The sequence below is a fragment of the Ranitomeya imitator genome, chromosome 5, assembly GCF_032444005.1.
Source record: "Ranitomeya imitator isolate aRanImi1 chromosome 5, aRanImi1.pri, whole genome shotgun sequence".
Classification (NCBI taxonomy): Eukaryota; Metazoa; Chordata; class Amphibia; order Anura; family Dendrobatidae; genus Ranitomeya; species Ranitomeya imitator.
The window spans coordinates 568,901,113-569,045,291 of record NC_091286.1 but is presented as its reverse complement, the minus strand read 5'-3'; the positions used below and the strand labels follow the sequence as shown (position 1 = coordinate 569,045,291).

Below are 144,179 nucleotides of genomic sequence, written 5' to 3'. Positions count from 1 at the left end.
GATGCAAAACCAGTAAAGTCTCCAATGGAAACCAACTATCTGAAGGAAATAAATAGTGAACAGAATCTGTTACCAAATAATGAACAATACAGAAAGGCAATGGGAAAATTATTATATCTTGCAACTGTTACAAGGCCAGACATTGCAGCAGCAGTGGGAATTTTGAGCAGGAAGGTGTCAAAGCTAATCAAAATGGATTGGAATGCAGTGAAGAGAGTAATCCTTTATTTGAAAGGGACTAGCAGTATTAAACTGAAGTTACCTGCAAGTGAGAAATGAATTTTAACTGGATACGTTGATGCAGACTGGGCTAAAGATCCAAATGACAGGAAATCTACCAGTGTCTATCTTTTCTTGCTCCTAGGTAGACCAATTAGTTGGACTAGCAAGAAACAATCTATAGTAACACTGTTGTTGACAGAAGCAGAATATGTCACCAGCACATGCCAGTCAAGAAGTTCTACGGTTAAGACAACTGATAACAGACTTTGCACAGCAACAATTGGGACCAACAAAGATGTATGAGGACAATCAAGGATGTCTAGTTCTTGCTCAGATGGAAAGAGTTAATCCAAGAACTAAACACATTGATGTGAATTTTCACTTCTTGAGAGATCACCAGGAACAAGGAATCCTAAATTCAGAGTACTGTCCAACTGAAGATATGACAGCAGATATTTTCACAAAGGCATTGAATGCTGAAAGACTTCAGAGACTGATAGAGAAATTAGGCTTAACTGAATAAGTCCTTACTGTTGAGAAAGGGTATTGGAAGATATGCAACAGATACATACTTATTTGTGTGCAGGAGGAGTTTACATTTTTCTGACAGTAGATGGTGATGTTGTTACTGTTATATGCTTAGTTGAATGTAATGCATATACTTGCTGTACTTTGGTTTCACTTTCTCTCTGGTAAAAGGTCCTGCAGACTTCCTGTTATGCTGTATTAAGAAGCTGATGTATGTACCTCATGTTTTATGAAGATAAAAGTTGAAATACCCCATATAATCTACCCTCACAAGTTTCTTCTGCGTCCAAACTATGCAACATTTTTCCGAAAAACCTACCTTAATAGGGGACCATGCAATAATACATAGTTTAAAACTTGAACAGTACAGCTTAGTATGAATAGTATATTAATACACAATTACTGAACTACAGTGGATATAAAAAGTCTACACCCCTCGGTTAAAATGTCAGGTTTTGTCATTTAAAAAATAATACCAAGAGCAATCATTTCAGAACTTTTTTCTACATTTAATGTCACCCATAATTCCATATAAATCCATTGAGAAACAAACTAAAAAAACTGAGGTAGGGAATGGTGGGGAAACAAAAACCACAAAACTAAAATATTGTATTTGCATAAGTGTGAACAGAATTTCTTGTATTCTTCATATATTTGGTCTCCGGGGTAGGGTGGCTAGATGAAAGTCTTTTCTTACAAAGAGAAACATCCAAGCCTGGCTATTTTTCATCTAAACCTACATCAAGTCTGCCAAAAACATCTGGGAAAACATGTTTTGTTCTGATGAAACCAAGGTTGAACTTTTTAGCCATAATTCCAAAAGATATATTTGTTGCAAAGCCCACACTGAGCTTCACCAAATGAACAATATGTCCACAATAAATCATGGAGGAGGCAGCATTATGCTATGGGGATGTTTTTAGCAGCTTCAACTTGGAATTTAATCAAGGTGGAGGGAATTATGAGCAGTTCAAAATGTCAGTTAATTCTGCATCAAAATCTTGAGGTTTCTGCTAAAAAGTGAAGCAGAAGAGGAATTTCAGCTTTCAGTGTGACAACAACCCTACAATATTTCCAAATCAAATATGAATGACTTCGAAAGAAGATCAAGGTTTCGGAATGTACAGCCAGAGCCCAGTCCTGAATCCAATTTAAAGAATCTATCAATTGACCTGAAGTGGGCGCTTGTCATGTGAGATTACCTCGCAATCCAACAGATTTGAAAAGCTACTGTAAGGAAGAGTGGATGAAGATTGCCAATTCTAGATGTACCATGCTGACAGACTGGAATCCAAAAAAGACATAAATTAAAAGGGTGCTTAAGCAAAGTATTAGTTTAAGGATGTGCATATTTATGCCACCACATTAGTTTAGTTGCATATTTTTGCTTTTCCTCCCGAAACAATTTTAGGTTAATCTCTTCAATTGAATTGTAGCAATTATGGGTGACATGAGGTGGACAAAGTTCTGAAATTATTCTTCTTGGTATGATTTTTACATAAAACCCTGGTATTGTTACATGAGTGTAGACTTTTTTATACCTACTGTATTATAAGAGCACAATCAACATATGCATATATTTGTCTTTCTACTAGCAAAATGTAATGAACTATTCAAATACTGAATATATGAATAACATGCTTGCTGCAAATACAAATGTGATCACTGTGAATGAGCCCATCTGTCAACATCATTAAGATGGGACAAAACACTAAATGGACTCACTTCATCTTGTGCCTAGGCCCCAAATAAACAGAGGAAGAATAGGATCAAGCTATACCATATTTTAATGAAATCAGCCTTGGACAGATAGATGGGGTGTATAAGGTGTATTACTAAAATGGACACATTCATTCTCCCAAAATGCACAATATCGGAAAAAATAAGAGTATGAAAAAAACACTGTTGTATAATATGTGGACAATTTTACATGATGGCACTTTTCCACGTGTACATTTTTCTGGCATGCATTTATGACAGTGGGGTTGTTTCTGTGAGTAATTTTCATGTTTGCTTTTTTCATAGAACAGTCCCAGCAATAAGTAACACCTTCAACACATTATGATGACCACTCAGAACCCAATTATGGCCTTATCCCCACCTTGGCTTTCCAAGTCATATCCCATTTAATCAGTGTTTCAAAATATAGCAAATTTTGGAAACCCGTGTACAGTGTGAAATTGAGAATCTTTTTGAGATTTGTAGTACCAACAAGAATTAAAGAATATACAGTATGTGTAAACCCTTACCCCCGCCCCACTGAATACAAACATTGCACACATATAGGATGACTCAAAAATAAACAGTGTTGTTAGGCAGCATGGTATAATAAGAGGCAGATAGGAGCTATATGCTGTAGGAAGACAGGTGTCACAGCCAGATAACAAGAATCTCATTAAAACCTATATTTACTAGGCAGCTATAGCTAGCTGCACAGGTTAATGAATTATAAGATTTTTGCCGGATGTTTATGGCACTTTATAACTTGATGAAACGCTGCTTAACTTTTATAGCATAGGGGTAATAATACAATAAAATGCTAATAAAATATTAAGCTTAATAATAGCAATCTAATAACTGATGTACTGGTACATTCAGCCATCCAGTATTAATGATTGGTCGAATAATTGAGTTGCCACCATATGGTGTCATGTATTAATACTACTGCAGGCAAAAAATAGTAAATTGGTTTCTAATTGGGTTCTACGGTCTACAAGATATAACTTAGTCACTTAACAAGTCACAGATTTATCATATACAATGGGGAAAATAAGTATTTGATACACTGCCCATTTTGCAAGCTTGCCTACCTACAAAGAATGGAGAGGTCTGTAATTTTTATAGTAGGTACGCTTCAACTGTGAGAGACAGAATCTAAAAATTGCTTGATTTTTACATAATTAAATTGCATTTTATTGCACTCATTACCTGCATTAATTGCCCCTGTTTGAAGTTGTTACCTGTATAAAAGACACCTATCCACACACTCAATCAGTCACATTCCAACCTCTCCACCACGACTAAGACCAAAGAGCTGTTTAAGGACACAAGGGACAAAATTGTAGATCTGCGCAAGGCTGTAATGGGCTACAGGACAATAGGGGAGCAGCTTGGTGAGAAGGCCACAACTGTTGGAGCAAGTATTAGAAAATAGAAGGAACACAAGGTGACTGTCAATTTTCCTCGGTCTGGTGTTTCAAGCAAGATCTTGCCTTGTGGGGTACGGATGATTCTGAGAAAGGTCAGAAATCATCCCAGAACTACATGGGAGGACCTGGTCAATGACATGAAGAGAGCTGGGACCACAATCTCAAACATCACCACTAGTAACACACTATGCCGTCATGAATTAAAATCCTGCAGTCCACGTAAGGTCCCCCTGCTCATGCCAGCACATGTCCAAGCCTGTTTGAAGCTTGCTAATGACCATCTAGACAATCAAGAGGAGGCATGGGAGAAGGTCATGTGGTCAGATGCGACCAAAATAGAACTTTTTCGTATTGAGTATTGAGTAGAAGCACCCTTTTGAGCTAGTACAGCCATGAGTCTTCTGGGGATTGATGCAACAAGTTTTTCACACCTGGATTTCGGGATCTTCTGTCATTCTTCCTTGCAGATCCTCTCCAGTTCCATCAGGTTGGATGGTGAATGTTGGTGGACAGCCATTTTCAGGTCTCTCCAGAGATGCTTAATTGGATTTAGGTCAAGGCTCTGGCTGGGCCAGTCAAGAATGGTCACAGAGTTGTTCTGAAGCCACTCTTTTGTTATTTTAGCTGTGTGCTTAGGGTCATTGTCTTGTTGGCAGGTGAACCTCCAGCCAAGTCTGAGGTCCAGAGCACTCTGGAAGAGGTTTCCAGCCAGGATATCTTTGTACTTGGCCGCATTCATGTTGCCTTCAATGACAGACAGTCATCCTGTCCCTGCTGCTGAAAAACACCCCCATAGCATGATGCTGCCACCACCATGTTTTACTGCTGGGATTATATTAGGCAGTTGATGAGCAGCATAGAACCAAAAACACATGGGCTACGTGCACAGTGAACAAGTCTGTAGAAACCTGTTCACACCACCAAGAAACTTGACTGTAGAATGTAAGCCCGCAAGGGCAGGGTCCTCGCCCCTTTGTATCAGTCCATCATTGTTAGTTTGTTTACTGTATGCGATATCTGTAACTTGTATGTAACCCCTTCTCATGTACAGCACCATGGAATCAATGGTGCTATATAAATAAATAATAATAATAACTTGAAGACACAAAAAGAGCACAGCGAGGTAAAATACTCTGTTGTAAAGAAGTCACAGTAAATGAGCAACTGCTAGTCACAAAATGAAAAAAATAAAGGGTATTTAGTTAATACATTTTTTTGCAAAAAAATGTATATTAAGCTGCTCCACCAATCGCCAAGGTATACCCATAATAGAGCAGTCCTATCTAATGTATAAAAAAAGCTCTAAACCCGAAAGTAGAACCAATGAGAAAGTGACAGGGAATGAAGTATAAAAGTCAATTTTTATTGGATAGCAGTAGTGACAACAATATTAAAAATTATTTAAAAAGTATATAAAACGATATAATCCAAAAAAATAGTACATATGTGCACAATTCAAGCTGCACATGACAAGGTAGGCCGAATCATGATAAAATATCGAAGAGTAAAATGGCAATCTGTGGCATATGCACACAAGGAGTGAAAAATAGGTGTATACTAACTAGCCTATACAATATAATATAAGCACAGGAAAAATCCTCAAACAACGTGTAAAACAATTCCTCAATCACTACTGTATAAAAAGCCCTCCGGTCATATACTTTACACACACCCCCTGACGAAGGACTGCGTGTCTGAAACGCGCGTCGGGGTGCACATCATCTCGCTGCTGGTGGCCTGGGAATATTCCCTTCATTCATTGTGAGTAACTGGCATCCCTATAGCATTTGCACATAGCACTTTGCATCGGATTGTTTTTCTTCAGCATATTGCACATCAAGCCCCTTAGGTGGTAATTTGTTCACTGCACTTAGCACTTTATTATTGATAAATTCCTACCATTGTTTTACAAGTTGTTTGAGGATTTTTCCTGTGCTTATATTATATTGTATAGGCTAGTTAGTATACACCTATTTTTCACCCCTTGTGTGCATATGCCACAGATTGCCATTTTACTCTTTGATATTTTATCATGATTCGGCCTACCTTGTCATGTGCAGCTTGAATTGTGCACATATGTACTATTTTTTTGGATTATATCGTTTTATATACTTTTTAAATACTTTTTAATATTGTTGTCACTACTGCTATCCAATAAAAATTGACTTTTATACTTCATTCCCTGTCACTTTCTCATTGGTTCTACTTTCGGGTTTAGAGCTTTTTTTGTTTTTCTAGTGGTTTTCCACTAGAATCGTGGCATTGTTGGTGACCCTTTTTATTTATATTGAAGAGAATATAGAATAGATATTATTATATTATATTATTTTATTATCACACATATTAATAAGGTGTCACTTCTGTGTCTTTTTACTAATATATATACTGTGTTTCGCACAGGCCTTTCTGCCCTGAACATGGATTTTAGGACCAGGGAACAGTCCTGGCAGGGACAAATGAATGCGGTGTTTGGCAATAGTGGTAACTTTATAACCTCCAATGGTGGTATACAATATAATGATTTCTTCTATGCTATAAAGAATTTGACATATAAACGCACACGTTCCAGGTGGAACAAGGCGTTTTTGGAGAATTATGTCCAAAGGCAACTCATACCCAGAGGCCTAAGGATTCAGATTACACCATCATTTCCGATTGATGATGAAGACTTCATCACTAAATGGGAAACTATATGTAATGACACGTCAAAGAAATTAATGGAGCTCCTTATACAGTTCAATTTGAAAACCCTGGTGGTAATTGACAAATCCCTAGAAGAAAATCTCGTGAAGGCCAAGAGTAACCTTACTCCTGAGCAGTTTGAAACAATTAATCCACAATTGGAAAAATTGGTGGATCAATGGGTAAAGGACATACAGGCTAAACAGGCCAAGAAATTAATGAGAGATCAAAATGACCTCGCTAATGGGAGGATCTACAGATGGAGGAAAAACGCTACAAGGGAAATAACTCGTGAACGTACAATGTCCACAACATCAAGTACAATCAATGATGTTTCATGTGCCTCCTCTTCCGCCTCTACCACAATGTCTGTGATCTCTACTCCGAAACGTAAAAGAGAACCTCGCTATGTAACAACCAAATGGAATTCTAGATACTCTCCTGAAAGAAATGGAAATAGTAGCAAGGTAATTAATTTAAGTTCTCATACCTTCTCAGAAATTGAACTTGACGTATTAAATAAGGGATTAATGTTTTGTCCCACGGCCAACTTTGATAAATTTATTGCCATTAAGGATTTGCATCTCTTTGCAAGAAAATTACTGTTTAAGCGCCATTTCCATAACGAGGATACCAATTTACTATTCCCAACAGAGGCGGAACAGGAGACACTAAACACATTGGAGGAACTGGCACGTGAATACAATGAAACTGAGGGAGGTAAGATCCCGGACTCTATAAAACCACGCTCACATAGATTTCCACCTCTCTCCTCATGCCCAACTCTAGACATCTTTGTCCAGACAGTTAGCAAAGAATTTGATAAAATTCCTCACTACCCAAATAATGCCAATCTTAGCAAAAAAGAAAGAGATAGTTTGATTAAATTACAGGGTATGCAGGATATCCTTATCAAACCCGCCGATAAAGGCGGAAACATAGTGATTTGGCCCAAACGGTTATATGAGACAGAGGCATTCAGACAACTAAGGGTTGAGATTTGTTATAAAAAACTTACTTTTAATCCCCTGGATAAATTTTCCAAAGAACTTTTGGCCATACTCAGGAGGGCTAGGGATAATGGTGTAATAACTAAAGATTTATTTTCAGCTTTACAGGTGGGGGAACCGACAATACCCACTTTTTACTTATTACCCAAAATTCATAAGAATGAAACTATACCACCGGGGAGGCCGATCATCTCGGGATGTGGGAATTATATGGAAAACATCAACAAATATATTGATTCCAGATTACAACCTCTAGTTGAGGTGCTACCCTCATTCACTAAAGATACTAACGATTTTTTAAAGAAAATAGATGGCCTACACATAGATGATAATACCTTACTGGTTTCATGTGATGTGGAATCTTTTTATACGAACATACGCCATAATGATGGACTACGAGCAGTTCGGTATTTTTTAGAATCTTCCTCCACACCGAATGACATCAATGATTTGACTTTGGAACTTCTAGAGCTTTCCCTATCGCATAATTTGTTTTTATTCAAGGGGTCCTTCTACCTGCAGCTCCAGGGCACCGCAATGGGTGCGTCATTTGCGCCTGCATATGCAAATTTGTTCCTGGGGCTGTGGGAGAGGGACCTCTTGATGTCAGATGCTGTGGCTGATATGGACCGTATCCTTCTTTGGGTACGGTTCATTGATGACATTTTCATTCTCTGGAAAGGATCAGCATCATCTCTGGAATTATTCATGTCCCAGCTGAACCAAAATACATTTAATATCCACTTAACATACAAATGGGACTTAAATCAAATAGAGTTCCTTGATGTTACAGTAAGGCGGGGTATAGACAATGTCCTGGTGAGTGACCTGTACCGCAAACCGACGGCAGTCAACTCATTTTTACATGCGTCATCCTCCCATCCTAAGTCCATGATAAGCTCTATACCTGTAGGTCAATTTCTACGCCTTCGGAGAATATGTGTTAGGTCTCGAGTTCCCGCTTCTGCACAGGGGGAATCTCGAGCCATCTCCGCTGCGGTCTCCCATTCTCATCCAGCCGCAGTGGAGTCTGCTCAGCAGGGACGTCGGTCCCAGCGTCTTGCTCGGTCTCACTCTGTACAGAGAGTTACTGCTGCTTCTTCAGCTTCTGCCAGTAAAGCCAGTGCTGGTCAGCAGCGAGCGGACTTCTCTGGGACTAAGTCCCTGTCTGCACACACTGAGCATGCCCAGGGCAAGATCTCCCGTTGGAGATCGAGGGTCATGTGCTCAGGCTCTGCAGCACATTCCATTGGTCCTCTTGGCAGGTCTTGGAAGGGCAAAGTTTCTGTGGCCACTTCCTGTGCTGTAACTATATAAACTGCGCATGACCGCACGGCCATGCGCTAGTGTACAATTGTTAATGTGTGTATGTTGTGAGTGCAAGTCATCCTTGGATACCCCTACCCTATTGAATGTCTGTTCGCGGAAGGAGTATGGTTGCTATCTAGCGCCCGACTTAGCCTACAGCACTAATCACACATTACAGCGTCCAGTTGCTGTGACCGCCAGTACGGTGCCGTGCACTTCCTCTGTGCTTTCCTTACCCAAGCCTGGGTGGTTAGTGGCGTTCGTCAGTGTGGCACCGCAGGCACTCTTGTGCCTTAAAATTGTTATTTAGTTTCTTTACACACCCAGTTGCGGTGTTGTGCCAGCAAGGGTCTAATCGGACTTCAATCCTAGTTGGGGTTGAGTTCGCTGACTACTTGCTCGCGCTCTATGTGCGGTACCGCGGTCCTGTGACGCAACAGGATCGCTTCCTTCACGCTGGGTGAAGTTTAACCCACGTGTGTATACTTATGAGTACCGCCATATAGTCCGTCATTACTTGGCAGCAGGTTCCATCTCTGCACGGTGGACCCCAGGCTGCGAACGCACCATACTCTATCTGTCTTATTATTTGGTGCGTTCCGCTAGCCCTAACAATATGTTCGAGTGAGGGGGATTTTGAGAAACAGTCAAATATTCTGAAGGAGAGGTTTTTCGAGCGTGGATATAGCCATAGATCAGTCAAAAAGGCCTATAATCGGGCAAAACATACGACAAGACACGAGGCCTTATACACGTCCAAATCCTCTACTAAAAAACAATCTACCAGGTATATTACCAAATTCCATGGCCAGACGGATCTAATGCGGCATTATCTGACAAAATCATGGCCAATCCTCCAGAGTGATCCAATAATATCCAAATATATTGGTGAAAAAACGGACATTACTTTTAGGCGTTCACAAAATCTAGGTGATTCTCTTGTTAAGAGCCATTATGTGGGTGACCCAGGTGAGGGCTCCACATTTCTGAATGAGATTAAACCACAACTAGGCTGCAAACCATGTGGAAAATGTGTGGCCTGTCCTAATGTAATGAGGTCACAATCGTTTACAAATAGTAAGGACACTATAACATATCAAATTAAACAGAGTATTACATGCACATCTCGGGCTGTAATATATTATGCTACATGTCCATGTCCACTCATTTATGTGGGAATGACGACCCGTCAATTAAAAGTACGCATCAGAGAACACGTACTGGGAATACAAGCAGCTAGGGAGATTGAGGAAGTCACAATGTTGAAGACTATTCCCAAACATTTTAAAATACATCATAATTGTGACACCTCTCTCCTAAAAGTAGTGGGAATAGACATGATAAAACAAAATGAGAGAAGTGGGAAGATCAGTATACCCCTAGCACAACTAGAAACTAAGTGGATCTGGCTATTGGATACAGTGTCACCCAAAGGCCTTAATGAAAACATAAGTTTTGCTCCATTTTTATGATACATTTTAATAATATTCTCCTAGTGTTGTATACATCTTTATCTTTTATTAAGCTTTTTAAATTCATTTTATGTATGGTTATTCATTGAGTTTATTTAAATATATATTTATCCAAAATAAACATTTTACCTTTATGACCGATATCGATGCACGAAACATTTACGTGATATTAATTTTTTATGCTTATACCATCTTAGGCAAATTTTGAGTACATACCTCTACGGATGATTTTACGTGTTGGATTTGCATGTATAACCTTTGACCAAGGATCAAGAACTTCCCTCTGATGATCCTTTTTCATCTGGTATTGAAGAGGTGGACTTCTGTTCCCATTGGATCCAAACGGACTAAATCAATGTATATACTCATGTGTTATATGCTGTAATATATATCTTCTATTATATCAGATATAGTAATGTAGCCATATTTTCATATTTGACATTATTGTTTCATCATTTTTTCTTCACTGTTATATACACTTTTAATTTGATCCTTATATGTATATGTTAATTCTTGGCTGCGGTTATTTAAAATGTAATATATGCCACACATAGTTATGTTTATGGGCATATGTATTCAACTTTATGCTATTAATGCAGCAGCGTCTTATTATTTCCCTTTCACATCACTGATATGCGTTGTGGACGTTCCAGCGCTATAACGTTTTGATAGTACTTTATAGCACTACCAGTGTTGGTGTGCGTTATACACTATATTTCCCTTACTACACAGTGTGTATTTTGTTATACACCACACACAGCCATTTCCAACTGTGTAAATATTTACAATACAAAGTTGAAGAGTCTTGGTTTACATCACCGGACGCTTAGATAAAAACGCTGTAGCGCTATATTTTGTATACCCCAGCGTCACATACTCATTTTCCTCACACATATAAATGATCACACTATAGTTACTTGCACATCTTCCATCTACATCCGCCCATGTAGCTCCTGCTGTTGTGCGCGTGCGCGTCCGGAGTTCTGGTGTCTGGGCCGCGGCGTCGCGGTGGCCTTGGTAACGCCATGATCACAACATGTGCGTCCGATTACGTGGCGCTGCGTCCCGGACTTCCGGTTTATTCAGGCGGCGCACGCGCCGCTTAGACGGCGGGGGTCAACATCAGCGTCCTCAATCACTACTGTATAAAAAGCCCTCTGGTCATATACTTTACACACATCCCCTGACGAAGGACTGCGTGTCTGAAACGCGCGTCGGGGTGCACATCATCTCGCTGCTGGTGGCCTGGGAATATTCCCTTCATTCATTGTGAGTAACTGGCATCCCTATAGCATTTGCACATAGCACTTTGCATCGGATTGTTTTTCTTCAGCATATTGCACATCAAGCCCCTTAGGTGGTAATTTGTTCACTGCACTTAGCACTTTATTATTGATAAATTTCTACCATTGTTTTACACGTTGTTTGAGGATTTTTCCTGTGCTTATATTATATTGTATAGGCTAGTTAGTATACACCTATTTTTCACTCCTTGTGTGCATATGCCACAGATTGCCATTTTACTCTTTGATATTTTATCATGATTCGGCCTACCTTGTCATGTGCAGCTTGAATTGTGCACATATGTACTATTTTTTTGGATTATATCGTTTTATATACTTTTTAAATACTTTTTAATATTGTTGTCACTACTGCTATCCAATAAAAATTGACTTTTATACTTCATTCCCTGTCACTTTCTCATTGGTTCTACTTTCGTTTTTAGAGCTTTTTTTGTTTTTCTAGTGGTTTTCCACTAGAATCGTGGCATTGTTGGTGACCCTTTTTATTTATATTGAAGATAATATAGAATAGATATTATTATATTATATTATTTTATTATCACACATATTAATAAGGTGTCACTTCTGTGTCTTTTTACTATCTAATGTATATAATCCCTATCTGATGTATTTAAAAACCTGATCATCTGTATAGTACCTGTATAAGCAGGGTTCAGAGAGAAAATATCCATGTGGACATGCAGGATGGAACATGTTATGACCTGGTGGTTAGGAGCACCCGACCTGATAGTTAAACTCATACAGGACGAGCTCTGGGATGTGGGAGCTCTGCTGACCGCAAGCCCTAATCCTATCGCACACACTAGAAATAGCCGTGGAGCGCTCCTGACGCTCCCAAGGCGCCTCATCACAGCCTAAGCGCTAGCTAGCCCTAGAGAAGAAAATAAAGCCTACCTTGCCTCAGAGAAATTCCCCAAAGGAATAGGCAGCCCCCCACATGTAATGACTGTGAGTAAAGATGAAAGTCACAAACGCAGAAATGAGATAGGTTTCAGCAAAGGGAGGCACGACTAACTAAATAGACAGAGGATAGGAAAGGAATCTTTGCGGTCAGCACAAAAACCTACAAAAGACCACGCAGAGTGTGCAAAAGGGTCCTCCGCACCGACTCACGGTGCGGGGGTGCCACCCTGCATCCCAGAGCTTCCAGCTAGCAAGACAAAATCAAGATAACCAGCTGGACAAAGAAACAAGAACAATAATAACAATCAGGAACTTAGCTTCTGCAGGAGAAGACAGGACACTAGACAGATCCAGGAGCGAACTGATCCAATGCTAAAACATTGACAGCTGGCATGGAGAAACGATCTGAGTGGAGTTAAATAGAGAAGCCAACCAAAGGATAAACCACGTCACCTGTGTAAGGAACTTCAGAAGCAGCAGCTCCACTCACAGCCACCAGAGGGAGCCCACGGACCGAACTCACCGAAGTACCATTCATGACCACAGGAGGGAGCTCGACAACAGAATTCACAACAGTACCCCCCCCCTTGAGGAGGGGTCACCGAACCCTCACCAGAGCCCCCAGGTCGATCAGGATGAGCCAAATGAAAGGCACGAACTAGATCGGCAGCATGAACATCAGAGGCAAAAACCCAGGAATTATCCTCCTGACCATAACCCTTCCACTTGACCAGGTACTGGAGTTTCCGTCTCGAAACATGAGAATCCAAGATCTTTTCCACCACATACTCCAACTCCCCCTCGAACAAATCCCCAACACGAAGTCGGGGACCAACACAGTCAAATTGTCCACCACATGAGTCCAAATCTGCTGCAACCTGTCCACCACAGTATCCACACCAGGACAGTCCGAAGGCTCAACCTGCCCTGAAGAGAAACGAGGATGGAAACCAGAATTGCAGAAAAAAGGAGAAACCAAAGTAGCCGAGCTGGCCCGATTATTAAGGGCGAACTCAGCCAAAGGCAAAAAGGACACCCAATCATCCTGATCAGCAGAAACAAAGCATCTCAGATATGTCTCCAAAGTCTGATTAGTTCGTTCGGTTTGGCCATAAGTCTGAGGATGGAAAGCCGAAGAAAAAGACAAATCAATGCCCATCTTAGCACAAAAGGACCGCCAAAACCTCGAAACAAACTGGGAACCCCTGTCCGAGACGATGTTCTCCGGAATGCCATGCAAACGAACCACATGCTGGAAAAACAATGGCACCAAATCAGAGGAGGAAGGCAATTTAGACAAGGGTACCAAATGGACCATCTTAGAGAAGCGATCACAAACCACCCAAATGACCGACATCCTTTGAGAAACAGGGAGATCAGAAATAAAATCCATGGAAATATGCGTCCAGGGCCTCTTCGGGACCGGCAAGGGCAAAAGCAACCCACTGGCACGAGAACAGCAGGGCTTAGCCCGAGCACAAGTCCCACAGGACTGCACAAAAGAACGCACATCCCGTGACAAAGAAGGCCACCAAAAGGATCTAGCCACCAAATCTCTGGTACCAAAGATTCCAGGATGACCAGCCAACACCGAACAATGAACCTCAGAGATAACTCTACGAGTCCATCTATCAGGGACAAACAGTTTCTCCGTAGGACAACGGTCAGGTCTATCAGCCTGAAACTTCTGCAGCACGCGCCGCAAATCAGGGGAGATGGCCGACAAAATTACCCCCTCTTTAAGAATACCCGCCGGCTCCGGAACACCCGGAGAGTCGGGCACAAAACTCCTTGACAGGGCATCAGCCTTCACATTCTTAGATCCCGGAAGGTATGAAACCACAAAATCAAAACGGGAGAAAAAGAGCGACCATCGAGCCTGTCTAGGATTCAACCGTTTGGCAGACTCGAGATAAGTCAAATTCTTGTGATCCGTCAAGACCACCATGCGATGTTTAGCTCCTTCAAGCCAATGTCGCCACTCCTCGAATGCCCATTTCATGGCCAACAACTCTCGATTGCCAACATCATAATTGCGCTCAGCAGGCGAGAATTTTCTAGAAAAGAAGGCACATGGTTTCATCACCGAGCCATCAGAACTTCTTTGCGACAAAACAGCCCCTGCTCCAATCTCAGAAGCATCAACCTCGACCTGAAACGGAAGCGAAACATCTGTCTGGCACAGCACAGGGGCAGAAGAAAAACGACGCTTCAACTCCTGAAAAGCCTCTACAGCCGCAGAGGACCAATTGACCACATCAGCACCTTTCTTGGTCAAATCAGTCAACGGTTTAGCAACACTAGACAAATTAGCGATGAAGCGACGGTAAAAATTAGCAAAGCCCAGGAACTTCTGTAGGCTCTTCACAGATGTCGGCTGAGTCCAATCATAAATGGCCTGGATCTTAACAGGGTCCATCTCGATAGTAGAAGGGGAAAAAATGAAACCCAAAAATGAAACCTTCTGAACTCCAAAGAGACACTTAGACCCCTTCACAAACAAGGAATTAGCACGAAGAACCTGGAACACCATTCTGACCTGCTTCACATGAGACTCCCAATCATCCGAAAAGACCAAAATGTCATCCAAATATACAATCATGAATCTATCCAGGTACTCTCGGAAGATGTCATGCATAAAGGACTGAAACACAGATGGAGCATTAGAAAGCCCGAATGGCATAACCAGGTACTCAAAATGGCCCTTGGGCGTATTAAATGCTGTTTTCCATTCATCGCCCTATTTAATTCGCACCAGATTATACGCCCCTCGAAGATCTATCTTGGTGAACGAACTAGCCCCCTTAATTCGAGCAAACAGATCAGACATCAGCGGCAAAGGATACTGAAATTTGACTGTGATCTTATTAAGAAGGCGGTCATCAATACAAGGTCTTAAAGAGCCATCCTTCTTGACCACAAAAAAGAACCCTGCTCCCAATGGTGACGACGACGGGCAAATATGACCCTTCTCCAAGGATTCCTTTATATAACTCCACATAGCAGCGTGCTCTGGCACAGATAGATTAAACAGTCGGCCCTTAGGAAACTTACTACCGGGAATCAAATTAATAGCACAATCGCAGTCCCTATGAGGAGGTAGGGCACCGGATTTGGGCTCCTCAAATACATCCCGGTAATCTGATAAAAACTCAGGGACTTCAGAAGGAGTGGAAGGCGAAATTGACAACAATGGAACATCACCATGTACCCCTTGACAACCCCAGCTGGACACAGACATAGATTTCCAATCCAACACTGGATTATGGACCTGTAGCCATGGCAACCCCAAAACGACCACATCATGCAGATTATGCAACACCAAAAAGCGAATATCCTCCTGATGTGCAGGAGCCATGCACATGGTCAATTGCGTCCAGTATTGAGGTTTATTCTTGGCCAAAGGCGTAGCATCAATTCCTCTCAATGGAATAGGATGCTGCAAGGGCTCCAAGGAAAAACTACAGCGCCTGGCAAACTCCAAGTCCATCAAATTCAGGGCAGCGCCTGAATCCACAAATGCCATAACAGAATATGACGACAGAGAGCAAATCAGAGTAACGGACAAAAGAAATTTTGACTGTACCGTACCAATGGTGGCAGACCTAGCGAACCGCTTAGTGCGCTTAGGACAATCGGAGATAGCATGAGTGGAGTCACCACAGTAAAAACACAGTCCATTCCGACGTCTGTGTTCTTGCCGTTCAGCTCTGGTTAAAGTTCTATCACATTGCATAGGCTCAGGCCTATGCTCAGAGAATACCGCCAAATGGTGCACAGCTTTGCGCTCACGCAAGCGCCGATCGATCTGAATGGCCAATGACATAGACTCATTCAGACCAGCAGGCGTGGGAAATCCCACCATGACATCCTTAACCCCTTTCTGACATCGGATGTACTATCCCGTCCATGTGGGGTGGGCCCCTATGACCATGGACGGGATAGTACGTCCAGCGCGATCGGCGGCACTCACGGGGGGAGCGCCGCCGATCGCGGCCGGGTGTCAGCTGCCTATCGCAGCTGACATCCGGCACTATGTGCCAGGAGTGGTCACGGACCGCCCCCGGCACATTAACCCCTGGCACACCGCGATCAAAGATGATCGCGATGTGCCGGCGGTGCACGGAAGCAACGCGCAGGGAGGGGGCTCCCTGCGGGCTTCCCTGAGCCCCCCGCAGCAACGCGATGTGATCGCGTTGCTGCGAGGGTCTTACCTCCCTCCCTCCCTGCTCGAGCCCCGGATCCAAGATGGCCGCGGATCCGGGTCCTGCAGGGAGGGAGGTGTCTTCACAGAAGCCTGCTCAGAGCAGGCACTGTGAAGGCTGCAGCGCTGCATGTCAGATCAGTGATCTGACAGAGTGCTGTGCAAACTGTCAGATCACTGATCTGTGATGTCCCCCCCTGGGACAAAGTAAAAAAGTAAAAAAAAAATTTTCAAATGTGTAAAAAAAAATAAAAAAAAATATTCCAAAATAATGAAAAAAAAAAAAATATTATTCCCATAAATACATTTCTTTATCTAAATAAAAAAAACAAAACAATAAAAGTACACATATTTAGTATCGCCGCGTCCGTAACGGCCCGACCTATAAAACTGGCCCACTAGTTAACCCCTTCAGTAAACACCGTAAGAAAAAAAAAAAAAGAGGCAAAAAACAACGCTTTATTATCATACCGCCGAACAAAAAGTGGAATAACACGCGATCAAAAAGACAGATATAAATAACCATGGTACCGCTGAAAACGTCATCTTGTCCCGCAAAAAACGAGCCGCCATGCAGCATCATCAGCAAAAAAATAAAAAAAGTTATAGTCCTGAGAATAAAGCGATGCCAAAATAATTATTTTTTCTATAAAATAGTTTTTATCGTATAAAAGTGCCAAAACATAAAAAAATGATATAAATGAGGTGTCGCTGTAATCGTACTGACCCGAAGAATAAAACTGCTTTATCAATTTTACCAAACGCGGAACGGTATAAACGCCTCCCCCAAAAGAAATTCATGAATAGCTGGTTTTTGGTCATTCTGCCTCACAAAAATCGGAATAAAAAGCGATCAAAAAATGTCACGTGCCCGAAAATGTTACCAATAAAAACGTCAACTCGTCCCGCAAAAAAGAAGACCTCACATGACTCTGTGGACCAAAATATAGAAAAATTATAGCTCTCAAAATGTGGTAACGCAAAAAATATTTTTTGCAATAAAAAGCGTCTTTCAGTGTGTGACGGCTGCCAATCATAAAAATCCGCTAAAAAACCCGCTATAAAAGTAAATCAAACCCCCCTTCATCACCCCCTTAGTTAGGGAAAAATTAAAAAAATGTATTTATTTCCATTTTCCCATTAGGGCTAGGGTTAGAGTTAGGGCTAGGGTTAGGGCTAGGGTTAGGGCTAGGGCTAGGGTTAGGGCTAGGGTTAGGGTTAGGGCTAGGGTTAGGGTTAGGGCTAGGGTTAGGGTTAGGGCTAGGGTTAGGGTTAGGGCTAGGGTTAGGGCTAGGGTTAGGGCTATGGTTAGGGCTAGGGTTAGGGCTAGGGTTAGGGCTAGGGTTAGGGCTAGGGTTAGGATTAGGGTTAGGGCTAGGGTTAGGAATAGGACTACAGTTTGGGTTGGGGCTAAAGTTACAGTTAGGGTTTAGATTACATTTACGGTTGGGAATAGGGTTGGGATTAGGGTTAGGGGTGTGTCTGGGTTAGAGGTGTGGTTAGGGTTACTGTTGGGATTAGGGTTAGGGATGTGTTTGGATTAGGGTTTCAGTTATAATTGTGGGGTTTCCACTGTTTAGGCACATCAGGGGCTCTCCAAACGCGACATGGCGTCCGATCTCAATTCCAGCCAATTCTGCGTTGAAAAAGTAAAACAGTGCTTCTTCCCTTCCGAGCTCTCCCGTGTGCCCAAACAGGGGTTTACCCCAACATATGGGGTATCAGCGTACTCAGGACAAATAGGACAACAACTTTTGGGGTCCAATTTCTCCTGTTACCCTTGGGAAAATACAAAACTCGGGGCTAAAACATTTTTTGTGGGAAAAAAAAAGATTTTTTATTTTCACGGCTCTTCATTATAAACTGTAGTGAAACACTTGGGGGTTCAAAGTTCTCACAACACATCTAGATTAGTTCCCTGGGGGGTCTAGTTTCCAATATGGGGTCACTTGTGGGGGGTTTCTACTGTTTAGGTACATTAGGGATTCTGCAAACGCAATGTGACGTCTGCAGACCATTCCATCTAAGTCTGCATTCCAAATGGCGCTCCTTCCCTTCCGAGCTCTGCCATGCGCTCATACGGTGGTTTCCCCCAACATACGGGGTATCAGCGTACTCAGGACAAATTGGACAACAACTTTTGGGGTCGAATTTCTCCTCTTACCCTCGGGAAAATACAAAACTGGGGGCTAAAAAATAATTTTGGGGGGAAAGATTTTTTTTTTTTAATTTTCACGGCTCTGCGTTACAAACTGTAGTGAAACACTTGGGGGTTCAAAGCTATCACAACACATCTAGATGAGTTCCTTAGGGGGTCTAGTTTCCAAAATGGTGTCACTTGTGGGAGGTTTCTACTGTTTAGGTACATTAGGGGCTCTGCAAATGCAATGTGACACCTGCAGACCATTCCATCTAAGTCCTCATTCCAAATGGAGCTCCTTCCCTTCCGAGCCCTCCCATGCGCCCAAACAGTGGTTCCCCCCCACATATGGGGTATCAGCGCACTCAGGACAAATTGGACAACAAATTGTGGGGTCGAATTTCTCCTGTTACCCTCGGGAAAATACAAAACTGTGGGCTAAAAAATAATTTTTGTGGGAAAAAATTTTTGTTTTATTTTTACAGCTCTCCATTATAAACTTCTGTGAAGCCCTTGGTGGGTCAAAGCGCTCAGCACACATCTAGATAAGTTCCTAAGGGGGTCTACTTTCCAAAATGGTGTCACTTGTGGGGGGTTTCTACTGTTTAGGTACATTAGGGGCTCTGCAAACGCAATGTGACACCTGCAGACCATTCCATCTAAGTCTGCATTCAAATGGCACTCCTTCCCTTCTGAGCCCTCCCATGTGCCCAAACAGTGGTTCCCCCCACATATGGTGTATCATCGCACTCAGGACAAATTGGGCAACAAATTTTGGGGTCCAATTTCTCCTGTTACCCTCAGGAAAATACAAAACGAGGGGCTAAAAAAATAATTTTTGTGGGAAAAAAATTTTGTTTTATTTTTACGGCTCTGCATTATAAACTTCTATGAAGCACTTGGTGGGTCAAAGTGCTCACCACACCTCTAGATAAGTTCCTTAGGGGGTCTACTTTCCAAAATGGTGTCACTTGTGGGGGGTTTCAATGTTTAGCCACATCAGGGGCTCTCCAAACGAAACATGGCGTCCCATCTCAATTCCTGTCAATTTTGCTTTGAAAAGTCAAACGGCGCTCCTTCCCTTCCGAGCTCTCCCATCCGCCCAAACAGTGGTTTACCCCCACATATGGGGTATCAGCGTACTCAGGACAAATTGTACAACAACTTTTGGGGTCCAATTTCTTCTCTTACCCTTGGGAAAATAAAAAATTGGGGGCGAAAAGATAATTTTTGTGAAAAAATATGATTTTTTATTTTTACGGTTCTACATTATAAACTTCTGTGAAGCACTTGGTGGGTCAAAGTGCTCACCACACCTCTAGATAAGTTCCTTAGGGGGTCTACTTTCCAAAATGGTGTCACTTGTGGGGGGTTTCAATGTTTAGCCACATCAGGGGCTCTCCAAACGAAACATGGCGTCCCATCTCAATTCCAGTCAATTTTGCATTGAAAAGTCAAACGGCACTCCTTCACTTCCGAGCTCTGCCATGCGCCCAAACAGTGGTTTACCCCCACATGTGGGGTATTGGCATACTCAGGACAAATTGTACAACAATGTTTGGGGTCCATTTTCTCCTGTTACCCTTGGTAAAATAAAACAAATTGGAGCTGAATTAAATTTTTTGTGAAAAAAAGTTAAATGTTCATTTTTATTTAAACATTCAAAATATTCCTGTGAAGCACCAGAAGGGTTAATAAACTTCTTGAATATGGTTTTGAGCACCTTGAGGGGTGTAGTTTTTAGAATGGTGTCACACTTGGGTATTTTCTATCATATAGACCCCTCAAAATGACTTCAAATGAGATGTGGTCCCTAAAATAAAATGGTGTTGTAGAAATGAGAAATTGCTGGTCAACTTTTAACCCTTATAACTCCCTAAGAAAAAAAAATTTTGGTTCCAAAATTGTGCTGATGTAAAGTAGACATGTGGGAAATGTTACTTATTAAGTATTTTGTGTGACATATCTCTGTGATTTAATTGCATAAAAATTCAAATTTGGAAAATTGCGAAATTTTCATAATTTTCGCCAAATTTCCGTTTTTTTCACAAATAAACGCAGGTACTATCAAAGAATTTTTACCATTGTCATGAAGTACAATATGTCACGAGAAAACAATGTCAGAATCACCAGGATCCATTGAAGCGTTCCAGAGTTATAACCTCATAAAGGGACAGTGGTCAGAATTGTAAAAATTGGCCCGGTCATTAACGTGCAAACCACCCTTGGGGGTAAAGGGGTTAAGGGCTTCAGAAAGACCGTTTCTGAAAATTGCCGCCAGGGCACATTCATTCCACTGAGTAAGCACAGACCACTTTCTAAACTTCTGACAGTACACCTCCGCCTCATCCTGACCCTGACACAAAGCCAGCAAGATTTTCTCTGCCTGATCCACAGAATTTGGTTCATCATAAAGCAATCCTAGCGCCAGAAAAAAACGCATCAACATCACGCAATGCAGGATCTCCTGGCGCAAGGGAAAATGCCCAGTCTTGAGGGTCACCACATAATAAAGAAATAATTATTTTTACTTGTTGAGCGGGGTCACCAGAGGAGCGTGGTTTCAAAGCTAGAAACAGTTTACAATTATTTTTGAAATTCAGAAACTTAGATCTATTTCCAGAAAATAAATCAGGAGTAGGAATTCTAGGCTCTAACATCGGATTCTGAACCACAAAATCTTGAATGTTTTGTACCCTTGCAGTGAGATGATCCACACAAGAGGATAGACCTTTAATGTCCATCTCTACACCTGTGTCCTGAACCACCCAAAGGTCTAGGGGAAAAGAAAGACAAAAAACAGTGCAAAGAAAAAAAAATGGTCTCAGAACTTCTCTTATCCCTCTATTGAGATGCATTAATACTTTGGCCAGCTGTACTGTTATGACCTGGTGGTTAGGAGCACCCGACCTGATAGTTAAACTCATACAGGACGAGCTCTGGGATGTGGGAGCTCTGCTGACCGCAAGCCCTAATCCTATCGCACACACTAGAAATAGCCGTGGAGCGCTCCTGACGCTCCCTAGGCGCCTCGTCACAGCCTAAGCGCTAGCTAGCCCTATAGAAGAAAATAAAGCCTACCTTGCCTCAGAGAAATTCCCCAAAGGAATAGGCAGCCCCCCACATGTAATGACTGTGAGTAAAGATGAAAGTCACAAACGCAGAAATGAGATAGGTTTCAGCAAAGGGAGGCACGACTAACTAAATAGACAGAGGATAGGAAAGGAATCTTTGCGGTCAGCACAAAAACCTACAAAAGACCACGCAGAGTGTGCAAAAGGGTCCTCCGCACCGACTCACAGTGCGGGGGTGCCACCCTGCATCCCAGAGCTTCCAGCTAGCAAGATAACCAGCTGGACAAAGAAACAAGAACAATAATAACAATCAGGAACTTAGCTTCTGCAGGAGAAGACAGGACGCCAGACAGATCCAGGAGCGAACTGAACCAATGCTAAAACATTGACAGCTGGCATGGAGAAACGATCTGAGTGGAGTTAAATAGAGAAGCCAACCAAAGGATAAACCACGTCACCTGTGTAAGGAACTTCAGAAGCAGCAGCTCCACTCACAGCCACCAGAGGGAGCCCACGGACCGAACTCACCGAAGTACCATTCATGACCACAGTAGGGAGCTCGACAACAGAATTCACAACAGGAACAGCTTTAGGCTAGGTTCACATTTGCGCTAGGTGAGTCCGTCTAAAGGACACGTTTTTAAGTAGTAAAAACGCAATGTAACGCACATACTAACGCGCCCATAGACTTGCATTGTCTGACGCATCATGACGCATCCCAAAATTGGTATGCGTTTGTCACATAACGTTTTTTTTCTGACGGACCTTGAACGCGGCTTGCAGTGTTTTCGGGTCCGGCCAAGCTAACGCTATTCCAGCAGAGCATTGTAAGAAACTCATTGTTGGTTACCAGAAGCGGATGGTCGCAGTTACTTTGACTAAAGGTTGTGCAACCAAGTATTAGGCTGAGGGTGCCAATACTTTTGTCTGGCCCATTTTTGGAGTTTTGTGTGAAATAATCAATGATTTGCTTTTTGCTTCATTCTCTTTTGTGCTTTTTCATTTAAGACAAATGAAATGAAGATAATAATAATAACAAAGAATTTGTGTTTGCAATCATTTTCAGGAAGAAACTGAGTATCATCTGACAGAATTGCAGGGGTGTCAATACTTTTGGCCACAACTGTATGTTCTGTAGGACTGGTATCTACCACTGACCACATGGCGGTAATATCTATGTTGGTCGTTACATAGAGATTATCTTCAGTAATAGCACGGTCATCTGCTGAGGTTCTCTTCCACTATTAGGCTACGTTCACATTAGCGTTGCGCGCCGGTGCGTCGGCGACGCAACGCACGACGCACCAAAAACGCGCGCAAAAACGCTGCGTTTTGCGACGCGTGCGTCATTTTTTGACGAAAATCGGACGCACGAAAAATGCAACTTGTTGCATTTTCTTGCGTCCGACGCTAGCGTCGAAAACGACGCACATGTCGGAAAACGCTACCAAAAAAACGCACGCGTCCCCCATGTTAAACATAGGGGCGCGTCGCCGACGCAACAGCGACGCACATTAGCGAAACGCTAATGTGAACGTAGCCTTAGGGTGCATCACCGAATTGTAATGAAGGTTACCTTGTTAGGGGCCCACTCAGAAACTTCGCCCCCCTGAACCAAAACTCTAGCTACGCCTCTGAATTTATGGGGTCAATCATTATGTTAACCCCAGTAACATATTACTACCTATACTCACCTTTGGTCCTGTACATGCAATCACAGCACAGTTACAGATAATGTCTTACCGCTGACGTCCTTTCTGATGGAATTGTTCACTTTTCCCATCTTTTCCATCTGGCCCAGAGCGACATGACAACTTCTTCCCGCCAGGACTCGTCTGCAGAGAATACAACAAAGACACATTTCACTTCTCAGTCCAGCCCCATCACCATCTATCCCCAACCTACACAAACTCCTCATCCTGCTGATACCCCAATACTGAGCCGCTGCTGCCATATGTGTCCCTATTACTGCACCTGATACCCCAATACTGAGCAGCTGCTGCCGTATATGTCCCTATTACTGCCCCTGATACCCCAATACTGAGCCGCTGCTGCTGTATGTGTCCCTATTACTGCACCTGCTGTGCGGTTCTCTGTGCCTTCTAAATTCTAAAGCACCCCTCTATAATATAGTAATGCCGAGTGCAAGTGCCCTAGAAAACAGTGCCCAGATTTTACTCCCTAGAAAGTAATATTGCCCTGTGTGCCCCTTTGATAGTCACAGTAATCTGAGATCCCCTATAACAAGAAGTGCCCACTTTACATTTAATAATGTCCAGTCTGCCCCCTGTACAGCTCCCCTATACAGTATAATGCCCCCTCACTGTAAGGTACCATCCACACAGTATACTGACCCCTTAGTAGCCCCCAAACTGTTTGATGGCTCCAACTCTGTATGATGGCCCCTTCATTCTAATCTCCACACTGTATAATGGCTCACTAGATGGCCTCCATATAGTATAATGCACCAGATCATCCTAAATATAGTATAATGCACTCCCCATAGGACTCCATATAGTATAATGCACTCCCCATAGGCCTACTCTATAGTACAAGGCAGCACCCATAGGCAGACTCTATAGCACAAGACATCACCCCCATAGGCAGACCCTGTAGTATAAGGCAGCACCCCATAGGCAGATCCTGTAGTATAAGGCAGCCCCCCATAGGCAGATCCTGAAGTATAAGGTAGCACCCCTATAGGCAGATCCTGAAGCATAAGGCAGCCCACCTATAGGCATATCCTGAAGTATAAGACAGCCCCCCTATAGGCAGATCCTGAAGTATAAGGCAGCCCCCCTATAGGCAAATCCTGAAGTATAAGGCAGCCCCCCTATAGGCAAATCCTGAAGTATAATGCAGCACCCCTATAGGCAGATCCTGAAGTATAAGGCATCCCCCCTATAGGCAGATCCTGAAGTATAAGGCAGCCCCCCTATAGGCAAATCCTGAAGTATAATGCAGCACCCCTATAGGCAGATCCTGAAGTATAAGGCAGCCCCCCTATAGGCAAATCCTGAAGTATAATGCAGCACCCCTATAGGCAGATCCTGAAGTATAAGGCAGCCCCCCTATAGGCAGATCCTGAAGTATAAGGCAGCCCCCCCTATAGGCAAATCCTGAAGTTTAAGGCAGCGCCCCATAGGCAGATCCTGAAGTATAAGGCAGCACCCCTATAGGCAGATCCTGAAGTTTAAGGCAGCACCCTTATAGGCAGATCCTGAAGTATAAGGCAGCTCCCATTAAAAAAAACAATAAATAAATACTCACCTCTCTTCCTCCTTGTTCCAGCGGTGCTCCAACCTCCCGCTCATCTTCTGACAGTGGACGCGGTGGTGACGTCATTGCGCCCACTGTCAGCGTCGCCACACGCTGACAGGGGATGATGGGAGAAGGAGCGCAGCGCTCCTTCCCTCATCAGTGTGGTGATGGGCGGGGGGCCCACTACTGGGCCCCCCCGGCCTGCTCAGGGGCACCATAGCGAGCGGCAGAGCAGGAAGATCGATTCTCCATGCTCCTCTGCAGAAGGTAACTGATACAGTTACAGTAGCATAGCTCCGGGTGGGCCCCCTCTGAGCTTCGGGCCCGAGGCGATGGTCCCCTCAGCCCCCCCAGTAGCTATGCTACTGCCCATAATGATAGTCCCCTTTTTAAAGGGGACAACTCCTTTAAAAAAAACTTCAAAATGATTATGAATAAATTGGGGAGAACATACGGTTGTTACCTATTAGAATCTTAAGGCTCCAGTGTGCATTAGACTATGTTTGGCCAAACCACCAACATCAGTGAGTCTTAATAAGCCTTTGCCATAAGTGTCTATTAGCAGCTTACTCCACTATCCCAACAGAAAACCCCTGGATGCTTGGTCATGCCAATTATACAGCAGTGACTTATCTCTAGTAATGCACATAATCTGTAATAATTTAAAATTTGGGATTTGTTATCAGTTGTGGACAAAAGTTTTGAGACTGACACAAATTTTGCTTTTGAAGTTTGCTGCTTCAGTGTTTTTAGATCTTTTAGTCAGATATTTCCATCGTTACTGAAGCTCCATTGTAATAATTTCATAAGTTTTAAACTTTCAATGACAAATAAATGAAATTTATGACTCAATAGTTACAGTGTTGATTCCTATTTTTCAAGACTTTTCCTCTGCCATGCTGGATATTTGCTTCTGGGCAAAGACTGATAACAACCTATCCTTGCCTAATTTGTGCTTGCAGTTTATCACAATTTCTGTGTTTTTGTTTATCCATCCACCTTTTGAGAACTGACCACAGGTTCTCAATAGAATTGAGGTCTGGGGAGTTTCCTGACTATGGTCCTAAAATTTCAATGTTTTGCTCACTAAGCCACTTAGTTATAACTTTTGCCTTGTGGCATGTTGACAATCTTGCTGGAAAAAGCGTTGTTCATCACCGAATTGCTCCTGGATCATTGGGAGAAAATGTTGGGAGGATACGTAGATCTCATAGCTGTGTTCTTAGACAAATTGTGAGTGAGCGCACTCCTCTGGAGGAAAGCAACCCCAAACATGAATAGTATCAGGATACATTACTTTTGGCATGTCACAGGACTCATCTTTTCTGTTTAAGACAATCTTACTTTAAGATGTGCCAAATAGTCTGAAGAAGGCTTCTTAAAAGAAAACAACTTTACCCCACTCCTATGCAGTCCAACCCCTGTTCCTTCTGTAGAATGCCGGTCAGTCTTTGATGGTTTTTATGGAGGAAGGGATTCTTTTCTGTGCTTCTGGACACCAGGCCAGCCTCCAAAAGTCTTCAACTCACTACACTTAAGCACAAATTTTCCCAAAGGGGATATCAAGAAAAAAATTACAATACGGAAACTCAAAATATCAACGTCACACAACAAACCCTAATTGGGTACAAAGGGCCTCAAAAGAAGGGTCAGGAGTATATTTTCCAAAATGTTATAATTTATTAATATAAAAATTGTACAGAATAAGTGTTAGGGGGACAGAGCACTGTGGGGTAAATGTGAGAGGATGGGGGGTATTGTGGGAGGTGAAGTGAGAGAGGAGGACAGGGCACTGTGGGGTAAATGTGAGAAGATGGGGGTTATTGTGGGGGCTGAAGTGGGAGAGGAGGACAGGGCATTGTGGGGTAAATGTGAGCAGATGGGAGGTATTATGGGGGCTGAAGTGGGAGGATGGGGCACTGTAGTGTAAATGTGAGATCGGGGTTATTGTGGGTGTTGGGGTGTGTAAGGGGGACAGGGCACTCTGGTGTAAATGTGAGAGAGGATGGTGGTATTGTGACTTCAAATTTTCAAATTACATTAATGAAAACACATTTCTCCACAAAGCTGCATGTATTCTATTTTTCACTCCATTTCCCACATTTAAGAAACTATTTTAATTTTAATTCAATTTTTAAAAAAAACATTAAAAAACATAAGATATACAGTAGCTTCTTGGTCCATTACACATTTATTCAATATTTTATTTACATGTCAATCATACAAAATACTGTACATTCACAAATTACATTTCAGTGCAAAATAAAACATGGAAAATAGATGCTACAGCATGAACCATACCTGGTTTCATTAATGTCCTGCCCTTGTAGATATGAGAAGCCAAAACAACCATTTTCAAAACCTCTGAGGTTTTTTTTTCTTTGCTAGTCAATCAGCAACACAAGCAAATTAGTTCCTGTCCTATGTGGAAGAAAAAAAAAAGTACGGTAATCTCGTACATTTTTTTTGGGAAGCCAAAAAGGCTCAAGTATCTTAGGTGAGCAGTACCGGCACCCCGAGTGTTTTTGTCTGAAATCTTTTCATACATGGAGCGCCTAACTCCCCCCCCCCCTTTGCTTTTACGCATGTGACGGGACAGCTTTTTTTACCCCCCATCTGGGAGAGAATTTTTATTTTCCTCCCACTACACAATATGTGAAAATAGTAATATAGGGTTGTTGTTTTTTTGTTCTTTTTTTATAACTTTCACCAGCAAATTTCTTCCATCAGTGAAACTAAGACTCCAATCCATCAAGCAGCGTTCATCAATTGCTTACAACGAAAGCGAAGTTTACCATGAAATTAAAAGTGGAATGGCACCTGTTCTGTATAATATATATATATATATATATATAATTGTCTAAGGGTTTTTCCGTCTGTCTGTCTGTCTGTCCAGGAAATCCCGCGTCTCTGGCGGCCTCGACCAAAAAGCGACGGGCACAGCAACGATGATGTCATAAAGGACGTAGACATCCCGCGTTTCTGATTCAGCGACGGGCACAGTATCGACGTAGATGTCATAATGGTTGCCATGGCGACGATGATGTCATAAAGGTTGCCTCGACCAATCAGCGACGGGCACAGTCTGCCGCGAATTCTGGAATCATCATTGTCCATATACTACGGGGACATGCATGTTCTAGAATACCCGATGCGTTAGAATCGGGCCACAATCTAGTATATATATAATTGTCTAAGGGTTTTTCCGTCTGTCTGTCTGTCTGTCTTTCTGTCTGTCTGTCCTGGAAATCCCGCGTCTCTGATTGGTCCAATCAGCAACGGGCACAGCGACGATGATGTCATAATGGTTGCCATGGCGACGATGATGTCATAAAGGTTGCCTGACCAATCAGCGACGGGCACAGCGACGATGATGTCATAATGGTTGCCATGGCGACGATGTCATAAAGGTTGCCTCGACTAATCAGCAACGGGCACAGCGACGATGATGTCATAATGGTTGCCATGGCGACGATGATGTCATAAAGGTTGCCTCGACCAAACAGCGACGGGCACAGTCTGCCGCGAATTCTGGAATCATCATTGTCCAGATTGCTGGACATTGTGCAGATTGCAATCATCATTGCTGATTGGTCGAGACCTGGCGGCCTCGACCAATTAGAGACGCGGGATTTCCAGGACAGACAGACAGACAGACGGAAAAACCCTTAGACAATTATATATATAGATATATATATATATATATATATATATATATATATATATATATATATATATAGTATCTCACCAGCAGAATTATTTTCCTTATCCGACCCAATTAAATTACCCAATTAAAGTCCGACATCTCCTTCACTGCGGTATGACCTGGAATTTCCATTGAATTCAAAAAGGTCTCAGTCTGAAAAGCAACACCACATCACTGACTGCAAAATGAGGAATGATATACCCTTTCTAGATCGAAAACATTATTTTGAGCAAATAACAAAAAAATATTCAAAAGTACGTAGCCATAAAGGCCATTACAGCAAAGTCTTTACATTCCAATGACAAAAAAAAATGCTTCCTGCAAACATTTTACAAATGACTGCAATAAATTAAGAAATAATTAAAATATTAGCAATGGAGCAATTGGAGATTACACAGAAACCGCTCCGGTGACGATCCTACGGATGTGCGTGTATGATTTTCTTATGGTGACGCTGCTATGATGGGAGACGCCGCGAGGGAGGACACACTCCTCAGTCAGTTTCCCGGTCTCGACATTCCAGCACAGAACAGTAGCAATCACCTCGTTCCTCTCATCTCGCCCACCCGTGATAAATATCTTATTACAACATGCAGCAATCCCGCAGCTTGCCCGTTCATGGCTAAACTTCGTTACCAGACTCCAAGAGTCATCGAGAGGGTTGTAGGAATACAAAGCCTTCATGGCGCCACCTGTACAAGAAAAAATATATATATATAGTGATTTTTTTTTCTTCTATTGCCTGGTATTGTACTGAACTTTGTGTAAATGCTTAATTACATTGCAGAATGAACAAACACATAATTGCACATCCACTACTACTAATTATCTACTGGACTAATGTATCTAAGTAAAGTAAAGCTCACTTAAAGGGAACCTATTATGTGAAAAAACGCCATTAACCTACAGATATGGGGTTAATCTGCAGGTTGATAACTTTCTGAAGCTTTACGGCTGCCAGGAGGAAGAGAGTTGTGCCGATGCTGCTTCAGTCACCACATAGTGAGCGGTGAGACGGTAACAGAAAGGGGCTTAAAGGGACTCTGTCACCTGAATTTGGCGGGACTGGTTTTGGGTCATATGGGCGGAGTTTCGGGGTGTTTGATTCACCCTTTCCTTACCCGCTGGCTGCATGCTGGCTGCAATATTGGATTGAAGTTCATTCTCTGTCCTCCATAGTACACGCCTGCGCAAGGCAAGATTGCCTTGCGCAGGCGTGTACTACGGAGGACATAGAATGAACTTCAATCCAATATTGCAGTCTGCATGCAGCCAGCGGGTAAGGAAAGGGTGAATCAAACACCCCCAAACTCTGCCCATATGACCCAAAACCAGTCCCGCCAAATTCAGGTGACAGGTTCCCTTTAAGCCAGCTCACCAGTAACCACCGCAGGTGCTCGCAACTCCCTGCAGATAAACGTAGAGTCCATGAAAATGATGTGTAGTTCCAGCTCCTTAAAAATAATCTTCTTTATAGAATCATAAAGAAGATTATTTTTAAGGAGATGGAACTACACATTTTCTTGGTGAGACTGTAACCAGGGGCGTACATAGAAATCATGGGGCCCCATAAATAAATAATTTCTGGGGTCACAGAAGAGAATATCTCTCAACTTTACATAGTAATTTCGTCCCTCCTGCTCAAGTCCAAGATTCACCCTTCATTGCCCCCATAAAGTATGATGCCATCAAATGTGTCCATCAAACAACACAGTATGATACCCCCATGGTGAATTCCTCCACATGCACCGTATAAATTACCCTACTGTACCAAACCTCAACCACCAAGGCAAAGTATGGTGACCCTAACAGTATGATCCCCCAACTATGACCCCCACACAGTCCTCTATGCAGTATAATGGCCCCCCACACAAACCTTCACACTGTACAACTGCAACTGTGTTCCTCCACACTGTATAATGTGCACCCCCCCATGGTCCTCCACACTGTATAATGTGCACTCCCATGGTCCTCCACACCGTATAATGTGCGCCCCCCCCCATGGTCCTCCACACTGTATAATGTACGCCCCTATGGTCCTCCACACTGTATAATGTGTGCCACCCCATGGTCCTCCACACTGTATAATGTGCGCCACTATGGTCCTCCACACTGTATAATGTGTGCCACCCCATGGTCCTCCACACTGTATAATGTGTGCCCCCCATGGTCTTCCATACTGTATAATGCCCCCCCATACTATATAATGCATCCCCCATTGTCCATCATACAATATAATGAACCCCCCATGGTCCTCCATGCAATATAATGCATCCCCCATGGTCCTCCATACTCTTTTAACGGCCACCAATCACTGATCTAACCCCTTAATGACCGCCAATACGTCTTTTAACTGACCTGAGATATAAGAGAATAGCCTCCCCATACAGATGACAATCCAGCATCTGTCGGTTGTACACTATAGCTGACAACTTGCTGTACCAGCCACGATCAGTATTTGCACCATCTAAATCTGTTTAACCCCTTAGATGCTGCTGTCAATAGTGACTACATCATTATAAATGGTTAACAGAGAGTGGGGGCTTCTTCTTTGTCACAATTGGTGCCCTCAGATCATGATTTTGTTGTCCTGATGTTTGCCATGGCAATTCATGACCAAATAGTGGCCTTAGAGTCTGACGGCTGTAGTAATCTGTTTAGAAGTTAGCAACACTTAGGTGGTAAAAATACACATTTTCAGTTCTGTCATACCACTTTGCATTAATTCCTGTAAAGCACCTGAAGGGTTAATAAACTACCTGACAGCAGTTTTCAATATGTTTAGGGGTGCTGTTTTTAAAATGGTATCACGTTTGTGGGTTTCCCAATATATGGGACCCCTAAAGTCACTTCAAACATGGATAAGTCCCTAAAAAAATAAATTTTGTAAATTTCTTTGAAAAAATGAGAAATTGCTGCTACATTTTTAAACCTCCTAAAATGCTAACAAAATAAAATAACATTTTACAAATGGTGCTGATGTAAAGCTGACATGTGGGAAATGTTATTTATTAATGGTTTGCTGTTGTATGACTATCTGGATTAAAGGGATAATCATTCAAATTTAGAAAATTGCTAATTTTTTAACATTTTTCTCAAATTTTTGATATTTTTTATAAATAAACACAAAAAATGTTGAACAAAATTTACCATTATCATAAAGTATAATGTGTCACGAAAAAACATTCTCAAAATCACTGGGATTTGTTGAAGCGTTGCAGAGTTATTACCACATAAAGTGACACTGGTCAGATTTCAAAAATTTGGCTCGGTCACTAAGTGGTTAAAAAAAATAAAAATATAATATTAACCTCTCATCATTCCACCCAATGCTCCAGTCTCCTTGGAGTGAGGTGTTAAGCACCACAAATCTCAAAATAGCGGGCGCGCTGTAATGACATCACTGCACCTGCTGCTCTGACAAGTCAGATGCCAAGGCAGAAGGATGGGGATGGAAGCGTTTGTTGACACTCCCTCCTCCATCATCAGAATGACAGGAAGACCCCACCTCGGGCCATCAGTGCGAGCAATGATGATGGAGGAGGGAGTGTCAGCAGAGGCTTCCACCCCCTCATTCAATGCGGTTGGGTGCTGCCGGGCAGAGTTGGGCCCGATGCTGGCACAGACCCTGCTAGGTCATGGGCCACATAGCAGTGGTGTGGCCTGCCGCCATTGGCTATAACCCGGTCCTGGCTCAGCAGTGCATCAGCACAGAGATGGCTGTCAGTCAGTGCTCCTGCTAGCCAGGCTTTCAGTACTGCAGCTACATGGTTTCAGAATGTTATTAACCTGTAGATTGTCAGCGGGTTTTCAAATGACAGGTTCCCTTTATAAGTGCCCCAAGGCTAGGATCATGCATGGTGCTGCACCTATTAGGAACAGATCAATAGGACAGTGTATTTCTTCGGGTACAAATACAGGTTGAGAACCAAGGACTCCAGACACTAATCTAAATATTAAGCTACTAGATGGTGGCCCGATTCGAACGCATCGGATTTTCTAGAATATGTATTTATGTATGTATATAGCAGCCACATAGTATATAGCACAGGCCACGTAGTATATAGGAGCCATGTAGTATATAGCAGACAAATACTACGTGGCCTGTGCTATATACTATGTGGCTGCTATATACATACATATTGTAGAATACCCGATGCGTTAATACAGGCCACGCAATATATAACAGTGGCCATGCAGTATATAACACAGCCATGTACTATATAACACAGCCCACGCAGTATATAGCAGCCACGCAGTATATAACACAGGCGACGTAGTATATAACACAGGCCATGCAATATATAACACTGGCCACGTAATATATAGAACAGCCCACGCAGTATATAGCAGCCACGTAGTATATAGCACAGCCCACGCAGTATATAGCACAGCCCACGGAGTATATCACACAGCCCACATAGTATATAACACTGCCTATGTAGTATATAACAGCCATGCGGTATCTAACACAGCCCACGTAGTATACAGCAGTGTGGGCACCAAATCCCTGTTAAAAAAATTATTAAAATAAAAAATAGTTATATACTCACCCCCTGGGATCCACCGAAGCTCCGGCGATACGCGCGCGGCTGCCGCCATCTTCTGTTCCCAGGATGCATTGCGAAATTACCCAGATGACTTAGCGGTCTCGCGAGAACAGAAGATGGCGGCAGGCGTGTGCGGCTCGGTGGACTACGGAGGGTGAGAATAGCAGGATTTTTGTTTTTTTATTATTTTTAACATTACATTTTTTTACTATTGATGTCGCATAGGCAGCATCAATAGTAAAAAGTTGGGGACACACAGGGTTAATAGCAGCGGTTACGGAGTGCGGTACCCGCAGCCCGTTACTGCTTGCATTAACCCTGTGTGAGCGGTGACTGGAGGGGAGTATGCGGGCGCCGGGCACTGACTGCGGGGAGTAAGGAGCGGCTATTTTCTTCCGGACTGTGCCCGTCGCTGATTGGTCGTGGCTGTTTTTGCAGTGTTGTATATAATCTCAATAAAACTGCTGTGCAAATAATATGAAGGTCTGTGGTGGTTCCGGTATCTGCGGACCGCTTTATATAGCGGCTGAGGTTACCTGTACAACCACATACCCAAAGGCTAGCCCTGACCAGACAATGCCACAAGGCGTTAACCTGCCTGCCATGTTTTTTCTCCTTTCCAAGTGAAGTAGGGGGTGAAGGATTTTAATCCCAAGTTATAAAACAATAAACCAACTCACCCACAACGTAGATGTGATCATGGAAGCTTACAGCATTAATACATTTTGCTTCAACAGGCATTGGGGACTTTACACTCCACTTGTTGGTAGACGGGTCATAGCACTGAGTTTTGTCCGTGGCCAGTTTTCCATTGGGTCCACCCCCAATAACATAGAGCTTGTTGTGGAGACTGGCTGCAGCAAATGAACTCACACTGATCATTAATGGAGCCACCTGTCAGAAAACAGAGAGAGTTCCTATCAATGGGCTATAGGAGTAGTGTTTTTACAGTGGGATTTTCTTTCCCCATGCCAAAAAAACCCACAGCATTTTACAGAAGCAGCAAAATATAGAAAATTTCAAAAGTCTTGTGCACATGGTGCATTTGCTCATTTTCCTTGCTTTTCTTAACTTCAGCAGGTCAACTCTTTCACCAGTTTAAGCTCAATTGAACGCATAAAAGAAAAATTCATGAAAAAATACTTTAAAGGGACTCTGTCACCTGAATTCGGAGGGAATAATCTTCAGCCATAGGGGCGGGGCTTTCGGGTGTTTGATTCACCCTTTACTTACCCGCTGGCTGCATGCTGGCTGCAATATTAGATTGAAGTTCATTCTCTGTCCTCCGTAGTACACACCTGCGCATGGCAAGATTGCATCAGTGTGCCGCCCGTGTGCCGACTGGGTACCACACGCACCGTGCAGGAGACAGCGCTACAGTTAAGCGCTGTCCCCTGCATCTGGTGCTGAAGCCGCCATTCATTTCTTCTCTCCAGCAGTGTTCGCTGGAGAGAAGATATGAAAAATCTTTTTTTTTTTTGGTGTTTAAAAAAAAGATCCCTGTCACCAACCCCCTTCCACTCCCTGTGCGCCCCCCCGCTGTTAATAAAATACTTACCCGTCTCCCTTGCTGCTTCCTCTCCTCGCCGCAGCTTCTCCTGTGGTGCCGCCCATTACAGTGATGAATATGCGGCTCCACCCAAACGCTGCTGGAGAGAAGAAATGAATGGCGGCTTCAGCACCACGCTGGGGGACAGCGCTTACTGTAGCGCTGTCTCCTGCACGGCACACGGACTGCACACGGACAGCATCCGTGTGCGGTACGTGTTTTACATGGACCCATTGACTTTAATGGGTCCGTGTAATACGTGCGCTCCCACGAACACTGACATGTCTCTGTGTTTTTCAAACGGACACACGGTCCGTGAAAACATGCTGACATGTGCAGAGACACATTGATTTTAACGTGTCTACGTGAGTCAGTGTCTCCGGTACGTGAGGAATCTGTCACCTCACGTACCGGAGCCACTGACGTGGGAAACCGGCCTTAAGGGGTCCGTTGGGGTGATGTTATGGCAGCTTGTTGGTATACCTTCCCACAGGTGAAGTGTGTCCCCAGGGCTTCTCAGTGTGTAGATGATGGATGGTGTGAGGCGCTTTGAAGAATGAGGACACAAGGTTGCAATCTCTTTACCTTTACTGAAGGCTTCAGCGTCCACAGTCCAGAGCACCAGATCACAGGGCAGACAGAGTCCGGCCGGTCTGAAGGCAAATCCAGAATCCCGTTATCCAGGTGGAAATCAGTAGCCTTCCTCTAGCACCTGGATGTTGTAGTACCTTACTGCTGAGCTTCTCATAAGGTCCTCACAACTGTTGTAGATGTTATGTCTTTCTCTCTCTGTCACCCAGATGGATAGGAACAACCCGTATGACTGGTGGCTTGAGGCTTTTTACAGGGATTCTAGCACGCCCCGGCCTCCTATACAGTAGTTGCCACTGTGCCTCCTGGGCAACTAATATGGAATTAGCTGTCCTGCTGGTCTCTGGAGCAAGACTTGGAGACGATGACTCTCTCGGTGTTCCGGCTACCGGATCCTACGCCTCAGAAAGGAGGCAGCCTTTTACAGGGCAGAACTCCTTCTTGTTTCCTCTCCTTTTGCTATGACTTCGTTTCTCACTTTCTGCAACACAATTCTCCTTCAATGTCTCTTTCTTAGGATGCTGCCGCACGTCGGGCCGACGCAGCTCCGTGGCCTTCTGCCTAGGCCTCCGACAGGATCCCACCCCTGTTAGGGACCCACTACCTGAGTGGAGCTCAGATAGCAGCTAACTGGGTGAAGTCCAGCCAGCTTCTGTCTAACTTCCTATCCAGACCACCAGTTTTACCTAATTGTGAAGAATACCCTACTAAATAGGAGCATAGCTCCCCCTGGTGGACTGGAGTGTGAAATGTGTTGTGTGGTTTGTGATACCTGGTAAAGTGATCTCCTTTATTGCCTTCAGACGTAACATCACTCCCCCTGGTGTAAGAATGACATTACTGCAACGACCAGGACCCTGGGGAGCTGCATGTAGTTTCAATATTTCTCTGACTGTTTGATAGGCTAAACTCACTTGAGCATAGATATAAAAAAAAATAATTAAAAAAAACTTGACCGACTTTCATCCAGACATTTTTCATCTGTTCTGCCATCCGTATGCACACTATATGGTATCCATTTTTACATCAACAGTTATTAAAATGCACAAGCTCAAATACTCTTCCCTCTCCTAGTGTATCCTCACCCACCCCCTGCAGACTGTGAGCCCTCGCGGGCAGGGTCCTCCCTCCTTATGTACTCGTGTGCCTTGTTATCTGCTCATGTTTAATGTATTTGTCTATATTTGCCCGTATTCACATGTAAAGCTCCATGGAATAAATGGCGCTATAAAAATGTATAATAATAATAATACTGTTTGATGCTAATGAACCGCAATATATTATTAAAAGCGGCTCCAATACACATGATCCATATGGCATCCAATTTGGGTTTTTTTGTGCGCACCCATGGACATGAATGGGAGAGTCTCATCCAAAATACAGAAGCGAATGCTGTAATTTTTTTTATGCAGACATCAGGACTGCATGAAAAAAAAACAGTCATCTGAACATCCCCATTGAAGAACATGAGAGTGCGGTCAGGTTTTTTTTTTCAGCAGCAACTGGATCGAGAATACGGTTGTGTGAACAAAGCCGTGTGACACCATCTGCTGTGTTTACAGAGTAATTGCTTGCTCAGAATTGCATAAAAAAAGCACTTTGTGACCTGGCCTGCAGCATAAAGATGAAACCTCAAAGTTGTCTGCAACTATTATCATTGTCAACACAGGTCAGCAGAGTTTCAGCCATACAATAAGCCACATCGTGTCATCTTACCCCAAGAGAGCTGGCAAACATCCAGCTAGCCACATGGCTAATGCTCCAGTCACTTGATTGTGAAACAAAATTGTGCAGCCATAGGCTCCTCATGGGTGGGCAGCATATCAGCCGTGCAATTAGCCACACTCACACGGTGCCTAACAGAACAGCTAGTTTGCAGGGTGAAACGGATGTTTCCTATGAAAAATCAATTATTTGTTAATAGTGATGATCAAACGTGCTCAGATAAGATGTTATCTGAGCACACTCGTGTACTGAGTGTCTTCGGCGTGCTCGAAAAATGTTTTAGTCCCCACGGCTGCATGTCTCACATGTGTTCGACAGGTAAAACGCATGCAGGTGTAACACCCCTTTAGGGCTACCACGGTACACTGGGTGTTATGGGGGGTCTCACCTCTCCAGGGCGCAGTGCCTCCACCCGAATCTTGATTGGAGTTCTCTCTCTGGGACTGCAGAAGGGCTATTATCTTCTGCCAGGGGCTGATTCGGGAAACCCCTGCCACTCTCAGTACACACTCACAGGGATCAGGAGTAAAACAGTTTAACAGGTTTATTGCTATGCAGCATAAATTAGATGGATTTAAAAGAATAACATGAAATACAAATAACTGTGCTCTGTCAAGGTCATATACACATCTCACTCTAATTCTACTTCAACCCTGCAAGTATAATGTAGTAGGGTTTTTTGTTTGTTTCTTCTAGTTTAACTCAGTCCAAACGTTGGGGCCCAGTTGCCGCGGATGCAGGCGCACAAATTAAAACAGTTGGTGCACTTAGACGAATAGTCTGAGCTGTAATGTACTCACTGTAAATAACGCTGGTAGGACCACAAGTCTCAGAAAGTCACTCACGGCACGTCTCGAACGGTCGGATGGTTCTCTGGACACCAGCTGGGGGCGGCCGGATTCAGTCCTTTATACGGTGGGAGTGCAGGCAGAAATCTCCAAGTTTTTGATGCAACTTGCTCCAGAGGGTAACACAAAGTCGCACTCTCTCCAGCAACACGAGTATATCCGGGAGGACAGCAACCCTGCAGCATGGGGCCAGGCAAGTCCCCCGTGCTCCGTCTCTCCCAACAAGATACCACGCTCTTTTCTTCCTGTGTATTCTCAGTTTCACTTTCTCCCCAGCTCCTGCCTCCAAGTCCCTCCTCCTCCAATCCAAGCTGTGTCATCTGACTCAAACAAGGATCCCTGGGAATTGTAGTCCAGGGGTCCTTGGGAATTGTAGTCCACTGCAGCTCAGAGGAAAATCTGCTAATGTCTGTAGGTCCTGGTATAACAGCAGCTGCAAAGCTCTTCTTAGTGTCTGTAAATCCCAGTATACCAGTAGCTGCCCTAACAGTTCCCAGTGCAGGTGTTACACAGGGATTGCCTGTTTGGTAGCCGCAAGACATGCTTGTGTTGCAGCTGTCGAACAGTCACAAGATATGGGGTCACGGGGACTAAAACATTTTATTCAAGCATGCCGAAGACACTCAGTTAGCACCCAAGCATGCTCAGATAACACCTTATCTGAGCACATTTGCTCATCACTATTAAGAAGTCATTTAAAGACCACAGAGGCAGCTGCCTGCTGAGGGTATCAGCAATATGACCACGAGGTTAACACCATGGCTGGCGGTGTAGTGACAGAGTATCTGACAATACATGAATTATTCTAGTAGAACACTGAACTATTTTATATTAGTATATGTGATTAATTGCCAATGTACCTACAGTACAACTTTACTCCAATGCTACAGACAAATTTGCAAATTTTGGGCCTCATTTGTTAAAATTTTTGTTCACGTTGCCCATAGCAACCAATCAGAGATCAGCTTTAGTTTAGTAAACCGCTCTGGTAAAATGAACGCTTTATTGTGATTGGTTGCTATGGGCAAAACACGTAGGCCCCGACTCATCACGTCACTTTCCTTGTTTTGTCTAGTGCTATTATAAGTTGACTAGATGGTGGCCCGATTCTAACGCATTGGGTATTCTAGAATATGCATGTCCACGTAGTATATTGCCCAGCCACGTAGTATATTGCACAGCCACGTAGTATATAGCAGAGCGACGTAGTATATTGCCCAGTGACGTAGTATATTGCCCAGTCACGTATTGCCCAGCCACATAGTATATAGCACAGCCCACATAGTATGGTATATTGCCCAGCCACATAGTATATAGCAGAGCCACATAGTATATTGCCCAGTCACGTAGTATATTGGCCAGCGATGTAGTATACAGCACAGAGCCACGTAGTATAGAGACTTAAAAAAAAAAAAAAAAACATATACTCACCCATAGCCCATTGCAGTCCTGCTATACTTACCCTCCGCCACCTTTCTCGCTCCTCGCCACGCTCCCGGGACCGCTCCATTGCAAGCGGCAGCTTGCGTTCCCATCCCAGGGCTGGTGCGAGCAGGACCTATGATGACGTCGCGGTCACATGACCGTGACGTCACGGCCGGTCCTTGTCACACACCAGCCCTGGGACCGGAAGCTGCCTCTTGCAATGGAGTGGTCCCGGGAGTGTGGCGAGGAGCAAGAAAGGCAGCGGAGGGTGAGTATAGCAGGTTTTTTGTTTTTTTATTATTTTCAACATGACATATTTTTACTATTGATGTTGCACAGGCAGCATCAATAGTAAATAGTTGGGGACACACAGGGTTAATAGCAGCGGTAACGGAGTGCGTTACACCGTGGGCCGTTACCGCTGCCATTAACCCTGTGTGGGCGGTGAGTGGAGGGGATTATGGAGCGGGCGCCGGGCAGTGAGTGCAGGGGAGTAGGGGAGGGACTAATCGGACTGTGGCCGTCGCTGATTGGTCGCGACAGCCATGACATGGCAGCTGCCGAGACCAATCAGCGGACGAATAACCGTGACAGAAGGACAGAAAGACAAATGGAAGTGACCCTTAGACAATTATGTATATAGATGTTTTTTATTTATCAAAATGGCACACGAGATTCATGAATTTGATGCAAAGTCAAACATAGGGTTTTTTCTTGCCTTTAACTGTTTTTGCCACTTTTAAAAAATACTCGGGGAGGACTGGAGTGAAGTTGTGCCACATTTTTAATCAGACGAAAATCTGCAATTGCTAGACTCCACCGATAAAGAGAAAAAAAAACAGGCTAGCACACATAAAGCTATGTTGCCACAATGAGCTTTAGGCGAGTTTTTGATGTTGCAGATTTTCTGCAGTCTATGGGGAAAATCCGCACAGAAAACTCAGCGAATCTGTGACGCCCCAGGGGCCTGGTCATCACAGTGGCATTGCTTTCCTCACGGAGAGGCCGGGATCACACACAGCGAGATACGGCCGAGTTTCGCAGGTTAAAACCAAGCTCTGGCGCCTGCACTCCGGAGCGGAGCGTGTGGCTGCATAGCAATACATGGAGCCGCACGCTCCGCCTGGAGTGCCGGTGCCAGATCTTGTTTTTAACCTGCAAGACTCGGCTGTATCTCGCTGTAGTGTGACTCCAGCCAGAGAGTGATGTTTATGCTTGGAAACGATGAAAGATCTCTTTTATCAGGTAATCACATACACACAACATGTGCATACTCCAGGCCAGAAGGGGAGCTCTGAACCAGGTTTTCCGGGGAGCTGCTCTTGATATATATTCTGGCTGGAGGGGAAGTCAGTGAGCAGTCTGTCAGAGGACAGAGAAGACAGCAGTTAGACTTTGAGTGTCAGAAAGACTGAAGGGACCGTGTGGCCAGAGTTGTTGCAGCTCCTGGAGAAAGAGAACTAAGAAGGAGAGGACAGTTTGTAGAAAGTGTACAGGAGAGCAAAGCACAGGAGGAGAGACACCAGGAGAGGACAGCTGCGACTGGGCTACCTCCCCAGAGAGCGCAAATTCCAGTAGCCGGAAGACCAAGGTTGTGTCGGACTCTAAGAGGCGCAGCAGAAACCGGCAGGACAGCTGAACCGCAAGTTACCTGCCCGCCCTAATGCCCAGGAGGCACAGTGGCACATAGAGCCCAGGTCATGATAGAGACCCTATAAAAAGGCTTGAGCCACCTGTCATACGGGTTTGTGTCCCACCTTTATGGAGGACAGAGAGGAACTGTGAGGACCTTATCAAAAGCCATAGACAGTAAGGGACTACAACACCACCATGCTTTGAGGAAGGCTTCTAACTCCCCCTGGTAAAGGGGACTCTGGATTCGCTTCCCAGCCGGCCGGACCCTGCCTGTCCCTGTGATCTGGTGCCCTGGACTGCGGTTGCCTGAAGCTTCAGTAAACCAGGTACAGAGACTGCAAACCTGTGTCCTCGTTCTTTACTGCACCATTCACAATCTCCATCTACACATCGGGAGCACTGGGGACCTACTTCACCTGTGGGAAGTTATACCATCTAGCTGCCATACCATCACCCCAGTGGGCCTCTTTAAGCAGTGTCGGTCCCTACTGACCGAATACCACAGGTGACGAGCAAACTTTATTAAAACCTTAAAAGACATTTTCTTTAATTGTGCGCCCTGGGTCACGGACCAGGTCGCAGCCACCGTGACATCCCCTTTAAGTACTGGACCCAGTACCGAGTACCCCACGGCCCAGGGGGCGACTCATATCCACGAGAGAAATTGACATGCTGCAGATATGAAACACGTACCACAGGTCGGTTTATGCTGAGTTTAAAAAAATAACAGTGGGCAGGAGATTTGTATAAATTCCATCCTCTTTACTGGAAGTGTAAGACGCTGCGCTTTTGAGGCAGTGAAAATACTCAGTCAAAAACTCATTGTCTGCACACAGCCTACAACAGACTTAAAAAAAAAGGCGCAAATAGAATAAATTGTGTGCAAACAAAAAAAGGATCAAAACTAACAAATAATAGGTGCAAATGATGAATCGTGGCCATGTTTTTTTTACTTTTAGCTAGTTTTGATAAATTTTATTTGTATAGTCTGACCTGGAACACTAACATAAACCCAAGCAGACTACAACAACGTACCAACAAGCCGAGTGGTGTATATATATGCTGCATGCTGCGATTTTCTACGGCCGTAGAAAGCCGTATAATACGGATCAGTAAAATACGGCAGATAGGAGCAGGGGCATAGAGAATAATTGTGCCGTTTGTTTTGCGAGTTTTACGGACGTATTTTCTGCGCTCATACGTCCGTAAAACTCGCAAGTGTGAGGGCGGCCTCAAGAGGTAGTCACCGGGAATGGTTTTCACTTCACAGGTTTGCCCTGTCAGGTTTAATAAGTGGGATTTCTTGCCTTATAAATGGGGTTGGGACCATCAGTTGTGTTGTGCAGAAGTCTGGTGGATACACAGCTGATAGTCCTACTGAATAGACTGTTAGAATTTGTATTATGGCAAGAAAAAAGCAGCTAACTAAAGAAAAACGAGTGGCCATCATTACTTTAAGAAACGAAGGTCAGTCAGTCCAAAAAATTGGGAAAATTTTGAAAGTGTCCCCAAGTACAGTTGCAAAGACCTTCAAGCGCTACAAAGAAACTGGCTCACATGAGGACCGCCCCAGGAAAGGAAAACCAAGAGTCACCTCTGCTTCTGAGGATAAGTTTATCCGAGTCACCAGCCTCAGAAATCGCAGTTTAACAGCAGCTCAGATTAGAGACCAGGTCAATGCCACAAAGAGTTCTAGCAGCAGACACACCTCTACAACAACTGTTAAGAGGAGACTTTGTGCAGCAGGCCTTCATGGTAAAATAGCTGCTAGGAAACCACTGCTAAGGACAGGCAAGAAGCAGAAGAGACTTGTTTGGGCTAAAGAACACAAGGAATGGACCTTAGACCAGTGGGAATCTGTGCTTTGGTCTAATGAGTCCAAATTTGAGATCTTTGGTTCCAACCACCGTGTCTTTGTGCGATGCAGAAAAGGTGAACGGATGGACTCCACATGCCTGGTTCCCTCCGTGAAGCATGGAGGAGAAGGTGTGATGGTGTGGGGGTGCTATGCTGGTGACACTGTTGGGGATTTATTCAAAATTGACGGCGTACTGAACCAGCATGGCTACCACAGCATCTTGCAGCGGCATGCTATTCCATCCGGTTTGCGTTTATTTGGACCATCATTTATTTTTCAACAGGACAACGACCCCAAACACACCTCCTGGCTGTGTAAAGGCTATTTAACCAAGAAGGTGAGTGATGGGGTGCTACGCCAGATGACCTGGCCTCCATAGTCACTAGACCTGAACCCAATCGAGATGGTTTGGTGTTATGACCTGGTGGTTAAGAGGCCACACTGAAATGACCTGGTGGCTAAAATGCAACATGGAACGAGCTCTGAGAAGGTGGTATCTCTACTGACCGCAGTCCCTAATCCTAACAACACAACTAGAAATAGCCGTGGGATGTTCCTGACACTCCCTAGACACCTCGTCACAGCCTCAGATATAACTACCCCTAAAGAAGGAAATAGAAAGCTATCTTGCCTCAGAGAAACCCCCAAAAGGAAAGACAGCCCCCCACAAATATTGACTGTGAAAGGAGAGGGAAATGACGAACACAGAAATGAAATTAGATTTCAGCAAAGGGAGGCCAAAACTAAGCTAGATAGACAGAGAGCAAAGGATACTGTGCGGTCAGTATTAAAAACTACAAAATCCACGCAGAGTTTACAAAAATGAACTCCACACCGACTCACGGTGTGGAGGGGAAAATCTGCTTTCCCAGAGCTTCCAGCTAGCCTGAATAAGACATAGTGACACGCTGGACAAAAGAGACAAAATGCAAAGCAATAGAGTCCAAACAAATGGACAAGCAAAACTAGCAAAACTTATCTTTTGCAGACAAGGACTGGCCATATGAGAAATCCAAGGGAAGAATCAAATCCAACCAAGAACATTGACAGCAGGCATGGACTAAAGCCCAGAGCAGGTTTAACCCCTTCCCGACCTGTGACACAGCGTATGCGTCATGAAAGTCGGTGCCAATCCGACCTGTGACGCATATGCTGTGTCACAGAATGATCGCGTCCCTGCAGATCCGGTGAAAGGGTTAACTCCCATTTCACCCGATCTGCAGGGACAGGGGGAGTGGTAGTTTAGCCCAGGGGGGGTGGCTTCACCCCCCCCCCGTGGCTACGATCGCTCTGATTGGCTGTTGAAAGTGAAACTGCCAATCAGAGAGATTTGTAATATTTCACCTAAAAAACTGGTGAAATATTACAATCCAGCCATGGCCGATGCTGCAATATCATCGGCCATGGCTGGAAACACTTATGTGCCCCCACCCCACCGATCGCCGCCCCAGCCCTCCGATCTGTGGTCCGCTCCCCTCCGACCTGTGCTCCGCTCCCCCGTCCTCTTGTCCGCTCCCCCCGTGCTCCAATCACACCCCCCATGCTCCAATCACACCCCCCGTGCTCCAATCAAACCCCCCCGCACTCCGATCCCCCCCTGCACAGCGATCCCCCCCGTGCTCCGATCCACCCCCCACACAGCGATCCCCCACCCCGTGCTCCAATCCACCCTCCCGTGTTTCGATCCACCCCCCCCATGCTCCGATCCACCCCCCCGTGCTCCGATGCCCCCCGTGCCCTAATCTTCCCCCCCCTTATACTTACCTAACCTCCCGGGATCCGTCCGTCTTCTTTCCTGGGCGCCGCCATCTTTCAAAATGGCGGGCGCATATGCAGTGCGCCCGCCGAATCTGCCGGCCGGCAGATTCGTTCCAGAGTGAATTTTGATCACTGAGATATAACCTATCTCAGTAATCAAAATAAGAAAAATAATAAATGACCCCCCCCCCCTTTGTCACCCCCATAGGTAGGGACAATAAAAAAAATAAAGATTTTTTTTTTCCCACTAAGGTTGGGGTAAGAACTAGGGTTAGGGTTAGGGGTAGGGTTAGGGGTAGGGTTAGGGTTAGGGGTAGGGTTAGGGGTAGGGTTAGGGTTCGGGATGTGCACACGTATTCTGGTCCTCTGCGTTTTTTTCCGCAGAGGATTTGATAAATCCGCAGTGCTAAACCGCTCTGGATTTACCGCGGTTTTTCTGTGCATTTCACTGCGGTTTTACAACTGCGATTTTCTATTGGAGCAGTTGTAAAACCGCTGCGGAATCCGCAGAAAGAAGTGACATGCTGCGGAATGTAAACCGCTGTGTTTCCATGCAGTTTTTCTGCAGCATGTGTACAGCGATTTTTGTTTCCCATAGGTTTACATTGAACTGTAAACTCATGGGAAACTGCTGCGGATCCGCAGCGTTTTCCGCAGCATGTGCACATACCTTTAGAATTAGGCTATGTGCACATGGTGCGGATTTGGCTGCGGATCCGCAGCAGTGTTCCATCAGGTTGACAGTACCATGTAAACATATGGAAATCCAAATCCGCTGTGCCCATGGTGCGGAAAATACCACGCGGAAACGCTGCGTTGTATTTTCCGCAGCATGTCAATTCTTTGTGCGGATTCCGCAGCGTTTTACACCTGTTCCTCAATAGGAATCCGCAGGTGAAATCCGCACAAAAAACACTGGAAATCCGCAGTAAATCCGCATGTAAAACGCAGTGCCTTTTTCCCGCGGATTTTTCAAAAATGGTGCGGAAATATCTCACACGAATCCGCAACGTTGGCACATAGCCTTAGGGTTAGGGTTGGGTTGGAATTAGGGTTGTGGTTAGGGTTAGGGGTGTGTTGGGGTTAGGGTTGTGGTTAGGGGTGTGTTGGGGTTAGGGTTGTGATTAGGGTTACGGCTACAGTTGGGATAAGGGTTAGGGGTGTGTTGGCATCAGAATTGAGGGGTTTCCACTGTTTAGGCACATCAGGGGGTCTCCAAACGCAACATGGCGCCACCATTGATTCCAGCCAATCTTGTATTCAAAAAGTCAAATGGTGCTCCCTCACTTCCGAGCCCCGATGTGTGCCCAAACATTGGTTTACCCCCACATATGGGGTACCAGCATACTCAGGACAAACTGCGCAACAATAACTGGGGTCCAGTTTCTCCTGTTACCCTTGAGAAAATAAAAAATTGCTTGCTAAAACATCATTTTTGAGGAAAGAAAAATGATTTTTTATTTTCACGGCTCTGCGTTGTAAACGTCTGTGAAGCACTTGGGGGTTCAAAGTGCTCTCCACATATCTAGATAAGTTCCTTTGGGGGTCTAGTTTCCAAAATGGGGTCACTTGTGGGGGGTTTCTACTGTTTAGGCACACCAGGGGCTCTGCAAACGCAACGTGATGCCCGCAGACGATTCCATCAAAGTCTGCATTTCAAAAGTCACTACTTCCCTTCTGAGCCCCGACGTGTGCCCAAACAGTGGTTTACCCCCACACATGGGGTATCAGCGTACTCAGGAGAAACTGCACAACAACTTTTGGGGTCCAATTTCTCCTGTAACCCTTGGGAAAATATAAAATTCTGGGCTAAAAAATTATTTTTGAGGAAAGAAAATGTATTTATTATTTTCACGGCTCTGCGTTATAAGCTTCTGTAAAGCACTTGGGGGTTGAAAGTGCTCACCACATATCTAGATAAGTTCCTTTGGGGGTCTAGTTTCCAAAATAGGGTCACTTGTGGGGGGGTTTTACTGTTTAAGCACACCAGGGGCTCTGCAAACGCAACGTGACGCCCACAGACGATTCCATCAAAGTCTGCATTTCAAAAGTCACTACTTCCCTTCTGAGCCCCGACGTGTGCCCAAACAGTGGTTTACCCCCACACATGGGGTATCAGCGTACTCAGGAGAAACTGCACAACAACTTTTGGGGTCCAATTTCTCCTGTAACCCTTGGGAAAATAAAAAATTCTGGGCTAAAAATTATTTTTGAGGAAAGAAAACGTATTTATTATTTTCACGGCTCTGCGTTATAAACTTCTGTAAAGCACTTGGGGGTTGAAAGTGCTCACCACATATCTAGATAAGTTCCTTTGGGGGTCTAGTTTCCAAAATGGGGTCACTTGTGGAGGGTTTCTACTGTTTAGGCACACCAGGGGCTCTGCAAACGCAACGTGACGCCCGCAGAGCATTCCATCAAAGTCTGCATTTCAAAACGTCACTACTTCACTTCCGAGCCCCAGCATGTATCAGCGTACTCAGGAGAAACTGGACAACAACTTTTGGGGTCAAATTTCTCCTGTTACCCATGGGAAAATAAAAAATTGCTGGCTAAAAAATCATTTTTGAGAAAAGAAATTTTTTTTTTTTTTTTCATAGCTCTGCGTTATAAACTTCTGTGAAGCACTTGAGGGTTCAAAGTGCTCACCACACATCTAGATTAGTTCCTTTGGGGGTCTAGTTTCCAAAATGGGGTCATTTGTGGGGGATCTCCAATGTTTAAGCACACAGGGGCTCTCCAAACGCGACATGGTGTCCGCTAATGATTGGAGCTAATTTTCCATTTAAAAATCCAAATGGCGTGCCTTCCCTTCTGAGCCCTGCCGTGCGCCCAAACAGTGGTTTACCCCCACATATGGGGTATCTGCGTACTCAGGACAAACTGGACAACAACATTTGTGGTCCATTTTCTCCTATTACCATTGGCAAACAGGATCATGGGGTGCATTAAAAGAGGTCTGGATACACATGATGAGAGCATTATACTGCCTCTGTACAAATCCCTAGTTAGACCGCACATGGAGTACTGTGTCCAGTTTTGGGCACCGGTGCTCAGGAAGGATATAATGGAACTAGAGAGAGTACAAAGGAGGGCAACAAAATTAATAAAGGGGATGGGAGAACTACAATACCCAGATAGATTAGCGAAATTAGGATTATTTAGTCTAGAAAAAAGACGACTGAGGGGCGATCTAATAACCATGTATAAGTATATAAGGGGACAATACAAATATCTCGCTGAGGATCTGTTTATACCAAGGAAGGTGACGGGCACAAGGGGGCATTCTTTGCGTCTGGAGGAGAGAAGGTTTTTCCACCAACATAGAAGAGGATTCTTTACTGTTAGGGCAGTGAGAATCTGGAATTGCTTGCCTGAGGAGGTGGTGATGGCGAACTCAGTCGAGGGGTTCAAGAGAGGCCTGGATGTCTTCCTGGAGCAGAACAATATTGTATCATACAATTATTAGGTTCTGTAGAAGGACGTAGATCTGGGTATTTATTATGATGGAATATAGGCTGAACTGGATGGACAAATGTCTTTTTTCGGCCTTACTAACTATGTTACTATGTTACTATGTTACTATGTAAATTCCAGGCTAAAAAATCATTTTTGAGAAAAGAAAAATTATTTTTTATTTTCATGGCTCTGCATTATAAACTTCTGTGAAGCACCTGGGGGTTTAAAGTGCTCAGTATGCATCTATATAAGTTCCTTGGGGGGTCTAGTTTCCAAAATGGGGTCACTTGTGGGGGAGCTCCAATGCATAGGCACACAGGGGCTCTCCAAACGCGACATGGTGTCCGCTAACAATTGGAGCTAATTTTCCATTCAAAAAGTCAAAAGGCGCGCCTTCCCTTCCGAGCCCTGCTGTGTGCCCAAACAGTGGTTTACCCCCACATATGAGGTATCGGCGTACTCGGGAGAAATTTTATCCTATTGCCCGTGTGAAAATGAAAAAATTGAGGCGAAAAGAGATTTTTTGTGAAAAAAAGTACTTTTTCATTTTTACAGATCAATTTGTGAAACACCTGCTCACTAGGCATCTAGATAAGTTCCTTGGGGGGTCCAGTTTCCAAAATGGGGTCACTTGTGGGGGAGCTCCAATGCTTAGGCACACAGGGTCTCTCCAAACGCGACATGGTGTCCGCTAACGATGGAGATAATTTTTCATTCAAAAAGTCAAATGGCGCTCCTTCCCTTCCGAGCCTTACCATGTGCCCAAACAGTGGTTTACCCCCACATGTGAGGTATCGGTGTACTCAGGAGAAATTGCCCAACAAATTTTAGGATCCATTTTATCCTGTTGTCCATGTGAAAATAAAAAAATTGAGGCTAAAAGAATTTTTTTGTGAAAAAAAAGTACTTTTTCATTTTTACGGATCAATTTGTGAAGCTCCTGGGGGTTTAAAGGGCTCACTATGCATCTAGATAAGTTCATTGGGGCGTCTAGTTTCCAAAATGGGGTCACTTGTGGGGGAGCTCCAATTTTTAGGCACACGGGGGCTCTCCAAACGTGACATGGTGTCCGCTAAAGAGTGCAGCCAATTTTTCATTCAAAAAGTCAAATGGCGCTCCTTCCCTTCCAAGCCCTGCCGTGCGCCCAAACAGTGGTTTACCCCCACATATGAGGTATCAGCGTACTCAGGACAAATTGGACAACAGTTGTTCAGTTTCTCCTTTTACCATTGGGAAAATAAAAAAATTGTTGCTGAAAAATCATTTTTGTGACTAAAAAGTTAAATGTTCATTTTTTCCTTCCATGTTGCTTCTGCTGCTGTGAAGCACCTGAAGGGTTAATAAACTTCTTGAATGTGGTTTTGTGCACCTTGAGGGGTTCAGTTTTTAGAATGGTGTCACTTTTGGGTATTTTCAGCCATATAGACCCCTCAAACTGACTTCAAATGTGAGGTGGTCCCTAAAAAAAATGGTTTTGTAAATTTCGTTGTAACAATGAGAAATCGCTGGTCAAATTTTAACCCTTATAACTTCCTAGCAAAAAAAAACTTTTTTTCCAAAATTGTGCTGATGTAAAGTAGACGTGTGGGAAATGTTATTTATTAACTATTTTGTGTCACATAACTCTCTGGTTTAACAGAATAAAAATTCAAAATGTGAAAATTGCAAAATTTTCAAAATTTTCGCCAAATTTCCGTTTTTATCACAAATAAACACAGAATTTATTGACCTAAATTTACCACTATCATGAAGCCCAATATGTCACGAAAAAACAATCTCAGAACCGCTAGGATCCTTGAAGCGTTCCTGAGTTATTACCTCATAAAGGGACACTGGTCAGAATTGCAAAAAACGGCAAGGTCTTTAAGGTCAAAATAGGCTGGATCATGAAGGGGTTAAATAACAAACCCAGGCAAGGCGATTAGTGAAGACAGCTGCTCAGCTACCTAACGGAGCAGCAGTTCCACTTGAAACCACCAGAGGGAGCCCAAGGGCAGAACTCGCAAAAATACCATTAGCAACCACAGGAGGGAGCTCCAGAACGTAACTCACAACAGTACCCCCCCCCTTGAGGAGGGGTCACCGAACCCTCACCAGAGCTCCCAGGCTGATCAGGACGAGCCAAATGGAAAGCATGAACCAAATCGGGAGCATGAACATCGGAGGCAACAACCCAAGAATTATCCTCCTGGCCATAACCCTTCCACTTGACCAGATACTGAATCTTCCGCCTCGAAAAACGAGAATCCAAAATCTTCTCTACCACATATTCCAATTCCCCCTCAACCAACACCGGAGCAGGAGGATCAACGGAGGGAACCATAGGTACCACATATCTCCGCAACAAGGATCTATGGAACACATTATGAATGGAAAAGGAAGCTGGAAGGGCCAAACGAAAAGACACTGGATTGATAATTTCAGAAATCTTATAAGGCCCAATAAAGCGAGGCTTGAACTTAGGGGAAGAAACCTTCATAGGAACATGACGAGAAGACAACCAGACCAAATCCCCAACACGAAGCTCGGGACAAACACACCGACGATGGTTAGCAAAACGCTGAGCCTTCTCCTGAGACAACGTCAAATTGTCCACCACATGAGTCCAAATTTGCTGCAACCTGTCCACCACGGAATCCACACTAGGACAGTCAGAAGGCTCAAGCTGCCCTGAAGAAAAACGAGGATGAAAACCAAAGTTACAAAAAAAAGGTGAAACCAAGGTAGCCGAACTAGCCGATTATTAAGGGCAAACTCGGCCAACGGCAAAAAGGTCACCCAATCATCCTGATCAGCAGACACGAAGCATCTCAAATAGGTTTCCAAGGTCTGATTGGTTCGCTCCGTTTGGCCATTTGTCTGAGGATGGAATGCAGAAGAAAAAGACAAATCAATGCCCGTTCTAGCACAAAAGGACCGCCAAAACCTAGAAACAAACTGGGAACCTCTGTCAGACACAATATTCTCCGGAATACCATGCAAACGAACCACATGCTGAAAAAATAATGGAGCCAAATCAGAAGAGGAAGGCAACTTAGGCAACGGCACCAAATGGACCATCTTAGAAAACCAGTCACAAACCACCCAGATGACAGACATCTTCTGAGAAACAGGAAGATCAGAAATAAAATCCATGGAAATATGCGTCCAGGGCCTCTCAGGAATAGGCAAAGGCAAAAGCAACCCGCTGGCACGGGAACAGCAAGGCTTAGCCCGAGCACAGGTCCCACAGGACTGCACAAATGAACGCACATCCCGCGACAAGGAAGGCCACCAAAAGGACCTAGCCACCAAATCTCTGGTACCGAAAATCCCAGGGTGACCAGCCAACACCGAACAATGAACCTCAGAAATTACCCTACTAGTCCATCTATCAGGAACAATTTCCCCACAGGACAGCGGTCAGGTTAATCAGCCTGAAACTCCTGAAGTACCCGCCGTAAATCAGGGGAGATGGCAGAAAGAATCACCCCCTCCTTGAGGATCCCAGCCGGCTCAAGAACTCCCAGAGAATCAGGCAAAAAACTCCTAGAAAGGGCATCAGCCTTCACATTCTTAGATCCAGGAATATACGAGACCACAAAATCAAAACGTGAGAAAAACAAAGACCACCGAGCCTGTCTAGGATTCAACCGCTTAGCAGACTCGAGGTAAATCAGATTCTTGTGATCAGTCAAGACCACCACGCGATGCTTGGCTCCCTCAAGCCAATGTCGCCACTCCTCAAATGCCCACTTCATAGCCAACAACTCCCGGTTGCCGACATCATAATCACGCTCAGAAGACGAAAATTTTCTGGAGAAGAAGGCACAAGGTTTCATCAAAGAGCCATCAGAATTTCTCTGAGACAAAACGGCCCCTGCCCCAATCTCAGAAGCATCAACCTCAACCTGAAAAGGGAGAGAAACATCTGGCTGACGCAACACAGGGGCAGAAGTAAAACGACATTTAAGCTCCTGAAAGGCCTCAACAGCCGCAGAGGACCAATTCACCACATCAGCGCCCTTCCTCGTCAAATCGGTCAGAGGCTTCACCACACTAGAAAAAATAGCAATAAAGCGATGATAAAAATTGGCAAAGCCCAAAAATTTCTGAAGGCTCTTTACAGATGTAGGTTGAGTCCAATCATGAATGGCCTGGACTTTAACAGGGTCCATTTCAATAGCCGAGGGAGAAAAAATGAAACCCAAAAAAAAAACCCTCTGAACTCCAAAGAGGCACTTAGACCCCTTCACAAACAACGCATTAGTACGAAGGACCTGAAACACCATCCTAACCTGCTTCACATGAGACTCCCAATCATCGGAGAAAACCAAAATATCATCCAAATACACAATCATAAATTTATCCCGATAATTCCGGAAGATATCATGCATAAAGGACTGAAATACCGATGGAGCATTAGAGAGCCTGAATGGCATTACAAGATATTCAAAATGGCCTTCAGGCGTATTAAATGCTGTTTTCCATTCATCACCTCGTTTAATACGCACAAGATTATACGCCCCTCGGAGGTCGATTTTCGTAAACCAACTAGCACCCTTAATCGGAGCAAACAAATCAGAAAGCAAAGGTAACGGATACTGGAATTTGACAGTGATCTTATTGAGAAGGCGATAATCTATACAGGGTCTCAAGGAGCCATCCTTCTTGGCAACAAAAAAAAATCCTGCTCCCAACGGTGACGAAGACGGGCGAATATGCCCTTTCTCCAAGGACTCCTTTACATAACTCCGCATAGCGGCATGCTCTGGCACAGACAGATTGAAAAGTCGGCCCTTAGGGAACTTACAGCCAGGAATCAAATTAATGGCACAATCGCAGTCCCTATGAGGAGGCAGAGAACTGGACTTGGGCTCATCAAATACATCCTGGAAATCCGACAAAAACTCAGGAACTTCAGAAGAAGGGGACGAGGAAATGGACATCAAAGGAATATCACTATGTATCCCCTGACAACCCCAACCAGTCACAGACATAGATCTCCAATACAGCACTGGATTATGTACCTGTAACCATGGAAAACCCAGCACAACAACATCATGCAAATTATGCAACACCAAAAAACGAATATTTTTCCATCATACATGACGGCACCATGAGAGGGGGGATCCGCCCATCAAGGACAGGAAACCTTCAAGATAAAAGGGGCGGCTCCTCTCTCCACATCAGTTGGTTTCCTGTCCTTGACGGGGAACCCTCAAGATGGAAGACATCTGATGAAGATTGAAGAGGATGCCGGGATCTGGTTCGGGTGGATTTGGGCAGGCGCTGTCTGCTGCACCCGTCACCAGGTACCCGTAGTCGCCTCGGGGGTCAATGTATACCATGCCCCCCCTGAGCGAAGCATGGCCACAGCCCGCGATGCGAACGCCCGGGTGAAAATTCTCCACGGGGGCCGCCGGTGCGCTCCCCCCCTGTCGAGTTTGAAAAATCCTGGCTGTCCACGGGGGTCACTTTATGGTGCCCCCCCTGTTGACTACTGGTGGCCATGCAGCCCGTGAGGCACATCGGTGCCCGGGCCAGGTAAGCTCCTCGAAGGTTTGGTGGCCCTCCCTGTCGAGTGCAGGTCTCCCCCCTTCCCCCTCCTCCCTGACGGTACCTGAGGCAGAGCGGTTTGAAGCAGTGTCTGGTGAGGACGCTGTGGCGTGGACACTCCCGGAAGCCTCCCTCCAGCCGGCACCAGGTATCCGGGAAGAGAGGTATGTGCGGAACGTTTAATGCAGCGGGGGGGGGCCAGATTCTTCGGCGCGCACCGCAAGCAAAGGCCGGGTGCGCGCCTGTAGGTAAGCGCGCATAGGCGCTGAAGCCGGCGGCAGCATCGGGAACCCTCGTGCAGGAGCATGGCGCGGGGGGACCAAAAAAGGCGGCGCGCACCGGAAGTGGTAACCGGATGCGCGCCTGGAGCACAATTCAGCAGTGCGCACCGGAAGTAAGTCCGGGAGCGCACGAATTGTCAGGAAGCAGGATCAACCAGGTGAATGGTGAGTGCGCACCGGAAGTGGTTGCCGGGTGCACGCTCTGGTTTCATTATACAGCGCAGGTGTTGCGTTAGCGGCGGCAGAGGCAGGATCAACCAGGTGTTTGATTGCATATTGGAGCACCGGAAGTGGTGCAGGCACGATCAGCCAGGTAATCATTCAGGACAGGTGCGATGGTACACCTGATTAATGAAGCGACCAGTAAAAGCAGGATCAACCAGGTGATTCATATTAAAAAAAAAAAAAAAAAAAAAGAAAGTGAATCTATTTAAACAAGCCAGCTGCGCTGCCCTGTGTCACTAAACCAGGCCAGGTTGAAGGTGACTACTCTTGTTGTGTGCTGGTGTGTATAATGGAGAGTTTCTCGCCAGAGCATTTGATGCCACAGCAAGAGGTGCAGGAGAGGCGGTCTCGCTCAAGCCAAAAGAGCCAGACCCGCCATGGCAGCAGCAGAAGCCGCTCGGACAGTATACGGACGGATCGGCATACTAAGGAGGGGTCCCTAGTCTCATTGGGAGACACGGAGAAAACCAGCCAACCTCCGGATCCGGTACCCGTACTTTGAAAACGTCCGAGTGGTGAGTAAACTACGAGAAAGTCCAGCATGCTAATGTCTGTTCTTTTCTCTCATCTTCTCTCTCCCCTCTTTTCTTACATACATTGCGGGGTGGAGTATAGAAGGTCACCAAAAAGTATAAGACGAAGACTAAAAATAGAGAATGTCCCTTATGTAAAAAGCCTTTAATATCATCTTGGGGTAAAAGACTGTGTCAGGACTGTATTAACCAGACTGTGGCGGAGGAAACACCCTCCTTTACGGACAGCCTAAGATCTCTGATCCAGTCCAAAGTCTCTAAATCCGTAAGAGCATTACAGACACCTGACACAGATGCCAGATCTAGGGACAGATCTAGCCCCTCTATAGCATCCCAAAGGGATTCCTCGGGGTCAGAGCAGGATTCAGATACGGCCCGCTGTTCTGATAGTAGCTCGGAGGAAGAAGACACTTTTCCAGCTGAGGCTACAGATAAACTTATTAAAGCCGTTTGCTCTACCATGGGGCTGGTAGATGAGAAGGCCAAAAAGACAGCCCAAGAGCTCATGTTCAGTGGCCTACAAAAGAAAAAACGGAGGTCATTCCCTGTTAACGATCAAATACAAGAACTGATTAAAAGGGAATGGCAAAAGCCAGAAAAAAGGTCCCAAATAACTACCTCCCTAAAAAGAAGGTATCCCTTTGAAGAGGAAGCGTCCTCAGCTTGGGACAGAGCCCCAAAAATCGATGTGGCGGTCTCAAAAGTGGCCAGGAAGTCCTCCCTGCCGTTCGAGGACCTAGGTTCTCTAACAGAACCTCTGGACAGGAAGGTGGACAGTTCCCTGAAGACAGCTTAGGAAGCCTCAGCAGGAGCACTAAGGCCAGCTATCGCGGCCACTTGTGTCGCCAGATCCCTTAAAATCTGGATAGACAACCTGGAGGAACAGGTGGCGCAAAAAGTTCCCAGGGAAGCTATTCTAGAGTCACTTCCAACCATGAGGGCAGCGGCTATGTTTCTGGCTGAAGCATCAGCAGACTCTGCTAGGCTGGCAGCAAAATCAGCCGCGTTAGCTAACACTGGAAACCGTGCCGTATGGCTTAAATGCTGGCCGGGGGACACTCAGGCAAAAATGAAGCTTTGCTCTTTGCCTTGTGAGGGAACCTTCCTGTTCGGACCGGCATTAGATGAGGTACTGGAGAAGGCTGGTGATAAAAAGAAGAACTTTCCAAAACAGCCATTTCAGCCCTTTCGTCGCTCCTTTCGGAGAGGCCAAAAGTTCCGAAGGCAGCAATACAGAGACCGGGACAGGAGCAACCTGGACAAGCGACCTAGGGGAGGAAAGGGCTTCTATTTCGGCAAGTCCCCCAGAGACACCAAAAAATCCTCCCAGTGACGGTCCTTCTCAGGTGGGAGGGAGGCTCTCTCACTTCCTTCCAGCCTGGGAGAGGATCTCCTCCAGCATATGGATCTGGCAGATCGTAGGAACAGGCCTAAAGCTAAAATTTCACCACTGGCCTCCAAGAAGATATATGCAGACCCCGGTACAGTCCTCCCAAGAAAAGCAAGACAGTCTGGAGGGGGAAGTAACATCACTCCTAGACAAGCACGTTCCTATAGACGAAAGGAGGGAAGGATTTTATTCCCCTCTTTTTCTCATAAAAAAACCGGACAACTCTTGGAGGACAATTATAAATCTAAAAGGCTTCAACAAATTTCTTGTAGTACCATCATTCAAGATGGAAACCATAAAATCAGCGGTGAAACTTCTCTATCCCCAGTGCTACATGTCCGTCCTCGACCTCAAGGACGCTTATTATCACGTCCCAATCAGACAACAAGATCGCCAGTTCCTCAGAGTGGCAGTTCAGATGGGGTCCCAGCTGCGTCACTTCCAGTACAGGGCTCTGCCCTTTCGGATAGCAACCGCCCCACGCGTATTTACGAAGCTGATTGCAGAGGTCACAGCACATCTCAGGGAAAAAGACACTCTAATAATTCCCTACTTGGACGACTTCCTGATAGTGGGAAAGAACTTTTCTCACTGCCAGGAGCAGGTCAGGATAGTGATGGACACTCTTCAGACACTGGGATGGCAACTAAATCTCAAAAAGTCCAAGCTAGAGCCGGCAATGATCCAGAATTTCCTGGGGATAACGGTAGACTCCGTGGCACAGGAGTGTCGCCTCCCAGAAGAAAAAGAAGGAAAAATCAAACAGAGGAGTTCCCTGGACATTCACAGCCTCCATGATAATCACAACGGATGCCAGTCCATGGGGATGGGGAGCTCACTCAGACACACTATGGGTCCAAGACCCCTGGGCTCAAGAGGAGAAAGATCTATCCTCAAACGAGTGGGAGCTCCTAGCAATAGAAAGGGCGCTAGAGAGATTACTTCCACACTTGGCAGGGCATCATGTGAGAGTCCTATCGGACAACCGAACAGCGGTCGCATACGTGAACCACCAGGGAGGCACCCGATCTCGGGCACTGATGCACATAACCACAAGACTCATGTCTCTAGCCGAAAAGCACTTCCTGTCATTATCGGCCCTGCATATCCGAGGTGTGGACAATATAAAGGCAGACTTTCTAAGCAGGAACCACTTGAGGCAAGGGGAATGGTCCCTAAAAAAGTCCGTTTTTCAACGGATAGTGCACATGTGGGGAAAACCCAAGGTGGACCTCTTTGCCTCAAAAGTCAACAAGAAAGTCCAAAAGTTCTGCTCCCTGAACCCTACAGACAGGCCGTTGGCAGTAGACGCCTTCAGCGTAGAATGGACGTCAGGACTCCTGTATGCCTTCCCACCGATATGTCTAATCCCAGCAGTTCTGAGGAAGATCAGGGAAGACAAGGCCAGAGTAATTATGATCGCTCCCTTCTGGACGAAAAGACCGTGGTTTTACTGGCTGAGAGTGATGTCAGTGACGGACCCGTGGGTTCTCCCGGAAGACCAGGACCTTCTAACTCAGGGTCCCTTCAACCACCCGCAAAACTCCGGGCTTCAATTGACAGCCTGGCATTTGAGCGGTCGTTACTAGAGAAAGAGGGGTTCTCAGCTGGGTTAATATCCACCTTGCTCAGCAGCAGAAAACCAGTAACGACCAAGATCTATGGGAGGATATGGAAGAAATTCCTGTCCAGCTCAGGGCCAATACGGGAAGGGGAGGTCCCGATAGTGGCAATACTGGAGTTTCTACAGAAGGGCTTAGATCTGGGGTTAGCTGTTAGTACCCTCAAAGTACACATTTCAGCCTTAGCAGCCCTATTCAACTGTGACCTGGCAAGTAATAGGTGGGTGGTGAGGTTCATCTGAGCCTGTAGTAGAGCTGACTCTGTTCCATCTCCTACTCCTCCACCATGGGATCTAAATCTAGTGTTAACAGCTCTGACAGAAAGCCCCTTTGAGCCGTTAAATACAGCTTCAGATAAAATACTAACATTAAAAACCGCTTTGTTAGTGGCACTTACATCGGCCCGTAGGGTGGGGGATTTACACGCGTTGTCAGCTGACCCCCCTTACACACAAATTTTGGATGATAGGGTTGTATTAAAATTAGATCCGGCATATCTCCCCAAAGTGGTATCGAGATTCCATAGAGCTCAGGATATAACCCTACCCTCTTTCTGTTCCAATCCTAGTAACAAGAAAGAGGAGAGACTCCATTGCTTAGACGTCAGGAGATGTATCCTACAGTATCTAGAGAGTACAAAATCCTGGAGGAAACAGAGGGCTTTATTTGTTTCGTTCCAGGGGTCAAGGAAGGGCCTTAAAGCCTCAAAACAGACTATAGCTAGATGGGTGAGAGAGGCCATTATTCTAGCGTATATTAGTGCAGGCAGGGTTGTTCCACAGGGTCTGAAAGCCCACTCCACGAGGGCCATGGCGACGTCGTGGGCGGAGAGAGCTGATGCTACCATCGACCAAATCTGTATGGCGGCCACTTGGTCCTCTCCGTCTACTTTCTTTAAACATTATAGGCTAGACCTATCTGCTACCTCTGATCTCACTTTTGGGAGAAGAGTGTTACAAGCAGTCATCCCTCCCTAAAAGAGAATACAAATCTCTGTAACTCTCTCGTGGTGCCGTCATGTATGATGGAAAAGCACGGGTATTACATACCTGGTAATGTGTTTTTTCATGAGACATGACGGCACCCTTATATTCCCACCCTTTTGATCACGTCATTAGTTGGGTGCATTATTAGCATTATTTGTATTATACACTCCCTGGGGTATCGGTGAATAGAACCGTATAGGATGTATTATTTATGTGTAAACTAACCAGCGGAGTTCCTCTCGTACTCTGTAAAACAACTGATGTGGAGAGAGGAGCCGCCCCTTTTATCTTGAAGGTTTCCTGTCCTTGATGGGCGGATCCCCTCTCTCGTGGTGCCGTCATGTCTCATGAAAAAACAAATTACCAGGTATGTAATACCCGTGTTTTCCTGATGTGCTGGAGCCATGCACATGGTTAACTGTGTCCAGTACTGAGGTTTATTCTTGGCCAATGGCGTAGAATCAATCCCCCTTAAGGGAATAGGACTCTGCAAAGGTTCCAAGGAAAAAGCACAGCGCTTGGCAAATTCTAAGTCCATTAAGTTCAGGGCAGCGCCAGAATCCACAAATGCCATAAAAGAAAAGGACGACAATGGGCAAATCAGGGTAACAGACAAGAGAAATTTAGGCTGCACAGTACTAATGGTAACAGACCTAGGGACCCTCCTAGTACGCTTAGGGCAGTCAGAAATAGCATGAACTGAATCACCACAGTAAAAACACAGGCCATTCTGACGTCTGAATTTCTGCCTTTCTGCTCTAGTCAAAATCCTATCACATTGCATAGGCTCAGGACTTTGCTCAGAGGACACTGCCATATGGTGCACCGCCTTGCGCTCACGCAAGCGCCGATCAATCTGAATAGCTAGAGACATAGATTCGCTCAAACCGGTAGGCGTGGGAAAGCCCACCATAACATCTTTAAGGGTTTCAGAAAGACCTTTTCTGAAAATAGCAGCCAGCGCCTCTTCATTCCATTTAGTGAGCACAGACCATTTTCTAAATTTCTGGCAATATAACTCTGCCGCTTCCTGACCCTGACACAGGGCCAAGAGTGTTTTCTCAGCATGCTCTACAGAGTTAGGTTCGTCATACAACAATCCGAGCGCCTGAAAGAATGCATCTACATTCAATAATGCCGGATTCCCTGTTTCAAGAGCAAATGCCCAGTCTTGAGGATCCTCACGCAGTAAGGATATTATGATTTTCACTTGCTGAATGGGATCACCAGAAGAACGGGGTTTCAAAGCAAAAAACAATTTGCAGCTATTTTTAAAGTTCAAAAACTTGGATCTGTCCCCAAAAAACAAATCAGGAGTAGGAATTCTTGGCTCTAGAGCCGGAGTCTGAACAATATAATCTTGGATACTCTGGACTCTTGCAAGTTGATCCACACGAGACAACAAACCCTGAACCTCCATACCAGAGCATATATCCAGCACCACCCAGATATCAAGAGAAAAAAGAAGACAGAACAGAGCACAGAAAAAAAAAATGGTTCAGAACTCTTCTTTTTTCCTTCGTTTGAGATGCATTCAATTCATTCGTGGCCTGCTGTACTGTTATGACCTGGTGGTTAAGAGGCCACACTGAAATGACCTGGTGGCTAAAACGCAACATGGAACGAGCTCTGAGAAGGTGGTATCTCTACTGACCGCAGTCCCTAATCCTAACAACACAACTAGAAATAGCCGTGGGATGTTCCTGACACTCCCTAGACACCTCGTCACAGCCTCAGATATAACTACCCCTAAAGAAGGAAATAGAAAGCTATCTTGCCTCAGAGAAACCCCCAAAAGGAAAGACAGCCCCCCACAAATATTGACTGTGAAAGGAGAGGGAAATGACGAACACAGAAATGAAATTAGAATTCAGCAAAGGGAGGCCAAAACTAAACTAGATAGACAGAGAGCAAAGGATACTGTGCGGTCAGTACTAAAAACTACAAAATCCACGCAGAGTTTACAAAAATGAACTCCACACCGACTCACGGTGTGGAGGGGCAAATCTGCTTTCCCAGAGCTTCCAGCTAGCCTGAATAAGACATAGTGACAAGCTGGACAAAAGAGACAAAATGCAAAGCAATAGAGTCCAAACAAATGGACAAACAAAACTAGCAAAACTTATCTTTTGCAGACAAGGACTGGCCATATGAGAAATCCAAGGGAAGAATCAAATCCAACCAAGAACATTGACAGCAGGCATGGACTAAAGCCCAGAGCAGGTTTAAATAACAAACCCAGGCAAGGCGATTAGTGAAGACAGCTGCTCAGCTACCTAATGGAGCAGCAGTTCCACTTGAAACCACCAGAGGGAGCCCAAAGGCAGAACTCGCAAAAATACCATTAGCAACCACAGGAGGGAGCTCCAGAACGGAACTCACAACAGTTTGGGGTGAGCTGGACCGCAGAGTGAAGGCAAAAGGGCCAACAGGTGCTAAGCATCTCTGGGAACTCCTTCAAGATTGTTGGAAGACCATTCCCGGTGACTACCTCTTGAAGCTCATCAAGAGAATGCCAAGAGTGTGCAAAGCAGTCCTCAGAGCAAAAGGTGGCTACTTTGAAGATCCTAGAATATAAGACATATTTTCAGTTGTTTCACACTTTTTTTGTTAAGTATATAATTCCACATGTGTTAATTCATAGTTTTGATGCCTTCAGTGTGAATGTACATTTTTCATAGTCATTAAAATACAGAAAAATCTTTAAATGAGAAGATGTGTCCAAACTTTTGATCTGTACTGTATATATATTATAAAAAAGTAGCAGCCAGCCATGAGGCTATGTACATGTCATACCGCCCTATGATTAGCCTCCCAAGCTGTCCAAAGGTTAATGACCCCATTGCATCATTGTGACACAGTTGGATCTTGACGTTTGTTTGCTGTATCCCAGCAGTGATAGATTTGCAGAGGTCCTCAGATCACTGTAGTTCTGTATTCCCAAACCACTGATGCATGAACAGCAAACATCAGCACTGATAATAATAGGCGATGAATGTGTGGACATAATTACATAATATTGGCACCAATGCTGTGCCCATGTTGTATCATGGCCTCTTACAGATGAATGGGGGAAGGGCAGCAGTAACTAATCGAGATAAACCCCCCATCCCCATCCAGTGTGGTAGTGTGGAGGAGGCAATACATTTTGTGCCCAATTACCCGTGAACTGTTGGTGGTCCCCAACTCCATTCCACCAGCATACAGTTTTGTATTTTAAGAATATACTAATGTAATTACTAGTGATGAGTGACCATGCTCGTGTGCGTCTTTGGTGTGCTCAAATAATGTTTGAGTCGCCGCAGTTGCTTGTCTCACAGCTGTTAGGCTAGGGTCACATTGCGTTAGTGCAATCCGTTTAGCGCTAGCGCTAGCAGATTGCGCTAACGCAATGTTTTTACCGGGGCCGCGTTCCGGGGTCGCGGTAACGTCCCCGCTCTCGCAGATCCCTGATCTGCGAGAGCGGGGAACGGACCGCGGGCGCGCCTCGGATGCTGCAAGCAGCGTCTGCGGCGCGCCACAAAACACCGGCGCGTCGCTAGCGCGTGCCGAACATGGCACACGCTAGTGCTGCGCGTTCCCATTGCCGTGAATGGGCGCGCTAACGGACCCATTGCACGGCGTTAATTTCGCCGTGCAACGCTGTCCATTAGCGCGTTCCCATTAACGCAATGGGAACCTAGCCTTAGACAGCTGCATTAGGGGTTGACTAAAAAACAGACCATCCCAGCATGTGTTGCGGCTCTCTAACAGCTGTGAGACAAGCAACTGCGGCGACTCAAACATATTATTCGAGCACGCCGAAGACGCTCTATTAGCACATGAGCACGCTCGGATACCACCTTATCCAAGCACACTCACTCATCACTAATATTTAACCCATTGATGCTTAATGATATGTCATGCAGTATGTCAGGGTGTTTGGAGCAGCTCAGAAACTGAGGCCAGTGATACTACATAGCTGGCATATGTATGTAACAGAAGCAATCAGTGCTGTGAACATCTTAAATGTCGCTGACAATCCCTGACAGCAGCATTTAAGCACCATGATCCAGCCCAGATGTCCGCTTAGGCGCCCATTTCCCCAAAACGATCCCAGTAACCATTCAGAAATAAGTTCTTCGCATTCAAATGCTATTCATGTTTTTTTACTGCACTTGCAGGCTGTAACGGGATGTGCGCAACAGTAATGGTATCTATTAGGGTATGTTCCCATGGTCAGTAAATGCTGCGAACCTCTGCAGCGTCCAACCTGCAGTGGCCAGATGTTACAGCATAGTGGATGGGATGTCAAGAAATCCCATGACCACTGTGTCCAGAGACACCCGCGGCTTCCCTGCGGAGACTGACATGTGGCATGTCTCTACAGACCGAAGCATGTCAATTTATCTTGCAGGGACGCGAGTTTCCGCAAGATAAATGTCACCAGTACAATGTATTGGACACGGTGATTCCGCACGGTTCAATTAACACATGCGGAATCACCTGCGTTCAAAAGCCGGCAGCGCTTTGGATGCAGCGGACGTGTTACTGACCGTGGGGAAATAGCCTAAATCATAAATCAATACATCACAAGAATACTGCAAAATTAACAAAAAGTTTCTAATCAGAAATAGAAATACCACACCTCTGTCCAGCAATTATGGAATGGGTCATAAGCTTCTACACTGTACATCCTCTGGCTGCCATCAAATCCACCAAGAGCATACACTTTGCCACACAGTGCCGCCATCTTGTGCCTCCATCTGCCCATATTTAAATATTCAATCTGTATCCACTTATTAATAGAGGAGTTATATTTCCACACTTCATGTTGGGTTTCTTTTCCGCCTATAAAAAGGAACATTTTTGAATTACTGAAAAATAAAAAAACCTCAACGGGTTCTTATGTTTAGAACTGCACAAAATCAGGGAATATGAAACTAAAGAGTTTGTCCTAAGAGAGTACGTTGTAAGGGATAATGGGGTTTAATGGGGATCATTTTCAGACCCCCAATGGTAAGACACCCAGCAATCCTGAGACTGGGCTTTGGAACTCAGACTCTACGACTCTACAGAACCCTGGCTTGGAGCATGCTCGACCTCCAGTCCATTTAGGATTAGTTTTCACAATGAGAATATGGTGAGTTTTTGATGTTGCAGATTTTTTAATTATAATTAATATTATAATATTAATATTGATCAGAATTAATTTCAGCCTCGTGTGGCCCCTCAGGAAAATTAATTGCCCACCCCCACTACAGACATTAAATTGAGAACACACCTTCACTACATTTATGACTCGGCACTGCAGAGCCCAATTCCAAATTTCCAGAGCCCTGTCCCAGCAGTTGGCTCCCCAGTCATCAGTAAGTTATCACCTTTCACATTAGTTACCTTAAGATAAAAATATGCGCAATGTAATATTTAATTTCCACTGTGGCAGCACTGTTAGGGACATTGAACATTTTCTAACTGGTTCCTTCAGATTGCATCTGATCACCGGAGATCCCAGTAGCAAAACAACAAGTAATCACTTTATAGCCTGTAATAAAAATTGATTGTCCAGAATAGAAAGCATTCAGCAGCACTCACAAGTTTTAGAGTGGTTGTTCCATGTAGACTGTTTAACATCAAAGGGTAAGAAAGAAATGTGTGATGACTCAGGGTTCCAACACAGGGATCCCCACAACCACAAATATAGGGGTTTGTGAGCCTCATAATCCTCCAATCCAGGCTTGGACTGGCCCACAGCAGAAAAGGAGAATCTTCTGGTGGGCGCCTATGTATAAGTGAACCACCACCCTTGTGAGGACACAGCATTGTATCTTAATTAACCAGACGTCTAGTTTCAGCAAGCCCAGTAGAATAGACTGTTATCTACATGTTGACTTTCGAATGTATGTGTTTTGTGCATGTCTTTTTTTCTTCGGTTGGTCAAGAGTCTGAAATATTGACTCTTCTTTCATGCAGGGTCATGGAACAATGATGTTTGCTGATATGCTGATTACACATTGTCCCGGCCAGTTAATTTGTTGACTTCCAAAATAGAGGAGGAAAAGCTAAGCAACTGGATCACCATTCTTCCCCTTTACCTGATATTGCTGGTTTTAATAACATTCATTAACTATAAAAAGGAGAGATACGTCCGGTATACAGCGAGAGAGCCAGAAATTCAACCAAGACATCCAGATATCCAAACATCCAGAGACTCTCTGCAGGATAGCAGCCAAGACATCATGGCTCCTTCACAACGGACACAGATTTGTCATTCTACAGGATGCTAGCTTAGGGGTCCAGAGCCCACGGCAGGAAGAATAAAGATCTGCTCCATTGACCATCACTGAACCATGGATATGCTTGTGAAAGCTAAGTTGTGACCCTTCGGTCAACTGGCCTTGTACCTGAATGGACTGTCATCATCCTAAGCTTGTCATTACCTTCTCGATTTATGTGCCACAGGTGGGGTTGTCAGCCCTGGAAGCTGAAGCCAGGTTGTGACCCTCAGGTCAACTGGCCTTGTACCTGAATGGACTGTCATCTTCCTAAGCTTGTTGTTACCACCTCTCTGTGTGCGTGCCAAAAGTGGGGTAGTCGGCTCTGGAAGCTCTGAAGTCACAGCTGCTCTTATTCCGGCGATTCAGCAGAAGGGTGAGACTCTGTAATGTGCACCATCTTGGGCATTTTGCTGGGACTCTTTTATATGCTATCTGCCTGTTTTGTGGTTCAATAAAGTATTGCCATACTGTTTTACCCTCACCCTGTGTTGCCTGACTAGTGTTATGCCCATAGGGAAAGGAGTGGGGGTTACATGTGATGATCCCTGGTCCATGCGGCTAGCGGACCAGGGCGCCCGCAGACCGTCCCATTTCTCCACAACCCTCTTATATGAGCAGTACTTGGCACACTATACTTGAACCACTATCTGCAAAGGTAGCATGTCATATTTGCATGTAGTTGAAAAGTGGGACCCTGGAATTGGTTACTGGAGGGCCCTTGGCACCCTGGTCTGACACTGCAATCCTATCTTCATGTTTATAGGTCTGACAGACTCAGCCAAGACATTAGCCCCATAGACAATAAATGCAGCAAAGCGTATATGTTACCTCCCCTTAATGACCGCCAATACGTCTTTTAACTGACCTGAGATATAAGAGAATAGCCTCCCCATACAGGTGACAATCCGGCAGCTGTCGGCTGGACACTATAGCTGACAATTTGCTGTATCAGCCACGATAAGTGTTTGCACCGTCCAAATCTGTTTAACCCCTTAGATGCTGCTGTCAATGGTAACTACATCAGTATAAATGGTTAACAGAGTGTGGGGGCTTCCTCTTTATCCAAACTGGTGCCCTCAGATCATGATTTTATGGTCCTGATGTTTGCCATGGCAATTCATGACCAAATAGCGACCTCAGAGTCTGATGGCTGTAGTAACATAGTAACATAGTAACATAGTTAGTAAGGCCGAAAAAAGACATTTGTCCATCCAGTTCAGCCTATATTCCATCATAATAAATCCCCAGATCTACGTCCTTCTACAGAACCTAATAATTGTATGATACATTATTGTTCTGCTCCAGGAAGACATCCAGGCCTCTCTTGAACCCCTCGACTGAGTTCGCCATCACCACCTCCTCAGGCAAGCAATTCCAGATTCTCACTGCCCTAACAGTAAAGAATCCTCTTCTATGTTGGTGGAAAAACCTTCTCTCCTCCAGACGCAAAGAATGCCCCCTTGTGCCCGTCACTTTCCTTGGTATAAACAGATCCTCAGCGAGATATTTGTATTGTCCCCTTATATACTTATACATGGTTATTACATCACCCCTCAGTCGTCTTTTTTCTAGACTAAATAATCCTAATTTCGCTAATCTATCTGGGTATTGTAGTTCTCCCATCCCCTTTATTAATTTTGTTGCCCTCCTTTGTACTCTCTCTAGTTCCATTATATCCTTCCTGAGCACCGGTGCCCAAAACTGGACACAGTACTCCATGTGCGGTCTAACTAGGGATTTGTACAGAGGCAGTATAATGCTCTCATCATGTGTATCCAGACCTCTTTTAATGCACCCCATGATCCTGTTTGCCTTGGCAGCTGCTGCCTGGCACTGGCTGCTCCAGGTAAGTTTATCATTAACTAGGATCCCCAAGTCCTTCTCCCTGTCAGATTTACCCAGTGGTTTCCCATTCAGTGTGTAATGGTGATATTGATTCCTTCTTCCCATGTGTATAACCTTACATTTATCATTGTTAAACCTCATCTGCCACCTTTCAGCCCAAGTTTCCAACTTATCCAGATCCATCTGTAGCAGAATACTATCTTCTCTTGTATTAACTGCTTTACATAGTTTTGTATCATCTGCAAATATCGATATTTTACTGTGTAAACCTTCTACGAGATCATTAATGAATATGTTGAAGAGAACAGGTCCCAATGCCGACCCCTGCGGTACCCCACTGGTCACAGCGACCCAGTTAGAGACTATACCATTTATAACCACCCTCTGCTTTCTATCACTAAGCCAGTTACTAACCCATTTACACACATTTTCCCCCAGACCAAGCATTCTCATTTTGTGTACCAACCTCTTGTGCGGCACGGTATCAAACGCTTTGGAAAAATCGAGATATACCACGTTCAATGACTCACCATGGTCCAGCCTAAAGCTTACCTCTTCATAAAAACTGATTAGATTGGTTTGACAGGAGCGATTTCTCATAAACCCATGCTGATATGGAGTTAAACAGTTATTCTCATTGAGATAATCCAGAATAACATCCCTCAGAAACCCTTCAAATATTTTACCAACAATAGAGGTTAGACTTACTGGCCTATAATTTCCAGGTTCACTTTTAGAGCCCTTTTTGAATATTGGCACCACATTTGCTATGCGCCAGTCCTGCGGAACAGACCCCGTCACTATAGAGTCCCTAAAAATAAGAAATAATGGTTTATCTATTACATTACTTAGTTCTCTTAGTACTCGTGGGTGTATGCCATCCGGACCCGGAGATGTATCTATTTTGATCTTATTTAGCCGGTTTCGCACCTCTTCTTGGGTTAGATTGGTGACCCTTAATATAGGGTTTTCAGTGTTTCTTGGGATTTCACCTAGCATTTCATTTTCCACCGTGAATACCGTGGAGAAGAAGGTGTTTAATATGTTAGCTTTTTCCTCGTCATCTACAACCATTCTTTCCTCACTATTTTTTAAGGGGCCTACATTTTCAGTTTTTATTCTTTTACTATTGATATAGTTGAAGAACAGTTTGGGATTAGTTTTACTCTCCTTAGCAATGTGCTTCTCTGTTTCCTTTTTGGCAGCTTTAATTAGTTTTTTAGATAAAGTATTTTTCTCCCTATAGTTTTTTAGAGCTTCAATGGTGCCATCCTGCTTTAGTAGTGCAAATGCTTTCTTTTTACTGTTAATTGCCTGTCTTACTTCTTTGTTTAGCCACATTGGGTTTTTCCTATTTCTAGTCCTTTTATTCCCACAAGGTATAAACCGCTTACACTGCCTATTTAGGATGTTCTTAAACATTTCCCATTTATTATCTGTATTCTTATTTCTGAGGATATTGTCCCAGTCTACCAGATTAAGGGCATCTCTAAGCTGGTCAAACTTTGCCTTCCTAAAGTTCAGTGTTTTTGTGACTCCCTGACAAGTCCCCCTAGTGAAAGACAGGTGAAACTGTACAATATTGTGGTCGCTATTTCCTAGATGCCCGACCACCTGCAGATTTGTTATTCTGTCAGGTCTATTAGATAGTATTAGGTCTAAAAGTGCTGCTCCTCTGGTTGGATTCTGCACCAATTGTGAAAGATAATTTTTCCTGTTCAGAAGTTAGAGGCATTTAGGTGGTAAAAATACACATTTTCATTTCTGTCATACCACTTTGCATTAATTCCTGTAAAGCACCTGAGGGTTAATAAACTACCTGACAGCAGTTTTCAATATGTCAGGGGGTGCGGATTTTAAAATGGTATCACTTTTTTGGGTTTCCCAATATATGGGACCCCTAAAGTCACTTCAAACATGGATAAGTCCCTAAAAAAATAAATTTTGTAAATTTCCTTGAGAAAAATAAAAAATTGCTGCTACATTTTTAAACCTCCTAAAATGCTAACAAAATAAAATAACATTTTACAAATGGTGCTGATGTAAAGCTGACATGAGGGAAATGTTATTTATTAATGTTTTGCTGTGGTATGACTATCTGGATTAAAGGGATAATCATTCAAATTTAGAAAATTGCTAATTTTTTAACATTTTTTCTCAAATTTGTGATATTTTTTATAAATAAACACAAAACGTATTGACCTAAATTTACCATTATCATAAAGTACAATGTGTCATGAAAAAACAATCTCAAAATCACTGGGATTTGTTGAAGCGTTGCAGAGTTATTACCACATAAAGAGACACTGGTCAGGTTTCAAAAATTTGGCTCCGTCACTAAGGCCTCTTTCACACTTCAGTTATTTGGCGTCAGTCTAAAACCGCCATTTTCCTCAAATAACGGATCCGTCATTTTTTTTGACGGATCCGTTATTTTCCCATAGACTTGCATTAGTGACGGATTGTGACGGATGGTCGTCCGTTCCATCCGCCATGCGACGGATCCGTCGAAATTTGGCGGACGTTTTCTGAAAATAGACGGACATTGGAACGTTTTTTGTCAACGCCGAAATGGCGGATCGCGACGGATCCGTCGCGTCCGCCATTCCATAGAATGGGCGCCTATGGGCGACGGATCCGCCGCAACCGTTTTTTCAGCGGATCCGTCGCCCCAATCCGTTTTTTCAATTGCGCATGCTCCAAAAAGTAGATACTTCTCCCAGACAACCCCCAAGTAACGGATCCGTCAAAAAAACGGATCCGTTAGAACCGTTTTCGCAACAATTGTGACGGATCCGTCAATCCGTCACTATGTCGGTAGTGACTGACGCCAAAAGACTGAAGTGTGAAAGAGGCCTAAGGGGTTAAACTACATTTCACTTCAGTCATGCAGGGAGGGAGAGTAAGTGGATCAGTGCCCTTATTTCAAATAGCAATGTGTGGCCCCAGCGATCAGACATCTCTCACCTATGCCACTATGGAGGGTTGCGTGATCCTGGTGGAGAATGGTCAAACACGTCTGTCTCTCTCTACAGAGGTCTGAGAATTATAGGGATAACCACATACTTAGTCGCTGGACCCTCTTTTGTCAGTATCATATATCTATCAAGATCTATCTCTTATGAACCCTTTTAAGAAGAAATATGGCCTACGTAGACTATATATGCTGACCTCTGAGAGCACATACCTGATATGTAGACCTCATTTTTGAAGGTTATACACGCGAACTCCACCCATTTCTTAAACTCGTTTTCACCGTCTTGCTCGCACACTGGCAGTTTTGCCACCTCTAGACGACTTCTTCTTAAAGGATCGAGACAAGTGACCTCAGTGACAAACTTCTCATCTTTTGTGCAACCTCCAATTATCATAAACACTTCAGACTGAAATTCATGAATCCGCGGTTTTGTCCTCTCGGAAATTATCTAATAAAAAAGTCAACTTCAGCGTTAAAACATGTTCACACCGTGCAATAGAAATCACTATGTATATAAGAAACCAATACAGCAAAATATTTAATAGCAGCTTTACGAAATATTGTTACGCAAGTGCAGCACTAAACTCTAAGCTGTCAGCAGGTGGCGACAAATGACACAGAACTACATACGATAGACTATAACATCGGATCTGATCCTCTAAGTGCCATGCGCTAGAAATTTCTCATTGTCGGGCAAAATAGGCAGGTAGTCAGCAAATACCCGTCTGTATGTTCTTAGCCCCACAGAAAAAAATAACAAAAGTCTCAGATACACTTTCTAATTTTTGACAATTAATGTTCTTGGACATGTGCGTCATGGGGACATAGCCTATTGGAAATTAGCAGAGAAAGGGGCATGGCCTAAATTGCGATCCTTTGCACCAAATTATCAATCAACAAGAAACAACAAAGTGTTTGGTACATTTTAAGATGATCTAGTCTAAATTTCCATTGTCAAAAAGCTTCAGCGAATCTTCTCTAAGGCTACTTTCACACTAGCATCGTACGACGCACGTCGCAATGCGTCGTTTTGGTGAAAAACGCATCCTGCAAAGTTGGCTGCAGGATGCGTTTTTTTTCCCATAGACTAACATTAGCGACGCATTGCCACTTGTCGCAACCGTCGTGCGACGGTTGCGTCGTGTTGTGGCGGACCTTCAGAACAAACAAACGTTGCTTGCAACGTTTTTTTGTGCGTCGTGTCTGCCATTTCCGACCGTGCATGCAGGGCCGGAACTCTGCCCCCTCCTCCCCGCAACTCACAATAGGGCAGCGGATGCGTTGTAATAATGCATCTGCTGCCCCGTTGTGCTGCGTTGTCACAGGATGCGTCGGTACGTCGGCCCGACACACTGCGACGGGCCGACTCTAGTATGAAAGTAGCCTTATGCATCAAACTGAGAAATAAAAATAGAAAAAACCCAATAGCACTCACCAATCTAGCAGTTCAAACGTCCTTTATTGAAACATGCGGCAATAAATCTTCACGGCTCAAGGGAGGGAGTGAGAACAGGAGTGCGGCAGACGAGACGACGGCCGTTTCGCGCTGACAACAAGCGCTTCTACGGGTCCAACCGTAGACCCGTAGAAGCGCTTGTTGTCAGCGCGAAACGGCCGTCGTCTCGTCTGCCGCACTCCTGTTCTCACTCCCTCCCTTGAGTCGTGTAGATTTATTGCCGCATGTTTCAATAAAGGACGTTTGAACTGCTAGATTGGTGAGTGCTATTGCGTTTTTTCTATTTTTATTTCTCATGTGGATACTTTGTTTCACGCAAGCACCTCCTTTCACCTTGTCGGACTACCAGTCGCTTTGGATTTTCCACGCTGAGAGTTCATCTCTGGATATTTGAGCTGTGCTGCTTGTTTGCTTTCTTCTTTTTTGGACTTATGCATCAAACTGTCTTAGACTCTGTTCACACCTGCATTAAATTCCACTTCTCCTTTCCTATTAAGGAACAGAGAAAGCGTTCATCTAGAGAACAAATCTGTTACATAATGGATGCCCATGGCACCAGAAGTATCATAAATATAATATCACCCATCAATACATTTGAAGCAACTCACTAGGGATGTTAGATACTTTTGATGCTTTATGCTATTTTATTGAAACCAAGAATAGATTGTGAATTCTGGAAATGTGGCAAATTGATAGCCTATCCGTAGCATATTCCATTTATATCAGATTGATGGGAGTCAGGGTATGTGCACACGTCTGGATTTTTAGCGTTTTTTTTGTGGAATTTCGCTATAAAAACGCTATAAATCCGGGAAAAAACACTAACATTATGCATCCTATCTTTTAGAATGCATTCCGCATTTTTTGTGCATATGTTAGCGTTTTTTTCCGCAAAAAAAACGCATTCCGCAAAAAGAACGGACATGCTCATTCTTTTTGTGGAATTTTTGCGGATTCCATGTCAAAAAGGACATTCAGGGAAAAAAAAAAAAAACGCAAAAATTCCGCAAAAAATCCGCGCAAAAAACGTGCAAATTCCGCGAGAAATTCGCGCGAAAAAAGACGCGGATTTCTGACAGAATTCTCAGGATTTTGTCAGGAAAAAAACCTGACGTGTGCACATACCCTCAGATTGTCAGTATCCCTAAGAATCAGCTGGGCCTATGACACCTGAGACCTCTTCATTGCTAATATCTACTTCCGTATCAAACATTAAAGGGTGCATTTACTAGTACTGTGAACAGGCTGCAGACATTCTGACAAATGAGAAACGCACTATAGGTCATCAGGAGAAATGATTTTTAAGCTTGCTTAAAAATAATCCTTCTCGGCAGCACATTGTCCTGTGTAAACAATGGTAGCATATGCGCACAGAACAATTGTATTCCCGATCGTTCTGTGTGCATGGGAAGTGCGGCCAGCCTGTCTAGATAGGCAATTAAATGACAAACATGTATGCAATTATCGGTCGTTTAACACCACACGTTGGCAAATGTCTTCTCCTACCCTCAGTGGCCCATCAGCGCTATCCCATCATTAGCATATTGCCAATAAGGGTGCGTAATCCTGGAACTCTTAAATCCAGCATTTTCTAGATAATTTTGACAACTTTTGTAGAAATAACATTTGCAACAGAATTCTGGCTCGTTTTCTGTATGAATCCCCTGCTGGGCCATAAACACATTGTGACTCTGCGATAAACAAGATACAAGTACAATCATGGGACAAATCGGAGTTCATCCTCCAAACCATTGGCTTTAATAAGACAAGTTGACCCCGTTGGAGGAAAGTGAACTCATTGTGGACAGGAGAAAGAAATTCTGGAAAGTCCCACACAAAAATATCTAGTTGGAAGAGGCATCGCTCTGTGTAATCCCAGTGACTGGTCAGTCCCTCCTTCCATGCAGATCGCCAGTTCACTGACAGATCTGTTTATGTGCAGATCAGACATGGAGACGAGCTGAACGCTGTCTGGCATCTCTACAGGGCCGCTATCACATTATCTCATGTTTCCCTCCTCACACACAAATCTGGAACAAAACGTGATAATTTCCATGGATGGAAAAGAACAGTTGTAAACTGGACATAGAGACGGTTCTGTGATGTTACTACATTGTGTCATGGCAGTGAAGCGACTCCAAACTGTGCCAGCATTCAGCTGTAATAAGAATTGGCAAGGTTAGTAATGCTTATGTATGTTGGCGTGAATAACAGCAACCCTGGTGCAGATTCTATCAAAAGTGCAGTTATGTTTTTATCTACATCAAGGCACAATTATTAGGCAGGGAGTATTTTGAACCTAACCATCATTTTTATGCAGATTCCAACTCTGAGCTGTGTAAAATGTGAATGCTTATAGGATGAAGCAGATCAGGTGATGTGTATTTGTGTAATGACGAAAGTGAGGCCTAAGGACCCAAAATCCTTTATCAAAGTGCGCAGAATTATTAGACAGCTTGTTTTCCTCGGGCAAAATGGGACAAAAAAAGAGATTTAGCTGACTCTGAAAAGTCAACAATCATGAAAAGTCTTAAGATACTGTCACACTAAGCGACGCTGCAGCGATACCGACAACGATGTCGATCGCTGCAGTGTCGCTGTTTGGTCGCTGGAGAGCTGTCACACAGACAGCTCTCGAGTGACCAACGATCCCGAAGTCCCCGGGTAACCAGGGTAAACATCGGGTTACTAAGCGCAGGGCTGCGCTTAGTAACCCGATGTTTACCCTGGTTACCAGCGTAAACGTAAAAAAAACAAACACTACATACTTACCTTCCGTGTCTGTCCCCCGTCGTTGTGCTTTCCTCTGCACTGTCAGCACCGGACAGCCGGAAAGCAGAGCGGTGATGTCACCGCTGTGATTTACGGCTGGCCGGCGCTCACAGCCAGTGCAGGGAAGCAGAGCGCCGGGGACAGACACGGAAGGTAAGTATGTAGTGTTTGTTTTTTTTACGTTTACGCTGGTAACCAGGGTAAACATCGGGTTACTAAGCGCGGCCCTGCGCTTAGTAACCCGATGTTTACCCTGGTTACCAGTGAAGACATCGCTGGATCGGCGTCACACACGCCAATTCAGCGATGTCTGCGGGAGGTCCAGCGACAAAATAAAGTTCTGGACTTTCCCCAGCGACCAACGATTTCCCAGCCAGGGGCCTGATCATTGGTCGCTGTCACACATAACGATTTCCTTAACTATATCGTTGCTACGTCACAAAAAGCAACGATATCGTTATGTGTGACGGTACCTTTAGAGTGATGTAGCACTGCTGAAGTTGCTAAGATATTGGGGCGAGATCAAAGAACCATCAAAAGGTTTGTTGTAAATATTCAACAGGGTCACAAACAGGATCGCAAAAAATGTGTTGAGAAAAAAAAACACACATTAGCTGCCAAAGATTTGAAAAAAAAATCAGACATGAAGTGATCAGTAAACCATTATCCTCCAGTGCTGTCATATTCCAGAACTGCAACCTCCCTGGAGGGCCCAGAAGTACAAGGTGTCCAGTGCTCAGAGACATGGCCAAGATATGGTAGACTGAACCCGACCACCACTGAGCAAGACACAGTAGGTGAAACATGAAGATTGGGCCAAGAAATATCTCAAAACAGATTTTAAACAGGTTTTATGGATTTATGAGATGAGAGCGACTCTTGACGGACCAGATGGGTGGGCCGTAGCTGGATCAGTAATGAGCACAGATCTCCACTGCGACTCAGATATCAGCTGGAAGTCCTGGAGTTAGCCGGTTATGTCAGGTAATGAATCGCAGGTCTTCTTTAGAGATGGTCTTATTTGTGTCCCATATTAAATGGATTTAGTTTCCTCTAGTGCTGAGGAGGTTAATGACCATTTCTATGCCCGTCAGAAACATGCAGCTCCTGGGGGCGTGGTCTACCTGGCTATGTGAGCGGTCGCAAGGACGAGCGCTCCAGCTGCTATACTGATAAGAATCCTGTACAGACGCTGCCTCATACCGGCTAGTTGAGGGTCTGGGGAGCAGAGCGGTGTTGAGCGGTGGTCCCGGTGTTGGAGGAAAAATGACCAGACGGCGGCAGAAGGACGTGGGAGCTGGCGATGCAGGAGCCAGCCAAGATGGCGCCAAGGCCAGGGAAGACGCTGACAAGGTGAACGCCGCATGTCAGAAGCGCATAGAGGTGGCGGCGACGCTTCAACAGTATGCCAGAGTGGAAGAAGCGGAGAAGGCAGAGACGAGAACCGGAGCTGGAGCTGGTATAGAGGAGGATGGGACCCAGACAGGACAGCATGAGGTGCAGAAGGGGAGGGAGAAGAGCAGCATGGCGGGGACATTAGGGGGACCTGAAGAAATGGAACAGGAAGAGGAGCCGACTCTCAGGGATGTTTTTGCACTGGTCTCCTCATGTAAGCAGTCCCTAAATACCCTGACCCTTCAGATGCAGGAGGTAAAAGGGGAAACAGCGCAGATAAATGCAGCCCTGCAGAAGATGGACAGACGCATGGGTGTAGTGGAGGAGAGGGTGAGCACTGCAGAAGACCATATAGTAAAATTGCAAAAAGCGAAGAAAAAGTTTGCTTTGCCCAAGTAATATCAGAGCTGGCCGCCAAAAATGAGGATCTGGAAAAACAGATCCAGAAGGAATAATATATGTATAGTGGGTCTGCCTGAAAAAACTGAGGGGAGAAATCCCACTAAGTTTATTGAAAGCTGGCTGCTGGAGAAAATTGGTGGCTCAGTTTTGACAAAAGTTTTCGCTGTTGAGAGAGTTCATAGGGTCCCGCCGCAACCCCCGCACCAGGAGCGAATCCCCGTACCATGCTTGCCAAAATTCTGAACTACGGGGACAGAGACATTATCTTTAGAAAGGCTAAAGAAATGGAGGATCTGACGGCTGGAGGTCAAAATATTGCTATTTACCCGGATTATTCTGCGGCGGTTCAGAAGCAGAGAATGAAGTTCACTAGGGTCAAGAGATGACTGAGGGAACTGGGAGTGCAATACTCCATGTTGTTTCCTGCAAAGTTAAGAGTGGTGGCTTTTGATAAAACCCATTTTTTCCTGACACCAGAGGACGCTTCCCAGTGGATTGACACTAATGCTAAAGAACTTAAGGAAAAGGGCGATTGACATGTCGGAGAGATCCGGATAGGGTAAATTTCTCTGTTGCTGGAGGAGGGGTCGGCGTTTAATAGCATAATTGCTAAAGGGATGAGCAACTGTTGAGGGCTGAGCTGGGTCATATCGAGTGAATGGTCGGAAAGGGCAGTAATGGTTAATAAGTATAGGGAGGAGGGTTATGCGGGGTACTGCAAGTTTGTATTGTAGTTTCTCTACATGTTTATTTAAGTTTGAATGTTTTGGTTATGTTTTTAAAGCAAAAACAAAAACTGGGGGGGGAATTTTGATCTTTACGGCAGCGGGAGGCGAGTGGAGAGGACGAAGCAAGGGAGAGTGTTCGCAATGGGCGGTAGAGCCCCACTCCTGATAAGAGGCAGAATGTGTAACATTGGGAGGGTTAGGGGGTAAGTTGGGTGTTAACAAGGGGGGTGGGAGGGTTTAGACAGCTCATAATTGGGAGGGAAGATACTATAAAGAATGATGAGCCACATGATGGGGGTCGCATTAAGATATTGAGTTGGAATGTAAGAGACCTTGCGGATAAGTCTCGGTGTGCGGAGAGTCTGTTCGAGATCAGAGAGCTTCAGTGATATGTTTGCTGGAGACGCACTTGGTGAGGGAGAAGATGGATGTATTAAATAGGCGCTGGATCCAGAGGGCATACCATTCTACCTTCTCTACGTATTCTAGGGGTGTATCAGTGTTGGTACCCGTGGTTGTACATTAAGGAGGTGATGGTACAGGTGGATGTTGATGGTCAGTATGTGGTGGTACAATGTGAAATAAATGAAGTGTTGATGTGTATAGCGGCAATGTATATTCCGCCCCATATTCAAGCAAGAAAATTAGAGAGGTGTTGGAATGGGTGGAATGCTGGGGCCCGATACCATTTCTAATCATTGGGGATCTTAATAATATATGTGATGACTTTTGGGATAAAAATAAAAAACCCCAGAATAGGACGGTGGGACACACTACTGCGTTTGGAACTTATATTCGTGAAATAGGAATGACTGACCTATGGAGAGTGAGACATGCTGGGGAGAGGGGGTAATCATGTTATTCGCCGGCGCATAGTACTCTATCCAGAATTGATTTAGCTCTTGGCAATCGTCTGTTGGATACGATGGTGGGGGAAGTGCGGTATCTATCTAGGGCCCTGTCAGACCATTGTCCAATTGAGGTGGAGCTCCGAATGCTGGGGACACAGGCTGCGATCAGGAGGGAGTGGAAGATTCACCCTAACTAGTGGCACAGTATAGATTTAGAAAAGATACAACAAGAGGTGAGGGAATTTTTTGTGCTGAATGATGGGAGTGCAGATGCTCTTACAGTATGGGAAGCCATAAAGGCATACTTTAGAGGGCTGTTGTTTAGAGATATTAGCAGATGTAAGCGGAAGACAAGAGAGGCAGAGAAGGCAGCGATTGATGGGCTAAGGGCAGCAAAAGACGAGATGGTTAATAAAGGGTACTTCTGAGGCGGGGATCAGATTAAAAGCAGCTCAAGGTCATGTGGGGAAAATTTTGATGGGGAAGGCTGAAAGGAAGCGGGAATTTCAGAGGCTGGCTTATTATCAGGAGGGTGAAACTGTTGGTCATATGCTGTCGCTGGTGGCTTCTGCCCAGAGGAGTACTTCATTTGTCCATTCTCTGGTTTCCGGGAGTGGTACTAAAGTCTCCGAAACTTCAGAGATTTTGACGGTCCTTGCGGATTTTTACGCAGACCTATATTCCTCTCGAGCGGACGCATCGGCGGGAGACACAGTGGCGTTTCTGGAGGGACTGGGGCTCCCGAGGCTGAGTGACGCAGACAGAGAGGACTTGGAGGCTCCCATCACGGAGGAGGAACTGGGTCGGGAATTACAGTTTATGACTAATGGGAAGGCGCCTGGTGTGGATGGGTTTCCCGCTGAAATTTATAAAAATATGAGGGAGGTGTTAATTCCCAGATTGAAGGCAGTTTTAGATGAGGCTAAGAGTAGAGGGTATCTGCCAGCATCCATGAGAGAAGCCATAACAGTGGTAATTCCTAAGGAAGGGAAAGATTTGGGACAACCTGAGTCATATCGGCCAATTTCACTATGGATGTCAAGCTTCTGGCCAAGGTGTTGGCGACTCGTTTGATGAGTGTCATTTCCAACCTGGTGCACCCAGATCAGTCTGGCTTTATGCCTGATAGATCCACAGCGGTCAACCTGCGGAGGCTGTTTATGAATTTGCAGCTTAGGTCCGACAATTGTGGCCAGAGTTATCGCATCCTTAGACGCCCATAAGGCATTCGACAGTGTAGAATGGGGATATCTATGGCAGGTGTTGCAGTGTATGGGGTTTGGCTCGCAGTTTGTGTCCTGGATTAAGCTGTTGTACTCACAGCCAGTGGCTAGAGTCAGGGTGAACAGGGAGTTATCTCGGACTATACAGATTGCTAGAGGGACGAGGCAGGGGTGTCCGCTCTCTCCTCTTTTGTTTGCTCTGGCAGTGGAACCATTGGCTGCCAAAATTCGACAGTCTGCTGAGGTATCTGGGTTTAAATATGGGATAATTGAAGAGAAGGTTGCGCTATATGCGGACGACATTTTACTGTGTCTGGCTGACCCGGACGCTTCCTTGGAGGGTGCCATTGGGCTCATTGAAATATTTGGTTCTTTGTCGGGACTGACGATAAATTGGAGTAAGTCAATTCTGTTTAAAGTGGGGGAGGATGGGAGCGAGCTTCTAGAAGATGGGCGACTTAAGGTGGTGAGTCAATTTAAATACTTGGGAATATGGATCTCTGTGCCTGTTACAGACTACATACATAGGAATCTGACTCCGGTCCTGGGAGTTCTTAAGGCAAAAGTGGATGCTTGGATTAAGCTGCATTTATCTGTGGTGGGCAGGGTGAATCTCATTAAAATGATTTTGATGCCGAAAATACTATACGTTCTTCATAATGCGCCAGTTTGGATACCGCGTGGGAAATTTAGGCAAATTAATTCCCTGTTTAGGAATCTGGTATGGGGGAGACGTTTTCCGCGTATCAGGCTGGAGACGCTTCAGCGACCCAAGGAAGATGGAGGCTTGGCCCTGCCCAACCCCGAAATCTATTTTATTTCTGGCCAGAGTCAGCATTTAATGGGCTGGGTGCGAGAGGGGTCTACCAGTGTGGTACAGCAATTGATGGAAAAGTTGACGAAAAGAAGGCCAGTAAAACAGTGTCTGGAGGATGGATCCCTGGGGGCCCTGGGGAAGTTATATCCAACTATATTGTTGATATGTAAGCTGTGGGGTAGATTGAAACAAATTCGTGGAGTTACTGGTCTGACCAGGTTCTCCCCACTGTGGCATAATACTATTTTACCAGAGTTTGTGGCAATGGGGGTACTACCAGAGTGGCAGGCCAAGGGAATTCAATATGTGTATCAAATCATTGATCAGGGGGAGTTGAAATCCTTTTCCCAATTGCAGGTGGAGTTTGGTCTCGGGCCCGTGGGGGAATATCAGTATTTACGGATGAGACACGCATATGGGGCTCAGATTAGGGATGAAGGCATTGGAGGCCAAGGAGATACAGTATTGGAGTATGTGTGTGGTGAAGGGACTACTAGGGGGTTATCTCCACTCTTTATAAAGACTTGCTGCATACTTACCTTCTGGGATTCCCGATAAATGTGAGAGCTAAGTGGGAGAGGGATTGTATTCTTAATAAAAATCTATTTGAGTTAAAAAAAAGAAACATGCAGCTCCATTTCAGCTACTTCTAATCTGATCATTACGTTTTCCTACAAAAAATGGTCAGACTTTCTTGTACCTGTCGATTAAAGATTTGTCTTCCTGTGCTGTGTGTTAATGCTAAGTGTTATGAACTGGTGGTTTAGGAGCAACATGGGACGAGCTCTGAAGGAGGTGGTACCTGTACTGTCCGCAGTCCCTAAGCTCAACACAACACTAGAAGTAGCCGTGGGATGCTCCTGTCACTCCCTAGGCACCTCGTCACAGCCTGAGAATTAACTAACCCTAAAGATAGAAACAGGAAAACTATCTTGCCTCAGAGAAAATCCCCAAAGGATAGATAGCCCCCCACAAGTAATGACTGTGAGTGGAGAGGGAAAAGACATACACAGAATGAAACCAGGATGTATGTTGTGAATTCTGTGGCAGAGCTCCCTCTTGTGGTCACAAGTGGTACTTCGGCTGATTCTCTCTGTGAGCTTCCGTTGGTGGAGGAAAGTGGTACTGCGGCTTCTGAGTTTCCTTCCTCAGGTGATATGGTGAAGTCGTTAGGTGCTACCTTATTTAACTCCACCTAGTGCTTTGATCCTGGCTTCCAGTCAATGTTCTAGTATTGGACCTGTTTCCTCCTGGATCGTTCCTGTGGCCTGCTGCTCTGCATAGCTAAGTTCCTCTTTGCTATTTGTTTGCTGTTTTTTTTCTGTCCAGCTTGTCTATTTGTTTTTTCTGCTTGCTGGAAGCTCTGGGACGCAGAGGGTGTACCTCCGTGCCGTTAGTTCGGTACGGAGGGTCTTTTTGCCCCCTTTGCGTGGTTTTTGTAGGGTTTTGTGTTGACCGCAAAGTTACCTTTCCTATCCTCGCTCTGTTCAGAAAGTTGGGCCTCACTTTGCTAAGTCTATTTCATCTCTACGTTTGTCTTTTCATCTTTACTCACAGTCATTATATGTGGGGGCTGCCTTTTCCTTTGGGGTATTTCTCTGAGGCAAGGTAGGCTTATTTTCTATCTTCAGGCTAGCCAGTTTCTCAGGCCGTGCCGAGTTGCATAGGTAGCGTTAGGCGCAATCCACGGCTGCCTCTAGTGTGGTTGGTTAGGATTAGGGATTGCGGTCAACAGAGTTCCCACGTCTCAGAGCTCGTTCTTGTTTTTTGGGTTATTGCCAGGTCACTGTATGTGCACTGACCTCTATGTCCATTGTGGTACTGAATTACCTTTCATAACAGATGTAGCACAGGTGGCCAGTCTAGCTAGATAGATAGGACAGGATAAAATACTGTGCGGTCAGTATTAAAAACTACAAAAATCCACACAGAGTTTACAAAAATCTCCACACCTGACTAAAGGTGTGGAGGGTAACTCTGCTTCCCAGAGCTTCCAGCTTAACTGAATTAATCCATACTGACAAGCTGGACAAAACATATAATGCACAGAACGAATAAGTCCACAATATGTGGACAGAAAAAAGCAAAGCAAGGACTTATCTTTGCTGAACTGGTCAGGATATCAGGGAAATCCAAGCAAAGATGTGAATCCAACCAGGAACCATTGACAAGTGGCACTGGCTGAAGGGAAGAGCCAGGCATAAATAGCCGAGCAGAAAGACAATCAGTGGAAGCAGCTGCAGACTGCTAAATCCAAGGAGCAGCCATTCCACTTAAAACCACTGGAGGGAGCCCAAGAGCAGAACTCACAAAAGTGCCACTTACAACCACCAGAGGGAGCCCAAGAGCGGAATTCACAACAGTACCCCCCCTTGAGGAGGGGTCATCAAACCCTCACCAGAGCCCTCAGGCCGATCAGGATGAGCCAAGTAAAAAGCACGAACCAAATCGGCGGCATGGACATCGGAGGCAACAACCCAAGAATTATCCTCCTGGCCATAACCCTTCCACTTGACAAGATACTGAAGCCTCCGCCTCGAAAAATGAGAATCCAAAATTTTCTCAACCTCATATTCCAACTCTCCCTCAACCAACACCGGGGCAGGAGGATCAACCGAGGGAACAACAGGCACCACATATCTCCGCAACAAAGATCTATGGAAAACATTATGAATGGCAAAAAAGGCTGGAAGAGCCAAACGAAAAGACACCGGATTGATAATTTCAGAAATCTTATAAGGACCAATAAACCGAGGCTTAAACTTAGGGGAAGAAACCTTCATAGGAACATGACGAGAAGACAACCAAACCAAATCCCCCACACGAAGCCGGGGACCAACACACCGACGGTGGTTAGCAAAACGTTGAGCCTTTTCCTGAGACAACGTCAAATTGTCCACCACATGAGTCCAAATCTGCTGCAGCCTGTCCACCACAGAATCGACACCAGGACAATCAGAAGGCTCAACCTGTTATGACCTGGTGGTCAGGACAATAATGGACCTGGTGGTTAAGAGCACACGGAATGACCTGATAGTTACTGATAATATAGGACGAGCTCTGAGACGTGGGAACTCTGCTGACCGCAGACAAAACAGCCCCTGCTCCAATCTCAGAAGCATCAACCTCGACCTGAAACGGAAGCGAAACATCTGGCTGGCAAAACACAGGGGCAGAAGAAAAACGACGCTTCAACTCCTGAAAAGCTTCCACAGCCGCAGAAGACCAATTGACCACATCAGCACCCTTCTTGGTGAAATCAGTCAACGGTTTAGCAACACTAGAAAAATTACTGATGAAGCGACGATAAAAATTAGCAAAGCCCAGGAACTTTTGCAGACTCTTCACAGATGTCGGCTGAGTCCAATCATAAATGGCCTGGACTTTAACAAGGTCCATCTCGATAGTAGAAGGGGAAAAAATGAAACCCAAAAATGAAACCTTCTGAACTCCAAAGAGACACTTTGACCCCTTCACATACAAAGAATTAGCACGAAGGACCTGGAACACCATTCTGACCTGCTTCAGGTGAGACTCCCAATCATCCGAGAAGACCAAAATATCATCCAAATATACAATCAGGAATTTATCCAGGTACTCTCAGAAGATGTCATGCATAAAGGACTGAAATACTGATGGAGCATTGGAAAGCCCGAATGGCATAACCAGGTACTCAAAATAGCCCTCGGGCGTATTAAATGCTGTTTTCCATTCATCGCCCTGTTTAATACGCACAAGATTATACGCACCACGAAGATCTATCTTGGTGAACCAACTAGCCCCCTTAATCCGAGCAAATAAATCAGACAGCAGCGGCAAAGGGTACTGAAATTTGACTGTGATCTTATTAAGAAGACGGTAATCAATACAAGGTCTCAAAGAACCATCCTTCTTGGCCACAAAAAAGAACCCTGCTCCCAATGGTGACGACGACGGGCGAATATGACCCTTCTCCAAGGATTCCTTTACATAACTCCGCATAGCGGCGTGCTCTGGCACAGATAAATTGAACAGTCGGCCCTTAGGAAACTTACAACCAGGAATCAAATTGATAGCACAATCGCAATCCCTATGAGGAGGTAGGGCACTGGATTTGGGCTCATCAAATACATCCCGGTAATCCGACAAAAACTCCGGAACTTCAGAAGGGGTGGATGACGAAATAAACAAAAATGGAACATCACCATGTACTCCCTGACAACCCCAGCTGGACACAGACATAGATTTCCAATCCAATACTGGATTATGGACCTGTAGCCATGGCAACCCCAAAACGACCACATCATGCAGATTATGCAACACCAAAAAGCGAATATCCTCCTGATGTGCAGGAGCCATGCACATGGTCAATTGGGTCCAGTACTGAGGCTTATTCTTGGCCAAAGGCGTAGCATCAATTCCTCTCAATGGAATAGGATACTGCAAGGGCTCCAAGAAAAAAACACAGCACCTAGCAAACTCCAAGTCCATCAAATTCAGGGCAGCGCCTGAATCCACAAATGCCATAACAGAATAGGATGACAAAGAGCAGATCAGAGTAACGGACAAAAGAAATTTCGACTGTACCGTACCAATGGTGGCAGACCTAGCGAAACACTTAGTGCGCTTAGGACAATCGGAGATAGCATGAGTGGAATCACCACAGTAAAAACACAGCCCATTCCGACGTCTGTGTTCTTGCCGTTCAGCTCTGGTCAAAGTCCTATCACATTGCATAGGCTCTGGTCTATGCTCAGATAATACCGCCAAATGGTGCACAGCTTTACGCTCACGTAAGCGTCGATCGATCTGAATGGCCAAATACATAGACTCATTCAGACCAGCAGGCATGGGAAATCCCACCATGACATCCTTAAGGGCTTCAGAGAGACCCTTTCTGAAAATTGCTGCCAGGGCACATTCATTCCACTGAGTGAGTACAGACCACTTCCTAAACTTCTGACAATATATCTCTACCTCATCCTGACCCTGACACAGAGCCAGCAAGATTTGATTTTCTCTGCCTGATCCACTGAATTAGGTTCATCATAAAGCAATCCGAGCACCAGAAAAAACGCATCAACATCACGCAATGCTGGATCTCCTGGCGCAAGGGAAAATGCCCAGTCTTGAGGGTCGCCACGTAACAAAGAAATAATGATTTTCACTTGTTGAACAGGGTCACCTGAGGAGCGAGGTTTCAAAGCAAGAAACAATTTACAATTATTTTTGAAATTCAGAAACTTAGATCTATCCCCAAAAAACAAATCAGGAATTGGAATCCTAGGCTCTAACATTGGATTCTGAACCACAAAATCTTGAATGTTTTGTGCCCTTGCAGTGAGATTATCCATACAAGAGGACAGACCTTGAATGTCCATATCTACACCTGTATCCTGAACCACCCAGAGGTAAAGGGGAAAAGAGAGACAAAACACACTGCAAAGAAAAAAAAAATGGTCTCAGAACTTCTCTTATCCCTGTATTGAGATGCATTAGTACTTTTGGCCACCTGTACTGTTATGACCTGGTGGTCAGGACAATAATGGACCTGGTGGTTAAGAGCACACGGAATGACCTGATAGTTACTGATTAATATAGGACGAGCTCTGAGACGTGGGAACTCTGCTGACCGCAATCCCTAATCCTATCACACACACTAGAAATAGCCGTGGATTGCTCCTAACGCTCCCTATGTAAATCGACACAGCCTAAGGAACTAGCTAGCCCTAAAAATAGAAAAATAAAGCCTTCCTTGCCTCAGAGAAATTCCCCAAAGGAAAAGGCAGCCCCCCCACATATAATGACTGTGAGTAAAGATGAAAATTACAAACACAGAGATGAAATAGATTTAGCAAAGTGAGGCCCGACTTACTGAACAAACAGAGGATAGGAAAGGTAGCTTTGCGGTCAGCACAAAAAACTACAAAAAGACCACGCAGAGGGCGCAAAAAGACCCTCCGCACCGACTCACGGTGCGGAGGCGCTCCCTCTGCGTCCCAGAGCTTCCAGCAAGCAAGACAACAATCAAAATAGCAAGCTGGACAGAAAAATAGCAAACCAGAGAAAAACAAGCAGGAACTTAGCTTCTGCTGGGAAGACAGGTCACAAGAACGATCCAGGAGTGAACTAGACCAATACTGGAACATTGACAGGTGGCATGGAGCAATGATCTAGGTGGAGTTAAATAGAGCAGCCAGGTAACGAATTAACCTCGTCACCTGTGGAAGGAACCTCAGAAGCCGCAGCCCCACTCACACCCACCAGAGGAAGCCCATGGACAGAACCAGCCAAAGTACCATTCATGACCACAGGAGGGAGCTTGACAACAGAATTCACAACATCAATCTGCCCCGAAGAAAAACGAGGATGAAAACCAAAATTACAAAAGAAAGGTGAAACCAAAGTAGCTGAACTAGCCTTATTATTAAGGGCAAACTCGGCCAACTGCAAGAAAGCCACCCAATCATCCTGATCAGCAGACACAAAGCATCTCAAATAGGTTTCCAAGGTCTGATTAGTTTGCTCAGTTTGGCCATTAGTCTGAGGATGAAACGCCGAAGAAAAAGACAAATCAATGCCCATCGTAGCACAAAAGGCCCGCCAAAACCTAGAGACAAACTGAGAACCTCTGTCAGACACAATATTCTCCGGAATGCCATGCAAACGAACCACATGCTGAAAAAACAATGGAACCAAATCTGAGGAGGAAGGCAACTTAGGCAAAGGTACCAAATGGACCATTTTAGAGAACCGGTCAAAAACAACCCAGATAACAGACATCTTCTGGGAAACAGGAAGATCTGAAATAAAATCCATGGATATATGCGTCCAGGGCCTCTCAGAAAGAATCACCCCTTCTTTAAGAATGCCAACCGGCTCAAGGACTCCAGGAGAATCAGGCAAAAAACTCCTAGAGAGGGCATCAGCCTTAACATTCTTAGATCCCGGAAGATACGAGACCACAAAATCAAAACGGGAGAAAAACAGGGACCGTCGAGCCTGTCTAGGATTCAGCCGCTTGGCCGACTCGAGGTAAATCAGATTCTTATGATCAGTCAAGACCACAACGCGGTGCTTAGCTCCCTCAAGCCAATGTCGCCACTCCTCAAACGCCCACTTCATAGCCAACAACTCCCGATTGCCGACATCATAATTGCGTTCCACAGGCGAAAACTTTCTAGAACCATCATTTCTTTCATCAAAGAACCATCAGAATCCCTCTGAGACAAAACGGCCCCTGCCCCAATCTCAGAAGCGTCAACCTCAACCTGAAAAGGAAGAGAAACATCCGGCTGACGCAACACAGGGGCAGAAGTAAATCGGCGTTTAAGCTCCCGAAAGGCCTCAACAGCCGCAGAGGACCAATTCGTCACATCAGCGCCTTTCTTCGTCAAATCAGTAAGGGGCTTAACCACACTGGAAAAGTTGGCAATGAAACGGCGATAGAAATTAGCAAAGCCCAAAAATTTTTGAAGGCTCTTCACAGATGTGGGTTGAATACAGTCATGAATAGCTTGGACCTTAACAGGATCCATTTCCATAGACGAGGGAGAAAAAATAAAACCCAAAAAAGAGACCTTCTGAACTCCGAATAGGCACTTAGACCCCTTCACAAATAAAACATTATCACGAAGGATCTGGAACACCATCCTGACCTGCTTCACATGAGACTCCCAATCATCGGAAAAAATCAAAATATCATCCAAATATACAACCATGAATTTATCAAGATAATTGCGGAAAATATCATGCATGAAAGATTGGAACACAGATGGAGCATTAGAGAGCCCGAATGGCATCACGAGGTATTCAAAATGGCCTTCGGGCGTATTAAATGCAGTTTTCCATTTGTCACCCTGTTTAATACGAACAAGATTATATGCCCCTTGAAGGTCAATCTTAGTAAACCAACTAGCCCCCTTAATCTGAGCAAACAAATCAGAAAGCAAAGGCAAGGGGTATTGGAATTTGACCGTGATCTTATTAAGAAGATGATAATCTATACAGGGTCTCAAGGAGCCATACTTCTTAGCAACAAAAAAGAAACCCGCTCCCAATGGTGACAAAGACGGCCGAATATGCCCCTTCTCCAAAGATTCCTTAACATAACTCCGCATGGCGGCATGCTCTGGCACAGACAGATTGAAAAGTCGGCCCTTAGGGAACTTACAACCTGGAATCAAGTTAATAGCACAATCACAGTCCCTATGTGGAGGAAGGGAACTGGACTTGGGCTCATCAAATACATCCAGGAAATCCGACAAAAACTCAGGGACCTCAGAAGAGGGGGAAGAGGAAATTGACATCAAAGGAACGTCACTATGTACCCCTTGACAACCCCAACTAGTCACAGACATAGTTTTCCAATCCAGCACCGGATTATGTTCCTGTAACCATGGAAAACCCAGTACAACAACATCATGCAAATTATGCAACACCAGAAAACGGCAATCTTCCTGATGTGCTGGAGCCATGTGCATGGTCATCTGCGTCCAGTACTGAGGTTTATCCTTGGCCAATGGTGTAGCATCAATGCCCCTCAAAGGAATAGGGCTCTGCAAAGGCTTCAAGGAAAAACCACAGCGCTTGGCGAATTCTAAGTCCATTAAGTTCAGGGCAGCGCCTGAATCCACAAATGCCATGACAGAAAAGGACGACAATGAGCAAATCAGGGTCACAGATAAAAGAAATTTAGGCTGTACAGTACTGATGGTAACAGACCTAGCGACCCTCCTAGTACGCTTAGGGCAATCAGAAATAACATGAGCAGAATCACTACAGTAAAAACACAGCCTATTCTGACGTCTGAATTCCTGCCGTTCTGTTCTAGTCAAAATCCTATCACATTGCATAGGCTCAGGACTCTGCTCAGAGGACACTGCCATATGGTGCATAGCTTTGCGCTCGCGCAGACGCCGATCAATCTGAATGGCTAGAGACATAGATTCGCTCAAACCAGCAGGCGTAGGGAAGCCCACCATAACATCTTTAAGGGCTTCAGAAAGACCTTTTCTGAAAATAGCAGCCAGAGCATCCTCATTCCATTTAGTGAGCACAGACCATTTCCTAAATTTCTGGCAGTATAATTCTGCCGCTTCCTGACCTTGACACAAGGCCAACAGGGTTTTTTCTGCATGATCCACAGAATTAGGTTCGTCATACAATAATCCGAGCGCTTGAAAAAATGCGTCTACATTCAGCAATGTCGGATCCCCTGATTCAAGGGAGAAGGCCCAGTCCTGAGGGTCACCACGCAGCAAGGATATAATGATTTTAACTTGCTGAATGGGATCACCAGAAGAACGGGGTTTCAAAGCAAAAAACAATTTGCAGTTATTTTTAAAGTTCAAAAACTTGGATCTGTCCCCAAAAAACAAATCAGGAGTAGGAATTTTAGGCTCCAAAGCCGGAGTCTGGACAACATAATCTTGGATACTCTGTACTCTTGCAGCAAGTTGATCCACACGAGAAAACAAACCCTGAACATCCATGCCAGAGCATAAATCCTGAACCACCCAGAGATCAAGAGGAAAAAAAGACAAAACAGAGCACAGAAAAAAAATGGCTCAGAATTTTTTTTTCCTTCTTTTGAGATGCATTTAATTCATTTTTGGCCACTTGTACTGTTATGAACTGGTGGTTTAGGAGCAACATGGGACGAGCTCTGAAGGAGGTGGTACCTGTACTGACCGCAGTCCCTAAGCTCAACACACTAGAAGTAGCCGTGGGATGCTCCTGTCACTCCCTAGGCACCTCATCACAGCCTGAGAATTAACTACCCCTAAAGATAGAAACAGGAAAACTATCTTGCCTCAGAGAAAATCCCCAAAGGATAGATAGCCCCCCACAAGTAATGACTGTGAGTAGAGAGGGAAAAGACATACACAGAATGAAACCAGGATGTAGCACAGGAGGCCAGTCTAGCTAGATAGATAGGACAGGATAACATACTGTGCGGTCAGTATGAAAAACTACAAAAATCCACACAGAGTTTACAAAAATCTCCACACCTGACTAAAGGTGTGGAGGGTAACTCTGCTTCCCAGAGCTTCCAGCTTAACTGAATTAATCCATACTGACAAGCTGGAGAAAACATAGAATGCACAGAACGAATAAGTCCACAACATGTGGACAGAAAAGAGCAAAGCAAGGACTTATCTTTGCTGAACTGGTCAGGATATCAGGGAAATCCAAGCAAAGATGTGAATCCAACCAGGAACTATTGACAAGTGACACTGGCTGAAGGGAAGAGCCAGGCATAAATAGCCGAGCAGAAAGACAATCAGTGGAAGCAGCTGCAGACTGCTAAATCCAAGGAGCAGCCATTCCACTTAAAACCACCGGAGGGAGCCCAAGAGCAGAACTCACAAAAGTGCCACTTACAACCACCGGAGGGAGCCCAAGAGCGGAATTCAAAACAGCTAAGTGTTTGGAGGAGAGTTGTGGTAGTAGTGTTCTGTTTGCTGTAGTATGTGTGTTTATCTCCTGGTCCTTGTTCCCATTTAATTTATTGCTCCCTGTCCCTATCCTCCTCCCTATTGTTGGTTAGAGCTTTTGAAGGTTAGAGGTTTTCTGTTATCCCTGTTTTGTCTTTGTGTCTTGTCCCATGCCTCATGGGGTGGGGGAGGGGACAGATCAAGGTTTATCAGGAGCATAGTAAGGTCGGAGACTCGGGAGTCTCTATCTTCAAGAGTACCCCTGGGGCAGGGATAGTTAGGATCCCAGTTCCAGACACGGTTTGAGGTCCCCTTCCTTACCGAAGACGGGCACAGCGTGACATCAGCAAGGTGGAGTGTTATAACCTGGTAGTCAGGACAATAATGGACCTGGTGGTTAAGAGCACACAGAATGACCTGATAGTTACTGATAATAAGGACGAGCTCTGGGATGTGGGAACTCTGCTGACCGCAATCCCTAATCCTATCACACACACTAGAAATAGCCGTGGATTGCTCCTAACGCTCCCTATGCAACTCGGCACAGCCTAAGGAACTAGCTAGCCCTGAAGATAGAAAAATAAAGCCTACCTTGCCTCAGAGAAATTCCCCAAAGGAAAAGGCAGCCCCCCACATATAATGACTGTGAGTAAAGATGAAAATACAAACACAGAGATGAAATAGATTTAGCAAAGTGAGGCCCGACTAACTGAACAGACTGAGGATAGGAAAGGTTGCTTTGCGGTCAGCACAAAAACGTACAAAAAGACCACGCAGAGGGCGCAAAAAGACCCTCCGCACCGACTCACGGTGAGGAGGCGCTCCCTCTGCGTCCCAGAGCTTCCAGCAAGCAAGACAACAAAAAAAATAGCAAGCTGGACAGAAAAATAGCAAACCAAAAAAAAACAAGCAGGAACTTAACTTCTGCTGGGAAGACAGGTCACAAGAACGATCCAGGAGTGAACTAGACCAATACTGGAACATTGACAGGTGGCATGGAGCAAAGATCCAAGTGGAGCTAAATAGAGCAGCCAGCTAACGAATTAACCTCGTCACCTGTGGAAGGAAACTCAGAAACACCCACCAGAGGAAGTCCATGGACAGAACCAGCCGAAGTACGATTCATGACCACAGGAGGGAGCCCGACAACAGAATTCACAACAGTACCCCCCCTTGAGGAGGGGTCACCGAACCCTCACCAGAGCCCCCAGGCCGACCAGGATGAGCCAAATGAAAGGCACGAACCAGATCGGCAGCATGAACATCAGAGGCAAAAACTCAGGAATTATCTTCCTGACCATAACCCTTCCACTTGACCAGGTACTGGAGTTTCCGTCTCGAAATACGAGAATCCAAAATCTTCTCCACCACATACTCCAACTCCCCCTCAACCAACACCGGGGCAGGAGGATCAACGGATGGAACCACAGGCGCCACGTATCTCCGCAACAACGACCTATGGAACACATTATGGATGGCAAAAGAAGCCGGAAGGGCCAAACGAAATGATACAGGATTGATAACCTCAGAAATCTTATACGGACCAATGAAACGAGGCTTAAACTTAGGAGAGGAAACCTTCATAGGAACATAACGAGACGACAACCAAACCAAATCCCCAACACGAAGTCGGGGACCCACACAGCGCCGGCGGTTAGCGAAACGTTGAGCCTTCTCCTGGGACAATGTCAAATTGTCCACCACATGAGTCCAAATCTGCTGCAACCTATCCACCACAGTATCTACACCAGGACAGTCCGAAGACTCAACCTGCCCTGAAGAGAAACGAGGATGGAAACCAGAATTGCAGAAAAACGGCGAAACCAAAGTAGCCGAGCTGGCCCGATTATTAAGGGCGAACTCAGCCAAAGGCAAAAAGGACACCCAATCATTCTGATCAGCAGAAACAAAGCATCTCAGATATGTTTCCAAAGTTTGATTAGTTCGTTCGGTTTGGCCATTTGTCTGAGGATGGAAAGCCGAGGAAAAAGACAAATCAATGCCCATCCTAGCACAAAAGGATCGCCAAAACCTCGAAACAAACTGGGAACCTCTGTCAGAAACGATGTTCTCCGGGATACCATGTAAACGAACCACATGCTGGAAAAATAATGACACCAAATCAGAGGAGGAAGGCAATTTAGACAAAGGTACCAAATGGACCATCTTAGAAAAGCGATCACAAACCACCCAAATGACAGACATCTTTTGAGAGACGGGGAGATCTGAAATAAAATCCATAGAAATATGCGTCCAGGGCCTCTTCGGGACCGGCAAGGGCAAAAGCAACCCACTGGCACGAGAACAGCAGGGCTTAGCCCGAGCACAAGTCCCACAGGACTGCACAAAAAAACGCACATCCCGTGACAAAGACGGCCACCAAAAGGATCTAGCCACCAAATCTCTGGTACCAAAGATTCCAGGATGACCAGCCAACACCGAACAATGAAACTCAGAGATAACTCTACTAGTCCATCTATCAGGGACAAACAGTTTCTCCGCTGGGCAACGGTCAGGTCTATCAGCCTGAAATTTTTGCAGCACTCGCCGCAAATCAGGGGAGATGGCAGACAAAATTACCCCCTCTTTGAGAATACCCGCCGGCTCAGGAACACCCGGAGAGTCAGACACAAAACTCCTTGACAGGGCATCAGCCTTCACATTCTTAGAGCCCGGAAGGTACGATACCACAAGAAAAAATGGGAGAAAAATAACGACCATCGAGCCTGTCTAGGATTCAACCGTTTGGCAGACTCAAGATAAGTCAAATTCTTGTGATCTGTCAAGACCACCACGCGATGCTTGGCTCCTTCAAGCCAATGACGCCACTCCTCGAATGCCCACTTCATGGCCAACAACTCTCGATTACCAACATCATAATTACGCTCAGCAGGCGAAAACTTTCTAGAAAATAAAGCACATGGCTTCATCACCGAGCCATCAGAACTTCTTTGCGACAAAACAGCTCCTGCTCCAATCTCAGAAGCATCAACCTCAACCTGAAACGGGAGTGAAACATCTGGCTGGCACAACACAGGGGCAGAAGAAAAACGACGCTTCAACTCCTGAAAAGCCTCTACAGCTGCAGAAGACCAATTGACCACATCAGCACCCTTCTTGGTCAAATCAGTCAACGGTTTAGCAACACTAGAAAAATTAGCGATGAAGCGCCGAGAAAAATTAGCAAAGCCCAGGAACTTTTGCAGGCTCTTTACAGATGTCGGCTGAGTCCAATCGTAAATGGCCTGGACTTTAACAGGGTCCATCTCGATAGTAGAAGGGGAAAAAATGAACCCCAAAAATGAAACCTTCTGAACTCCAAAGAGACACTTTGACCCCTTCACAAGCAAGGAATTCGCACGAAGGACCTGGAACACCATTCTGACCTGCTTCACATGAGACTCCCAATCATCCGAAAAGACCAAAATATCATCCAAATACACAATCAGGAATTTATCCAGGTACTCTCGGAAGATGTCATGCATAAAGGACTGAAATACTGATGGAGCATTGGAAAGCCCGAATGGCATAACCAGGTACTCAAAATGGCCCTCGGGCGTATTAAATGCTGTTTTCCATTCATCGCCTTGTTTAATACGCACAAGATTATACGCCCCTCGAAGATCTATCTTGGTGAACCAACTAGCCCCTTTAATACGAGCAAACAAATCAGACAGCAACGGCAAAGGATACTGAAATTTGACTGTAATTTTATTGAGAAGGTGGTAATCAATACAAGGTCTCAAAGAACCATCCTTCTTGGCCACAAAAAAGAACCCTGCTCCTAACGGTAATGACGACGGGCGAATATGGCCTTTCTCCAAGGATTCCTTTATATAACTCCGCATAGCGGCGTGTTCTGGCACAGATAAATTGAACAATCGGCCCTTAGGAAACGTACTACCAGGAATCAAATTAATTGCACAATCGCAATCCCTATGAGGAGGTAGTGCACTGGCTTTGGGCTCATCAAATACATCCCGGTAATCCGACAAAAACTCTGGAACTTCAGAAGGAGTGGAAGACGAAATAGACAAAAATGGAACATCACCATGTACCCCCTGACAACCCCAGCTGGACACAGACATAGATTTACAGTCCAATACTGGATTATGAACCTGTAGCCATGGCAACCCCAAAACGACCACATCATGCAGATTATGCAACACCAGAAAGCGAATATCCCCCTGATGTGCAGGAGCCATGCACATGGTCAATTGGGTCCAGTACTGAGGCTTATTCTTGGCCAAAGGCGTAGCATCAATTCCTCTCAATGGAATAGGATACTGCAAGGGCTCCAAGAAAAAACCACAGCGCCTAGCATACTCCAAGTCCATCAAATTCAGGGCAGCGCCTGAATCCACAAATGCCATAACAGAATAGGATGACAAAGAGCAAATCAGAGTAACGGACAAAAGAAATTTAGACTGTACCGTACCAATGGTGGCAGACATAGCGAACCGCTTAGTGCGCTTAGGACAATCGGAGATAGCATGAGTGGAATCACCACAGTAAAAACATAGCCCATTCCGACGTCTGTGTTCTTGCCGTTCAGCCCTGGTTAAAGTCCTATCACATTGCATAGGCTCAGGCCCATGCTCAGATAGTACCGCCAAATGGTGCACAGCTTTACGCTCAGGCAAGCGTCGATCGATCTGAATGGCCAAAGAGATAAACTCATTCAGACCAGCAGGCGTGGGAAATCCCACCATGACATCCTTAAGGGCTTCAGAGAGACCCTTTCTAAAGATTGCTGCCAGGGCACATTCATTCCGCTGAGTGAGCACAGACCACTTCCTAAACTTCTGACAATATATCTCCGCTTCATCCTGACCCTGACACAGAGCCAGCAAGATTTTCTCTGCCTGATCCACTGAATTAGGTTCGTCATAAAGCAATCCAAGCGCCAGGAAAAACGCATCCACATCACGCAATGCCGGATCTCCTGGCGCAAGGGAAAATGCCCAGTCTTGAGGGTCACCACGTAACAGAGAAATAATGATCTTTACTTGTTGAACAGGGTCACCTGAGGAGCGAGGTTTCAAGGCAAGAAACAATTTACAATTATTTTTGAAATTCAAGAACTTAGATCTATCACCAAAAAACAAATCAGGAATTGGAATCCTAGGCTCTGACATTGGATTCTGAACCACAAAATCTTGAATGTTTTGTACCCTTGTAGTGAGATTATCCATCCAAGAGAACAGACCTTGAATGTCCATGTTTACACCTGTGTCCTGAACCACCCAGAGGTAAAGGGGAAAAGAGAGACAAAACACACTGCAAAGAAAAAAAAATGGTCTTAGAACTTCTCTTATCCCTCTATTGAGATGCATTAGTACTTTGGGCCACCTGTACTGTTATAACCTGGTGGTCAGGACAATAATGGACCTGGTGGTTAAGAGCACACGGAATGACCTGATAGTTACTGATAATAAGGACGAGCTCTGGGACGTGGGAACTCTGCTGACCGCAATCCCTAATCCTATCACACACACTAGAAATAGCCGTGGATTGCTCCTAACGCTCCCTATGCAACTCGGCACAGCCTAAGGAACTAGCTAGCCCTGAAGATAGAAAAATAAAGCCTACCTTGCCTCAGAGAAATTCCCCAAAGGAAAAGGCAGCCCCCCACATATAATGACTGTGAGTAAAGATGAAAATACAAACACAGAGATGAAATAGATTTAGCAAAGTGAGGCCCGACTAACTGAACAGACTGAGGATAGGAAAGGTTGCTTTGCGGTCAGCACAAAAACCTACAAAAAGACCATGCAGAGGGCACAAAAAGACCCTCCGCACCGACTCACGGTGCGGAGGCGCTCCCTCTGCGTCCCAGAGCTTCCAGCAAGCAAGACAAGAAATAAATTGCAAGCTGGACAGAAAAATAGCAAACCAAAGAAATACAAGCTGGAACTTAGCTTCTGATGGGAAGACAGGTCACAAGAACGATCCAGGAGTGAACAGACCAATACTGGAACATTGACAGGTGGCATGGAGCAAAGATCCAAGTGGAGCTAAATAGAGCAGCCAGCTAACGAATTAACCTCGTCACCTGTGGAAGGAAACTCAGAAACACCCACCAGAGGAAGTCCATGGACAGAACCAGCCGAATTACCATTCATGACCACAGGAGGGAGCCCGACAACAGAATTCACAACAGTGGAGGTTGGGACTGCCATGGGCTAGTGTTAGTAAAAATGAGCTAGTTGGTCCTTTTTGGGTTGTAGATGGACTCCAAATCGACTCACAAACCTACTGCCACATTTTAGAAGACCACTTCTTCAAGCAAAGGTCCAGGAAAAAGCCTGCATCTTTCAAAAAACAAGAATTAAAAAAACATTCATTTGCGCTAAGTGTATATCCCTTTAGATAAATGAACCACAATCATATAGTTCATAAAGTTATGCCCATAAAGGTATGCTAGGTAACAAAGTGTCAGTTAGTAATTGGGTTACCTTATGTAACAGAGATGAGAGTATAATCCAGTGTTTGATCTCTAGATAATCCCGAAGAAGAGAGGGGGTTTCACAGGAACATTTGGCGGCTGCAGTTCAGGAAGTCTTCCGGAGCGCTGTCCAGGCCGGTGACAAATGCCTCTCTTGCTTCTCTGGTAGGACCTTGCGCAAGCATGGAGCACTCGCGGCAGAGGACGGTAGCGCGATGAGCGTGCAGGACCTTGCGTAACGCCAGAGATCACGTGATCAGGCATGTGTCATGCCCTCAGCCGCAGGTTCGGTCTCCGCTGTGCAGGGAGACCGGCGCCTATCACACAGCCTTACTCACCCTGTCCGTGGCCCCAGACGATCTGCGGCTTTTTTCTCTGCTAAGAACCTGCATCCTCTTGGCAGGTCTCCTGGAAATGCTCTTAGGAGCCGCACCCCGCTTCCTGCACATACTTGAAACAGCAGGACACCTGTTTGCTATTAGGGCCATCTGTGTTATGATGCTCTGTGCATAAAAAGCACCCTCCCCTTTAGGGAGGTGCCTGGGCTATGTGTTCATTCTTTGGATTGTTGCTGCAGCTTCAGGCCACGCTCTGCTGTGCTCTGCACTTTACTTATGTCTCTATTTTCACAGAGTCCTCTTCTGGTGAATCCCATTCTGGACTTCTCTGGTCTCTCCGGTTCTCACTCCAGGTTGTCTTGCCTCTCCTCACGGAATCCTCCAGATCCTGCTAACAGTGGAAACTACCTTGCTGGATTTCATGGAGCTTCTGGGATTGTCCCCACCAGCTGGCCCAAGTATTCTACTGTGTTGCTAGTTTGTCAGTATGGGTCGTCCTCTGGTCCTGGATTCGTAGCATTCAGGCCACCTGGTGTTGTGCCCGGTGCTCCACTACGTGGTACAGTGCTGTGATCCAGAGGTTCTTTCCCTCTGACACCTGTTTCCTTTTTGTTAATAAATATCTTTTGGTTTATGAGATCTACTCTCCTATCTTTTGAGTATCGGGTATACAGCCGCCACTGCACCATCAGTGGTCTAGTAAGTCCACTTTACCTTGTCACACCCTGTGGGCGTAACAGTTAGCCCAGGCCATGGACTCCGCTGATACCCGATTCTCAGTCCAGAGAGAGCTAGCTGCGCTTTGTCAAAGCCAGGATCAGCTAGTTTCCTTCATGCAAACTCTGGATACCCGCTTATCTACTCTACAGGCTACCGAGTCCACCAACGTGACCCAGCTAGCAGAGCTCCATCTGGAATTCAATCGCCAACATGAGACGCAGGCCCGCTTGTTGGATTACATGACCTCTGTGGATGACCGGTTAACTAAGGTTAATGCGTACAGCATCCTACGCTTGAGCCCACCATGAGACACTGTCCTCCTCGTCTCTGCAAGCCTCCTCGTTACTATGGTGACCCCAAGTTGTGCAGAGGATTTCTTAACCTATGCTTGCTGCATTTTCGTTTTTTGCCTCAGCATTTTCAGACAGACATGGCCAAGCTTTCCTTGCCTCTCATCTGGAGGGAGAGGCTTTAGCTTGGTTCAACCCCCTAATGGAGCGGAATGATCCCATCGTGTCTGATCTGCAGGTATTCTTGGACACGTTCCGCAAGATATTTGTCGAGCCTGGTCGTGCCACATCTGCCATGGAGTCTCTCTTTGATTTGCAACAGGGCTCTCTCTCTGTCGGTCAGTATGCCATCCGTTTCCGTACCTTGGCTTCGGAGCTCCAGTGGACCAATGAGCCCCTGGTCGGAGTCTTCCGGCGAGGGTTGTCTGGAAGAGTCAAGGACGAATTGGCAGGCAGGGACCTACCCGAGACCCTGGATGATCTCATATTCCTCGCCATTCGGATTGACATGCGTCTTCAGCAGCGCTCCAAAGAGAGACTTCTCGAGAAGCAATTTCCTCATCCAGCGTTTTCTTCACCGAAACCTCGGTTTCCGCATCCTGCTCCGGTCTTTAAGGATGTGCCCATGGAGCTTGACCGCGTGAGGGTGAAGAGGAATCAGCAGGAGGAAATTCCCACTAGGAATCCATATCGTTATGGTGGACGCTCCACTTCTGGTCAATGCAGTGGAACTGAGAGGTCAGAAGGACTCTTCCGCCTAGGACAGGTAAGGGAGACCTCCCTAGGTGAGAATGACTCTTCTCTCCCACTAACCATATCCATACAGGTAATCTTCGGGAAGGTGCGGTTCTCCGAGACGGCCTATCTGGACTCTGGATCTGGTGGAAATTTCATCCAGCAAGCTGTGGCCAGGCAGTTCGGGATTCCAATTGTTCCACTGCAACAGTCCTGGCGTATCATCATCTCAGTAGATGGTAGACCCCTGAAAGATGCCATTATTGGTATCACCGAAGAGGTGGAGCTTCAAATCGGAGCACTACACAGGGAAAAGATTACCTTCTATGTGTTACCGAATCTTTCTCCACCATTCCTTCTAGGTCTTCCGTGGCTGCGCCTCCACGAATCTGTTCTGGATTGGCGGTCTGGAGATGTCCTTCGATGGGGTCAGTCTTGTCACGAACACTGCCTCATACCAGTACGGCCTGGTTCTACCCCACAGCCTCCGGCAGCTTTACCCGGGTTACCGTCTGCCTACTGGTCCTTCGCAGATGTATTCAACAAGAGGGAAGCCGAGACACTTCCACCGCACAGGCCTTACGATTGCCCCATCGATCTTATCCCTGGATCTACTCCGCCTCGAGGTAGGATCTACCCTCTTTCTCCTACTGAGACTCAAGCCATGTCCGATTACATCAAGGAGAATTTGGCTCGAGGGTTTATCCAGAAGTCCTCCTCCCCAGCTGGAGCTGGGTTCTTCTTTGTCAAGAAGAAAGATGGTTTTCTTCGCCCATGCATCGACTACCGTGGTCTCAACCTAATAACGGTAAAGAACAGATACCCACTTCTCTTAATTCCTGAGCTCTTTGATCGGCTTCGAGGTTCCAGGATTTTCACCAAGTTGGATCTCCGTGGGGCTTACAACCTCGTCAGGATACGATCCGGGGATGAGTGGAAAACCGCCTTCAACACGCGAGATGGTCATTACGAATATCTAGTCATGCCTTTCGGGTTAAGCAATGCTCCCGCCGTTTTTCAGGAGTTTGTCAATGTTTGTGTGGTGGTGTATCTGGATGACATCCTGGTGTTTTCTCCCGACTTACCAACTCACAGGAGGAATGTTCGTCTCGTTCTTCAAAGATTGAGGGAGAATCGTCTCTACGCAAAGTTTGAGAAATGTCTATTTGAACGGAGGTCTTTACCCTTTCTTGGCTATATTATTTCCGATACAGGTCTCGAGATGGATCCAGAGAAGGTTTCTGCCGTGTTAAAGTGGCCAAACCCTGAGGGAATCAAGGCCATTCAGCGGTTCCTAGGATTCGCCAACTACTATCGGCAATTCATTCCACAATTCTTCTCTCTGGTAAGACCACTCACTACCCTGACTTGTAAAGGAGCCAAACCAAAGGATTGGACTCCTGAGGCCGAATCAGCTTTCGCCTCCCTCAAACAAGCCTTCTCAACCGCACCAGCTCTTCATCGGCCTATGATCAACAAACAGTTTTTCCTTGAAGTGGACGCTTCGTCATCCGGATCCGGAGCAGTCCTCACACAAAAACTGCCTACTGGTAAGATGGTGACCTGTGGTTTCTTCTCCAAGGCATTTACACCCTGTGAACGTAACTACTCAATTGGTGATAGAGAGTTACTAGCAATTAAGCTAGCCTTAGAGGAATGGCGATATCTGCTTGAAGGCGCAGTTCATCCAGTCATCATTTACACTGATCATAAGAATCTGTCCTATCTTCAGTCTGCTCAAAGACTCAATCCTCGCCAGGCTCGTTGGTCATTGTTCTTTGCTCGGTTCAATTTCTCTCTCCATTTCCGTCCTGCAGAGAAGAATATCAAAGCCGATGCGCTTTCCAGGTCCTTCTTGTCCGACAACCTTGAAGAGGAGCTTCAGCATATCATTGAACCGTCCAAGATGATCACGGTGGCTCCAGTCAGACTGTCGCAACTCCCTCCCGGTAAGACCCTTGTAACTGAAAGAGACAAGAAGCGAGTTTTACACTGGGGTCATTCTTCTAAGCTTGCCGGACACGCTGGTCAAAAGAAGACGTTACAACTAATTTCTCGACACTACTGGTGGTCCACTTTGCGCCAAGATGTTCTGAACTTTGTTGCAGCCTGTTCTTCCTGTGCTCGTAATAAAACACCCAAGAAACTGCCAGCCGGTCACCTCCTCCCTCTCCCGATTCCGTCTGCTCCCTGGCAACACATTGCCATGGATTTCATCACAGATCTGCCAGCATCATCTGGTTGTACAATAATCTGGGTTGTTGTAGACCGGTTCTCCAAGATGGGACATTTCACTCCATTGTCTGGTCTTCCTTCCGCTCCTAAACTCGCAAAGCTCTTCATTCAGCATGTCCTTCGGCTTCACGGACTTCCACTCCACATTGTTTCCGACAGAGGAGTCCAATTCATTTCCCGATGCTGGCGGTCCCTCTGTAAACTGTTGGATGTCACTCTGGACTTCTCCTCGGCCTATCACCCACAATCTAATGGCCAAGTGGAGAGAGTGAATCAAGTCCTCACCAACTATCTGCGACACTTCGTGAATGGTCACCACAGCGACTGGGCCGACCTGCTGCCATGGGCTGAGTTTTCCTACAATAATCATGTCGGTGAGTCCTCCTCTAACTCCCCATTTTTTATTGTTTATGGACAGCATCCTAAGATCCCGACTCCACTGCCTCTTGCTTCCAGCAATCCAGCAGCTGAGTCCCTGGCCAAGGACTTCACAAAAGTCTGGACTGAGACGAGGACCTCTCTGGAGCAGGTATCTGTTCCAACCAAGGAACATGCGGATAAGAGACGTCTGGATCCTCCACCTTTCCATCCCGGAGATAAGGTATGGCTGTCTTCCAGGCACATCCGACTTAAAGTTCCTTCTTATAAGCTGGCTCCTCGTTTCATCGGTCCTTTTGAAGTACTCCACCGAATCAACGATGTGTGCTATCGTTTCAAATTGCCTGCCTCCTTACGGATCCATAACTCCTTCCATGTATCCCTGCTGAAACCAGTTGTCCTCAGCCGCTTCACCCAGGATCCTGGTAATTTTCCTTCTCCTGTCGGTTCCGAGGACGTTTATGAAGTGAAGGACATCCTGGCCATGAAGAAAAGAGGGGGCAGGTCCCTCTTTCTGGTTGACTGGAAGGGATACGGTCCTGAAGAGAGATCCTGGGAGCCTGTGGAGAACATTAATGCCCCAGTTCTTCTTAGAAGGTTCCTGACAGGTTTCAAGAAGGGGGGGCATAAGGGGGGGGTACTGTCATGCCCTCAGCAGCAGGTTCGGTCTCCGCTGTGCAGGGAGACCGGCGCCTATCACACAGCCTTACTCACCCTGTCCGTGGCTCCAGACGATCTGCGGCTTCTTTCTCTGCTAAGAACCTGCATCCTCTTGGCAGGTCTCCTGGAAATGCTCTTAGGAGCCGCGCCCCGCTTCCTGCACATACTTGAAACAGCAGGACACCTGTTTGCTATTAGGGCCATCTGTGTTATAATAAATAAATAAATAATCTTTATTTTTATATAGCGCTAACATATTACGCAGCCCATTACAGTTTTTCACACATTATCATCACTGTCCCCGATGGGGCTCACAATCTAGAATCCCTATCAGTATATCTTTGGAATGTGGGAGGAAACCGGAGTGACCGGAGGAAACCCACGCAAACACGGAGAGAACATACAAACTCTTTGCAGATGTTGTCCTGGGTGGGATTAGAACCCAGGACTCCAGCGCTGCAAGGCTGCAGTGTGTGTTATGATGCTCTGTGCATAAAAAGCACCCTCCCCTTTAGGGAGGTGCCTGGGCTATGTGTTCATTCTTTGGATTGTTGCTGCAGCTTCAGGCCACGCTCTGCTGTGCTCTGCACTTTACTTATGTCTCTATTTTCACAGAGTCCTCTTCTGGTGAATCCCATTCTGGACTTCTCTGGTCTCTCCGGTTCTCACTCCAGGTTGTCTTGCCTCTCCTCACGGAATCCTCCAGATCCTGCTACCAGTGGAAACTACCTTGCTGGATTTCATGGAGCTTCTGGGATTGTCCCCACCAGCTGGCCCAAGTATTCTACTGTGTTGCTAGTTTGTCAGTATGGGTCGTCCTCTTGTCCTGGATTCGTAGCATTCAGGCCACCTGGTGTTGTGACGGGGGAATCCCTGTATAGGGGTACACCTTGCCCGGTGCTCCACTACGTGGTACAGTGCTGTGATCCAGAGGTTCTTTCCCTCTGACACCTGTTTCCTTTTTGTTAATAAATATCTTTTGGTTTATGAGATCTACTCTCCTGTCTTTTGAGTATCGGGTATACAGCCGCCACTGCACCATCAGTGGTCTAGTGAGTCCACTTTACCTTGTCACACCCTGTGGGCGTAACAGCATGTGAGAACGTACAGAGCTCTGTATGACCAATTCCTACTCGATTCAGAATACTCGGATTCATCGTCAGGGATCCCACCACGCGCTGCCGTCCTCTGCCCTGAGTGCTCCATGCTTGCGCAAGGTCCTACCAGAGAAGCAAGAGGGGCATCTGTCACCGGCCGGGACAGCGCTCAGGAAGACTTCCTGAACTACAACAGCCAAAAGTTCCTGTGAAACCCCCTCTCTCCTCCTGGATTATCTAGAGATCAAACACTGGATTACACTCTCATCTCTGTTACATAAGGTAACCCAATTACTAACTGACGCTTTGTTACCTAGCATACCTTTATGGGCATAACTTTATGAACCATATGATTGTGGTTCAATTATCTAAAGGGATATACACTTAGCGCAAATGTATGTTTTTTATTTCTAATATTATTTGGACAACCAGGTGGTGTTGTTTTATTATTTGCAGCAGGTTTTCCCTCCACACGCTAGCGACATTGACAACCTACATCTGTATCTTTAAAAAAAACTGATTTTTATGCAGAATAATGCTAAATCACAGCATCAAAGTCTCCACTGATCAGCTGCCTGAAAAGGCCTTAAAGATGGAAGAATAATAGCATGACCCCTTCCTCACCTGACCTAAACCCTATTGAAAAGTTGTGGACCCTCCTTAAAGGGAACCTGTCACCCCGTTTTTTGAGATTGAGCTATAAATACTGTTAAATAGGGCCTGCGCTGTGTGTTCCTATAGTGTATGTAGTGTACCCCGATTCCCCACCTATGCTGAGAAATAACTTACCAAAGTCGCCGTTTTCGCCTGTCAATCAGGCTGGTCAGGTCGGGAGGGCGTGGTGACATCGCTGGTTCTTCCTCAGCTTTACGTTGGTGGCGTAGTGGCGTAGTGGTGAACAAGCAGCGCGCGATCTGCGCTGTAATCCCTTGCATCGGTGGGGACGGCCATCTTCCTGGGGCCGCGCGTGCGCAGATCGAGTGCTCTGCTGCACGGGGCTTCAGGAAAATGGCCGCGGGATGCCGCGCGTGCGCATTAGAGATCGCGGCGGCCATTTTCCCAAAGCCGAGATGCAAACTCGGCTTTGGGAAAATGGCCGCCGCGATCTCTAATGCGCACGCGCGGCATCCCGCGGCCATTTTCCTGAAGCCCCGTGCAGCAGAGCACTCGATCTGCGCACGCGCGGCCCCAGGAAGATGGCCGCCCCCACCGATGCAAGGGATTACAGCGCAGATCGCGCGCTGCTTGTTCACCACTACGCCACTACGCCACCAACGTAAAGCTGAGGAAGAACCAGCGATGTCACCACGCCCTCCCGACCTGACCAGCCTGATTGACAGGCGAAAACGGCGACTTTGGTAAGTTATTTCTCAGCATAGGTGGGGAATCGGGGTACACTACATACACTATAGGAACACACAGCGCAGGCCCTATTTAACAGTATTTATAGCTCAATCTCAAAAAACGGGGTGACAGGTTCCCTTTAAATTGGAAATTTATGATGAAGGAAAACAGTCACCTCTCTGATCTGTGTCTGGGAGACTGTTACTGCGGCCCAAAAAGTTGATCATCAACAGATTAAGAAACTGACAGGTCCATGGATGGAAGACTTATGGCTGTTATTACTAACAAGGGTAGCTATTTTGGTCACTGATATAATTGTCAGAGATTTATTGTTGTACATTTTGAGTTGTCACTCAAGCTTCAAAAAGGCTCAGTGTGAGCCGAAACGTCGCACAGAGATGTGGGTTAAATAAACGTCACATTTTTCACCTTTTAAAAGGACTTGGAGTGCTGCCTTCTCTTGCTGATTTTTGTATACATGTGGGCAGATGAGTTGACCATTCTGCCCAGGAGGCCAGGCACCCACCGGTGAGCATTGTGCTGTTCCAATTTTTCTATTATATATATATATATATATATATATATATATATATATATATATATATATATATATATATATATACAGGTCCTTCTCAAAAAATTAGCATATAGTGTTAAATTTCATTATTTACCATAATGTAATGATTACAATTAAACTTTCATATATTATAGATTCATTATCCACCAACTGAAATTTGTCAGGTCTTTTATTGTTTTAATACTGATGATTTTGGCATACAACTCCTGATAACCCAAAAAACCTGTCAATTATATATAATTGTCTAAGGGTTTTTCCGTCTGTCTGTCTTTCCATCTGTCTGTCTGTCTTTCTGTCTGTCTGTCCTGGAAATCCCGCGTCTCTGATTGGCGGCCTCGACCAATCAGAGACGGGCACGGTATCGACGTAGAAATCCTGCGCCTCTGAATCAGCGACAGGCACAGCGACGATGATGTCATAAAGGACGTAGACATCCCGCGTCTCTGATTGGTCGAGGCCACCAGGCCTCGACCAATCAGCAACGGGCACAGCGACGATGATGTCATAATGGACATAGACATCTCACGTTTCTGATTCAGCGACGGGCACAGTATCGACGTAGATGTCATAATGGTTGCCATGGTGACGATGATGTCATAAAGGTTGCCTCGACCAATCAGCGACGAGCACAGTCTGCCGCGAATTCTGGAATCATCATTGTCCATATACTACGGGGACATGCATATTCTAGAATACCCGATGCGTTAGAATCGGGCCACGATCTAGTATATATATATATCTATATATATAATTGTCTAAGGGTTTTTCCGTCTGTCTGTCTGTCTGTCCTGGAAATCCCGGCTCTCTGATTGGTTGAGGCCGCCAGGCCTCGACCAATCAGAGACCGGCACAGCATCGACGTAGAAATCCCGCGTCTCTGATTGGTCGAAGCCGCCAGGCCTCGACCAATCAGCAACGAGCACAGCGACGATGATGTCATAAAGGACGTAGACATCCCGCGTCTCTGATTGGTCGAGGCCGTGAGGCCTCGCCCAATCAGAGACGGGCACAGCGACGATGATGTCATAATGGTTGCCATGGCGACGATGATGTCATAAAGGTTGCCTCGACCAATCAGCGACGGGCACAGTCTGCCGCGAATACTACGCGGGGACATGCATATTCTAGAATACCCGATGCGTTAGAATCGGGCCACAATCTAGTATATATATATATATATATATATATATATATATATATATTATATTATATACACACCTATACTATATGTAGACATTTATTTTATCTATTCTATTTCAGCCTGTCAGTGTGATTTTACATTACACTGCACTGAATTGCCGGCTTTTCTATAGAACACTGGTGCGTATTTCTCGCAAGTCACACTGATGGTCCGTGTGCTGTGCGAGTTTTTCTCGCATCCATAGACTTGCATTGGCGTATTTCGGGCGTAATACGGTGACAATCGCAGCATGCTGCGATTTCACTATCACGCATAATATGGCCGAGAAAACAATGGATGATAGGTGCTGCCCCATAGATTAACATTGGTCCGAGTGCTATGCGATTTTTTTTTTTTATGGCATAGAATCGGTCCGTATTACGCTGTAGTGTGACTCCGGCCTTAGATTGATCCTGGGGATTCATTGTATACCCTATATTGTATATTACTTTCTGTGATTATTGTTTTGCATGATTTACCATTTTTGTTTTGCATTGGTTAAGTACCAACATGGAAAAGAATATAGCTTGAAATAGATTAGGTAATAACAATAGTAGAGCAGAAATCCACAGATGTGCCACCTGGTGCAACATGAACTTCCTTCCTCACTTTGGGAGCCCAACGGACTTCCTTTCAGCTCTGAATCTTATTGCCTAAGTTTGTTCAAAAGGAGTAAGAGATATAATATCAGCTTATCACAGCCTCTGTAATTATGTTGAATTCTGTCCCCGTCTGTGGTTGGCCTAATGTTACCAATGATGTTATGGCTTATTATTGCCAACTCTCACAGAACATCCTGGAGCCTTCCAGAAAAAGAGTTGGATAATTCCCAAGGAGCCACTAAAGTTGACCAAAACCTTCCATAGGGAAGAGTTAGATGGCCGTATAACCTGCACAAGGATCGCATCGCAAATCTCGGACTGGTCGGCAGCTATCCTGACCCGAGCGTGACAGTATGTATTTCTATGCAGCTGTCACGCTCTGGTCAGAAGAGCTAATGGCCAGTCTGTGCACCGCGATGTGATTGTCGGCCATGTTATACGGCCGTCTCATTGTGCCCTAAAACCAGCACTCATGGAAGGTTTCCTATGCATTAAATAGCCAATCTACACCATCATGAGCACATTCTGGGGTAGGGGAGAAGGGTTTGCATGGGCTTCTTAAGGACTTAGAATAAAAATGAAGAAGTAGTTATACATAACAGCAAATTGAAAGCCATCATTAGTTAATATTCAAGATTTTTAGACAATAGTGAACAAATACACTGTTTTGCCCAATATTGGAACACAAAGTAGTTATACAATGGCTGCAGTGCCAGTTGGTAAGCAACAAACTAAACTTAATTATTGGGACTTTTGGAAGGATTCTATAATTAAAGGGGTTTTCTGGATTCAGAATATTGATTGCAGATCGGGCGGATGAGTGGGTTCAATTTTCTAGCTCTTGTGCTAGTTCCTTCTCGTAAAAAATTAAGACAGATAAAAAATAGATCATGTGCAAAACATTTATTTTCCATTTTAAGGAGTTTGTTTTTGTGGCTTCAAACTGAACATTTCCATTCCTTTTATAAATCTATGGTGCTCAAGTTCCCCTTGACAGAGTCATGAATTTGGAAAATGTTATGATGTACATAATAAATAGATTCACAGATGTTCGATAAGTCAGCTGCAAGAAAGAGGAAGAGATCAGAGTCTAGACGCTTAAAATTTGTGTACCCACAGGTCACAAATCAAGAAGTGGCAATATTTTTAGACGAAACAACCCACACTTTTCTATAATGACTGTGATTCGGGGTAGCACATCTGCTTTATATGACAGTTTTACATAGTAGGCTAACATCCAAATGTCATGTAAAGGAAAAAGGCCAAACGTACCAATACGTGGCAGTAAACAAGTGCCAAATGACTTCTATATAATAGGTGAGCGCTCGCTAATAGGCCAAAATCAACTAGTGTGAATGGGCTTTTAGATTGCCCACTCTGGCATCTGAGCCCTACTGCCAAGCTCCCACTCAACCTGAAATGTGGTGGATGGTTGTGTTTTTCACACACTTGTCTGTTTGGATTCACTATTAATATTTGTACTCAGGGAACTTGTAGTAATAAAATAAATGTTTACCAAGAGAAAATGCCAAATTTATCCAATCAGTATAATATGTTTGTACTATTTCTTTTATGTACCAATCTGAACTTGGAAATTGATATTTCTCATGACTTAAAGGGCTTGACTCAACTTTTTTTCGTGGGGTGCGGTGCACTGATGAAGATTGATAGTTCAGACCAGCAGCATAATCACGCTGTTGGTCTTTTTTTTTTTCTCTGTTTAGTGTATAGATGTGGCTGCATCCAGACTGATCTTGCACTCCTCCCATTGACCTTGCAGGTGGTGGAAATCAACTCTACCTGCCCATAAATTGTAGGTCTAGCCCAGAGTGACATGTTTGTCCAAAGTTGTAGGCTGGTGGCCCAAGAGTGGCATGCATGGTAGAGTAGGACCCATCAGAGGGAGATCACCTTGCCGTGGTTGATCGGCACACATGAATTGGCCAATTTATCCACTAAGAATCTTCATTTTTATCTATAACTGTAAGTTTTATGAAAAAAAAATGTTTTGAAAATTTTTTTATGAAAAAATATTTTTGAGAAGTATGATTCATATCGAACATTTGTCTGTGTTTTCACATGGCCTAGATTCATGTACATGTGCTGCTGTGTTCTTTTATATCTATATGATACAGCTTGCAGCTTGCATGTGTTCACATTGGGAGTGCTGGTTGTTTTTTTTCTCTTTTTTTCTCTGTTTAATGTATGGATGTGGCTGCATCCAGACTGATCTTGCACTCCTCCCATTGACCTTAAAAAAACAAAAAACACATGGGCCACTTGCACAGTGAACAAGTCTGTAGAAACCTGTTCACACCACCAAAGAACCTGAAGACACAAAAGATCACAGCGAGGTCAAAAATACTCTGTTGTAAAAAAAAAGTCACAGTAAATAAGCAAGTGCTAGTCAAAAAATGAAAAAAATACAGGGTATTTAGTTAATACTTTTTTTGCAAAAAAAGGATGTTAGGCTGTTCCACCAATTGCCAAAGTATACCCATAATAGAGCAGTCCTATCTAATGTATATAATCCCTATCTGATGTATTTAAAAACCTGATCATCTGTATAGTACTAGTACCTGTATAAGCAGGGTTCAGAGAGAAAATATATCCATGTGGATGTGCAGGATGGAACAGCTACAATGCAAATGACCCACAGAGGAGTGGTCAACTCCCCAGTCTTGTAGAAACAAGAGAACAATTATAGAACCAAAAAACACATGGGCCACTTGCACAGTGAACAAGTCTGTAGAAACCTGTTCACACCGCCAAAGAACCTGAAGACACAAAAGCGCACAGCGAGGTCAAAAATACTCTGTTGTAAAAAAAGTCACAGTAAATAAGCAAGTGCTAGTCAAAAAATGAAAAAAATACAGGGTATTTAGTTACTTTTTTTTGCAAAAAACGTATTAACTAAATACCCTGTATTTTTTTCATTTTTTGACTAGCACTTGCTTATTTACTGTGACTTTTTTACAACAGAGTATTTTTGACCTCGCTGTGCGCTTTTGTGTTCCATTGACCTTGCAGGTGGTGGTAATCAACTCTACCTGCCCACAAATTGTAGGTTTAGCCCAGAGTGACATGTTTGTCCAAAGTTGTAGGCTGGTGGCACAAGAGTGGCATGTACGGTAGAGTAGGACCCATCAGAGGGAGATCACCTTGCCGTGGTTGATGGGCACACATGAATTGGCCAATTTATGCGCTAAGAATCTTCATTTTATCTAGAATTGTAAGTTTTATGAAAAAAAATTTTTGAAAATTTTTTTATGAAAAAATATTTTTGATAAGTATGATTCATATCGAACATTTGTCTGTGTTTTCACATGGCCTAGATTCATGTACATGTGCTGCTGTGTTCTTTTATATCTATATGATACAGCTTGCAGCTTGCATGTGTTCACATTGGGAGTGCTGGTTGGTTTTTTTCTCTGTTTAGTGTATGGATGTGGCTGCATCCAGACTGATCTTGCACTCCTCCCATTGACCTTGCAGGTGGTGGTAATCAACTCTACCTGCCCATAAATTGTAGGTTTAGCCCAGAGTGACATGTTTGTTTCTTGGGGTGCGGTGCACTGATGAAGATTGATAGTTCAGACCAGCAGCATAATCAAGCTGTTGGTCTAAACCGAGTGCTCCCCCAGTCTGATATCAAAGGTAACTTTACCTCTGAGGCATGGGAGAAGCGCAGGGGCAGTCATACTGGTCAGATCCAGCAAAATGGTCAGCTTGAGAGTGATGTGAGCAGACTTAAAAGCATCCTTACCTAGGTAACCGGCCACTCTGAGACCGTAGGGTGGTTGGTAACCTAGGTAACAAGCTGTACAATAAAAATTTTAGAATCCCTCCATTGAAAACAGAGAGAATTTTTAATAAAAAGTAAATCACAAAGTTGCTTGGTTTTATAAGTAAGCTATAATATAGCTCATTCTGAGGGCACCTGCTGCCTGATAATGGAGTATGGAAAACATTGTCAGAAAAAATAAACTTTGGAAAAGGGGTTCCTATATTGGTACAATCTGATACCACTTCATAATATGGCCATGCAAGTATAACCTATATTATTAGCTATAAAATACTTCACTTGCTAAAGGAATTGGAGCTCTAAGAAAAACAAATGTGAGAAATAGTGAATTGGCAGATTGCTATCTAAGATGCACGGCCACATTTAGAAGGATCACTTAAAAGTTAGCAAATGACAAAGCGTTCCACTGCTGGACTGCCAGAGATCAGCTGTAATCTATTGGGAACCCTGAAAGGAAGTGTTCAATTTTCCTGCGGCGCCAACACATGTGGAACTACAGATTAGACACCTCTGATTCTCATCAATAGGCTGTCTGTATAATGTAGGATGGGACAGGTGTTTCGGAGCAGAGAGACGCTCTTTGTAATCGTTCTCCCATCGGGCCACAGGTGAGGATCCTAAACAGAAGACCTCCCCTCTATTACAGGCTCATTCTGAAGTCAGTGATTTTCTGTTATGAAAAAAATAGTTCCGAGTGCCATCATTGCTTTTTTATTAGTGTCTTCAGAGTTTGGTCAGAGTTTATTCAGCTTTTCTCAGATGGAAAACAAAAGATGATGGAGGTTGCTCAACATTCTCATATCAGTCCATTAAAAATAAAAAAAATTAACAGCAAACGGATGGCATCCACGTGCTCTCCAATTTTTTTTACAGACCCATAGACTTGCATTGGCAGAATTCATCGAAGACTTGGATCCGAGTCAGAAGTCTCAGTGGCTTTATGCGAACTGCCCGGACAGCAAAAATACACAGACATGTGAACAGATACGGAGTGGAGTCCATAAAAGGAACAACTGTGAAAAGCACAGAATTGGCACGAGAAAAACAGACACCTGAATGAGCAGTACCTAACGCCGTATTCTTATATTAGAGAAGAAAATCGAGCTCTTCCTGATCTGAATGGTTCCCAGATGTTTTTGCCCATCCTTCCCGTTAGCTGACTGGGCAGATTTTTAGCAGTGACAAATGGCAGTATGTATGCTGGCAAAACAATGAACGACTCTTTGGAGCAAGTCTACAACTATCAGTCAGATACAGTGGAAGATTAGTGCAAATTTTGAAATGTAGATCAATTAGCAATTTGTCTTAATAACTGCATTATTCCCTGGAAAATATTTATTTCAAGAAAAAGTCTAGGAAGGAAGATAATATCCCCAGTAAGAATACTGTGAAGACAAAAAAGGCCACCACATAAAGTTACTGCAGGACCTCATGTTTACACTAGTAGTTACAGCATACCCGCATTCATGGAAATAAGTTTTGAGGCCGGCAACTAGGCGAATGAGTTTAAAGGGGTATTCGCAAAATTTTTTTTTTTTTTGAGCAACTCAGAGCTATCAGTCTCCCCATTTCCTGGTTTCTCACAAGGTGGCTCTCCTCCTCTTTGAGTGACAGCTCTGGTGAATGGTAGACCTGAATTTTTAGTAGAACTGTAAAGCACAGCACAAGTTTTGCCGAAACTCATTCAGTTGTTAGTGGTTTGTTCTGTAGTATACACTGCTATCCCTGTATTTACACATAGCGATAACGGAGCATTTGAACAAGCACACAGGTATGGACAAGAGCAGAGAGCTATGATTATGAAACCTGCTCTGAAAACTGTGAGCTCGTTATTTTGCAAGGTTTATAACAGCACCTCTTTCAAAGCTGAGATAGAGTTGAGCAGATAACTGCTGTTTTAGAAATCAATGACCTAGAGAGAGGTGGCTAGAATGTTAGGAGTTAACCCCTTTCCTGAAATATAGCTACTGCAGGCATTGGAGGCTGAGCTTTATGGAGACGAGATGTACACTATGAAAGATTAAAACTCTCATTGCATGAGAATGACAACAGGCCGAACAAGCTAGTCAATTGCAAACGTGCTTGTTTTCATGAATAACTAGATAGGTCTATCTCCTAGCTCCCTCATACATGATTGCTTAGTTCAGTCAAGTGTTTGTTTGTTTTTCCACAGTTAGAACACATGAAAACAAAAGGATCAGCCATTGAAATTTCAAGGGCCCTATCCTTCTCTCCGCTAATATCATCTGTCTGGGTAGTGAAGGATGGCACCAATACAGTCAGATGTGTAGCTGATCCCAATGAAATAGGTGGATTTGAACAACTTTCAGCAGATATGTATGGGGGTCTTTAATGGTCAGTTTATCAATGCATGTTACTCATTTATTTTATGTATCTAGGTAATATACAAATTTGACAATTACTTGCTGTAGATTCACTCACCTCATTACCAGTCAGATAATACATGCGTGCTTCTTGCATTAAATGGAATACATCAGGGCATTCTCTGATCAATTCATTGGCTTCTACGGTACCAACAAGATACCAGGGATCCAATAAAGGTAGTCGGACACATTCTAGCATTTTCGGTAGAAGAGACATTCTCTCAGATTGTTTATATTGGACCCATTTTATTACAGTCTCAAACACTTGCGCTTCCTCTGTGACATATAACTCATCGCTCTTTAGAATATGGTGTAAAATGTTGGATGTCAACTCGAGGAACTCTTCATGGTTTAAGACCTGCAAAAAGTTTTGGATGATATAGTTCTGGACCTGTAACTTCAGCAAGTCCAAACAATGTGTATCTGCAAGTCGTAAAATTCCAACACAGTTTTCAGGGTGAAGAGCTTCTGTAAGGAAACTGGAACATGCGTCCACCATACGGAGGAACTGAAAAGAAAAAAACAGGAAGTTGTGAAACCTTAGCAGCTTGTATATCTGTGCATGTGGTGAGATGTTATCGCAGAATTTGGTGGATTCTACTTTACGTGTACAGAGATGCATACTGAGAAAAGGCACTATGGTGAACACTGGTTGCCATATTTTATGCCATAAATGTCTGGATCCCACTGCAGAACCTTATGTCATTTACTCATAAATAGTCCTCTCATGGCGTGCTGCTAGTGATGAGCGAGTGTACTTGTTGCTCAGGTTTTCCCGCGCACGCTCGGGTGTCCTCCGAGTATTTGTTAGTGTTCGGAGATTTAGTTTTCATCACCTCAGCTGCATGATTTACAGCTACTAGCCAGGCTGAGTACATGTGGGGGTTGCCTGGTTGCTAGGGAATCCCCACATGTACTTAGCCTGGCTAATAGCTGTAAATCATTCAGCTGAGGTGATGAAAACTAAATCTCCGAACACTAACAAATACTCGGAGGACACCCGAGCGTGCGCGGGAAAACCCGAGCAACGAGTACACTTACTCATCACTACGTGCTGCCCCTGCCCCATCTGTAACCAGTGCTGCAGGAAATCTGCTATAGATAACTGAAGTGAATTTATAGAGTTATGCAGTGAATCGCTGCAGCCGTAGTGTCCCTTGTTTGACTATGCATTGTGCAAGTAATAGCATTGTGCTTGACTAGTTGTAGAGCAGCGCTTACAAGCTTTACTGTACCATAAAGGGCTTGTAAGCACCATGCTCCTTGTTTAGGAGACCAGACACTGCTTGCAGACTGCTGCAGTGACAAATGGCCTAGGAAAAGAGTCATAAATTCTATAGTTAAAAATCCCTCCATTTTTTAAAATACTGAGGATTTTTGATAACAGGTAAATAGCAAGAATGTAAGTCCGCAAGGGCAGGGTCCTCTCCCCTCTGTACCAGTCTGTCATTATAAATTTATATCTGTTAACAATATCTATTACCTTGTATGTAACCCCTTTTCTCATGTACAGCACCATGGAATTAATGGTGCTATATAAATATATAATAATAATAATAAATAGCAAAGTTAGTTGCTTTTACAAGATCTTTACAATTTGTGCCAGGCACAAGCGCAGGGCCAGCGTCAGCACCCGGCGCACCTGGGCAAATGCCGGGGCCCTAGAGAGAGAGGGGGGCCCACTCACGCTGTCATAGATACAGCTGGGAGAGCAGAGCAGGAGAACATGCTCTCCCCGCCCACAAAGTCACGGCTGGCTGCGTTCTCTTAACCACTATGTGCCAGCTCTGACACAAGCATCTTCTCACTCAGTCAGTGCAGCCAGGCAGGCACACATAGGGGTTAAGAGAAGGCAGCCAGTGTGACATTGTTTGTGGGCGGAGAGAGCACGTTCTCCTGCTCTGATCTCCGCCCCTGGCTGGCTGCAGTGCTGCTGAACTTATGAGGCAGATTCCGGAGGAGCTCCTACCAGTGCCTGAGTGAGTGGCGCTGCTATATACTACATGGGCAGCTGGGCTGCCATATACTACGTGGGCTGGGCTGCTATATACTATGTGGGCTGGGCTGCTATATACTACGTGGGCTGGGCTGCTATACACTACATGGGCTGCTATATACTACATGGGCTGCGAAGCTATATACTACGTGGGCTGGGCTGCTATATACTACGTGGGCAGGGCTGCTATATACTACATGGGCTGGGCTGCTATATACTACGTGGGCTGCTATATACTACGTGGGCTGGGCTGCTATATACTACGTGGGCTGGGCTGCTATATACTACGTGGGCTGCTATATACTACGTGGGCTACTATATACTACTTTGGCTGCTATATACTACATGGGCTGCTATATACTATGTGGGCTGGGCTGATATATACTACGTGGGCTGTGCTATATACTACATGGGCTGCTATATGCTACGTGGGCTGCTATATACTACGTTGGCTGCTATATACTACGTTGGCTGCTATATACTACATGGGCTGCTATATACTACGTGGGCTGGGCTGCTATATACTACGTGGGCTGCTATATACTACGTGGGCTGCTATATACTACATGGGCTGCTATATACTACGTGGGCCAGGCTGCTATATACTACGTGGGCTGGGCTGCTATATACTACGTGGGCTGGGCTGCTATATACTACGTGGGCTGGGCTGCTATACACTACGTGGGCTGCTATATACTACATGGGCTGCGAAGCTATATACTACGTGGGCTGGGCTGCTATATACTACGTGGGCTGCTATATACTACGTGGGCTGGGCTGCTATATACTACGTGGGCTGCTATATACTACATGGGCTGAGTGCTATATACTACGTGGGCTGCGCTGCTATATACTACGTGGGCTGGGCTGCTATATACTACGTGGGCTGCTATATGCTACGTGGGCTACTATATACTACGTTGGCTGCTATATACTACATGGGCTGCTATATACTACGTGGGCTGGTCTGATATATACTACGTGGGCTGTGCTATATACTACATGGGCTGCTATATGCTACATGGGCTGCTATATACTACGTTGGCTGCTATATACTACATGGGCTCTTATATACTACGTGGGCTGGGTGTTATGAACAGGTAATTCAGAACCACAATGGACATTGAAGTTCAGAGCACACAAAGTGACCTGACAATTACCAAAAACATAGGACGAGCTGAGACGTGGGAACTCTGCTGACCGCAATCCCTAATCCTATCACACCACACTAGAGGTAGCCGTGGACTGCGCCCAACGCTCCCCATGCAACTCGGCACAGCCTGAGAAACTAACTAGCCCCGAAGATAGAAAAATAAGCCCACCTTGCCTCAGAGAAATTCCCCAAAGAAAAAGGCAGCCCCCCACATATAATGACTGTGAGTAAAGATGAAAATACAAACACAGAGATGAAATAGATTTAGCAAAGTGAGGCCCGACCCACTGAACAGACCGAGGATAGGAAAGACAGCTTTGCGGTCAACACAAAAACCTACAAACAACCACGCAGAGGGGCAAAAAGACCCTCTGCACCGACTAACGATACGGAGGTGCTCCCTCTGCGTCTCAGAGCTTCCAGCAGCAAGAAAAACCAATATAGCAAGCTGGACAGAAAAAATAGCAAACAAAATAACACAAGCAAAACTTAGCTTATGCAGGATAGACAGGCCACAGGAACGATCCAGGAGGAAGCAAGACCAGTACTAGAACATTGACTGGAGGCCAGGATCAAAGCACCAGGTGGAGTTAAATAGAGCAGCACCTAACGACTTAACCTCATCACCTGAGGAAGGAAACTCAGAAGCCGCAGTACCACTCTCATCCACCAAAGGAAGCCCATAGACAGAACCAGCCGAAGTACCACTCTCGACCACAGGAGGGAGCTTGGCCACAGAATTCACAACAGTAACCCCCCCTTGAGGAGGGGTCACCGAACCCTCACCAGAGCCCCCAGGCCGACCAGGATGAGCCACATGAAAGGCACGAACCAGATCGGCAGCATGGACATCAGAGGCAAAGACCCAGGAATTATCTTCCTGACCATAACCTTTCCACTTAACCAGATACTGGAGTTTCCGTCTCGAAACACGAGAATCCAAAATCTTCTCCACTATATACTCCAATTCCCCTTCAACCAAAAACTCCTTCACGTAACTCCGCATAGCGGCGTGCTGAGGCACAGATAAATTAAACAGTCGACCCTTAGGAAACTTACTACCAGGAATCAAATCGATAGCACAATCACAATCCCTATGCGGAGGTAGGGCATTGGACTTGGGCTCATCGAATACATCCCGGTAATCAGACAAGAACTCTGGGACCTCAGAAGGGGTGGATGATGAGATAGACAGAAATGGAACATCACCATGTACCCCCTGACAACCCCAGCTGGACACAGACATTGATTTCCAATCTAATACTGGGTTATGGACTTGTAGCCATGGCAACCCCAACACGACCACATCATGCAGATTATGCAACACCAGAAAGCGAATATCCTCCTGGTGCGCAGGAGCCATGCACATGGTCAGCTGGGTCCAATACTGAGGCTTATTCTTGGCCAAAGGCGTAGCATCAATTCCTCTCAATGGAATAGGACACTGCAAGGGCTCCAAGACAAACCCACAGCGCCTAGCAAACTCCAAGTCCATCAAATTCAGGGCAGCGCCTGAATCCACAAATGCCATGACAGAATAGGAAGACAAAGAGCAGATCAAAGTAACGGACAAAAGAAATTTCGACTGTACCATACCAATGGTGGCAGACCTAGCGAACCGCTTAGTGCGCTTAGGACAATCGGAGATAGCATGAGTGGAATCACCACAGTAGAAACACAGCCCATTCTGACGTCTGTGTTCTTGTCTTTCAGCTCTGGTCAAAGTCCTATCGCACTGCATAGGCTCAGGTTTATGCTCAGATAATACCGCCAAATGGTGCACAGATTTACGCTCGCGCAAGTGTCGACCGATCTGAATGGCCAAAGACATAAACTCATTCAGACCAGCAGGCATAGGAAATCCCACCATGACATCCTTAAGGGCTTCAGAGAGACCCTTTCTGAAAATAGCTGCCAGCGCACATTCATTCCACTGAGTGAGCACGGACCACTTTCTAAACTTCTGACAATAAATCTCTATTTCATCCTGACCCTGACACAGAGCCAGCAAATTTTTCTCTGCCTGATCCACTGAATTAGGTTCGTCGTACAGCAATCCGAGCGCCAGAAAAAACGCATCAATATTACATAATGCAGGATCTCCTGGCGCAAGGGAAAATGCCCAGTCTTGAGTGTCGCCACGTAATAAAGAAATAATGATCTTAACTTGTTGAACTGGGTCATCAGAGGAGCGGGGTTTCAAAGCCAGAAATAGTTTACAATTATTTTTAAAATTCAAAAACTTAGCTCTATCTCCAGAAAATAACTCAGGAATAGGAATTTTAGGTTCTAACATAGGATTCTGAACCACTAAATCTTGAATATTCTGTACATTTATAGCGAGATTATCCATCAAAGAGAACAGACCTTGAATGTCCATGTCCACACCTGTGTTCTGAACCATCCTGATGTAAAGGGGAAAAGAAAGACAGAACACAGTGCAAAAAAAAAAATGGTCTCAGAACTTCTCTTTTCCCTCTATTGAGAAGCATTAGTACTTTGGGCCTCCAGTACTGTTATGAACAGGTAATTCAGAACCACAATGGACATTGAAGTTCAGAGCACACAAAGTGACCTGACAATTTCCAAAAACATAGGACGAGCTCTGAGACGTGGGAACTCTGCTGATCGCAATCCCTAATCCTATCACACCACACTAGAGGTAGCCGTGGACTGCGCCCAACGCTCCCCATGCAACTCGGCACAGCCTGAGAAACTAACTAGCCCTGAAGATAGAAAAATAAGCCCACCTTGCCTCAGAGAAATTCCCCAAAGGAAAAGGCAGCCCCCCACATATAATGACTGTGAGTAAAGATGAAAATACAAACACAGAGATGAAATAGATTTAGCAAAGTGAGGCCCGACCCACTGAACAGACCGAGGATAGGAAAGATAGCTTTGCGGTCAACACAAAAACCTACAAACAACCACGCAGAGGGGCAAAAAGACCCTCCGCACCGACTATCGGTACGGAGGTGCTCCCTCTGCGTCTCAGAGCTTCCAGCAAGCAAGAAAAACCAATATAGCAAGCTGGACAGAAAAAGTAGCAAACAAAATAACACAAGCAAAACTTAGCTTATGCAGGATAGACAGGCCACAGGAACGATCCAGGAGGAAGCAAGACCAATACTAGAACATTGACTGGAGGCCAGGATCAAAGCACCAGGTGGAGTTAAATAGAGCAGCACCTAACGACTTAACCTCATCACCTGAGGAAGGAAACTCAGAAGCCGCAGTACCACTCTCATCCACCAAAGGAAGCCCATAGACAGAACCAGCCGAAGTACCACTCTCGACCACAGGAGGGAGCTTGGCCACAGAATTCACAACAGCTGGGCTGCTATATACTACGTGGGCTGCTATAAACTACGGGGGCTGCTATATACTACATGGGCTGCTATATACTACGTGGGCCAGGCTGCTATATACTACGTGGTCTGGGCTGCTATATACTACGTGGGCTGGGCTGCTATATACTACGTGGGCTGGGCTGCTATATACTACGTGGGCTGCGTGCTATATACTACATGGGCTGCGCTGCTATATACTACATGGGCTGGGCTGCTATATACTACGTGGGCTGCTATATGCTACGTGGGCTACTATATACTACGTTGGCTGCTATATACTACATGGGCTGCTATATACTACGTGGGCTGGGCTGCTATATACTACGTGGGCTGTGCTATATACTACATGGGCTGCTATATGCTACGTGGGCTGCTATATACTACGTTGGCTGCTATATACTACATGGGCTGCTATATACGTGGGCTGGGCTGCTATATACTACGTGGGCTGTGCTATATACTACATGGGCTGCTATATGCTACGTGGGCTGCTATATACTACGTTGGCTGCTATATACTACATGGGCTGCTATATACTACGTGGGCTGGGCTGCTATATACTACGTGGGCTGTGCTATATACTACATGGGCTGCTATATGCTACGTGGGCTGCTATATACTACGTGGGCTGCTATATACTACGTGGGCTGTTATATACTACGTGGGCAGTGTTATATACTACGTTGGCAGTGTTATATACTATGGGGGCTGCTATATACTACGTGGGCAGTGCTGTATACTACTATGTGGGCAGTGCTGTATACTACTGTGTGGCTGTGCTATATACTACTATGTGGGCAGTGCTGTATACTACTATGTGGGCAGTGCTGTATACTATTGTGTGGGCTGTGCTATATACTACTGTGTGGGCTGTGCTATATACTACTGTGTGGACTGTGCTATATACTACTGTGTGGACTGTGCTATATACTACTGTGTGGGCTGTGCTGTATACTACTGTGTGGGCAGTGCTGTATACTACTATGTGGGCTGTGCTGTATACTACATGGCTGTTCTATAAACTACGTGGGCCGTGTTATATACTATGTGGCTGTGCTATATACTATATGGGCTGTTATATGATACGTGGGCTGTGCTATATACTACGTGGCTGTGTTATATGCTACGTGGGCTGTTATATACTACATGGCTGTGTTATATACTACGTGGGCTGTGTTATATACTACATGGCTGTGTTTATATGCGATCATGAATCGTGGTATGTGTTAAAGAGGGGGGGCCACTGAGTCTCTTTCGCCCGGGGCCCCCAAAAACCTGGAGCCGGCCCTGCACGAGCGGACATATTATTGGTGTTACCTGTTCAGTCGCATGGGGGCTCACATCCATCTCTAAAGCAGGTGTGCATTATGAAGAGATATTGGACTGTGAGGGGCCTATTTATTGGTCTTCCACAGAGGTCCTCTTCTGTCCAAGTCCAATCCTGCTCACGGGTCCATGATGTGTGGATTGTGGTTATGTTCAAGAGAAGAAAATATATACCAGCTCACCCATCAATGCATTAGCTGAACTTCGGGAGCACGGACCCACTGTGTCCAAGCGTACATAATCAGAAGGAAAAGAGGAGCTCCAGCTCCACCGAATCCGTGAAGATAACATTTCTTTATTCACAAAACTTGTAACATAGAGGGTACAAACTTCAGCACAAAACCAAGTGGGTGTGAATCTCGACGCGTTTCTGGAGACTAAGCTCGCTTAATCAAAGGATATTAGGTATGTGCACACAGAGCGGATATGCAGCAAATATTTTTTCTGGATGGGAAAACCCACTATGTCACAATAGCAGAAATGTGGATTGTATTTCTTGAAATCCCACATTATAATCCACAGCATGTCAATTTACGTTGTGGATTTTCACCACAAATTTCACCATTTGTAAAGCAAAGGGCGAAAACAGCAGCATTTTGACAACAATGGTGCAGATTTTGCAGTTGCAGATTTTACTGCTGACTATCCACTGTGGAAAGTCTGTAGTAGATTGATCCAATGCGGACTGTGCAGATTTGATGTGATAGTTTGTAAGTAGATTGATCCATGTTAGCTGTTTTTAGGCTTATCCCACCCTGCCATAATGACACAAGAAGTGAAGATAAGAAAGTAGGGAAGTTATGCAGGGGTCCTTAGTGAACCAAGCACTGGCTGAACATACACAGATAACAGGAGTGGACCGCTACAGGAAGTGACGCAGGAAAACGCAGAAAATATGTCAATTAATGGGGGGTTTAATCAGTAGAATTCATATGTGTTCAAAATGTAGCAGAATGTTAAATATTTGGCAATCATCAAAGAGATTTGGTAGAAATAGAAAAATATATGAAATTAGAGCCCAACAGGATATTAGGCATTGAAGGAACATGACTACTGGGCTTTTACTCATTTAATCACCTGCAGTATGTTGTAATTCTGCTTTAAAAGGCATGGTAAAAGCCTATAAAACTTACAGTAATGGTTTTCTGTATAAAGCTGCATGTCCACTGAAAGATAGTGCAATGTAAACAGGCTGCCGATAACCCAATGAATGAGCAAAACACTCAGCTATAGAGTGAAATAATCGGAAGTGCATCTTCCTGTGTGAACTGGATACGCACTACCAAGAACTATGGCAGCCCAGGCATCTATTAGAGATCTACTACAGGTCGCTCAGGGTGCATCATTTACATGGTCGGTCCGTGGAATTGTACTTTAAGTCAAAAGTTATAAAATTAGAGCCCAAACACATGGAGACAATCTATATATAATCATGGAATGATTAAAAAAAATGCTCTTTCACAGTTATCTTTCAGTGTAAATGTAGCTTTAGTGTCTTTTTTTATTCATCTTTTTTATCTTTTTGCTGTTTTGTCTTAATAACAACATGGTTTTCCATCAAAAATACAGAAGTAAAAGTATTTATCTTGTATTTATCTTTATTATTCATGATATCTCTTCTTGACCTCTTAATATACTTACTTATGTCATTAGAGGAAGACAAGCCAGTGCACCTCGGCAGACACTCACATAATAAAAGATTCTGCATATCAAAATCTGACATGTCTGATCATCATTTACTTTGGCATATGACATTGAACAACGGACAAGAAGCCGCCTTACAAATTTGTTTATGCTCAGTCCCCCTATATATATACTATGTACAAGATACTGTATATGCATACATGTAGCTTGTATGCATCGGCATAGCATATTTTAACTGCACTTTAAGGGTATGTTCCCACGGTCAGTAAACTCTGCGGATTGGACGCTGCGTACATCTGCAGCATCCAACCCGCCGCATCCAGATGTTACAGCACAGTGGATGGGATTTGAAGAAATCCCATCTCCACTATGCCTCCGGCATCCCTGCAGAGACGGACATGCGGCGCATCTTTCGAGACCGCAGCATGTCAATTTATTAATGAATTGGGAGCGGTGATTCCGCACGGTTCAGTGAACACCTGCGGAATCACCTGCGTTCAAAAGCCGGCAGCACTTTGGACGGAGCGGACATGTGCTGCGTCCAAAACGCTGCCTATTACTGAACGTGGGAAGTGGGAACATACCCTAAAGTTTAGTCAGCTGTGCTTTCTAATATAAGGACTTCCAGCAGTAATGTGTATTGTCCTGGGTAGTGCATTCCAGAGAACTGGAACAGTGCGAAGAAGTCTTGGAGACGGGAGTGGGAGGTTCGAATTATTGCAGGAACAGGTAGAAAACAGTATGGCTACATTCACACAAGGGTAAATGCTATAGATTTTCCATTTGCATTTGTGGGTGAAAAATTTGGACTAGAAAAGTGGATGACTTTTTGAAAAATCTCATCCATAGGCTCCTAAATGGATTTGCACTACAGATTTTTAAATATACATCATCTTAATGGGTTTGACCCTTTTAGGAAAATGGGTCCAAAATGCTGTAAAATACCCAAAATAACAAAACACACAAGGAACTCACCCTTTGCCACTTCTTTGGTATCAATGTTTTGGCTGCAGCGGTGACATCGCATCACTCAGCCAATCACTGAGCTCAGTGGTGTTTACCTCACAATACCAATCTTCAATGGGTACTACAGTGCCAACATCATTGGAATGGCGCTGCTGCTGGAAATGAGCATACATTGTTTTTAGTTTCTATCGGGTGATGTCACTGCTCTATAGGACCTTCAGTGACACACTGACCAGAGACAATGGCTCCTGCAGTGCATCACTGAGAGGTTACTATAGTTCAGAGTCTCACTTTATGGCAATTGCTGCGTGGGAAATTTCTCACACAGCAATGCCAAAAGTGAGACTAGGGACTATTTTTTTACAGCGGCGGAGGAATACAGTGCGGAAGGATACCTTCCTCCTGTCATTGTATTCCTGGAGCCCCTAGAGAGCGGTCGCATCAGCTGAGGTTGCCGTTCTCCACGGGAGATCGTCGTGGGACACTCGTGGATTTCTGCGGATTAGGGAATATATTGTTTGTTATTGTAATATTTTTTACAGATGACATTGGCTTCGGGAACAAAGTGACAAGTGATGGTGAGTATATACTCTATGTTATATGTACTGTATGTCTATATGTATGTATTGTATGTAATGTATGAATGTATTGTATGTAGTATGTATGTAGTTGTTGTATGTATGTATGTTTTATGTATGTAGTATGTATGTTGTATGTATGTATGTAGTATTATGTAGTATGTTGTATGTTTGTTGTATGTATGTAGTATGTATGTAGTATGTATGTTGTATGTTGTATGTATATAGGATGTTGAATGTATGTGGTATGTTGTATGTATGTTGTAAGTATGTTGCATGTATGTAGTATGTATGTAGTATGTTGTATGTAGTATGTATGTTTGTGTTTTGTTTTTTTTTTACATTCAACACATTAGCCGGATGATGGGACTACTACTGTCCTATAATTGGCAAATGTGTCAATCACTGCCATTGTAGCAGGCATAGCCCGATGGGACTTGTAGTCCCGTCGGACGATGCCTGCACACAAACACAAAGACCCCCAAGAGGCCCGCACAGACCCCCGAGAGGCCCGCACAGACCCCCAAGAGGTCGCACAGACCCCCCACGGTCCCAAACAAACACGCAGTCTCCACCCACGCACCGCCCACACTCTTCCCCCCTCCGGAACTGGATGTGCAAGAAAAGAAAGGGCTTATTTTCATTCCGATATTTGTGTCCCATTGACTTGCATTGGTTTCCAGTATCGGTATTGGCGATATCCAATATTTTTTGCATATCGGCCGATCCAATCTGATCCCGATATTGGAAGGTATCGCTCAACACTAATTGCAATTCTTAAACCATGCTCTCAGCATGAACTAATAGGCTTGCCGTATACGGTGACCCAGAGGTTGAGAGGGAGCCACCTTCCTCTCCCAGGCTCCTAAATGTTGCAATCAATATCGAACGTGGCATTTATGGTGTTAAACATTCAGGGCTCAGTTATCATGTAAGCCAAGCTCCCGGCGGCGATCATGCGGGCGCTCACAATCTCCATGATGTATCTATACATCATCAGTCGGGAACCTCTATCTGACCATAACGTATAAGTACTGTACAGCAAATGTCGTGAAAGGATTAAAGCGGTTGGCCTGGACTTTTACATTGATGCACTTTGATGGCCTTTCCCTGACAGCTGTTTCTGGGGGCTGCAATGGCCCAAAATACCCAGTTGTGGAGCTGCACAGCTCCATCACCTGTAAAATGGCCGTGGCTGGGTACTGCATATCCGCCCTCTTATTCAAATCAATAGGAGATGGGTTTGTAGTACCCGACTGCTGTGCAGCTCCATAACTTTGCACCAGTAACAGCTGATTCGTAGGGGTGCCTGGCATCGTACCTCTGCCAATCAGATATTGATTACCTATCCTAACGTTATGCCATCATCATCATGGTACAAGTCCTGAACATCCCATTTAGGCAGAGGATCTCCAGTAATGGACAACTCCTTTAAGTTATCACTTATCTAATGGGTACAACACTGGGACACCCATTGATCCTAAGGAATCGCTACATTCATCTATCTCTGGCAGTCCCGTAGACAATGAAAAGAGCACTGGTGCACATGCTTGACCTCTGCTCCATTGACCCAGGGCTCTGTAGAGCACCATTCTCTCACAATCCCAGAGATGAACACGTATTATTATATGCATAGGTGATAAAGAATTTGCACAAAGAATTTAATTTAAGAAGATATTACTTAGCAATGCATTGAAGTTTCTTTGACACCAGAGAGCAGACTGCGGTTCTGTTGTGCAATACAGAAACCAGAAACTCTGCAACATTTGTGATTTTCCCACAAAAGATGTTCTTAGAATTGCTTGCTCAGAGTGCATGACCTCACATTTCATAGGGTCTGTGCATAAACCCATCTATTCCAGTGTATACATATGGTTTCTGCAGATCTAAAAGCTAGTCTGGTACAGAAAAAAGACAAAGAATGGGGATAGTATTCGCAGAATTAAATCCAATGCGCAATAGTCAAGGTTCACTGAGGTTGCTTTCAATCCTTTTATTTAAAAAAAAATCTAGAGTTTTTTAAGGACCCAGTACACATTAGACTAAAGTCGGCCAAACTTTCTGATATTAAATAAATAATAATAAAAAAAATGTGTTATCTACTATATAATTGTCTAAGGGGTACTTCCGTCTTTCTGTCTGTCCTTCTGTCTGTAACGGAAATCCCACGTCGCTGATTGGTCTCGCCAGCTACCTGTCCTGGCTGCCACGACCAATCAGCGACGGGCACAGTCCGACCGAGAATTAGTCCCTCCTTACTCCCCGCAGTCAGTGCCCGGCGCCCGCATACTCCCCTCCAGTCACCGCTCACACAGGGTTAATGCCAGCGTTCACAGACCGCGTTATGTCGCGGGTAACGCACTCCGTTATCGCTGCTATTAACCCTGTGTGTCCCCAACTTTTTACTATTGATGCTGCCTATGCAGCATCAATAGTAAAAAGATGTCATGTTAAAAATAAAAAAAAAACAAAAAAAAAAACCTGCTATACTCACCTTCCGTAGTCCGCCGAGGCACGCGCGGCTGCCGCCATCTTCCGTTCCCAGGGATGCATTGTGAAATTACCCAGAAGACTTAGCGGTCTAACGAGACCGCTAAGTCATCTGGGTAATTTCGCAATGCATCCTGGGAACGGAAGATGGCAGCAGCCGTGAACGCATCGGCACAGCTTCGCTGGATTCCGGCGGGTGAGTATATAACTATTTTTTATTTTAATTATTTTTTTTACAGGGATATGGTGCCCACACTGCTATATACTACGTGGGCTGTGTTATATACTGCGTGGCTGCTATATACTACGTGGCCAGTGTTATATACTGCGTGGGCTGTTATATACTGCGTGGCCTGTGTTATATACTGCGTGGGCTGTGCTATATATTATGTGGGCTGTGCTATATACTACGTGGGCTTGGTTATATACTACATGGGCTGTATTATATACTGCGTGGGCTGTGTTATATACTATGTGGGCTGTGTTATATACTGCGCTGGCTGTGCTATATATTACGTGGGCTGTGTTATATACTGCGTGGGCTGTGTTATATACTGCGTGGGCTGTGTTATATACTGCGTGGGCTGTGTTATATACTGCGTGGCCTGTGTTATATACTGCGTGGGCTGTATTTTATACTGCGTGGACTGTGTTACATACTACATCGCCTGTGTTATATAGTATGTCGCCTGTGTTATATACTATGTGGCTGCTATATACTGCGTGGGCTGTGTTATATGCTGTGTGGGCTGTGTTGTATACTGCATGGGCTGTGCTATATATTACGTGGCCAGTGTTATATACTGCGTGGGCAGTGTTATATACTGTTTGGGCTGTGTTATATACTGCGTGGTCACTGTTATATACTGCGTGGCCTGTATTAACGCATCGGGTATTCTACAATATGTATGTATGTTTATAGCAGCCACATAGTATATAGCACAGGCCACGTAGTATTTGTCTGCTATATACTACATGGCTCCTATATACTACATGGCCTGTGCTATATACTATGTGGCTGCTATATACATACATACATATTCTAGAATACCCGATGCGTTAGAATCAGGCCACCATCTAGTTTTTAATAACCAGCAAAGGTAAAGCAGACAGCTGTAGGCTTATATAATAAGACTGGGAAGGTCCCTGGTTATTGGGCTCTTCACAGCCTAAAAATACCAGCCTGTAGCACCTCTAGAAGTGGCGCATCACATTAGAGGTGCCAATTCCTGGTGCTTGCCCAGGTCTTCCCAATTGCCCTGGTGCAGTGGCAATTGGGGTAATGGTAGGTGGGGTTGATGATAGCTGTGATTTATCAAAAGCCACCCCACACATGAATGGTCTCAGGATGCTTTACTGTTGGGAAAACACAGAACATGTGGTAGTATTCACCTTTACTTCGCCAGACAATCAATCTTCCAGATGTCCCAAATACTCAGAAGAGGAATTAACTTTACCCCAGTCCTCTGACAAATCTTTGTCAGACTTTCCTTGATGTTTTTGGAGAGAAGTGGCTTTTTTGCTGCCCATCTTGATGACAGATTAGCCAGGCTGCCAATCCTGAGCAAGATCTGCACTGCTACTGGACTGATCCTGCAGTTGAATCCTCTTTATGAGATGGTGCCATCACTAGTTGACTTTTTTGTAATAATTTACAATTGATCTGACCACTCTTCCTAACAATCTACAGTTAATGTAAATTGCCACTTTAAAATTGAAGCCACAAACTTACCAAAATTTATGTCAGTCTCAAAACTTTTCACCTCAACTGTACATATATTTACGTATGTACAGTGGGGGAAATAAGTATTTGATCCACGGTGGCTCAGTGGTTAGCACAGCAGCCTTGCAGCGCTGGGGTCCTGGGTTCTAATCCCACTCAGGACAACATCTGCAAAGAGTTTGTATGTTCTCTCCGTGTTTGCGTGGGTTTCCTCCGGGCACTCCGGTTTCCTCCCACATTTCAAAGACATACTGATAGGGAATTTAGATTGTGAGCCCCATCGGGGACAGTGATGATAATGTGTGCAAAACTGTAAAGTGCTGCGGAATATGTTAGCGCTATATAAAAATAAAGATTATTATTATCCCTTGCTGATTTTGTAAATTTGCCCACTGACAAAGAGATGAATATTTTATAATTTTAAGGGTAGGTTATTTTTAGCATTGAGAGATAGAATATCAAAAATAATATCCAGAAAATCACGTTGTATAAATTATATAAATTTATTTGCATTTTGCAGTGAGAAATAAGTATTTGATGCCCTACCAACCATTATGAGTTCTAGCTCCTACAGTCCAGTTAGACGCTCCTAATCAACTCGTTACCTGCATTAAAAACAACTGTCTTACAAAGTCACATTTATAAAAGACTCCTATCCACAGACTCAATTAATCAGTCAGACTCTAACCTCTACAACATGGGCAAGACCAAAGAACTTTCTAAGGATGTCAGGGACAAGATCATAGACCTGCACAGAGCTGGAATCGCCTACAAGGGATCAAATACTTATTTCCCCCATGGTATATGTAAAAATACAGTTGGGTCCATATATATTTGGACAGAGACAACATTTTTCTAATTTTGGTTATAGACATTACCACAATGAATTTAAAAAAAACAATTCAGATGCAGTTGAAGTTCAGACTTTCAGCTTTCATTTGAGGGTATCCACATTAAAATTGGATGAAGGGTTTAGGAGTTTCAGCTCCTTAACATGTGCCACCCTGTTTTTAAAGGGACCAAAAGTAATTGGACAATAGAATCCAAACCTATTTCATGGAAAGTTGTGGTTAATCCCTTCGTTATGTCATTCTCAATTAAGCAGATAAAAGGCCTGGAGTTGATTTGAGGTGTGGTGCACGCATTTGGAAGGTTTTGCTGTGAACTAAATATGCGGTCAAAGGAGCTCTCCATGCAGGTGAAACAAGCCATCCTTAAGCTGCGAAAACAGAAAAAACCCATTTGAGAAACTGCTACAATACTAGGAGTGGCAAAATCTACAATTTGGTACATCGTGAGAAAGAAAGAAAGCACTGGTGAACTCATCAATGCAAAAAGACCTGGGCGCCCACAGAAGACAACAGTGGTGGATGATCGCAGAATAATCTCCATGGTGAAGAGAAACCCCTTCACAACAGCCAACCAAGTGAACAACACTCTCCAGGAGGTCGGCGTATCAATATTCTAATCTACCATAAAGAGAAGACTGCATGAAAGTAAATACAAAGGGTTCACTGCACGGTGCAAGCCACTCATAAGCATCAAGAAGAAAAAGGCTAGACTGGACTTTGCTTAAAAACATCTAAAAAAGCCAGCACAGTTCTGGAAGAACATTCTTTGGACAGATGAAACCAAGATCAACCTCTACCAGAATGATGGAAAGAGAAAAGTATGATGAAGGTGTGGTACAGCTCATGATCCAAAGCATACCACTTCATCTGTAAAACACGGCGGAGGCAGTGTGATGGCTTGGGCATGCATGGCTGCCAGTGGCACTGGGTCACTAGTGATTATTGATGATGTGACACAGAACAGAAGCAGACGAATGAATTCTGAGGTATTCAGAGACATACTGTGTGCTCAGATCCAGCCAAATGCAGCAAAACTGATCGGTCATCGTTTCATACTACAGATGGACAATGACCCAAAACATAAAGCCAAAGCAACCCAGGAGTTTATTAAAGCAAAGAAGTGGAATATTCTTGAATGGCCAAGTCAGTCACCTGATGTCAACCCAATTGAGCATGCATTTCACTTGTTAAAGACTAAACTTCAGACAGAAAGGCCCACAAACAAACAGCAACTGAAAACCACGGCAGTGAAGGCCTGGCAGAGCATCAAAAAGGAGGAAACACAGCGTCTGGTGATGTCCATGCGTTCAAGACTTCAGGCAGTCATTGCCAACAAACGGTTTTCAACCATGTACTAAAAATGAACATTTTATTTAAAATTATTGAATCTGTCCAATTACTTTTAGTCCCTTTAAAAACAGGGTGGCACATGTTAAGGAGCTGAAACTTCTAAACCCTTCATCCAATTTTAATGTGGATACCCTCAAATGAAAGCTGAAAGTCTGAGCTTCAACTGCATCTGAATTGTTTTGTTTAAAATTCATTGTGGTAATGTCTATAAATAAAATTAAAAAAATGTTGTCTCTGTCCAAATATATATGGACCTAACTGTAAGTGTTCAACAAAAATTGAAGTAGCCTATAACAACCAATTCGGTTCCAGCATTCATTATTTGGAGGCACAACTTGTTCCTGCACAAGCTTGTACACAAAACCCAGTGTGTGCACCATATGACTATAGTGGACTTACCTGAAAAAGACTGGCAGCCTCTAATATTTTCTGCACGTTCTGCTTAGTGATCACGACTTTACTAGTGTAAGTATAATCCAAGATAGTCTGCATGGTTTCAGCTTCCACTCCCTGGATTATAATCTTCTCTTCATACTTTTCTTTGAGATCATTACAGAACATGGCTCTAAGGAAGAAATACACATCTGTGTCAGATAAAGCAGCATCAAAGCATGTTAGAGAGCAACATAAAAATCTCAAAATGACACTAAAACTATTTTGTAAAAGGAATCTGGCCTGGTGATTAGAAAATAGTTGCAAATCCAACTTTTTAAAATTATTCACCTGTTGTTCGCCACACATTTCCCTGCAGAAGCCGATGCTTGGAAAATGCAGTATTACATGGCATTCGCATGCATATTCCATGGTCATACAGTAGGAGACGTTTTCACATGGCACGGCATCTACAGTATCTCCATGGTGATATATGATGTGATATATATGACATATGATATATATGGTGATATATGATGTGATATATATGATATGATATATGGTGATATATGAGCTTAGCCATCTATGTATGAACCCAACCAACAGATGAGGCCACACTAGATCTCTCTGCTTTAGGCGATGGCAGGGGCAGATATACTATTGTTGCAACCTGGGCATCCGAACATGGGCCCGATATACAGTATGAGGGGGCCCACTACTACCCCCAAAGCAGGTGCAATTGTGCATTATGATGAGCTATTGGACTGAAAAGGGCACATATGTTGTTTTTGTACAAGGGCTCAATTCTGTCAGCATAGTTGGCTTCATGAGTTTAAGATGTCAACAATACAGTTATCCCACACAATGGTTGGGTTTTGTGGGCTGTGGATAAATGGAGTAAACGCACAAAAATAAATCATCAATTTGACTACTCACAGATCAAATTTGTACAGGTTATTAAACTTATGGAAAAATCAAATCTCTCTATATAGTTGACTTTATAATTAGCAATTTATGTACCGTATATTAAAGGGAACCTGTAACCCCCAATATCGAAGATGAGCTCAGCCCACCAGCATCAGGGGCTTATGTACAGCATTCTGGAATGCAGTAGATAAGCCCTCAATGTATCCTGAAAGATGAGAAAAGAGGTTAGATTATACTCACAAAGGGGTAGTTCCGCTGCGGTCCGGTCCGATGGGCGTCACAGTCCTGTCCGGGGCCTCCCATCTTCTTACGATGACGTCCTCTTCTTGTTTTCACGCTGCGGCTCCGGTGCAGGCGTACTTTGTCTGCCCTGTTGAGGGCAGAGCAAAGTACTGCAGTGCGCAGGTGCCGGGAAAGGTCAGAGAGACCCGGCGCCCAAAGTACGCCGGCGCCCAAAGTACGCCTGCGCCAGAGCCGCAGCGTGAAGACAAGAAGAAGACGTCATCCTATGAAGATAGGAGGCCCTGGACCACGACGCCCATCGGATCGGACCGCCCGCCCAGGTGAGTATAATCTAACCTCTTTTTCTCATCTTTCAGGATACATCGGGGCTTATCTACAGCATTCCAGAATGCTGTAGATAAGCCCCCGATACTGGTGGGCTTAGCTCATCTTCAATTTTGGGAGTGACAGGTTTCCTTTAAGAAAAAAAGTGTTTAATTTTTTTAACATTGTTTTTATTATTGTTAATGTAATTTGTTATCATATTGGAAGATTTTAATTAGTTTTATGTTTACAGGGGTTATCTAGGATTAGTTTATTTTGTTGCAATAAGCCTAAAAACTAACAGGCATGTGGGATTTCTGTTATCACAAACTAACAGGCAAGTAGTTGCTAAGTACCTGCCAGTTCTACCCTGCGCCAGCTCAGAGTGATCACAGACCACTCCTGCTAGTGATTCTGCTGCTTCACGTTGACAGAGCAGCTCTTCCTCTTCTGGGCTGATCTGTAAACAAGGATGCCAAATGCCATGCTAATTGACTATTGGCTTCCCACAGTTAGACTGCGGGGAGCCATCTGTCAATCAGCATGACACCAGCTGTCATGCCCCATCAACAGGGCAGAGCGGAAGAGTAGCAGCTGATCTGTCAGCATGACGTCAGCAGAAGCTGAAGAATCACCGGCAAGAGCGGCCTGTGAATGCTCTGATTTGGCAGAGATGCGCGGCAGCAGGAATAACAGGCAGGTAGTTAGCAACTCCTTTAAGTTATAACTTATTGGCATGTATGTATGCCCGGCTCTCAGTGCATATAGTACTTCCATGAAGCACGGCATCCATCCTCCTCTAGCAGTAATACTTTTATTGAGAATCAGAGCTTTTTTTTCTAATATATACAATATGAAACTAAGAAAAAAAGTGACCAATCCCTTGTCACATGCACGACAGATGGGGTATAGGCATGATGATAGATAACCAGCCTCTATAGTTCAGCGGTTCAGTTTTGTCTATGGACATCAATGCATTATCTCAGTGGTACAAGACTTGCGGATCAGACTTGCTGACCTCTCAGCTCTTGATTATCCTGGTCATTTAGCTTGTTTGTATCATACATTGCTGCACATCTGCCAAGGATTCCAGTCCATTCTCTTTCCATATAAAACTATTGGCAGCAACAAATGTGAAAAAATGTGGGATCTAATTAACAATGTACTGTAAATTTATACCAGGATTGCTTACTCCTATTTAGCCTCTTCTTGTTACTAGAGCAAAAAATAGACAAAAAAGGGATTAGGATTAAGCAGAGATAAGAATGTTACTAGGTGAATGAAATGTCCCATATGTTTGTAGATTGTGTGGATAATACCACATTGATGAGCGACAGCGCTTTCTGAATTTAGAGCAAGACAACATAAAAGATGTTCACCGTGATCACATATACTACAGGGACATAAGTAACGGGACACCTACACATCCACTACAGGAGCTTCTATGACCTCCTATTCTAAATCCATAGACATTAATATGGCGTATTAAGATTTCCCTTCACTTGAAATAATCGACCTAGACCAACCCCTGAAAAACAATCACATTGCAGCATCCCTCCTCCACCAAACTATACAGTTGGCACAATGCAGTCAGGTAAGTAACATCCTTCTAACATAAAGAGAGAAGTGTAATTCATCACTCCACAGGACACCTTTCCACTGCTACAGTGACCGAGTGATTTCTACCACTCCATTTAAAAATTGGTATTGTGCTTGGTGGTGTAAGGCTTGCTTGCAGCTGCTAGGCCATAAAAACATGTCGTGAAGCTACCAGCGCACAGTTTTTGTGCTAAAATCTTGGAGGACGTTTGTAAAGGCAGAATGCTTGGCTAGGTAGATTATTGTATACATGTGACAAAAGGGCTGAAAGTAAAACCTAAATTTAATAATTAAGACGTGTGGGCCAATACTTTCTTCCACATAGCGTGTATCAATATTCTCTACTAAAGGTGATCTCCCAACTGGTATTTAAAAATGTGCTCAAGACGCCCTATCCACTAGTGCAAGTGGAGATCTGCCGCAAAGGGCAGACCCTAATTATTTATATGAACACTATGCAATAGTAATTGGAGCACCTACCAGAAAATATATATTTATTATTATTATTACTACATGATCCACCATTAACAATGGGTGCTGAACACAGCTCCCCTCCCTGCACAATGACCTCTGTACAGGCCAGAAAAGCATACCTGCAACAGACTCTCATAGAAGCCATTGTGTCCTGGGATCTATGTGACTACTGTAAAGCACATTTCTGAATGTTGGTAAAAGCAGCTCAGGCAAGATAGTTACCCCGGTAAAGTACAGAAAATAGAAATAAAAAAAGTCTACAATCAGGAATAATATACAGTGTATATATATATATATATATATATATATATCAATAGCGTAGCTACCAGGGGGGCAGAGGGTGCGGTCGCCCCGGGCCCAGAGCTCAGAGGGGACACACCTGGAGCTACGCTACCCTTAACTATATTAGCCTGCTGTGCACGCCAATATAGTTGAGCTCTGCGGTGGAGCAGGGACAGAATCTCCCTGCACTGCCGCCGTCTGTTCTGTAGAGGAGCATGTACCCGGGGACGCTGGATGCCAGCACTGTACCTGCTGCCTCAGAGCCTCCAGCAGAGCATACTGGAGACACACACACATTGATGGCTGTGTGGTGTCTGCTGAAGAGACGCTGCTTCTTCCCTCCCTGAGCCCTGCATAGAGGAGCAGCCGGACAGGAGATAGGAAGAGGTAGGAGCTCAGGCTGCAGGGGGCTGGAGGTGACTGCACTGTGCAGTGAGGAGGAGGCACGACACTGTTCCCCTACTGACAAGTCCCTGAGGTTTCTTGCATCCATTTTTCTCTCTGTCTGTCTCGCGCTCTCTCTCTGTGTCTGTCTCGCGCTCTCTCTCTGTGTCTGTCTCGTGCGCTCTCTCTCTCTGTCTGTCTCGCGCTCTCTCTCTGTGTCTGTCTCGCGCTCTCTCTCTGTGTCTGTCTCGCGCTCTCTCTCTGTGTCTGTCTCGCTCTCTCTCTCTGTGTCTGTCTCGCGCTCTCTCTGTCTGTCTCGCGCTCTCTGTGTCTGTCTCGCGCTCTCTGTCTGTCTCGCGCTCTCTGTGTCTGTCTCGCGCTCTCTCTGTGTCTGTCTCGCGCTCTCTCTGTGTCTGTCTCGCGCTCTCTGTGTCTGTCTCGCGCTCTCTGTGTCTGTCTCGCGCTCTCTGTGTCTGTCTCGCGCTCTCTGTGTCTGTCTCGCGCTCTCTGTGTCTGTCTCGCGCTCTCTGTGTCTGTCTCGCGCTCTCTGTGTCTGTCTCGCGCTCTCTGTGTCTGTCTCGCGCTCTCTGTGTCTGTCTCGCGCTCTGTGTCTGTCTCGCGCTCTGTGTCTGTCTCGCGCTCTCTGTGTCTGTCTCGCGCTCTCTGTGTCTGTCTCGCGCTCTCTGTGTCTGTCTCGCGCTCTCTGTGTCTGTCTCGCGCTCTCTGTGTCTGTCTCGCGCTCTCTGTGTCTGTCTCGCGCTCTCTCTCTCTGTGTCTGTCTCGCGCTCTCTCTCTCTGTGTCTGTCTCGCGCTCTCTCTCTCTGTGTCTGTCTCGCTCTCTCTCTCTGTGTCTGTCTCGCGCTCTCTCTCTGTGTCTGTCTCGCGCTCTCTCTCTCTGTGTCTGTCTCGCGCTCTCTCTCTCTGTGTCTGTCTCGTGCGCTCTCTCTCTCTGTGTCTGTCTCGCGCTCTCTCTCTGTGTGTCTCGCGCTCTCTCTCTGTGTCTGTCTCGCGCTCTCTCTCTGTGTCTGTCTCGCGCTCTCTCTCTGTGTCTGTCTCGCTCTCTCTCTCTCTCTGTGTCTCTCTCTCTCTGTGTCTATCTCGCTCTCTCTCTCTGTGTCTGTCTCGCTCTCTCTCTCTCTGTCTGTCTGTCTCTCTCTCTGTGTTTGTCTCGCTCTCTCTCTCTGTGTTTGTCTCGCTCTCTCTCTCTGTGTTTGTCTCGCTCTCTCTCTCTGTGTGTCTGTCTCGCTCTCTCTCTCTGTGTGTCTGTCTCGCTCTCTCTCTCTGTGTCTGTCTCGCTCTCTCTCTCTGTGTCTGTCTCGTGCGCTCTCTCTCTCTGTGTCTGTCTCGCGCTCTCTCTCTGTGTGTCTCGCGCTCTCTCTCTGTGTCTGTCTCGCGCTCTCTCTCTGTCTGTCTCGCGCTCTCTCTCTGTGTCTGTCTCGCTCTCTCTCTCTCTCTGTGTCTCTCTCTCTCTGTGTCTATCTCGCTCTCTCTCTCTGTGTCTGTCTCGCTCTCTCTCTCTCTCTGTCTGTCTGTCTCTCTCTCTGTGTTTGTCTCGCTCTCTCTCTCTGTGTTTGTCTCGCTCTCTCTCTCTGTGTGTCTGTCTCGCTCTCTCTCTCTGTGTGTCTGTCTCGCTCTCTCTCTCTGTGTGTCTGTCTCGCTCTCTCTCTCTGTGTCTGTCTCGCTCTCTCTCTCTGTGTCTGTCTCGCTCTCTCTCTCTGTGTCTGTCTCGCTCTCTCTCTCTGTGTCTGTCTCGCTCTCTCTCTCTGTGTCTGTCTCGCTCTCTCTCTCTGTGTCTGTCTCGCTCTCTCTCTCTGTGTCTGTCTCGCTCTCTCTCTCTCTGTGTCTGTCTCGCTCTCTCTCTCTCTGTGTCTGTCTCGCTCTCTCTCTCTCTGTGTCTGTCTCGCTCTCTCTCTCTGTATCTGTCTCGCTCTCTCTCTCTCTCTCTCTGTCTGTCTCGCTCTCTCTGTGTCTGTCTCGCTCTCTCTCTCTCTCTGTCTGTCTCGCTCTCTCTCTCTCTGTCTGTCTCGCTCTCTCTCTCTCTCTGTGTCTGTCTCGCTCTCTCTGTGTCTGTCTCGCTCTCTCTCTCTGTGTCTGTCTCGCTCTCTCTCTCTTTGTGTCTGTCTCGCTCTCTCTCTTTGTGTCTGTCTCGCGCTCTCTGTGTCTGTCTCGCGCTCTCTGTGTCTGTCTCGCGCTCTCTCTGTGTCTGTCTCGCTCTCTCTCTGTGTCTGTCTCGCTCTCTCTCTCTGTGTCTGTCTCGCTCTCTCTCTGTGTCTGTCTCGCTCTCTCTCTCTGTGTCTGTCTCGCTCGTAATGTGGTCCTGTAGACGGGGTCAGGGTCCTATCAGTCCAATGTGTCTCATCTCATATCAGTAAATACAAGGTAATAAACATGAAAATGCCATTTATATAAACAATAAAAAAAAACATAAAGTTGAGGATAAATATATATGATGAAGAGCCAAATAGAATAAAAATGGGAATAGCCAGTAGGTGAGTGTAGATAATCACATATAGATGCGTATGTATACTCTGAATAACATGGCCCACAAATGGGGAGAAGGGAAAAAAAGAAGAGATGACATACAGGGGGGCGCACTTTCTTCTTTCATTGTGTGATATTTTACCTCCCCCCTTTCTTCTGCTTTCCTCTTTCTTTCCATTCACCTCTTTAGGGTCTTGTCCAGACAAGAGTATTCTTTTTAGGGTTACCTGGATTCATTCAGGGACCTATTCCCATATGGTGGACTCTATACGCATTTACTGGTTGTTTTTATTTTCTGCAATTTGCAGCCCACAGGACAGAGACCAGAATCCAAGGGAGATACAATGTGGGGGCTAATGCGGGGGCCATTATATATTTTCAATTACAGCAGGATCATCTGCTCAGGTTCCCCCTATACCCATGATTAAAGTGTGCCACCATAGTTGTAATCAAGGTTTAGGGGCCCACTCAGATGGTTGGCCCCCCTGAGCTGAACCCTTAGCTACGCCTCTGATATATATATATATATATATATATATATATATATATATATATTTTTTTTTTATTATTATTATTTATTTATTTATTCCTATCTGGTTTTAATTAGCTGAAAAAATGGTTGATTCATTTCCATTAATATGGATGCAGTGGAGGAGAGGCTGCCATAGACGTTTCATTTTTTGCTAACTTACAGGGAAATGAATTTAATCAGGCAGATGATCGACAACCTATTTTCCCATGTCACCGACTTGGGTCCAACCGCTCTAAAGACGTTAGGTTGTTGGCAGGTGCGCATTGTCTCATCTGGTGTCCTTGACTGGTAATTCTACATCCCAGATTGTCATGCTGTCTACGGTTCCAGAGATATTCTAGGATAACAAAGTCTAGCAGCAATTAATCTGACTGCACATAGGAAAATTATTCTGTAATTTAAATGTAAATCTATTATATTTAGATATGGTATGTTTATAGAAATAACAGGAGAATAATGAGTATATCAATAAAATCCAAAATTGTATTATTCTATACATATGGTTCCTCACCAAATCTGTATCACAAATCCTTCTTAGATTTACTGGAGAATGTTTTGTACTTTAGTGATGACTAATTAGTTTCTAAATGGTTATGGTTGGATAAACCAAGTACGGTAGGTGGGAACTCTTAATGGTAAATATATATGCAGTAAAATATTTTGGGGTGACCATCAAGTATTGCACTGAAAATTGGTCTTCAATGGAGAAGGTTTCATATACCACAGATCATATTTTGCTGCCATCACGTAGTGCCAGAAAGTTTTTAGTAATGAAGTAACACAGGCTCAAAGTTTACTATAGACCTATGGACCTCAGGAGCCAATCTTCCCAACCATGGCTGCTCTGTAGTGGTGCGGGAGTATGTAGATCCCAATAGATGCTATTTAGGCCCAATATGTAAACTGATCTGTAAGCTCTGTTCTTGGCAGTGAGAATATTGGAGTCTGTACAACTATTATGGTCACCAAAAATACCAAATATATAATATAGGTTTGAAAGACTCCATTATAAGTCGATGGCATGCATCGGGATTTATTGGAATCTGTTCAAAAATGGTAGATGTCATGGTTAAATTACAAACAGAAGCCATAATGATAACGTGAATAGAGTCTAGGGGTTTTATTCCCACATTTTTAGTCTTTTACTTTTAAATTTTTTTTGTTAATGTTTTTGTTGATTTTGAAATTAAGTCATATGAATCCGTGTGAAGATAAATTATTTCAGGTCAGTCATTTTACCCATAGAATATATATTATCACAAACAAGGCGCTTGTCTACATGAAAAATGGCACCAGTATTTTGGCTAAAGATGTCTTACCTAAAGTAATTGCTGGCAGCAGCCAGTACGACGCGGTGACATGAGAACACGCTGTTGCCTACACACAACACTACATCCGTCAGTGAGTTCTCCAGCCGCAGGTTTTCTAGCCCATTCTGAAGTGACAATGTAAAGCCAGTATCATCAAATCGTCGGATATCTCCACTGGATTTTTCAATCAGTTCCCCCAATTCTTTGGGACATTCTCTGTTGAGTGAAACAATGAAGTCAACAGTGCTGTTTTCCAAGGATTCTCCCATTATTGTGACTGTAGGTAACACAAAGTGTCTACTTCTGTGCTGCTATGCCGTTAGGTCACACTTCACAAGTGAAGCGGATTTCCTGCCAATGACTCCAAACTTATCTAAGACTGTCACACACAAAACAGGAAACCTTAAACTTTCTCAGTTGACAGTAAAAATACATTAATCTTATTGGTTACTACAACTTGAGACCAAGTGCAAAGCGCAGCCAAATAATATGTATACGAAATAATCAAGCAGTCATTGTAAAGACTAATACACTATAGATTTACTCTAATCATAGCGACAAAATAGAAAAGGCTATGAATATATCAATTCCTATGTTATCTCCATACCAGGCGGTCACAGAGTAGAGATAATAATTATAGTGGTGTCACAACTAACAGTTTAGGATCATAATGATGTCACCGTAGAAGTCATGTATAATGCACACAGTGATGTCACAGTACAATGATTAGAAAAAGTGATGTCACAGTACACAAAATTTAAACATCATTACAATGCAAGGATAAAGCATACAGTGATGTCATACAAACACTGTAAGATACCCCCACAGTAACTTCATCCATAGTACCCTCCACACGCACCCTACTGTACCCCACCCTTCAACTCCACCATATGGTGACCCACAACACAGTATGATCCCCCAACTGTGACCCCCAAACAGCCCTCCATGTAGTATAATGGGACTACATACAGTATAATGACCCACACCACTCCACACTGTATAGTGGCCACCACACAGCCTTCCACACGGTATGATCGACCCCACACAAATCACCACACTGTATAATTGCTTGCATACAGTATAATGGCTCCCACATAGCCCTCCAAATATTATAGTAGCCCCCACATCACCTTCCATATAGTATAATGCACCCCATAGTACTTCATATAGTATAATGCACTGCCCATAGTCCTCCATGCAACATTCTGGCCACCACAACTTTCTCACTGATTTAAAAAAAAAAATCATCTCCCTGTGTATTTCATCACAACTGTCTGAAAGTTTCACCACCTCTCTCCGCAATACAAAGATACACTTTAACCTGTGGACATTATCTCTGTATCCTGAAACCCCAAACAAATGCCTATACACACATATATTTCACTGTATATATACATATACAGTGTGTCTGTAAAGTCATGGTGCACTTTTGACCAGTCACTGGAAAGCAACAAAAAACGATAGAAATGTGAAATCTGCTCCACATAAAACAAAACCTCTCCCAGTTTCATACCTATTCAGTGCAGTTCGATGTGGGCTCCATTTGTTGCCCTAAACACATCCAAACGATAGTGGCGTTTTTGCCACACACAGGGAAGGACGCCTGGTGTAACAGTGAATAATGTCTGTGATTCTCTGTTTTAAGTGATTAATGTTGTTGTTGCATTCAATGTACACATGTTGCTTCACATAACCCCAAAAGTAAAAGTCTAGGGGCGTCAGATCTGGGGATCGTGAGGGTCATGACTTGACAGAATCCCTGCCTATCCACCACCGGGGGAATGTTCTATCCAGAAACTCACGATCAATGGTGACGTAGTGTGAAGGAGCGCCGTCTTGTTGAAAGATGACACCTTCTGGAAATCTGGAGTACACCCCCTTCCAAAAGTAAGATTTTAATTGATATCTCACTGAACACAATAACAATTTTCATAATTTTGACAAAACTGTTTCATAGAACATTTTTTTAACTCATAACATGAAAGTAATAATAATAACTTTCATTACAAAATCTTGAGTTTCACTCAAATTATTTGATGCAAAAATGAAAACATTCCATGTGACGCTAGTCAATACTCATGGACAAGCCATGGACTGGGTAGTTAAGAGGGCCGGGGTCAGATATCAAGAGGGCTCCTAATAAACAAAGGGGTAAGGCAAAGGCATCGTCAGGTCACAGTCCGAGGTCAGAATTCCGAGAAGGTAGCGGATCAATCAAAGGGGTAAGGCAAACGGATGGTCAAAGGCAAGGTCCAAGATCGGGCAACAAAGATGAAATACAGGAACATAGAGAACAGAGCAAGTGCACACCATTTAAGCTAAGCTACAACTGGCACTAATTGGAGGCAGAGAGCCAGCTAAATAGCAATGTAATGAATTGAATAGCAGACACATGGAAGAAGCCTCCGGCCCTTATCGGATAGCTGAACAGTCACTAAACACACTGACGTCTCAGCACACCCCAGCTTCCAATTGGATGGCTGAGCTGTCCAACACCAAACCAACAGCTCAGCACACCCATGACCTAGGTTGGATGAAAATGACACTCACTGCTTCCATACATACCTCTAGGCGGAATCGTAATACCTCACATCAAAAATTAGTACATCTAGTATTTTGTATGACCTCCATGATTTTTAAGGACATCACCAATCTTCTAGGCAGGGGATGAACAAGTTAGCAACATATTGTAACATCTATCTTTTTCCATTCTTAAAGATCAACCTCTTTTAGAGCCTTGATGCAGGATGGAGAATGGCAAACTTCTCTTCAAAATTATCCATGGCTACTCAATTGGGCTCAGATCAGGAGACATATTTGGACACTGAATCCCTTTTACTCTGTTTCTCTTCAGAAATGCAACAGTGGCCTTAGGTGTGTGTTTTGGACCATTTGAATGTTGGAAAAGTACAAGTCTACCAAGCGCATGGAGTGATGGTAACATCTCTATTAATATAGCTGAGTGTAGGTATAATCCCTATGTAGAGCGCTCTAGGGATTATACCTACACCCAGCTTCCACAACTCTCTTTTCCTGATACATATTCTCTCCAGAAATTCTCTACATTGCTGAGAATATATCTAGTGTGAACACATCTATAAGGCTAAAGCCTACATTTTTGGGTAGGTAAGATCCTGCTGCAATAAAAACCGTCACAGGCTGGAGGGTGGAATGCTTGTTCAGAAAACTAATATACAAATAACAAAAGACTGACTAGCGGTTGTTATTGCTTTGTCGTTTGCTGCTGGGCATGCATGAATTGGCCAAATTACATTTATAGCATCTCCATTTTTTCTTATGATCAGTAATGCTTTTCATATTTCATATTTACATACTTTAGCACTACAGAGTTCAATTTTATTTGTTTGTTATGTATAGAGTGGTACATGCGATCATACTGCAGCGCTGGCGCCTGCCTGCAGAGGGGAGGCTGTGTGGGGTTCATGCAGTATATACAGCTCTGGCAAAAATTAAGAGTCCACCACATCAAAACCCCATCATGGGCAGCCCAATCTCCAGACCTGAACCCCATTGAAAACCTCTGGAATGTAATCAAGAGGATGATGGATAGTCACAAGCCATCAAACAAAGAACTGCTTACATTTTTGCACCAGAAGCAGTGTGAAAGACTGGTGGAAAGCATGCCAAGACGCATGAAAGCTGGGATTAAAAATCATGGTTATTCCACAAAATATTGATTTCTGAACTCTTCCTGAGTTAAAACATTAGTATTGTTGTTTCTAAATGATTATGAACTTGTTTTCTTTGCATTATTTGAGGTCTGAAAGCACTGGGTTTTTTATATACAGTGGGGCAAAAAAGTATTTAGTCAGTCAGCAATAGTGCAAGTTCCACCACTTAAAAAGATGAGAGGCGTCTGTAATTTACATCATAGGTAGACCTCAACTATGGGAGACAAACTGAGAAAAAAAATCCAGAAAATCACATTGTCTGTTTTTTTTAACATTTTATTTGCATATTATGGTGGAAAATAAGTATTTGGTCAGAAACAAAATTTCATCTCAATACTTTGTAATATATCCTTTGTTGGCAATGACAGAGGTCAAACGTTTTCTGTAAGTCTTCACAAGGTTGACACACACTGTTGTTGGTATGTTGGCCCATTCCTCCATGCAGATCTCCTCTAGAGCAGTGATGTTTTTGGCTTTTCGCTTGGCAACACGGACTTTCAACTCCCTCCAAAGGTTTTCAATAGGGTTGAGATCTGGAGACTGGCTAGGCCACTCCAGGACCTTGAAATGCTTCTTACGAAGCCACTCCTTCGTTGCCCTGGCGGTGTGCTTTGGATCATTGTCATGTTGAAAGACCCAGCCACGTTTCATCTTCAATGCCCTTGCTGATGGAAGGAGGTTTGCACTCAAAATCTCACGATACATGGCCCCATTCATTCTTTCATGTACCCGGATCAGTCGTCCTGGCTCCTTTGCAGAGAAACAGCCCCAAAGCATGATGTTTCCACCACCATGCTTTACAGTAGGTATGCTGTTTGATGGATGCAACTCAGTATTCTTTTTCCTCCAAACACGACAAGTTGTGTTTCTACCAAACAGTTCCAGTTTGGTTTCATCAGACCATAGGACATTCTCCCAAAACTCCTCTGGATCATCCAAACGCTCTCTAGCAAACTTCAGACGGGCCCGGACATGTACTGGCTTAAGCAGTGGGACATGTCTGGCACTGCAGGATCTGAGTCCATGGTGGCGTAGTGTGTTACTTATGGTAGGCTTGTTATATTGGTCCCAGCTCTCTGCAGTTCATTCACTAGGTCCCCCCGCGTGGTTCTGGGATTTTTGCTCACCGTTCTTGTGATCATTCTGACCCCACGGGGTGGGATTTTGCGTAAAGCCCCAGATCGAGGGAGATTATCAGTGGTCTTGTATGTCTTCCATTTTCTAATTATTGCTCCCACTGTTGATTTCTTCACTCCAAGCTGGTTGGCTATTGCAGATTCAGT

At 44.7% G+C, this 144,179-nt stretch overlaps 1 protein-coding gene across 1 annotated transcript; it reads right to left on the bottom strand.

Moving 5' to 3' along the window:
- Positions 1-27,429: 27,429 nt before the first annotated feature.
- On the bottom strand, positions 27,430-139,543 carry KLHL6 (kelch like family member 6). Its single transcript, XM_069727781.1, has 7 exons — positions 139,214-139,543; positions 130,697-130,862; positions 112,929-113,378; positions 70,226-70,463; positions 63,564-63,766; positions 34,194-34,407; positions 27,430-29,655 (listed from the first exon to the last, which is right to left on the bottom strand). The coding sequence occupies exons 1-7, from the start codon at positions 139,471-139,473 to the stop codon at positions 29,354-29,356; spliced, it is 1,833 nt and encodes a 610-aa protein (XP_069583882.1). The 5' UTR covers positions 139,474-139,543; the 3' UTR covers positions 27,430-29,353.
- Positions 139,544-144,179: the final 4,636 nt, after the last annotated feature.

Coding starts and splice junctions, on each gene's coding strand:
- KLHL6 (XM_069727781.1), bottom strand. CDS start 139,473: ATGGGAGAATCCTTGGAAAACAGCACTGTTGACTTCATTGTTTCACTC. Junction 70,464..112,928: donor ATTATCTGACTGGTAATGAG/GTGAGTGAATCT, acceptor CTTTTTTATTAG/ATAATTTCCGAGAGGACAAA. Junction 29,656..34,193: donor TGATCACATCTACGTTGTGG/GTGAGTTGGTTT, acceptor TTTCTTGTACAG/GTGGCGCCATGAAGGCTTTG.